At 39.7% G+C, this 107,880-nt stretch overlaps 6 protein-coding genes, 1 long non-coding RNA gene and 2 pseudogenes across 7 annotated transcripts; 2 read left to right on the top strand and 7 right to left on the bottom strand.

Moving 5' to 3' along the window:
* Positions 1–19: 19 nt before the first annotated feature.
* LOC141843164 (cysteine-rich receptor-like protein kinase 2) lies at positions 20–2,825 on the top strand (annotated as a pseudogene).
* A 2,720-nt stretch (positions 2,826–5,545) lies between these two features.
* Positions 5,546–6,387, bottom strand: LOC141842853 (E3 ubiquitin-protein ligase SINA-like 10). The gene is made up of 2 exons (XM_074730843.1): positions 6,286–6,387; positions 5,546–6,205 (listed from the first exon to the last, which is right to left on the bottom strand). The coding sequence occupies exons 1-2, from the start codon at positions 6,385–6,387 to the stop codon at positions 5,546–5,548; spliced, it is 762 nt and encodes a 253-aa protein (XP_074586944.1).
* A 1,620-nt stretch (positions 6,388–8,007) lies between these two features.
* Positions 8,008–21,967, bottom strand: LOC141842852 (uncharacterized). Its single transcript, XM_074730842.1, has 7 exons — positions 21,823–21,967; positions 19,337–19,500; positions 18,183–18,281; positions 17,961–18,089; positions 13,494–13,673; positions 8,146–8,262; positions 8,008–8,061 (listed from the first exon to the last, which is right to left on the bottom strand). The coding sequence occupies exons 1-7, from the start codon at positions 21,965–21,967 to the stop codon at positions 8,008–8,010; spliced, it is 888 nt and encodes a 295-aa protein (XP_074586943.1).
* On the bottom strand, positions 14,625–16,960 carry LOC141843538 (uncharacterized). The gene is made up of 3 exons (XR_012603031.1): positions 16,625–16,960; positions 16,434–16,487; positions 14,625–15,974 (listed from the first exon to the last, which is right to left on the bottom strand). It is a non-coding gene; the product is annotated as an uncharacterized LOC141843538 (long non-coding RNA).
* A 1,458-nt stretch (positions 21,968–23,425) lies between the features above and the next one.
* On the bottom strand, positions 23,426–24,739 carry LOC141842851 (uncharacterized). The gene is made up of 2 exons (XM_074730841.1): positions 24,408–24,739; positions 23,426–24,345 (listed from the first exon to the last, which is right to left on the bottom strand). The coding sequence occupies exons 1-2, from the start codon at positions 24,737–24,739 to the stop codon at positions 23,448–23,450; spliced, it is 1,230 nt and encodes a 409-aa protein (XP_074586942.1). The 3' UTR covers positions 23,426–23,447.
* Positions 24,740–33,996: 9,257 nt separating this feature from the next.
* LOC141843287 (uncharacterized) lies at positions 33,997–35,222 on the bottom strand. The gene is made up of 3 exons (XM_074731349.1): positions 34,855–35,222; positions 34,692–34,760; positions 33,997–34,565 (listed from the first exon to the last, which is right to left on the bottom strand). The coding sequence occupies exons 1-3, from the start codon at positions 35,158–35,160 to the stop codon at positions 34,110–34,112; spliced, it is 831 nt and encodes a 276-aa protein (XP_074587450.1). The 5' UTR covers positions 35,161–35,222; the 3' UTR covers positions 33,997–34,109.
* Positions 35,223–49,298: 14,076 nt separating this feature from the next.
* Positions 49,299–55,356, bottom strand: LOC141842850 (calcium-transporting ATPase 7, plasma membrane-type-like; annotated as a pseudogene).
* A 17,819-nt stretch (positions 55,357–73,175) lies between these two features.
* On the bottom strand, positions 73,176–74,401 carry LOC141843281 (E3 ubiquitin-protein ligase SINA-like 10). Its single transcript, XM_074731343.1, has 2 exons — positions 74,221–74,401; positions 73,176–74,127 (listed from the first exon to the last, which is right to left on the bottom strand). The coding sequence occupies exons 1-2, from the start codon at positions 74,323–74,325 to the stop codon at positions 73,477–73,479; spliced, it is 756 nt and encodes a 251-aa protein (XP_074587444.1). The 5' UTR covers positions 74,326–74,401; the 3' UTR covers positions 73,176–73,476.
* A 3,159-nt stretch (positions 74,402–77,560) lies between these two features.
* Positions 77,561–77,947, top strand: LOC141842849 (uncharacterized). Its single transcript, XM_074730840.1, has one exon. The coding sequence runs from the start codon at positions 77,561–77,563 to the stop codon at positions 77,945–77,947; it is 387 nt and encodes a 128-aa protein (XP_074586941.1).
* Positions 77,948–107,880: the final 29,933 nt, after the last annotated feature.

Below are 107,880 nucleotides of genomic sequence, written 5' to 3'. Positions count from 1 at the left end.
GAAGCTTACAACCTATTCAATGGGTGGAATTGTGTCAATTGTCCATCTATCGCTCCTTTCCCTCTCTGTGGGCATGCCAAAGGGAATCCAAGATCTCAAACAGTGGAAGTCACTTGTTCGAGCCAATTGGAACACAATTCAATGGCATATGTTCCGAACTTCCTTGCTGTAATGATAGCATTGCCAGCCAGATCCGAACAGACGGTTTGGCAAGGCGACGGTGGGTTTCTCAGTGAGATGCAAACTATGGACTAAGCCAATGCTATGGTGACCTCTCCTCTCTGGACTGTGTTTTATGTTATGCCGAGGCTCGAACTGTTCTTCCCAAGTGCTTTCCCAATACTGGCGGACGCATCTATCTCAATGGTTGCTTTATGAGGTCTGAGAATTATAGCTTCTTTTCGGAGTATATCGGTCCCGAAGACAGAACAATATGTGGAAATAAAACTAGTAAATGGGTAGAGCTTTTGACAGGCAACCCAGCAAGGTTTGCTGAAGGCAGTAAATAAAGCTCCTGGAAATGGTGGCTATGCGAAAATTTCAGTTCCTGAAACTGAGGGCTCAATCGCTCAGCGTATGTTTTGGCTAATTGTTGGAGGACACTGAATGAGTCCACTTGCAAGGCCTGTCTAGAGAATGCATCAGCTTCAGCAGTTCAATGCTTACCTTGGTCGGAAGGCCGTGTGCTCAACACAGGCTGTTTCTTGAGATATTCCGACACAAATTTCCTTAATCCAGATGCGAGCAGAAGCCATCAAAGTATGCTACATGAGTTCTTGAATCTATTGAAATTTTTGTTCAGCTGGTTTCTTGATGTCTTATGTGTCATTGCTATGTGCTATCGTGTGGTATTTGGCAGGGAGCATCATAGCTATGGTTGTTGCCGTTGGTAGTGCTCTCATAGTTGTTGTCGTCGGGATTACGGTTGCGGTAAGGGTGTGGAAGCAAAGGAAACTAAAGAAGAAGAGAGGTAAATGATGCTACTTCTATATTCATATAATGCACACCCAATTACTTGCTTATTGTTGTTCCATTTCGTATCGTAAAGCCAACCAGATCATCTGAACAACTAGAAGTCTTGTAAACTCATCATAAAATCTCTATAATAGAATGCTTATTGCTTTTCGTCTTCTCTTTTTCGCATCTAAGGTCTCTGTTGTGTACGAATTCGTATTCTCAGGTTTGAATAATTCAGTAAGCATCGAACCAGGCTTATACAATCATAGTTTGAACTTCAAGTATTCGACACTTGAGAAAGCTACAGGAGGCTTTTCTGATTCCAACAAACTCGGGCAAGGAGGTTTCGGAACAGTCTACAAGGTGAGAAACCATTTCTGTTTTTCATATTTTGGATCGACAAGCCTCTCATGCCAATGCAACTTACAGAATTGTGCAAATATGTAAGACCAAAGCATTAGGTTGTGGTTCTAATGTTTGATGAACTTGCAACTTGCTGATAGGGAACTTTGGTTGACGGACGAGAAATTGCTGTGAAGAGGCTGTTCTTCAACAATAAGCACCGCGTCGCAGATTTCTTCAATGAAGTCAACATAATTAACAGTGTGGAGCATAAGAACCTTGCTAGGTTGTTGGGTTGCAGTTGCTCGGGACCTGAAAGCCTTCTTGTTTATGAGTTCCTCCCAAACAAGAGTCTCGACGGTTTCTTATTTGGTATAAGATCAATTCGATATATTGAAGGTTATTGTACTAAATCTTTTCTATGTCGTAAAGGTTTTGTATTCTGCATAACTTTATCAGATCCTGAGAGGGGCAAGGAATTAAATTGGCAAACGAGGTTGGGCATCATTACCGGCACGGCTGAAGGTCTTTCTTATCTGCATCAGAACTCGAAGATGAAAATAATCCATAGGGATATCAAAGCAAGCAACATCCTACTAGACATAAAATTTCGACCGAAAATTGCTGATTTTGGACTAGCAAGAACATTCCAAGACGACAAGAGTCATATAAGCACTGCAGTAGCAGGAACACTGTGAGTAACCTTCTCTATTTCAAGTAGAAGTTCAGATGAGCAAAACAACTCATTGCGATTGTATTCGCCGATTTATTTACCCGTTTGATAAGAATTTACATCTTGACAGGCTACATGGCTCCAGAATACTTAGCTCGCGGACAACTGACAGAGAAGGCAGATGTCTTCAGTTTTGGAGTGCTTATGATTGAGCTAGTGATCGGCAAATCTAACAACCGGAGCAAGATTTATGAATGTTTTTCCGATTCATCAGAGAGTCTTCTTACTCAAGTAAGCACAGCTGCGAACAAATGAAGCTCGAATGAACATCATTTGTGTTACCATGTTCAGTTTATGCACTAAATATTTGGTCTTTTCGTTGCTCATCGAGTAGGCATGGAAGCATTTTCAATCGGGAACGATTGAGCAGATGATCGATCCGAATATTCGCCTCGACAATTATCAAGATGTTGACACAGTGAAGGAGGAAATAGTGAGGGTGTTCCATGTGGGACTTTTATGCACTCAAGAGAGTCCTTCACTTAGGCCATCAGTAGCATCTGCTTTGCGGATGTTGAGCACTGACAGTGAACTTCCTGCGCCAACCAAGCCACCTTTCACCGACGAGACGACAATGGAGCTCGACGAGACGAAAGATGTAGAATGCCATCCATCTCCATACTCCATTGCTAGTGTATCCACCAGCTCATTCTATCCGCGGTGATCCACACAGGTGTGTTTGATGGCAAGAAATGCTGGACTGGTACTTGTAAGATTGATGCCTTTGTTGAAGTAATTATATATGTTGTTAGTTAAAGAATTGGACCATTGAGATAGCAAGAAGCATGTTACATTTGCCACCATTGTCATCGCGATGTAGACTGTTCTGGTTAGATGTCGTGGATGGTGAAGTCATCAATCAATAAGTGATCCGACGAACGCGAACTCTTGCTCTAGTTGGTAGAGAGATCTGAAATATACTCAGACGAGAGGTTAGACTAGCGTCAGGAAGTTTTCATAGACCACTTTGATGCTCAAATTAGGATTTTTCAAATAAAGAGATGATTTTCTCCAAAAGGGACCCCCAACCAAACGCACCCTTAGGGTTTAGGGTCCTCCGATGGATCTCAGAAATCTTAGCTTCAAGACTCAGTTGTTGTATATTGTAGGGGTGATTTTCCTTCAATGAGTAGCAGATCAGGAAAAATGAGCTATTTGGATGGGCTACTACGAGCGCTTTCTGATTTACCTTGGTAGTCGAGCAAGTAAGCCTTAAGGCTAGACTTTCCTGCCCCTAAGGTGTAACGCAATGGACGCATGATATTTCTGATTACAGTTAGGGGCGGAATCTCACAGGAACTCACAATTTGGAATTCACCCCTACCATGCGCCTTCTGTATGTATACCAAAATTTACCTCCCTTTATATTTGTAGGGCCAATTCTAGGAGATCGCTGAGGTGACGGATTCACATTTTTTTAAGGCTAGACTTTCTCGTGTTGAATCATTGCTCACTTTTCATGACCATCCTCGGTCATATTAGGCAAGCCCTCTTGTTGTTTGAGACTATATAGTAGATAATTTAAGATAATCCCATGTCTTTTTTTATTCTCTTTAGAAGCAATCAATCCCTTGTTAGGATCACTTTGATGATATGGCAATTTAGGAGGAGGGTGAATAGCACATTCAATCATGTAAATAAGAGTTTTCTTTTCTCTTGCATATTCTTGTAAGGCAATTTTTTTATTATTTATATACAAGGCATTCTTGTGTCAATGTTATGGAGATTATATAAATAAAAAGGCAAGCATAAAGAAAGAACAATGTTAATAAGTACCCCCTCTAGCGTCATAGTGATCCTACACTTCTATCGTTCTATTTGGACCTATAATTGGTATAAAAAATAGACAGACTCTTGATTGTACTAACCATCAAAGGAACATACTAGATAAAATGAAGAACGAAGAGAAGCTCGGTCGAAACATCTATGATCCTCCACCATACGAAATAGAGGGATTCAACCTTTGGAGGAAGGCAATGGGGAGTTTCGTGTTGATGGACAACTTCGACAATAAGGTGGTATTGAAGAAACCATCGGCTAAATCAGAGTCAAACTTAATGTTAGAAATTTTGCCTAATAATATTGTGTGTAGGTCAGGAAAATACAAAAGTGCACACGATCTATGGACTCAGCTAATCGAGTTCCACGAGGAACCTTCAAGACTAGAGGATAGACTTAGGGAGGATCAACTTGAAGACCAAACTGAACTAGAGTCAATTTTGCCAAGAGATTGAGGAGGACAATCTTAACGAAAACACAAAAAGTAAAAGTGTTAATTTTAATTTTAAATTTTATATAATATATCTTAAGTGTAAGAAAAGAGGACATTATAAAAATAGACGTGCTATTTATAAGACTCAATCTGCATAATCGATGACCAAGGAGGAATTGATGTTGGAAATCTGAAAAGGAAAAGAGCACATTATATGCTTCAAGTATCAAAAGATGGATCACTATAAAAATCATTGCCCACAGAGGAATGTAGGGATGAAACAAATGACCAATTCAAATAGAGATAAAAGATGAAAAGATCAATTATATTTCTGTAATTATATGATACATATAAGATTTGAAGATTAATTGATTGATGAATAATAAACAGTTAATTTGTTAATCAGTTAACTAATAGAAGATTCAAACTGAAAACTATTAAAACAAAGTAAGAATTTATTTAAAATTCACGCTCTCCTCAATTTTCTTTGATAATTAATTCTTTTGACGTGAGTTCTGTGCTTTGTTCTTTGGAAGAATAGCATCATTTTTTTTTACTAAGAAATTATTTGGATTAAGTGTATTAAAAGTGTACTGTTACTATCTTTATTATTACATTATTGATGTGGTGGAAATTTATTATCTCCACGTATTATACAAAACCATTTTTAATATTAAAAAAATATTTTAAAATATTTCTTAAACAAATCGTTTAGTTTGAAAAACATGAATAATTAAAATGTATATATCGAAACAAAATCTTATATCTCTAAATATTTTCTAAATAAACGTTAATATTTAAAAATTAATTTTATAAAAAATTATTCATATCCATATCTCTAAATATTTTGTAAACAAATATTAATATTTTAAAAATTAATTTTATAAAAGATTATTCATATAAAAGATTATTCATATTTTACAAACATCAATCTCAATTTTTTTTAATATTTAAATTTCTTTCTTAACGATTATTTTCGAACAACAACGTGAAAAGTTGCAAAAGATGTTTTGAATTATTCTTAAATAATCATTACATTAAAAAAAAGGATAGTAAGAGATCGTATATTCCTCTGGTAGATAGATGGCGCGAATCCTGATGCACAAAAGTCATATTTTTTATCACAAGAAACGCAAAATACAGGACATCACATCAAAACAAACATGATAGGACAGGAGAAGGATTAATCCTCGACGTGCATATAAACTTCCTTTCCATCCCCACCGTAGAAGTAAGGGGGACGACAAGGAAGACGCAAAATATATGACATCACAGCAAAACAGGACAGGACAGGAGAAGGATTAATCCTCGACGTGCATAGAAACTTTCAGGTCGATCTTTCCATCTGGACCGTAGAAGTAAGGGGGAACGACAAGGTAGGCTGTTGTCCAAAATAATCCGTCCCATTGTTCGACGGGAGCCCTAACCGAAATCTCCATTCCCTCGTCCAACATCGCTACCAGTTCCAGCTTACTGAATATCTTCCTGGAAGGGCGAGATTGGCTGCAACACACCACTGAGAAGCTGCAATGGTCTGAACAGTTTTCGAAAGGCTCAAACAGCACGAAGTCGACACCGTCGTCGCTCGCTCTGAGCACTAGCAATGGCTCCTCCGGGTCGATGGAGACTTGCAGCGGAATCTCATAGCTGATGTTGTAGATCTTGATGCGGTGCTCAGCCGTGAGGTGCTGTACCATGGCTCCATTCGGTGCTTGGAACGAGCATTCCTTGACTAAGCAAGGGCGAGGCGCATAGTTGCATTCCTTCTCGTGGTTTGCAATGGAAGATCCGAGGTAAGGAAGGTACTGGTTGCATCCGTGGGCGGAATGAGAACAGGGGATGAATAAAGACTCTATCACCTTTTCTAGAGAGCGGTTTCGGATATATCCCGGCGTTAAAGAGGGGCTCGGTGTGAGTGTATTTTGGCAGTTATGGCAGACAGCGAATGTATCCATTATCAACTACACAAAGAAGGAGGAGGTTATGACAACGACGATTGAACTGATCGGGAAGAAGGGCGAGTAATTATAAACGGAATAACCTGGTAGACAGGTACGGCGAGACGGCCGTTGCACAGACCGCACCGGAGGGTATGGAGTTTTAAACTCACCATCGTCCACTCTGCTGATCCTTCTGCTTCCATCTTCTCAGTTGGGACGCTGGAGAGAAAGAATGCCGCCGCAGTGTTTGATTCGCAGGGTGGGTCGGATCATTTACGGCATTTATATTGAGTTTCCGAACCCTAATAAATTCATTGTATTTATAATAAATATCTCTTTTATTATTTTTTAAATATTAATCTTCATTATTTATTATTTATAAATTTCACCATCTATTCAATTATTTTAAAATTATATCATATTAAATAAATATATTTTAAAATTATTTTAAAATATTAAAATTATTATTATTATTTTTAATAGACGATGCATGCAGTGAGTAGCAAATCATTTTTAAAATATAATTTTAAAATAAATTAAAATTATAATGGAAATAATAAGGATTAGAAACACACAATGGTACAAATCAATTTTATTTGGTTCATAGTCTTTTAAATTACTGCTTCAATTGTTGTATATTGTAGGGGTGATTTTCCTTCAGTGAGTAGCAGATCAGAGAAAATAGGCTATTTGGATGGGCCACTACGAGCGCTTTCTGATTTACTTTGGTAGTCGAGCAAGTAAGCCTTAAGGCTAGACTTTCCTTACCCCCAAGGTGTAGTGCGGTGGACGCATGATATTTTTGGCTATAGTTAGGGGTGGAATCTCACAGGAACTCACAATTTGAAATTCACTCTACCATGCGCCTTCTGTATGTATACCTAAATTTACCTCCCTCTATATTCGTAGGGCCGACTCTAGGAGGTCGTTGAGGTGACAGATTCATATTTTTTTAAGGCTAGACTTTCTCGTGTTGAATCTTTGCTTACTTTTCATGACCATCTTCGGTCATATTAGGCAAGCCCTCTTGTTGTTTGAGAATATCTAGTAGATAATTTAAGATAATCTCATTTCTTTTTTATTCCCTTTAAAATTGATATGATTATTTTCTTAAAAACTATTTTCAAAATAGTGATTGACATATTAATGTTTAATGGATTTAATATTTGATTGAGTGTAAGTATATATATTGTTTTAAAATTTATACATTTTTTAAAATTATTGATCAACATCTAGCTTATAGTATCCTTAGGTCAATCATAAACTCTTGAATCTCTAGCTACTTAGGTATTTCTTCTTTGTGATGAATAAGAATGCCCTAAGAAAGAATCGATTACGGGAAAGTCTTATTGAAAGACCAAGTTTTAAAAAATGAGAGTTTCTAAAATTAAATTTGATATAAGTTTTTACAATTTATTTTGATTTTTTCTAAAGAGAGAATTTACTTTGAAAATGTCTTTTAGAAAATATTTTCAACAAGTATATTTTAGACAATATTTTTCAAAATTATTTTAAAAATTTTGGAAATAATTTCAACAAATGTTTCAAATCATGTTTATGTTTAGAATAGTTTCAAAATATATTCAAAAAGGGAAATTATTTTGAAAGGTTCTTCAAAATATTTTTAAAAAAGATTAAAAAGTTATGTGGTGATTTTCAAAGAAAGAGATATTTTAAAAATTAAGAGATTGCCATAAAATCTTGGAAAACATTTTTGAAACAAATTATGCCTTGGAAAATATTTTCTTCTTTGAAAATAATTTGAAAAATTAAATGTCTTTGTAAAAATCTTGAAAATATTTTGACAAAGTACGAAAGATATTTCAAGTTTTCGAAAAAATTATCAACATAGCACAGCATATTCGCAGCAAGGTTTCCTGCAAAAGAATCAAGGAATGTTCCATGAGTCGGACTAAATAAGTCGACATGCAGGTGGAAATGAAGAATCAATTTCCTCCTACTTGTGGGCCTTCTGGATCACTTAGAAGAACATCCCAGATATGGAGACACTCAGTAAGGTTGAACTCGCGCATCAATAGTAGTGAAATCCATCTAAAAGCATAGAACTGAGGATTTACCTGAGATAGATTTTCATCTGAAATCAGTAACTTGTCATGTAAAAGAGAATAATTATAAAATCTCAGCTACCATGCAAAGAAAGCTAGATATATAAAGTGATGTTAATCGTTTCAGAATACCGTACGCTAGCACATTTTGAAGCTCACTGCATTAATTGGGATTTGTGAAATTTCCTATGCTTCCTTCCATGACCAAGCATCGATCATTGACTCGAAAATCTTTTATGCAATGTTTCAGTGGCTAGCTTGAGTACAACCCTTTCATTGGTTTGTAGGCCTTTTCAAACCCACTGAACCATCCTTGTACACCCTCAATTCTTTCATTGGTGTGTAGGCCTTTTGAAAAAGGTCATCTTTGTCTACTACTAACTCAATGATTTACTCACTTCATCCAACTAAGAATAAGTTGGTTCTTTAAAATTAAAATATCCATGACATAATAGTTGAATTTCCCTCAACTACAGGTCCTCCAAAGTTGTAATAAGAAATTTATACCGGCATAAAAAACAGTGGCTGTTTCATGCTAAGAAATGTCCTAAATATGTAATGTCATCTCTAACCAGTAAGAAAGGACCACCCCCACCCCCAAAACACACACACACACGCACAAAAGCCCCTTCAATCACCTCCATCTAGATCTCTATGGCATGTGAGTCTGTCAATGGGCTATCAATTATGCCTACCAGCATGTCTACGATCACTAGCTATCTCAACCAACTACGACCAATCATCACCATCAGCCAACCTCGTCGGCAATCCCTGCAGTCATTCCTGTAGGCCATGGAATGAAATAAAAGGGAAGCGAAGAAAGGGGCAATATTTACTCATATCACAGCCATTTAAGGAAATACTCAATTTCCTCTATGAAATTTATTATTTTCTACAAAACAAACAATACATTTTCATGAATCCTTGTATTGTTTCTTCATCACTAAAGCTCTCAACAAAGAAATCAAAGGTAGTCGCTCTAAGTCATAAAAAGACAACAGTGGACTAACCCTAGCTACCAAAGCTAATCAATCTAGCAGCAACACATAAAGAGTGGCTTGTATGTTTGCTATGCGAGAACGGACTCAACATGGAGGGGGAGGGAGGGGAGAGGAGAGAAAGAAGTAATGTTTACTTAGTGAACAATTGGAGGGGAGGGAAAGGGAATAATAGTATGAGACCATTATATGCCTTTCTTCAACAAACATTGTTACGTTATAAGCTGATCGAGGTTTATTTATGGGTGATTAGGTGATTCAAGAGTTAAATGGTGCAATTAGGAGTACTTATGGCTGAACTTATCAGTGTTTCGATTGATTTTTATGCAAGGCAATTGAGCATTGTATCAACTGGAGATCATTTTGGGATTACTTTGGGCTCAAATCAGAAAGAGTTGGACAATGTCGTAATTAAATATATATAAGCTTGATTATCAGTGTTACCATAAACTCCGCCCATGGTGAATCAACTCCCTATAACAGGTCCCAAACCTGGAAAATCATGAGGGTCGTATTAAGTTGTCAGCCAACGTAAAACAGACAAATGTTATCTATGGGATCTATCAAACTATTATGTTAATGCTAGGTTGTTTTACAAAGCAAGAACACGTTGGATAAGGATAGACATTATAAGAATACTAATTATCTTAAATTTAAAACATGAAATGTCAAAATGCTCACCCTAAAGCAATAGGGTAGTAGATACGACGATTAAGAAAGAATTAATATTTTGCATTTACAAGAGACAAAATAGATAGGGAAGAAGGCAAGGATGATAAAGAATTCAAATTTTGAATTATGGTATACAAGAAAGAGTAAAATAAAAAAAAAAAAGGATAAACAATATTATAATAATTTGTCAAAGGACGAAGTAATAAGAGTAGTTAGGAAGAGAGATAGGATTATAACTCTCAAAATAGTGATGGCAAAAGAAACTATTAGTATAATCAACCATATATGCATCACAAGTATGATTAAATGGAAATAGTTTTAGGAAGACAGCTGAGATAGTATAAAAAAATTCTAATAATTGAGATAATTTTAATAAGAGGAGATCTAAATGGATATAAGTATGATTAAATGGAAATAGTTTTAGGAAGACAGCTGAGATAGTATAAAAAAATCCAATAATTGAGATAATTTTAATAGGAGGAGATCTCAATGGGTATATAGGAGAAAAATAGAGTGCATAGGGGCTATGATTTTGAAATAAGAAATTAAGAAGGAAAAACTATATTGAATTTCGCAATAGCATATAAATTTATAATAGCTAATACATTCTTTAAGAAAAGAGAAAAACACCTGTTACATTCAAAAGTGGAACATTAAGTCGTTAATTAACTTTTTTATGATTAGGAAGAGGAATAGAAAAATTTGCAAAAATTACAAGGTCATCCCTAATGAAATCTTAACTCCCCAACCACCTAACATAAGTTAACAGTGTTAAATATGTATCTTAAGCATAATATTAATAGAAGCAAAGCATGTATAACTTGTTGGACCAAGTGATTAAAGTTAAAGGATGAAAAGCAAAATATCTTAAAGAAAGGTAGAAGCACAAGTATTAGGAGAAATTCATGATGATTAGAATACAACATAAGATAAAATGACATTAAATTTGAAAACGATAAGCAAGAGCGTACTCAGTAAATCAAGAGAACAAACATCACCAAATAAAAAATCTTAGTAGTGGAGTAAGAAAGTGCAAAAGAAAGTAATGAAAAATGAATAGCCTACAAGTTACTATACACTTATAAGAACAAAGGCAACTTTAAAAAATATATAAAGGCTAAGAAAGCAATAAATGAAGCCAAGAATGAAGCTTATGAAAGCTTATATTGACAGCTTGATACAAAAAACGGGAAAAGGAACATCTATAAAATAGCTAAAGTGAGGCAGAGAATAATAAGAGATCTTACTAAAAAAAGATACATTATAAATGAATCCAATAGGATACTAATAAAGAATGAGGAAATAAAAGAACAATGGAAGAAGTATTTCCATTCATTCACCTTTCAATGAAAATTTAGATACCAACTTAAGAAATTTAATAGATCAGGAGAATAACAATTTAAATTTTTTATCAAAAATTCAAATTTAAAAAATAGAACAAATATTAAACGGGATGCAAAATAAAAAAGTGATGGACAGAATGATATTCCAATAAAGGTTATGAAGTGTCTAAGAAAATAATGTATTGAGTAGCTTACGAAGTTATTCAACCTAATATTGAAAACAAAGAAAATATTTGATCAATTGAGGGTAAGTAATCTAGTCCCCTGTATAAAAATACAAGAGATATACAAAATTATGCGAATTATAGAGGCATTAAGAAAATGGTTCATATTATGAAACTTTAAAAAACTGATAGAAAAAATATTAAGGAGGCCAAGTGACCAAAAATAATTTATATTCATGCTTGAAATGTCGACTATAAAAGTTATACATTTTCTCAAACAATTGATCAAAAGAACAAGAAAAGAAGCAAGACTTATTCACGATATTCATTGACCTAGAAAAGCTTTTGACAGGGTCCCAAGGAAAATTATGTGAAGAATTCTAGAAAAAAATATTAACATATCGCATATTGAAACAATTAAAGATATATATGAGGATGTAATAACAAGAGTAAAAATTCTAAGCAAATTAACCGAAATATTTTCTATAAAGATAGGATTACATCAAGGATCAACTTTAAATCTATATTTTTTACACTAATTATGAATGAACTCATTAGACACATCCAAGACCAGTTACCATGGTGCATATTGTTTGCAAATAACATTATTTTGGTCGATGAAATGCCTAAAGGAGTAAATGTTAATCTCAAATCTTAGAGGGAAATGTTGGAAGTAAAAGTTTTAGGCTTAATAGAGTAATGATGGAATATATGAAATTTAATTTAATAGTAGTAGACGTAGTAAGATAGTTGTTTAGATAAAAGATGACGAGTTACCTATAATTGAGCATTATGTATCTAGGAACATTTTTACAAAAGGGTAAAGAAGTTGATATAAATGTTTTATATAGGATACAAGTCAAATAGTTGAAATGAAGGAGGATGTCAGTTGTTCTTTATTATGGTAAGGTACCTTTAAAGGGTAATTTTATAAAACAATTAGACCTTATATATTATATAGAAATGTTGGATTATGAATCGAGCACACGAGCAGAAGATGAAAACCGCAGAGATGATGTTAAGGTGATGTGCAGACATAGAGAATGACCAAGATAAAAAATGACTACATTAAAGAGAAAGTCGAGGTTGCATATATTGAGAGAAAACTTCAAGGGACACATTTAAAATGATATGAACATGTACTTAGGCAACGAATAAATATTCCAATTAAACAATATAAGATTATGATAAATACACACATTAATCGAGAAAGAGGAAGACCGAGGAAGACTTAGTTAAAAAAAATAGAATAAAATTCATTAAATATAGATGAGGGTATAGAATCCAACTCTACTGAGTGATAAAGGCTTAGTTGTTGTATTAATGTTACTCTAACCGTCTTCACTACATGATTGATAGTAGTAGTTGCATTGTTAAATATATTTTTCATCCATAATCATGACCATCTTGACTAAATCCTAATTCCCAACAAATGATTCTCCATAAATATTTTGTTCTTATTTGGCTAGTGAATCCATCTGAAAAGATAAAAACTAAAAGGCTTATCAACCCTAAAAGTATTCATTTTTCTTCCAATAGTCTCGATACAACTGATTATGTTAACTCTGTTTCTTTCATTATCCAATACAAATATTTAACACTTCTCTTTGTAGGGGAGAAAATCCAAGTTAATTGCTCGGGACTCAATCAAAGGCTTAATTTAATAAAATCCGCTGGATGTCTTTACTCCACATATTTTTCAATTGATTATCATAATAATAAGCATAATGTATACTTAATTTTAGAGAAACTGAAACAGTTCCAAATTCAATTTGTAGCAAGACAAAATGTACTAGATGAGGATAAACAACATTGAAGGGGGCATATTTATTGAGTGTAAAAGCAGCTAGACTATGCAGGTAACAATCATTATTTTCAAGTTACTATGCTAGCCTCTACAGTTTGTTGGTCACTGCATAACTTGGTAGAATAAAAACAGTTCATATTCCAAACTACAGAACTAAAGTTTGGCCAAATGCAGAATAGAGAAGTGGAAAGCAAAGCATGTAAATAACAATACCCAATAGATACTATCGACAATCTTAGAAAACTTCAAAATATGTTACTTTTGTTGTGACTTCCAAATGTCTCCAAAGCTCTTCATCGTGTCTTTTCAGAAGCTGCGATAATTTCTCAATTTTAGACTGGATGCCAACAACACTTTTGTCGAGTTGTTTGCAGAAGTTATCCCTGAAAATACTGAGTAGTTCGGCAAAACAGAAAAATGTGCCTGCCTCTGCAAAGGTCTGCATACATCATGATTATATATATTATTCAGACGTGTCTCGAAATAATGGTCAAATAAAAAAGAAGACAAAAAAACATATTCTCACAAGTCAGAATTAAGTTGGAAGGTAGAGGTATCAATATCACAATTAAACAGTCAATATCTAAGTATTAGTTATATTGGACCAATAAAATCAATATAGACAGGAAAAATAGAAAAAAAAAATTTAAAAATTGAAATTATTTCACATAGAACATCGGTGGAATGTTTTGTAATACCTCATTTTATTTGGTGGAATGTTTTGTAATACACAGTCTTTTAGATTGCTACTTCAAAATCCACGATCCTTAATAATTTACTAATGAACAATCGATTAATATTCTCTTTCTGAAAAATTTTCGGAGAAAAAGAATGGTATGAATAATAAGATAGTAGTAAGACACTACTGTATCTTGAAATGCAAGTAATAAAGAAATACCGACAATGAAAAGATGGAGTTTTATTATTGATTATCAGAGAGCCTCTCAATATGTTAGCAATAATACTTGCACAGAACAGCACGGCAGATGAACAAGATGGATCGAGGAGAATTGTTATTATGAGCCTCAAATCCTGAGGCTCTTTTATAGCTTTTATCTGGTAGATTGAACACCTTATTCAGTCGACTAAACTCAATCAGATCTCGTCATATCCTTACTTGATTTTAAGGCTTTCCAATCGACTTAACGTCCAATTAGTGGATTGAATCTGTCAAGTCCCGAGAGGCCGTCCGAAAAATTTCGACAACATCTCCCCTGTAACAATGACTTTTCCCTGAATACATATATACAAATAGGCCAACACGGCCACAATAAGGACTACACATCCTTCAACACACAACACAGATAAGATATAAGGCCTACACGGCCACAACCACTGATCTAACACATGTAACTAAATCTAGAATGTAAAAACGTCGAATCCACACAAGTATAAGTTATAAAATCTTCACAACGGAAAATATAACCAATCCAAAAACATATATCCACGACAGAAACATAGCAAGTACAAATATAAACCACATCACAACGAGTATAAGTCTAAAACTCCAAGACTACCAGAAAATAGACCACCAAACCACAAAATTACAACCGTACTAGAAACCGTACAACTCAGACGATAAAAATGTCCTCTGATGTGAGATGGATTAGTCAGCCAACTCTCCAAGCTCCAAGTACTTCCCACCTATCTGCTACCTGGGGAGGAAACAAAGAAATCCCCAAGGTCTGGGTAGTGACCATCAGATGCTCAGTAGGTACAGAATAGAAGTGCATGTACATGTAAATCAAAAGGAATAACAAGAGTGCACAGACTAAAAGGAAACATGTATACGGGAAGGTAAATAAGTACTCAACAAATAAACAAGAATCAACTGAAGCAATAAAGAAGAAATAAGACTGAGCAACAGGTATAGAACTCATATGCATGTAATCATGTATGAAATATCACGCAGTGCAGCAATCATAGCAAACAAGTGCAACAATTATAAGCGTATGAATAAAAGAAACTATATAATATCCTACCAACAAATGCATGCAAATAAGCAGCAAGCATAGCAATCAAATGCAAGTCACTGTCTACGGGTCATCCCCAGTCACCCTCCTAGAGCAGTGAAGCTGAGGCACACAACAAGACATACTGCGTAGGCTCCAACAACAATCCATCACTAATCTAGTGGGGAGCAAGCAGTGTAGCAGGAGGGCAATATAGCCAGTCCTGGTCGCACCCAACATAGTGCAACATATGCTCTCGCCCCTGTCTCACCATAACACGGTGTCGGGTAAGAGCCAACAAAAACAGCCAACAATGTTGTCATCAACACTTACAACTAGTATGTGGATGGTATGATGATCATCCCAACATGTAATAACTACGATAAATCAGCATGTTCAACAGGAATCAAGATGAATCAATACAGGTCAATAATACAAAATGGAAAACTGTACTATCAATGGATCAAAGGTCAACTGGTATATATATCAATCAACGAACAACATGGTATCAACTAGGTAATTAACTAAATAACAAAAGTGACAACAGAATAGTATCAGATCATATCAAGGTCAACTGACAAGTGTCAAGCAACATGTGAAACAACAAGATAATAACACAAGCAACATGAATAACAAATGAGTAGATAATCAACAGTAGATCATGCACTAGGATTTGGAGCCTGTAGTGACCAAGTATAGGGTACCCATCTGAATCCGACGAAAGTAAAATAAGAACCCCTCAGAAAATATCACACTCCGTGTATAATAGAACCAATCCAATCAAGGTCCTGCAATAAACAATAATACAATACTTACTACGATGATACTGTATTAAATTTACAATAATTAACTCTATAATATAATCCAATAAATCCCCTTATTAACATTCATTCCAAATCAATTCGCCTTTAACACCCCATTAGACTAGTCAATATAATCTAGAATCCATACTTAACCCATGTTCGGTTACCATCAGATCAAATCAAGAACCCAAACCAAGAGCAATACTATGGAACAAATCCTACAAGTCTCGGTTCCAAGGATTTTACCATAGATTACAATTTAGAAAATTTCATAACATGATCCAACCTATTCTTCATGAACAGATTGATAAAATAGTTACCCTCTGATCAGAACTTAACCGGATAACATCACACCGATCCCTAAATCTCATTCTTACCGAAACCAACAGAGAACTTCAAGAACAGAGCAACGAGATCCTACAAGAATTGGTTTCAAAGGCTTACCTCAGATCTATGCCTTAGTTTAGCCTCCAATTCCACTTGATCCAATCTCGCCACCTAGCCGATCAAGAACAACTCACACCAATGAGCTATGGAAGACAAATCAATCTTCAAATCCAAAGGGATTCAAGCTATTCACAAAATCCAACTCAAAAACCAACCACACCCTGAAACCTAAATCAAAAATTCCTTACCGATCTTCCTCTTCTTCGGTTCTTCACTTGCTTGCAACCGATGCTTGCTCGGGCAGGGAGGTGGCACACGACGGTCGATAGTGCCAGTGGCTCCTTCGCGCGGAGGACCAGTAGAACAACGCAAGATGCTCGGACGAAGCGGAGAGTGGTGTCGGAAAACAGCTGGCTGACTGCACTCGCGGCGGTGCTGCTACACTCGGCGGACACCACGAATTTGGGAGGCGACGGCGGTGCGGTGAAGTTGGCTCCAAGCGGCGCCGGTGGCGTCAAGTAGAGGAATCTCGCAGGTGAAGGGCGGCGGCGATGAAGGCGCGGCAGGGGATCGGGGAAGAAGGAGACACGGGTCGGGCAGGGTTTTGCGATTCCGAGTAACAGTGATTTTAAACCGAGATTAGGGTCGACGCAATTTAACTAGGCTAAATCGGTCATTAAACCTAGGGTTTAATGGAGTGTTTGAACCGATACTGTAGCAAATCGAATTCAAACTTGATTCGCTGACCAAACGAACTCCGATTTGACCCAAACTAATTTTGTTAGATTCGTCTTTGCGAGACGAATCTTTTCATCTCTTTTATTTATTTATATATATATTTTAACCCATTAAGGATTTATCTTAATTAGCCCCTCAAATAGCTTCCTTAAACTTCACTAAATAATTGTAATTTATTTACAATTAACCCTTAAATTTTGGTATTTTACATTCTGCCCCACTAACAAAAATTTAGTCCCCAAATTTATTATCTTCATACTATGGTACAGAAATACCATAATAATTAAATCATACCTCAAACAAACAGATGAGGGTATCGAGCCCGGATAGTGTCCTCCAGCTCCCAAGTATGCTGACATCCGACTTTGACAAGTCGGATGATTTTGTTCTGCAACTGTCGCTTTTTTCGATCAAGAATCTGCACCAAAATCTCCTCATATGATGCATCTGGTTGGAGAGAAATAGGCACTTCCCTCAGAATATGTGAAGGATGAGGTACGTATTTCCGCAATATAGATACATGAAATACACTATGGACACCCGCAAGTGTCGAAGGCAATGTCAGGCGATATGCAACCTCGCGAATCCGCTCCAATATCTCGAACGATCTAATATACCGTGGAACTAGCTTCCCTCTCAAGCCAAACCTCTTCTAGCATATCAGAGACGCATATTAGAGACAGTTGAATTTTGTCCAAGTGCAAAATGAACTATCATCGGTATCAAATTAAAAATTAAACAATAATAGCATGGTGTAAGCGATTGAGACCATAATGTTACAGAAAGTTACAATGACAAGTGAAATAATTAACATAATTTGTCTTAGTATATTAACATTGTCCTTACCGCATTAGTGCCATCTGGATCATTCCTGAAGACATAGAAGAGAGGTGCCACAACTTCGTTCATTCCTTGTACATATTTTATACTAGGATTCAGTTTTGCGAATATAATAAGTATACGCCTTAAAGCTTCCTGAAAAAAAAAACAAAAAAAATGAGTAAGAAACTAAAGTTGATGCATCAAATTTATTGCAAAAAATGAGTGGTGTGTTTGGCACTTGTTCACCTGATTAGTCTTTGCAATAGAAGAGTCTCCACAAAAAAATTCCATCTCTGGATGAGTACGTTTTACATCTCGATCAATCTGTTCCAGAATCTCAGCCTCCTAAGTAGTTTAGATAGTTAAAATAATTCATTTATGTAATGCTAAGCAGCGAAGGTGTTCCGGGGATAATTCAAGGGGCGCACCATGGTCAGACTCGAGTCCAAGTCTGGTCCCACCACACAGGTTCAACTCGCTGAGTCTACGAACTTGATCGGCCAAGTCACCCTCTACCTCCGAGTAGTTCAGGCACGCACCCACGAAGTATATCCATTCGGCGGGAGCCTCGCCGAATCCCTCTATTTGACGGGAGCCTCGCCGAATCCCTCCATTCGGCAACTGCCTTGCCGAATCCCTCCATTTGGCAACTGCCTTGCCGAATCCCTACAGTCCGCCACCCACGCGCCGAATCCCTACAGTCGGCCACCCACGCGCCGAATCCCTCTATTCGGCAACTGCCTTGCCGAATCCCTCCATTCGGCAACTGCCTTGCCGAATCCCTCCATTCGGCAATTGCCTTGCCGAATCGCCCATTCGGCAACGGCCTTGCCGAATCGCCCATGCGGCTATCTACTAGCCAAATCGCCCATGCGGCTATCTATTAGCTGAATCCTCCCTTCGGCTAACTACTGGTCGAATCCTTCCATTCGGCCATCCACGCGCCAAATCCTTCCCTTCGGTCATCCGCTTGTCGAATCGCCGAAGCGGTCATGAACATCACTCGAACATTGGAAGCCCCACCTCGCGTGATTAGCAGCCTACTGGATGGACCCAATGACCTACCGTGCCCTGGTACGTCCCATCACCTCTGACACGCCCACACCCCCAATAGTTAATGTCATCTCTCTACGGCCTGCACGAATAGTGACAACATAGCACTTTACCGGCGATGGGACGGGGAACTCGATTGTTCCTGCCACCTCATTAACCGTGATGAGACATGACAGGTATGCACGCTCATCTCTCCTTAAATAGACCACTCTGCTCCGTAGGTATTCTCCCTGGCTCTCTCGCATTCTCTCAACTCTTACTCTCTTCTACTGTTCATCTTCTTCCTCCCACGGTCCTTGACTTGAGCGTCGGAGTGGTCGCGCCGGGGCACCCCCTGACCTTCCTACTGACGTTCCCTGTGTTCGCAGGTTGTTCTGGAAGCTTCTGCTGATCCTCATCGGCTCCGGCGAAGTCTCAGGCGACTTTGAAGATCTCATCGCCCTCAGCTCCACCCACTGTTTAACGCTTACAGCAAAGGGAGTCCGATGACGTGTCCAGAGGCAGTTCTCAACTGGAATAGAAGAAAATAATGAATGTAATTGCAGAAAGATATAAACAGGAGCGCAGATAATAACCAAAATAAGAGGATATGACTCATGGAGATTCAAGTTTCCTCTTATCAATATTCTGTTACTCTTTGGTTACAGATATTGATTAGGACTTGTGAATTTTACACTCACTTTGTAGATCCATTATGTGGTTTTACATTGACATGACTTGCCGCCGAATATTCCTGCATAGCAGAGTGTCATGGGAAAACACAAGTGCAATGTGCAGCAAAAAATCCCTGATGGCACACTAAACTCTGCTATCTCTTGAGTGGCCTAACTATAAGTCGTCTTCTCTTAATTTAGTACATGCAAAGGCAAACAACCACAAAAATAACCCTGATTTATGTGTCCCTTATGTTTTTTAAATTGCATCCATCAGCTGAAAGACTGGTTGATTCTCAGCCACGCAGTTGACCAATCAAACTACTTTAGTCAGTCATTATAATACATTACCATATTAATACAACAAACCCTTCTTACTACAGCAGCTGTCATTTACTCTGCCACTACTGCCATTTTGTTTTCACAACTTTTCATCCCCAAATGTTTTCTCTGTTCCTTTTTGTATGCTTTTCCACTCCAGCAAATTTCTCTCATCGGTAGCTTTGTTTCCTCTACCTTCTTTTCTATCAGGCTCCATGACTCTCAACCCCTTTATTTTTGTTAGAGGTATTAGAATAGTGGGTTTGGTCTCATATTAGTAGTTATACGTTTAGGGGGGATTTTATCATGAATCTACATCTACCTATGTAGTTATTATGTGACCATCATAAGATGATCCAATATTTCTGTCCTAAATTCTACATTTTATCACAGCCCCTTTCTAGGTTTAAGGTTTTTACAAAGACAATCCTCCTCCACAGGAAGTTCTTGACCTCCCCATCAAGGTCTTCTCCCTACCTCCTCTCTATTCTTCGTGGGGCTCAAAAAAATTTCACCCTGAATCTGACACTCATTGCCCACATGACCTGCACCATGTGATGCCTTTGCATAACTTGTGCTCCTCTAGATATATACTTCATCACTCAAGAAACACGTGCCCACTGCTCACACAACCCCTCCCCTAGTGTGCCAAGGCAGAGCCTTTCACGTTATTTGCAACCTGGCCACCATCAATGCCTCCACAACAACAAATATGGCTCATCCATTAATGAGTTCATGCTCATGCCACGACTCCAGCTGAGCCCAATCTTTCAGAGAAAATTGTCCTCCTCCCGTTTTGTTTTGCAAGCAACATGGCCCTCCTAAGCTATACAAGCCAAGCGCTATTATGATTGTTGTTGACAACCATATGTAAGCTTCCACTACTAGCTCAAGAGAAATGTCACTAGCAATTTGGACAATTTCACGGTCAAAATGCACATTAGACTTACATTAATCTCTTTCCATGTCATGAGAATACACTACTTCATGTTATCACTCAGTAGCTAGGTCTGCAATCGATAACTATATATCCAATACCAACACTAGGTCATTGAAACCTTAGGCTCCAGCACAAATTCGTGCCTCTGAACATCTTCTCCAAATTTATAGGTGAAGTTCCAATTTTTCAAAATCCTTTATTACATGAGCTGCTGCTTCATGTGCATTCCACGCCCTCTTTCACAATCCTTCTTGTAGAGTACTAGCTACCCTAATCCTGCTCCTTCCAACACCAAAGCTCACACATAACTGTTGCACCTGCCAATGGTATCCTCCTCTCCCGGCCCTTTGAAGATCTAAATTTGCAATGCCAGAACCATGCTGAGGGGAGCACTGATACCCCTAGCCTATGCTCATTACTCAAACACCTACCTCAGCTCACTGTAAGGACCTTTTAAGGTTGTTAGCACCACTACAAGCAACCTCTATCCGACACCAACAATTTGACGTATTATTTTGTGTTCCTGCTGCTTGGTATTTTTAATCCTCTCGTATATTTAAAGTCGTGTTTATATTATATTTCATAAGAAAGGATTTATTTTAAGCTTCATTTCAAATGCTTTCTAATTCATTGTATTATGTCTAAAATATTAATGTATCTTTTTTTGTAGGCGTCAAAGGAGGGCTCAAATGCATAAAACAGAAGACAACACGGCTTGGCCATGTCCCTAGTTGGAACCCAATCAAACGCACACCTCAGTGGCCAACACGACCTGGCTGTGCCCCTGGCATGGCTGTGGCACGTGGTGGCTGGTTCACTTGAAGAGAGGCTGATTCATCCTTGGAAAAAAGAGCAGCCATTAGGAATCATCTTCTTCCATCAAGAGCATGCATCATCTGCTCCACCACATGCCATCCACAGAGAAGGAGAGACGAAAAGGGATTCCCTCCATCATCTCCTCCATTCCGTTTCACCACCCGATCCATCTCCATCTCTATATCTCTGGCAACCATCTCCATCCATCGAAGAGAAGAATGAAAGGGGATTCCCTCCATCATCTCCATCTCCGATGGTCACCTCCATCATCCAACCTCACGAAGAGCAACAAGGATTCCCTCCCTCATCGACAGGGGCGGATCCAGAAATAATTTTTGGCGAGGGCTAATAAATTTTTTTTACAATGTACAGTATAGAGGAATCAATAATTTTTTTAAAAAAAGTAAATGTGCGGGAGGAAAAGATCCTGATCCGAAAATCCAAAAATACATATCACTCAAAATGCAGATCACTCAAAATGCAGATCACTTAGCCAACTATCTCTTATCCTCTCCTAATATCAAAACGGACAGAATCTCCCCAGTAAATTGGGGGTATAAGAGGTATACATAATGTCCCTGTCCAAATACACATCAAAACCCTTAGACATAGGGCTGATAAACCATCAATTTATATCAGAAATATAATAAAAAAACACATACACAGCTTACAAAGTCAAAAACATCATAACAGCAAATCAAACCACTAAAAAGGAATCCACATACCCAATATGTTGTGTAATTCCTTATTTCCGTTCTAGAATAGGTTAAGCGGCTACATATTGTGACCTAAACAAACACTTTTAAAACCATATGAAGTGCAAAAGAAAATATGGAGCCAAGTAGCCAACATATAAAATCTTAAAAGGCATACCTCTTTTAGTGAATTAATGTAGCTTCATTTCACATATTCTTCACCTTCACAAGGTATCAAAACTTCTCCTGGATATCCTCTAAAATGGACCTGTGAATATAATACACCATTTACATCTTATAGCAAAAGCAATCATACACAGAATAACAAAAGCAACCATATACAGAATAGCAAAAGCAACCATATACAGAATAGCAAAAGAACATACCAAGACAGCATATTAGTATTGGGTGTGGTCTATGGACCTTGTGGTATTCGGATAAGAAAGAGGAGGCAATTGCATCCTGCGACTTTTCATCTTTTGAAAACGTTGCAATATTTGCTCATTTTCAATTGTTGAAAAGATATCCTTCTCGATGTATACGACTAGACTGTCATTCATCCACTCGTCTCCCATTCTATTGCGTAAATCAATCTTTATCGTCTTCATTGCAGAAAATATTCTTTCAACGGAAGCAGTCGCAACTGGTAGAACTAATGTCATCTCAATCAGACGATAAACCAATGGATAAGTTTGATTTTTTAGAGTTTCAACCATTTTCTGAGCAAGACTTCCCAAATCTTTAATTTCAGAAAAATTTGAATCTCGTCGTATATTATGAATGAAATTCTGAAGTTGTTGTTCAATAACTATACAATCATTAGTTGAGAAATCCTCAGGATATAAATCACAAAGTCGAACTAGTTTCTGAACATTGAATTCAGAAAAAGAATTTCTTGGATGAAGACATGTCATACACCTAAGCAATTCTATGCCAACTTCGGAAAAGCGAGTATTCATCTCTTGTATAACTGAATCAACAACCTAACATTATAATTTGCAACAATAATAATTAATCAGTAAAGAAAATCTTATTAGCGAATATAATAATGTAAAATTTTTAGAAATAATACCTGATAGAAAATCTCCACACGATAATAATGCAAATTGGTGATAATTTGCTTTCTGCGCCTGCTACGACCACCAATCAAACAATTATCATTCATATCCAACACTGGGATCTCATTCAACTCACAAAATGTATTGACTTTATCCATAATTGTAGACCATCCTTCTTCCCTAAATATTTGATATTGATCTTTCACACTTTCAATTAAACTTATGGCTTGGACAATATTTTGATCTTTTTGTTGCAAGACAAGTGACAATTCATGTGTCATTCCCAATATCATCTTCATCAAGTGCAATATGAAAACAAACTCATAATTCTCCATTTTCTGAATCAAACTTTTGGCAACCCCTCTACTATCAAAAGAACTAGAATCATCACAAATATTCTCCATAACTTGTATCACTGAAGGCCACATAGATAATAGACGAACCAATGTCAAATAGTGAGATCCCCAACGAGTATCTCCTGGCCTTGCTAAATTAGTTTCTTGATTTTCACCACTGCCAGTACTAATCTCTCCACCCTCTAACATTGCAACAATTCTATCATGTTCAATTTGCCTAAGTTGATCTCTCCTTTTACATGATGCTCCAGTCGTATTCACAATCATAGAGACATAGTTAAAAAAATCACTCACATTGATATTACTCTTGACAACAGCAACAATAACTAATTGCAATTGGTGAGAAAAACAATGAATATATCTTGCATATGGATTTTCTTGCAAAATGAGAGATTTCAACCCATTGAATTCACCCCGCATATTTGAAGCTCCATCATATCCTTGACCTCTTAACCTGGATAATGATAATCCATGTTTCACAAATAAAGCATCAATAGCATCCTTCAAAGAACGAGAACTAGTGTCAGATACATGTACAATTGCAAGGAATCGCTCAATCACTTGTCCTCTTTTATTCACACATATCTCAAAACAACTCCCATTTGCTCCTTCACTGAAATGTCTCGAGACTCATCAACCATTAAGGAGAAAATATTATTTCCAATATCTTCAATTATGGAAACTGTGATCTCAGAGGCACAAGCGTGTGTAAGATCTTTTTGAATTGCTGGAGAAATCATTTGATTGTTTCCAGGAGCATTTTGATTAATACCCTTGGAAACTTCTTCATTTCGTTGACTGTACCATTGAAGCAATTTAAGAAAGTTTCCTCTATTTAAAGAACTACTTGACTCATCATGTCCACGGAAAGATAGCCCTTGCTTCAAAAGAAATCGCGTAACATCTAACATTGCTGTTAAACGGGTACGATAAGAAACCTTCATATCTCGCCCATGTGCTCGTAATATATTTGAAATACCATGTCTTTGATCTTGAAAAGATTCAAACTGTATTCTAGCATGATTATGACAACTATCCACAACACCAATATGCAAATTAAATCTTTCTAATGCATTTTTCCAATTCATGAATCCTGTTTTTATAAAGACATCCTCTTTATATCGACCTCCTTTATTTGTTAATTTAAAAAGATAACACCATAAGCAAAATGCTGCATCTTTTGATATGCTATATTCTAACCATGTATATATTTTATGCCAACTTTCTTGGAAACTTCTTTCTTGATTACCAAAAGTTCTTTTTGGATACACATGCCCAATTGGTTGACAAGGGCCCCTAGTTAAGTACTCTCTTCGGACTTGATCTCGAATAGAAATATCAAATTCTTCAATTGGCTTTCGTAATCCTGGATCACTAACAATATCATTTAAATCTAATTCGACATGAGATTGATTTTCCACAGCTTCACTAATATTAGGATCATTGGAAGAATCCTCGTTACGAAAACGTTTAGGTTTAAAAAACCTCTCCATAATCTATATAAAGAAATAATTAAGATGAAAGTAAGATTAGGTATTACTTTAATTGAAATCAACCTAATCTGAATCAATCAGTATTAAATTAAATCCCTCCTTATCAAGCTCAATGGCGCCGATGTCGGACGGAGGAGGATTGAGGAACCGCGAGGAAGGGAGGAGCGGCGGTGTCGGCGGCTGGTGAGGAAGACGGCGCGAGGAAAGCAAAAGAGAGGCGGCGGCGGCGGCGGGCGAAGATGAGGAGGAAGGAAACAGAGGTCGGCGAAGATCGCGGTTGAGGATGAGGAATACTGGAATAGGTTTCGGCGTTATAGGGTTTCTTAACGGGTTGTATCCATTAAACCATATAACCCAATATTCTTACCCGGTATTTTAATCGCCTACAGGCAACATGGGCGAGCGCTCCGCTTGACGAAGACGACGACGAGCACTCCAGCGGGGCGCTGTGCTCAGCCGCCACCGGCGCCACGAGGCGACGTTGGTGAAAACGCTAGTCACCGATCGCCTATCCCTGCTGCTCCAGACCTCCAGCCCCCTCCAGCCGGACCAGCCCCCTCCAGCCCTCTCCAGCCCCCTCCAGCCCTCGCCGGCGTTGGTGAAAATGCTGGTCGCGGCTGAGCCACGAGGCGACACTAGCGATCCTGGCGAGGGCTTCAGCCCCCTCCAGCCCTCGCCTGGATCCGCCCCTGCTCATCGAATGTCATCACCATCGCAACCTTCATCCACGGAGGAGAAGAGACGAAGGGGATTCCCATCGTCATCTCTATTCTTTGTCCACCTCATCTCCACCGCTGACGAGACATCTTCACTGGAGCTTTGGGATTCCTAGCTCTGTGTACGACTCCACTACGAGCTCTTGGAATTGCTGCACTTGTTTCACATCATCCACTTGTAGAGGAAAGGAAGGCGTGGGATTCCCTACTTTTCATCCGCAAGCATGGTTCTGCATCATCCACGTACCCCGATCGAAGAGAGAGCTCCATTATCTTTAGTGCTTAGCTTCATTTGTGCTTGCAACGTGTTTGGTTTAAATTTTTTTCACGCTCTTACATTACTTTCAATTCTGTTAATGCATTTCAATTCATTTAAATTCCTACAATATTTTATTTCATTTGAATGTTAGTAATGTTTGTTCTTCATGTGGATTGCAAGTAGGTTAGATTAGAATAGCATATCCTACTTTATGTTTCCGTCCCTTTGCAATCGTAGTTTAGCTAGGTTAGATTAGATTAGAATGTTTTTCATTTATTAGTCTTAGCATCAAATCCAACAACAACCCCCCATTTATAATATAAAAAAACTCAAACACACATTTACAAATAACTGAATCTTAAGATTATCATTCCCGCTGCATTCCTTGAGAAACGATCTGGATCAACCCTAAACTGCACTAGATAGGGGGTTTGTAATTTGAATTGTAACTGTAGTATGTCATACGATTGTCATCAATTTTGACGTTGTTGTCGGGGAGTATTATCGGTGCTTAATAATCTTAGAATTGTTCTTTGTTTTTCTATTCGGCAAAATTTTTAGTATCTTCAATTGCCCTCAAACTTTGCAGGTTGAAGAAATTAGATGTGTGGATCAATATTCACCGCTTCTCCATGAATAACAGCTTATTTTGACCAAATTCCAATGTTTCAACCACCTTTTCAATTTTTCAAAATTTTTCATTTTATTTTTCAGTTGTATTTTCACTTACTTTTACTCCTGTGGTGGTCTCAAAAATTTTAAAATTGTTAAGGTGCCTTAAGTCTCTTATATCCATATGTTTTGTCTTGTGTGTTTCCTGTGTCTTTTGATCTTGTTTTCTTTCAGTGTTTCAATGTAAGATTAGAAACTTTCTTTTGTAAGCAAACATGGATGCTTATTTTCAGCAATTTGACGGCATTAATGAGACCTATGATTCGGGTATTACGCAACATAGAATGGAGATGCAAGAAATGGGAACCTATGGTATTTGTGTCAGTCCATTCCATCCAACTAATGTATGCCACATCCTGCAACAAGATGATGTTTTCCCCTCGGAACCTCAATACTATCAACCCCAACAACAAGATATGTAGACCCATTGTACAATACTTATAATCTGAGTTAGAGCGATGATTCAAATTTCAAGTATGGAAACACACAATGGATTCCTGAGCAACCCCAGTACTACCAATCCCAACAACAAAATGTATATGATCCATTTGTTAGTACCTATATTCCTGATTGAAGAAATCATCCAACTGAGTACTATCAACCCCAACAGACTCTTGAGCAACCTGAGTATTACCAACACCAACAAGACATGTACGATTCAGTTGGCAATACTTGTATTCATGGTTGGGGAGATTATACAAATCTTATGTATGGAGACGCACAACATGTACGATCCAATTGATGCATCATTACAAAATTGTCAGATACATGTAGACCCAATTACGTCATCCATCAGCCAACTACAAGCACAAAACTCCAGTCAGTTTCTCTCAGAAACCATTTCTAATGGTATCGATGTGCTTGAGGAAATGGATTGTGGAGTTTGTGATAATCTTGTCTCTGATTCTGCTGCTCTACATGACTTCTCTAATTCTGTGTTGTGATGATGAGGATGATGCATGCAAATTTCTGATGAAGTTGCTAATGTTGCATGCAAAACTTTTGATGAAACAATTGATGTTGTAGAGATGGATGATGATGTTGGTGAATTGCCAACTGAGCCTGTCTGTGATCTTGTTATAGATGAAAGTACAGAGAATTGTGCAGCAGAGGCAATGCCCACAAAATTACTTCCTTCAGCTGTGCAGCCACCTAAACTAGAACTACAACTCTTTCCTGATCACTTGAGGTGTGCACATTGAGGAGAATGAACAATTGTCGACTATCATTGACCAGAATCCTCAATCTGACCGGGAGAAGAAATTGTTGTGTTGTGAGGCAGCACGAAAAAGCTATTGGATGGGTACTTGCAGACGTACTTAGGGTAGCAAGCAAAATGATGAATTAATTCCCACATGGGTGTAGAATAACTAGAAACCCCTGGACTAGACATTCATATTGGATATGATGTGTGACACCTCCTACTATGCAATAGGAGTGGTTATTTCTTCAAGGATTGGGATAGTACTTCGCATCATCTATTATGTCTCAGCTCCAAGATTCATGTTGAATGAGGCCCTAACTTCCACTGCAATAATCAAGCCCCCAAAGTGGATTCTTAAATTAAACCATCTTCAACCGCCAGGCACTAAGAAAAAAATAATGGAGGGAGTGGTCTTGACCTCATCTCGAACCATCCCACTCTTGGAATGGATACTCTAATTAAACCGCCTCCAACCTCCCGAAAGAACTTTCAAAGAGAAAATAATGAAAGGAACAGTGTTTACTTCAATCGCAATTATTCCACCTCTGGAGTGTATGCTACAACTGAACCATCTCCAATCACTTTCAAGGGGACAATGATGGAGGAAGTGGCCACATGAAGAAGATGCTCACCACGACTCATATCATTCCACTCCCGACCTGGCTACTACTATTGAATAGCCTTCAACCGCCAAGAACAAAGGGGAGTCCGTTCTTTTCCTTTCTATTTTTTATTTTTTTTTCTTTTTGTTTGTGTTTGTTTTGCTTTGTTTAATTTGTTTTCCAACCATGCAGTTTGTTTGGTCTTGTTTGTATCTCCCTACATGTTCCCTCATAATACTTTGAGAATCGTAACAACTTTTTAAGTTTGACCATCAAGTTTTGAGATTGTTTGACATGACTGAATACTTGATTGCATGTGATCACTAGTGTGGTAATGGATTCTACCTTGATAGATTAAGTTTGATAATTTATATTTACCTAATGAGGATCTTAATCATGCTTATTCTTTGTTCTCTTTTTATGTGAGTTACACTCATGATAGTTGACACTCTAGAACTTGCCTTGCTTCTCTTTGAAACTACAATATCATAAGCATGCATGAATGTGATGAAGGTTATCTTTCTGGTTTACTTTCTGGTTTCTTCTATTATTTAGTTAGTTACAAGCTGAATAATTCCCTTAGCACCTTCATTGTCCGTTACATTTTTCTTGTCATACCTTTGTTCATTTATCCCTTGCCCTATCTTTGAGAGTTTTGGGTGATGGCATGATGAGTTATATTGTCCGAGACAGGCAAATTATAAGGGTTATTGTTCTAGTGGGGCTTAGTCTCACATTAGTAATTTTATGTTTATGGTTTTATCAAGAGTTATATAATTATGATAATGTAATTAAATATTTCTTTCCTTAAATTATACGATTTTTCCCCATAAAGTGTAGCATCGTAATTTTTTCTTTCAATAAGTTACATGGTTAAGGCTAATATTCATCCCTACTGAGATTCGAACTCTGATCTTCTTATTTGTTTCCCTAAGTGTTTTACCATTACACCGTACCCGTGGGAGTTGTAACATGCTTAAACATGGTTAACTTAGAGGTGGTTTAGAAAAATGATTGATCAAAGACTTTATGATGATCTCACATAATGCGCATGCTCAAGAGATGGCGAGAAGCAAGTGATAGAACTAATAAAAGTAGTCAGGTGTGAGCGGCAAGTCAATGTATTTAGTAAAAGAGGTAAACAAATCTTGTAATCTAGGGTAGAAAGGTCTTAGTAGCAAAGGTAGACTACGAAGATCAGGAAACTCAAAAATGAGCAATGAGAGAAGAACAAAATAAAAGAAAAGGCAAGCAAGTATCCTTAATGCTTAAGAATGACTTTTCTTTATAAGAACCACAAATGAGGGGGAGCTTGCTGAATCCACTACTATTTCCAGTTGGCATAATTGAGATCCAACCTAAGAACGTGAAGAAGTCCAAAGGTTCCAATCATAAAATCAAAACATAAGATTGTAAGATCCTACAATTTAATTAAAATATTTTAGAACTCTATTTCAATTTTTATTATTCATATTGTTGGTGCCCCGGTTGATTTTGATGTGATCAACCAGGTTAAATTAGGCCTTGTGTTGTTCTAATCCCTATGCTAAGTATAGAGGAATTTAGGTACGGAAGAAGTCGAGCGTAAGACGTAGTAGACAAGAAGGATTGCACGGGAAAGTGAGCCGACGGGCTCGATGCAATCAGAGAGACGCGGAAGCTACGGAAGAGTACGACGGTGGAGCGAGAAGGACGTGGCGCGACGTCCGAGGGACGAGAAGCCGGGAGGAAGCACGCTCGAGGGGCGAAAGGCCAAAGTCGGGTTCGGATGAGCCTAACTCCGGTTGGCCAGAAATCACCCAACTGACAAATCTACAAAAAGTCAACAAAAGTCAAACTATTAACTTTGACCATTGACTTTGACCGTTGACTTTTGACCGTTGACTTTGATCAGAGTAGACTTGGACGTGGAAGAAAAAATAAGATTTACCTTTTATCATATAAAAGATAAATACTTAATTTTTATTAAGGATAATTCTTTGTATCTTTTATTAAAAGATAAAGTTTATCCTTATTTAATCAACGGCTATGATCAAAGCCTATCTCTAATTAACGGATAGGATTGCATCAACGGATCAACAGCCAAGAGAAAGTTCATCTACGATCAACGATCCAAATCCATTCTCTTAGGCTATAAATAAGGCTTAGAGTTTTAGAAGTTAGATATCAATTACTTTTGTAATCTTCTCTCTAAATCTCTGTGCTTCAATTGTAAAGGCTTCTCTGCCTAAAGGAGTTTTTGATTGAGCGCTAACTGCCTTGGAAGCAATGATCCAGTTGCAACCAAGTTTCTTTTTTTAAAGAGGCGAGTACTATTTTGCTCAACCGTCTATTCACCCTCCTCAAGCCGGTCCAACACATATTATGTATTAACTTTCAATATAGAATATTAATATGAACATTTTATTCACTATCATTACACTATCATGAAACATAAATAAAATTATTTAAACAAAAAGTAGGGTTGTAAATGAATCAAAAGTTCGTAAGCAAGCTTAATGTTTGGTTTGGTAAGAGTTTGTTTATGTTCGTTCAATATAGATGAAATCAATTAAATTAACAAATTTGAACAACTCATCAAACTAAATTAACAAGTTAAAACGCAAATGTTCATCTTGTTAACATTCATGAATAAGCATTTTTAATTATTTGTGAGCAATGTTCATGAACAATCCCCATGAACAAAACTTGTAAAGCATATGCATTAACAAACATCTTATTAAACTTGTAAATATATAAAGATTCTCTCAACATGAACAAACAAGCTTGCAATATTAAGCTCACTAACCAACCAAACAATCTTAAAAATGTATAAAAAAATTAAGAATCAACGAACTCAAATTAAGTGCACAATAACATCTTAACGAACCAAGCTCAAATCAAGCTCGAACCTAGCTCAAGCTCGGAAAAAAAAAATCAAGCTAAGCTTAAACACCCATTTAAATGACTTGGTTCAGTTTAGGTTCAACTTATCTTGGCTCAGTTATCTTATCATAGGATTGTAAGTGAATCAAACATTCATGAGCAAGCCTGGTGTTTAACTTGGTAAAAGCTTATTTATGTTCGTTCATTATACACAAGATCAATTAAATAACCAAGTTGGAACAACTTATTAAACTAAATGAAGAAGTTTGAACACGTGTTTAGCTCGTTAATGTTCATGAACAATGATTGTAAATTGTTCGTAAACAATATTCATGAACAATGTCCGCAAACAAAATTTGTGAACCATATTCATCAACAAAGTTCTAATCAAACTTGTAAATAGACAAGCAATTGCTCTCAAAACGAATAAATAAGCTCGCAATATCAAGCTCACTAAACAATCAAAAAAACTTTAAAATGTAAAATTTTCAAACGAGCTCATATTTAGAGCTCAATAACACCTAAACGAATCAAACCCAAGCTTGAACAATCATTTCAATGCTTGGTTCATTTTAGGCTTGTCTTGACTTTGCTCGGTTACTTTATCAAATAAGCTTGAACAACACAAAGCTTGCCTCAATTTGGCTCGTTTACAACCCTACCTTATCAAACAAGCTTGAACAACACAAAGCTTGGGTTGCTTTTCTCATTTACATCCCTAATAGAAAGTATATGAAAAATACAATAAAATGTTTATTGTTTCATATTTATTTAGCAAGTAGCAACTTCTATAGCATAAATGATATTAGACATTTGAATGATAGTGACAATAATTAAAAAAGATTCTTCGATTGAATTAAAATGAATATTATATAATTGATTTCTTCAAATTATAGCAAAAAATATTCCTATAGCAAATATCAATGTTTAGAATGTCTAAGCTATTTATTCTCTATCTTATCATGGTTATTGGGATGAGATCCTACAAAAAAAAGGCTAAGAAGGGATAGAATCAGATCATATGTTCATAAGATCCTAGCCCCACTCAGATTCTACTTGGGATTTGGCTCGATTAGGCCTACTTGGGATTTAGTGCATTTATGATGTTGGATTTGGCTCATTTAGGTCGGATTGGATCATAAGATCCTAAGTCTAGACTATAATCTTAACTATCATGCTATCATGAGTATAAGCTTGACAACTATCAATGAACTAATAAATACATACAAATTCATTATGTTATCTTCCATGACACCTAAGTGCATTTAATTCACCTAAGTGCATAATTTTCAATCAATTAATTAGAAAAAATAATTTTAAATGAACCAATAACATAAATAAGAATGATCAGTAAAATTGATATTAATTGACTTAAAAGGGCTGGTGTTTTACTGCATTTAGTTCACTTAATCAAACTACTTTTAAGATCAATTATTTGAGCTACTGTAGACTTTGAAGTTGATCCTATAGGAATAAAAATTGACATTTTATTTTTTTCCTATTTGAATTATTTTACCAATTTAAATTTCAATAATCCTACTGATCTCAATTGATGCCAAGGATTTTTAACCGCCCCAACCAGACATTGATTTTAATATCAATTTTGATAACCAAGGTTGATGGTTGTATAGTTAAATGCAAGAATTAACACTTGGTAAATTAACATATTTTTGGTTGCCTGGTTTTTGCAATATTTGTATGTGCCTTTATTTTTTTTCTTCCATCTTTCTTTGATTCTCCTTTATGGATTGTTATATGAATTGTTAAACATATCAGTTATTTGATGGTTATTTTGAAATTAACTGTTGCTATTTCTTAGTTGCTTTCTTTGATTTGTTTTTCCTTTGTTTGGCCCATTTTTAATAAATAGGATCAGAACACTAACAATTCCTGATTGAACTAGTTGAACCACCTGACCTGACCATTCTGAGTTTGAAAGCATTGGTTTAAGCACAATTCCAAAGCCAAAGAATACTAAAATAACTAGCAGATCGAAAATAATGGCATATGCACTAGATAGATAGGCAACATGGAAAGCTAAATGCCTCTTTGTTCGAAAAGTAAAAAAGTGCTCTTTTATATATTGGTTCAAGTGCAGTCCTTATATGCAAGAGGTTCCAGATCAAATAGAGATAAAACAACTGGATGAAAAATTTTGCAAAAAAACGACTTGATAAGATGGATAAATATTTCTCTTCCACATGGTTTCTTCATGGAAAGAAATTGAATGCAATAAAGAAAAACAGAATATTATTGGAAGAAACATGATAAGCATTCAATTTATAAAATCACACAAGAAAAATGCTCTAAAATAGCTTTTTGGTCAAACATTAAATTTCTCCAGCAAAAGTCAAACGAGAAAAAAAAAATAGTAATACCTGGAAGTATTATATTGATTCCATACACTAGCTAGTTTTACTAAGACACGCAAAATATATGACATCGAGGATAGGAAAGCACAAGAGGAGGATTAATCCTGGACGTACATATGAACTTCCAGGTCGAGCTTTCCTTCTTGACCGTAGAAGTAACCGGGGACGACGAGGAAGACTGGTGTGCCAAATAATCCCTTCCATTGTCCGACAGGAGCCTTGAACGATATCTCTATCCCCTTGTCCGACCTCGCTGCCAGCTTACTGAATATCTTCTTGGAAGGACGAGATTGACTGCAACACACCACTGAGAGTTTGTTATGTTCTGAACAGTTATCGAAAGAATCAAACAGCACGAAGTCGACGCCGTCGTCGCTAGCTCTGAGCCGTAGCAATGGCTCATCCGGGTCGATGGAGACTCGTAGCGGGACGTCATAGCTGAAGTTGTGGATCTTGATGCGGTGCTCCGCCGTGAGGTGCTGTACCAGGGCTCCAGTCGGTGCTTCGAACGCGCATTCCTTGACGAAGCAACGGCGAGGCGCATAGCTGCAATCCTTCTCGTGGTTTGCAATGGAAGATCCGAGGTAAGGAAGGTATTCGTTGCATCCGTGGGTGGAATGAGAACAGGGGATGGACAAAGACTCTATCACCTTTTCTAGAGAGTGGTTTCGGATATATACCGGCGTTGAAGAGTAGCTCGGTGTGAGTGCCTTTTGGCATTTATGGCAGGCAACGAATCCTTTTTCAAACTGAGATAGCAAAAAGTTAATGTCCGGAAGAAGGTTATGATAACGACGATTGAACTGATCGGGAAGAAGGGCGAGTAATCATAAACTAAATAACCTGGTAGACTGGTGGGATGAGACGGCCGTTGCACAGACCGCACCGGAGGATATGGAGTTTTAACCTCGCCGTCGTCCACTCTGCTGCTGCTTCTAGTTCCATCGTCTCAGTTGTGACGATGCTCTTCTTTCTCTTGTTGCCGCCGCAGCGTTTGATTCGCAGGGGTGCTGCTGCTTCTAGTTCCATCTTCGCTTCTAATTCCATCTTCTCAGTTTTAACATCGCTCTTCTTTCTCTTGTTGCCGCCGCAGCGTTTGATTCGCAGGGGTGCTGCTGCTTCTAGTTCCATCTTCGCTTCTAGTTCCATCTTCTCAGTTGGGACGCTGGATGGATCGCTTTTCTTTCTCTTGTTGCCGCCGCAGCTTTTGATTCGCAGGGCTGGATCGGTTCATTTAGCCCCACTAACTGCATTTATATTGAGTTTCCCTAAACCCTAAAGTCATTGTCGTTATAATAAATATCTCTTTTATTCATTTTTTTTAATATTAATTTTTATTATTTATTATTTATGAATTTCATCATCTATTTAATTATTTTAAAATTATATTATATTAAATAAATATATTTTAAAATATTAAAATTATTATTATTTTTTTAAAATTTTTTTTTAAATTTCATTTTAGATATTATTATTTTTAAATATCTCTTTTATTATTATTATTTTTAATAGACGATGCATGCATTCGTTTTAATGCTCAATTGCATTTGCATTAAATTTTAACATGGAGGATTCGCATGCGTGGATCGGATCAATTCGCCCCACTAATTGAATTTATATATATGCGCCATTCATAAATTTTTATTTCATGTTATATAAGTAGGATCCAAAAAACGATAAAGAAGAGTGAATATTGTTCGGAAAAAATATTCTTTGAAAAATAAATTAAAATTATAATGGAAATAAATTTTATTTGGTTCATAGTCTTTTAAATTGTTGTTTCAAAGTCCACGATCCTTAGTGAAAGACTAGTGCATGATTTTTCTCTTTTATTATTTATCTCATTATTTTATATAATTGAAAATTATAACAAAAGGTCTAATACTACTATTACTTTAGTGATGAATCAATTATGATGAACGAAGATGTTAAAGCAAGAAAGCTATTAGGGTTTAGGGTCCTCTTATGGATCTTAGAAATCTTAAGTTCAAGACTTAGTTGTTGTATATTGTAGGGGTGATTTTCCTCCAGTGAGTAGTAGATCAGAGAAAACAGGCTATTTGGATGGGCCACTACGAGTGCTTTTTGATTTACCTTGGTAGTCGAGCAAGTAAGCCTTAAGGCTAGACTTTCCTTACCCCCAAGGTGTAGTGCAGTGGACGCATGATATTTTTGGTTACAATTAGGGGTGGAATCTCACAGAAACTCACAATTTGAAATTCACCCTACCATGCGCCTTTTGTATGTATACCTAAATTTACCTCCCTCTATATTCGTAGGGCCGACTCTAGGAGGTCGCTGAGGTGACATATTCATATTTTTTTAAGGCTAGACTTTCTCGTGTTGAATCTCTGCTCACTTTTCATGACCATCCTCGGTCATATTAGGCAAGCCCTCTTGTTGTTTATGTTGGGGATAGTGCCCTCAAAGCATTGTGATTGGATTATATATATTTTAAATAAAAGCGACATTTATCATTGAACATATTCTTATTTTGAATATCATAGCAAAACCCCTAGTTTATTAGATGTAGCCATAATTTAGTATATATAAGAGTTATATATACAAGAGGATTAAATTATGGATAATAAACTTAAATTAAGTCTGTGATGAAATTAATTAAAGTATGGGATCTTTAATTAAAGCATCACTAATGCGGCTCATAAACATTTTAAATGTGACCGTCTTATCCGGACCGTCGATGTGGAGACATCTAGATGGGGGCATTTATATATAATGAGATTATGTAGGACTTGGACCGATTTAATTAGAAATTTCATAATAAATTCCGTTATACTATGAAATTTAAATTAAATCATAAAGATGATCATATATGGATAGATCTTAATCCACAAGTAATTATAGACTCCTATTTATTTCTATGTGATTCTTAATTTGCTTGTTTAAAGTTTGCAATTACGCATTCTCAACACTTGCATTTTAGATTTACATTTGAAATAAATGGCTGGGAATATAATTTACAGATATGGAATCCATTCCTTCTTGCGGGAAGCAGAAAGATAATTCCCTCATTTGTTAATTCTGGAACTGAGTGTTGGGCCCAATTGATTTATAATGGAATTATAAATCGAACCACTCACTAGTGGATTAATGGTAAATGAGGATTAAAAAATAATTGGAGAGGTAAAACAGAAAATTTCCTAGCTCCAATTATGAATTGTCTATGGAGGATTAATCCGTATGTAATGATTATATCAATGGACGACTCTTTTCGTAGAGTAAGATATTCTATAATAAAGAAGAGTACAATTCCATATTTTTAGTGGAGTAATAATGGAATTAATAAGTTGAATAAATTAATTAAAGAGTTTAATTATTTATCCAATTTATTGGAGCTTCTTATTATAGGTCCATGGTCCCCGGTACACCTTCTTTATCAACGACGGGCTAAAATGCAATTTAGAAATTAAATGGGAATATGGAAAATTGTTTCCATAATTCCAAAGGGCTTGGAGATAAATTAAATATGAGATTTAATTAAAATTATAATTATGAGATAATTATAGTTTTTGGATTATTATAGTAATATCCAAAATGGATATTAATAATATCTTTAATATATTTGGAATATATTAAAAGGCAAGTGGAGATCGATTTTGAGAAGAAAAATCATCAAGATTTTACCGTGAAAAACAAAAGAAAAAAAAAGGAAGGATTTTGGAAATCCTTGAAAAAAATCGGTAAAAATCTTTGATTGATAAATCTTTTTATAAATAAAGGATCTTACCTTAGTCAATAGGACTCTCTCTCCCTCGATGTTTTTCATGAGTTGAAAACAACGTAGAAAAATCAGTTTTCTGAGATTTGCATTTTGGAGTGCCCACACACTACCGTCAATAGGAGGATCGTACTGGAAGACTGTGGTTTCTGCGCACCCGGAATTTACGAGAAAGGAGAAAAACTACAAAGAGGTTAGTTTTATAGAAAAAGTTTTTTTTTATAAATTTAAATTATTCATTGATTTATATTCATATGTGTTGATTAATAATTTGTGAAATTATATAATCGTTTCCGCTATTTTTCGATCCGATCGAGAATTGATAATTTGTATCGCCGGAATCGTTTCGGAGGCTCAACGTTTTTCTATCAGTTTAAGACTATCTAGTAGATAATTTAAGATAATCCCATTTCTTTTTTATTCTCTTTAGAAGCAATCAATCCCTTGTTAGGATCACTTTGATGATATGGCAATTTAGGAGGAGGGTGAATAGCACATTCAATCATGTAAATAAGAGTTTTCTTTTCTCTTGCATATTCTTGTAAGGCAATTTTTTTATTATTTATATACAAGGCATTCTTGTGTCAATGTTATGGAGATTATATAAATAAAAAGGCAAGCATAAAGAAAGAACAATGTTAATAAGTACCCCCTCTAGCGTCATAGTGATCCTACACCTCTATCGTTCTATTCGGACCTATAATTGGTATAAAAAATAGACAGACTCTTGATTGTACTAACCATCAAAGGAACATACTAGATAAAATGAAGAACGAAGAGAAGCTCGGTCGAAACATCTATGATCCTCCACCATACGAAATAGAGGGATTCAACCTTTGGAGGAAGGCAATGGGGAGTTTCGTGTTGATGGACAACTTCGACAATAAGGTGGTATTGAAGAAACCATCGGCTAAATCAGAGTCAAACTTAATGTTAGAAATTTTGCCTAATAATATTGTGTGTAGGTCAGGAAAATACAAAAGTGCACACGATCTATGGACTCAGCTAATCGAGTTCCACGAGGAACCTTCAAGACTAGAGGATAGACTCAGGGAGGATTAGCTTGAAGACCAAACTGAACTAGAGTTGATTTTGCCAAGAGATTAAGGAGGACAATATTAACGAAAACACAAAAAGTAAAAGTGTTGATTTTAATTTTAAATTTTATATAATATATCTTAAGTGTAAGAAAAGAGGACATTATAAAAATAGACATGCTATTTATAAGACTCAATCTGCATAATCGATGACCAAGGAGGAATTGATGTCGGAAATCTGAAAAGGAAAGGAGCACATCATATGCTTCAAGTATCAAAAGATGGAATCCTGGCGAAGCCAGGCAATATAAACTGCAGTTTCTTGATTTACCTCCTCACAAATGGTCGTGGGGCCGATCGTGTGGGGCTGTTGGGGTGACGGATTTCATCTTTTTTTTGCAGAAAAAGTATCAAAAGATGGATCACTATAAAAATCATTGCCCACAGAAAAGGAGATCCAATGATCAAAGGGAGCGATTGAGGTTAATAAATTTAAGTTATATACATTTTTGCAATGCATACCAGTAGTAATACTAAACCTTTTTGACAAATTAAATGTTCATGATAACTCTAATAAATTGGTTAATTCAGATTTAACTAATAATTTATTTAATCAAAATCTTAATCTGTTCAATTAAGACTTTGATCGAGTCAATTAAGACTCTAATCAAGTCAATACAAATATTAATTAAATCAATCAGAACTTTGATTTGTTCAATCAAAATGATTATCTAATTCTTGATCAGATTGATCAAAAACTAGATTTGAATATTAATCAAAAGGACAATTCAATTAATTAAAATTTAATTAATCAAGATAATTCAGAATTAATTAATTCAAATCTAAAGAAAAATTTAAATTATTCAAATTTAATTAATAATAATTAAAATTTAATAAAAAATAATAGGAATAATCAGAATTTAAATTTTAAAAATAAAAAATCTTAATTTGAATTTTTAAAATTTTAAAAAATCAGATTTGAATTTTAAAAATCTTAAAAATCAATTTTCAAAAATTAGAAATTCGAAAAGTTAAGTTTTGAATTTTAAAAACACAAAACATAAGTTTTTAACTCTAAATACAAAAAATTCAAAATTAAGAAGTTTGAAAAATAAAAATAATATTTTAAAAATAAAATTGACAAATTAGAAAAGATGATCAATAATCTATTTCAGAATCAAAATCTAGACTTGCGTTACAAGTCTAAGTTTAATCAAAATCAAGAACTTAAAATACATAAATCATTACCTTTTTGATTATGTAACTAATTAATTAATCATATTCAATGAAACAACAAACTTAATAAAAATTAAAGTATATCAAAGTGGGTTGACACATTTGAGAGTTAATATAAATATATTAAATTAAATATTTGATACATTATTAGAAATAAATATTATGATTTATTTGACTTGATTGATTTACTTGATAATATTGCATATTTAAATTACCATGCTCATTGTATACTTTCAATTAATTGTAAATAATTCACATATCATATCATGCATACTATCCATGTATTAATTGTTTAACTTGGATGGATAGATAAGGCAAATATAGAGAAAAAGAGATTTTTAATCTTGATTAACAATATCAGAGAGGATTGATATGATAGTAGATTAAGAAACTCTGTCAATGCATGTCTAAGTTGAATGATGCATTATATTTGGTACTGTACCTCAATCTAATATAGACTAGTTAGATCAAGATTTAATATTATTCCTTGAATGAGATATTTTAGAAAAACTTTATCTAAGGCATATGATTATTTTAATGATGTCCCTTGTAACTTACCACAGCTTAGAAGTTTATTCTAAAAATATTTGTTTGGTGGACCGAAAACTAAATTTGAATCTAACACAAGATCAAACTATTTTAGACAAATTATTTTAATTACTCAATTAAAATTGAAAGATTCCTCTCATTGAAACATATAAGACACTGTGTATTGTATGTATTGAGATACATAAAATGGGTGAGGTGCTAAATTAATTAATTAAAAATATTTTTAAAAGATTTTTAAAATTGATATGATTATTTTCTTAAAAACTATTTTCAAAATAATGATTCACATATTAATGTTTAATGAATTTAATATTTGATTGAGTGTAAGTATATATATTGTTTTAAAATTTATACATTTTTGAAAATTATTGATCAACATCTAGCTTATAGTATCCTTAGGTCAACCATAAACTCCAGAATAGTTTCAAAATATATTCAAAAAGGGAAATTATTTTGAAAGGTTCTTCAAAATATTTTTAAAAAAGATTAAAAAGTTATGTGGTGATTTTCAAAGAAAGAGATATTTTAAAAATTAAGAGATTGTCATAAAATCTTGGAAAACATTTTTGAAACAAATTATGCCTTGGAAAATATTTTCTTCTTTGAAAATAATTTGAAAAATTAAACGTCTTTGTAAAAATCTTGAAAATATTTTGACAAAGTATGAAAGATATTTCAAGTTTTCAAAAAAAATTATTATGATGATCTCTATAAAATCAAGTACAGACATAGCGAAATCTGATTGATTTCAATCGACTGAACAGGGTGTTCAATCTACTGGATAAAAACTATATAAGAGTATCGAGATAAAAACTACAGGGTGCTAAATTAATCAATTAAAAATATTTTTAAAAGATTTTTAAAATTGATATGATTATTTTCTTAAAAACTATTTTCAAAATAATGATTCACATATTAATGTTTAATGAATTTAATATTTGATTGAGTGTAAGTATATATATTGTTTTAAAATTTATACATTTTTAAAAATTATTGATCAACATCTAGCTTATAGTATCCTTAGGTCAACCATAAACTCCTGAATCTCTAGCCATGTAGGTTTTTCTTCCTTGTAGTTAATAAGAATGTCCTAAAAAAATATCAGAGTAAAGGAAAGTTTTATTGAAAGACCAAGTTTTAAAAAAATGAGAGTTTCTGAAATTAAATTTGGTATAAGTTTTTACAATTTATTTTGATTTTTTCTAAAGAGAGAATTTACTTTGAAAATGTCTTTTAGAAAATATTTTCAACAAGTATATTTTAGACAATATTTTTCAAAATTATTTTAAAAAATCTTGAAAATAATTTCAACAAATGTTTGAAATCATGTTTATGTTTAGAATAGTTTCAAAATATATTCAAAAAGGGAAATTATTTTGAAAGGTTCTTCAAAATATTTTTAAAAAAGATTAAAAAGTTATGTGGTGATTTACAAAGAAAAAGATATTTTAAAAATTAAGAGATTGCCATAAAATCTTGGAAAACATTTTTGAAACAAATTATGCCTTGGAAAATATTTTCTTCTTTGAAAATAATTTGAAAAATTAAACGTCTTTGTAAAAATCTTAAAAATATTTTGACAAAGTATGAAAGATATTTCAAGTTTTCAAAAAAAATTATTATGATGATCTCTATAAAATCAAGTACAGACATAGCGAAATCTGATTGATTTCAATTGACTGAACAGGGTGTTCAATCTACTGGATAAAAACTATATAAGAGTATCGAGATCCGAGACTCAAACTAACAATTCTCCTCGATCCATCATGTTCATCTGCTGTGTTGTACTATGCAAGTATTGCTGCTAACGTGCTGAGAGACTCTTCGATAATCATCAATAATAAAACTTCATCCTTTTGTTGTCAATATTTCTTTATTACTTGCATTTCAAGATATATATAGTATATATTATGTTACTATTATTTGATTATCCGTACGATTCTTCTCCTCCTTTGAAAATTTTTCAGAAAGAGAATATTAGTTGATTGTCCATTGTAAACGATTAAAGATCGCGAGTCTTAGAGTAGCAGTCTAGAAGATTGTGAACCAAGTAAAATTGATTTGTATCTTTGTATGTTTTTTGTCATTATTATTACTATTACAATTTTGATTTATTTTCAAAAGAATAATTTTTACAAACGATATTCAACCCTCTTTTATCACTTTTTTTTAATCCTACCTATATAACATGAAATAAAAATTGATGAAGGACGCACCTTTATATAAATCCAGTTAGTGGGGATAACTGATCCGATCTACCCATGCGAATCGAGCGTTAAAAATTAATTTTAAGAATTAATGCATATTGAGAATTAAAACGAATGCATGCATTGTCTGGTTTCAAGAACTTAATAAACGATGAAGGGCTCATGCATCTATAAAAGGGCTGAACATTAACAACTGATGGATGACCCAACAAGAGAAAGAAGAGCGATCCATCCTTATCCGAGAAGAATCACTGCATTTTCTTTTGAAACATGCCGAGAGGCTCTCCAATAATCAATAATGAAACTTCATCCTTTTGTTGTTAGTATTTCTTTATTACTTGCATTTCAAGATATCGTATATATTGTGTTACTATTATTTAATTATCCGTATGATTCTTCTCCTCTGTTCCGGCCAATACACCGTGGATGGTTCAAACTCCGGTTCAGAACTGCTGACGTGCATGTTCCTCGAAAAGAATCGCCTGAAGATATGAGAGAACCTGAAAAGCACTCAAAAAAAGGGGGTTAGAATGGCACCGGGAGGGGATTCCCGGCAAGCCACTCCGACGCCCAAGTTAGGGTTCGACGTAAGGGAGGAGTTTCGGGAAATTAGGGTTAATGTGTGCATACCTCTGCCCTTAAGCATGGGCTACCTTTTATAGCGGTTAATCCCCGAAGTTTTAACAACTGCCTGTGAAATATTCTGCCTCGTCTATTCCATTAAGAAATATTCTCTCTGTTTATTCATTTACATATTTAAGAAGATGTTCCTATCTCTTCGGAGGAATTGGTCTTATGCCTCTCCTCTTATGCGGAGCGACCAAGTCTCTAATAAATACTATATTTAATCCTGATATGCCAAGACCAAGTCATGAGGTCGGCAGGTATGCCGGAACCAAGTCATGAGGTCGGCAAATATGCCGAGACCAAGTCATGAGGTCGGTAGGTATGCCGGGACCAAGTCATGAGGTCGGCAGGTATGCCGGGACCAAGTCATGATGTTGGCAGGTATGTCGGGACCAAGTCATGAGGTCGGCAAGTATGCCAGGACCAAGTCATGAGGTCGGTAGGTATGCCGGGATCAAGTCTGGATGAGATTGATGAGCTCTGTACTGACAACTGAGATGAAGTCAGTGAGACCTGTGTGAAGCACTTAGAAGAGATCGATGAGCTCTACATTGATACTGGTGAGCTCTTCATCAACATCTGAATGAGATGTCTGAATGAGATGGATGAGCTCTACATTGATACTGGTGAGCTCTGCATCAACATCTGAATGAGACCGATGAGCTCTTCATTGATACTGGTGAGCTCTGCATGCACATCTGAATGAGATCGATGAGCTCTACATTGATACCGATGAGCTCTGCATCAACATCTGAATGAGACCGATGAGCTCTTCATTGATATTGGTTAGCTCTGCATGAACATCTGAATGAGATCGATGAGCTTTACATTGATACCGATAAGCTCTGCATCAACATCTGAATGAGACTGATGAGCTCTTCATTGATACTGGTGAGCTCTGCATCAACATCTGAATGAGATCGATGAGCTCTACATTGATACCGATGAGCTCTGCATCAACATCTGAATGAGACTGATGAGCTCTTCATTGATACGGATGAGCTTTGCATCAACATCTGAATGAGACCGATGAGCTCTTCATTGATACTGGTTAGCTCTGCATGAACATCTGAATGAGATCGATGAGCTCTACATTGATACCGATGAGCTCTGCATCAACATCTGAATGAGATCGATGAGCTCTTCATTGATATTGGTGAGCTCTGCATGAACATCTGAATGAGATCGATGAGCTTTACATTGATACCGATGAGCTCTGCATCAACATCTGAATGAGACCGATGAGCTCTTCATTGATACTGATGAGCTCTGCATGAACATCTGAATGAGATCGATGAGCTCTACATTGATACCGATAAGCTCTGCATCAACATCTGAATGAGACCGATGAGCTCTACATTGGGGGAGGTATTAGAATTTCCTTTACGAGGGAAGGTTACAGATCTTCCCATTTCACATTTATTGCTTATATCCACGTCATATCCTACCCACCGTTCATATTATCTTCCTTCCTGCCTATCATCCTTGTCACATTATACCCACCATCCACGTCATCATTAGATATTTCTACCGGATCACAAGCCTCCCGACTTAGTTTAGTCGAAGGAGGCGAAGTCCGACTGACTGAATTTAGGTCTAGCCGAAAAAGGCGTAGTCTGACTGACTGGACTGTGCTAAGTCGTTATCGAGATACCTTGATGAGGTGTCATTATCCGGCCAAAGTGACCTGACCTGAATATGTCTGGCTGACCTGACCTGAATATGTGTGGCCGACCTGATCTGAAGGTGTGGCCGACCTGATCTGAAGGTGTGGCCGACCTGATCTGAATGTGTGGCCGACCTGATCTGAAGGTGTGGCCGACCTGATCTGAATGTGTGGCTGAGCTGACCTGAAGGTGTGGCCGAGCTGCCCTGAATGTGTGGCCGAGCTAAGTGACTAAGGCCGGGCTGACAGAGTAGCCGAGTTGACCGAGGTTCGCACATGTAGGTCTTCAAATAAGTTCTATTTGCTCTTGACTTTTGACTCAACAGATCAGATTAATTTTTGATTATATATGCCACGTAGGAGCAATATAATTCTGCCACATCACAAGCCTCCCCTTTAAGTCTAGTCGAAGGAGGCGTAGTCCGACTGACTGGACTATGTTTAATGATCTAACCGTCTCGCTCGCCATATTGGTGCTGAGATGTTGAGCTGTTGAGATGGTTGAGATGTTGGGGTCCTGAGATGCCAAGTGAGGCTGAGGCTGACTGAGGACAAGGCCGAGTTGAGTGAGGCCAAGTAAAGGTGAGGCCGAGGCCGAGTGGCCGAGAAACTAGGCTACCAAGTATGTTGATTGGCCGAAAGGCCGGTATGCTGACCTGTTGAGTTTGCTGAGCTACTGCTGAACTGCATAAATGCTGGATTGCTGAGCTGCCGGGCTGCTAAGCTACCAAGATGCCGAGCTGCTGAATGAAGTTGAGAGGGCCATTAAGTGACTGAGTGCTCGGGAGGACAGAGGAGTAGCAAAGTCATCGAGCACGGAGGTAGGAGGAGCACGGAGCTCATAAGTCATCGAGCACGGAGCTCGGAGATATCCTCGAGTGCGAAACTCGGAGGAGCGCGGAGCCATCGAGCACGGAGCTCAGAGTTGTCCTCGAGTGCGGAATCTCGAAGGAGCTAGAAGTCATCGAGCACGGAGCTCGGAGTTGCCCTCGAGTGCGGAATCTCGGAGGGGCTTGAGGTCATCGAGCGCTGAGCTCGGAGTTGCCCTCAAGTGCGGAATCTCGGAGGAGCCCATCGAGCACGGAGCTCGGAGTTGCCCTCGAGTGCGGAATCTCGGAGGGGCTTGAGGTCATCGAGTGCTAAGCTCAGAGTTGCCCTCGAGTGCGGAATCTCGGAGGGGCTTGAGGTCATCGAGCGCTGAGCTCAGAGATTTGTGACTGATGATTCGAAGAGACTATAACAGAATGTCCAGCTCAATATATGATGAATCAGCCTGATGGATAAAGCAAAGATATGAAGAACCGATGCCTTGCTAGGAGTTATAAAATCCGGACACTATTGTTGAAGAAATGTTATCTGAACCATATTTGAGAGAAAGAAATTTATGCCTAGAAGAAATAGCAATGAGCTTTCTGTAATATCCACTGATTTTTTGTGCTTTGTCCGCGATTATGTCTGAATATAGGAAGACTGAATTCCGAGATAGGTAATTGCTGATAGACACTGCTGATCCAAGAGCGAGAAGGTTTTTGAAAACACCTATGCTCAATGTTGAGGCTCTACTTTAATAATAAAAGGAATGATTCCTTGTTGGACTGTCGATTTCCATGAACAATTAGTCTCCTCCTTTAATAATATATCAATAGTAAGTAAGGTCGGCTTTCAATGAAAAAAAAAACTCATCTTCTACCAATTTACCGGTGAATTCAGAGCCATGCAGGGAGCTAATACGATAAGCAACTAACCATGCTGTATGTATAAGGATATGTTTTGCCAAGAAATAAAATCACGAAAATTTTAACATGCAACTCTCCGGATATATGCATCTAATAGCTTGGTAAAATCATGCTAGATATGGTTTATACTGACTGAGCATAAACAGGAAAAATATTTCATGCATTAAATATATCAACTATCAGGCGAGTGATGATGTTGCAAAACATAAATTAGATGATGAGACGTAAATGACTTATCTTGCTAGTGAGAAACTTGAGCTCAACATCGCTTGTCTTGATGATGTCGGCCCAATCCTATATGCTTAGGATCTGCTTCGCTACCTCCGTCTCCTTCAAACGAGCCAATCTTCTTTAGTAGATAATCCTCATAGATAGTAATCTTCCTCTCCAAAACTGATGCCTCCACTAAGATTGAGAAATTTCCTGATGTTGTTGAAGTGATTGAGCAGAATGATGGTGAGATCTTAGAGAGCACTAACAGATCATCGGCCATGATTGACAGTGAAGTTGCCAAAGAAAAGTGCGAAGACTCAGCAAACAAGAATATAATACTGATGAAACAGCTAAAGCAGCTTGTGAAGAGGGTGATGCGCGCGCACTTGACGAAAGCTTGTCTTCGAAATCTGATGATTTTGTAAAGGTAGAAGAAGAGGCTACTAAAGAGACTGCTCCAGCTAGGTCCTCTCCATGTCGTTCAAACAATATAATATCCAAGATCAAGCACCAAATTGTTAAAGCAAAGAAGGCAATCATGGGGAAATCACAACGTCCAAAAGACATGGCACCGAAGAGCAAAGAACTCAAATAGATCATATAGCATAAGACTTCAATTATTCGTGTGGTCTATTTGTTTGTTGAATCCATGTAAATAATTATAGGTCCTAGAGGAGTGTTTGAGATCCTTACTTCAAGCATGCATGCATAATTTAGTATCTTCAGCAGCATTCAGTTTATTGTATACTAACATGTTTTTCTAGTTTTTGTTGTTATTGTTGGAGTAAGACTAATATTCTTTGCCAAGTGCTGATACTGATTTGGTTAGCATTGTTTTGAATTTGCCAAAAACACGTTAGTGCTGAATAAATCATTCCTCTAAGCTTGAAGTCACATGGTTCAAGGAAAGACCCTCATACCACTTAAGTCTCTCATATTCCGATTTCAAATTTTAAATCTATATTACTTCAGAAATTGGAATTATAGCTGTGGGATTTTATTATAAGATCTAAGCATCTCAAGAAGAGAAGAAAGATGTAGGTTGAAGAGATAAGTAAAAATTGATTTAGTTGTGTGCCAAGATCAATTAGAATGCTAACTCCACAAACGATTTCTGTCAGTTAGAATTTAGGCCCCTATTAGCCTAGTATTGACTGATGTTTTCTTTCAAGCCTACGCTCCTAGTGAGCTGAACTAAAGTACATGAATTTGACATCAAAAATTATTGAAACCGAAATGCAACTCCATTGACGATGAGGTGGTTACTGCATACATGAAGAAATAGAACAAGAACAGAAAGAGAAAAACTCTGAAACTAAAATCATGTTAAAAAAAAAAATAAAAAATAGTAAGTTAGATCTGATCAAGTTGGATCACTTGGTATGCTAAACCATTGCAAAGGGAATGTTGAAAATTAGAATGCAGTAATAGAAGTGAGATTGGTACCAAATTTCATATCAGGGGAATTCGATTGAGTTTGATGGCTATGACAATACTAAACCTATCCCAATTCTAAGATTGGAATTTCTAAAATGAGAAAGTAAAGAAACAGGAAGTACCTCCTTGTGCTCAACAAGGCTGTGCCAAACCTTTATGCAACTTTTGATAAGTAAAGCATCTAATTTCCTTCGTTGTTGTGTTCCTTTTTCCAAGTCTTTGTGATTCACAACTTGGAAATTTTTGAGCAACCAATTTCTCTCTTTGATGAACCTGCAAGAAATCTCCTGCATGAATTGTGCCCATCTCCATGGATTGTCTCATCCCAACTGATGAGCTCCTTAGTGCGTCCTATTCCCTTCTTTGTAGCTCCATTGGCAACAGAAAAAATTTCCTTAACAGTGGCTCCATGGTTTGTTCTCTTGCCGACAAGCAATATTGCGTCTTGATTTCGTCCTCTAACAGACTTTAGGTCTTCAAGTTTCTTAAAGATCTCATTGGCACGATTCTTTATAGTGGCCACCAGATTCAACCTGTCAGCCATGGATGCGATGCCCTTGAAAGCGTTGATGAGGTTCCGACCGGGGTCCGACACCCATTGCTCTTGGTGCTACCACCGTTCTAGTGAGGAGGAGAGGAACTCGCCCTTGATGCCGTTGGGCTTGGAGATGATGGTGTAGAGATTGAAGGAGATGATCAGCATGGCTACCAATCGATCCCCTTCTCCGACTCCAAAATCGACTCCTGATCTTCTGAGAGATGGATCTCCTTAGCCGGGAGAAGTTCCCGAAGAACCTAGCACGACACTCCTCGTTGGTGAGGTAGGCAAATTGGTTCATATCAAGGCGGAAGGCGTGACTGTCGCTGTCGGCCGCCATATTGTGCTCTTCCACCAAACAGAGGTTCTCCTTGAAGACCTCGAACCTGTCTTCCACCAAACAGGTGCTCTTCCACGACCAAAGCGTTGGAGTCTTCTGGTTTGATTATCCCTCACTCGACGGCGATGGCCCTGGCCATGAACACGTTGTCCCCGCCGATCATCTTCACAGCAACTCCGGCAATTCTGCAGGCATCGATGGCGCGCGCCACCTCCGGGCGACACGGATCTTTTAGACCAACGAGCCCCAACAAAGTGAGCTCAATGTCGTCGAGTCTTAGCGCCTCGCCGTGGTTGACCTCAGAGTCTTCTGCTCTGGCGATGTTCTTGTAGGCGAAGGCGATGCAGTGGAGACTGGAGGCGGCCATGTCAAGGACGATCACTTCAAGCTCGGATTTTGCCTCTGAATCTATATGCTTAACGCTCTCGTTCCCGTCGGCGTAATGAGAGCATCGAACTAGAAGCATCTCGGCGGCTCCTTTCCAGTGCATGATCGTCACTTCGCCGGCTTTCTCTTCGACCAAAATTCCACTCCGCTTCTTCTCCGAATTGAAGGCCTCGACACGGATGACGGCGCACTTCTTCTTCATTTCGTTGACACACATTTCGAGATCCGAAATTGACCACGAAAGCAGAGCCTTCTCTGTGGGGCTACCGGTGATCTCTGCCTCCATCGCCGCGTCAGGCCGGTAGACGCTACCGGTGGTGTTCAATCCGACGGCTTGGTGTAGCAATGTCAGAATTCCTGGCGCAATCGAGGTCGCCGGTGGGCATTGCTCGTTTACGATCCAGAATTGGGTGACCTTCATCTGGTTTAGCGTCAAGGTCCCTATTTTATCGGTGCAGATGGTGGTCACTGAGCCCATAGTCTCGCAAGCCGAGAGTCGCCGGACCATGGCGTTGTCCTTCATTATTCTCTTCATGGGGAAGGCCAGCGTCAGCGTGACGGCGAGCGGCAAGCCTTCGGGGATGGCAACGACGATGATGGTTACGACGTCCTGGAAAATGTTGACGAGGCAGCTGATGACGTCGGAGGCGCTGGCGTTGTGCTTGTCGAACTTGGGCCGTTCGTCGTCGCCCTTGGTGCTTCCGGTGAAGTAGCGGACCACGAGCACGGCGAAGACCAGAGTGGCGACCACGATGCCGATCTTCCCGATGCTTGACGTCAACCCCTGAAGCCGCTCCTGAAGCGGCGTCAGCTCCACCGTGTCACGGGTGATGGAGCCCATCATCTCGCCCCACCTCGTGTCGGTGCCGACAGCCATGACGAGCATCGAGGCATAGCCGTCGATGACCTTCACGCCAGAAGCGAGGAAAGGGCTCTTGACGGCATCGACGTCAATCGGGTAGCTCTCACCTGTCATGCTCAATTCGTCCACCTGCAGAGAGTGCCCCTGAAGGAAGACCCCATCGGCCGGGACTTGGTCGCCGATGTTCAGCAGGACTACGTCGCCGACCACGATGTCGAATATGGAAACAGATTGCCGACAGTCGTTGCGAAAGATGCTGGCGCAGATGTTATCGCACTCTGCCGACGACTTGTCGAAGCGCTTCATCTAGAGGAAGTTGCTGACGGTCGAGACGAGGAAGACAGCAAGGAAGATGCTGGCGCTGTCGTACCACCCCTCTTTGATCCTGTGCTCTTTGATTCCGAAGACGAGGGAGACGGCGGCGCGGGCCATGAGGATAATGATGAACAAGTCGTTGATCGCCTCGAACACGAAGTGGAAGAAGCCCTTGGGCTTCGGCCTGGGGTAAGTGTTGGATCCGAACACACGTACGAGACCGGCCGACCCGCCGAGGTGCGCGAGGTCCTCGAGTCTCCGTTCCTTGACGAGCTCCCTGAGAATTCCATCATCCGTGACTTTCGAAAAAGCCAACGGCGCCGAGTCGCCGCCGCCGACATCGATGGCGACGTACGAGCTGCTGCGGTGGATGACGGCGAACTTCTTGGCGATGAGGGAGCACATTGTTAAAAGAAAGGAAACCGAAAGAAAAGAAAAAGTGGAAAAAAATAAAATTTCCTCATTGATAATCTTCTCATAAGAGATACAATTTATAGGAATATTAAAATGCTTGGTCAATTGACAGATTAATAAATAAACTGTCAATTGACAAATTATAAAAGAAAGGTTCTAATCTTAATAATAAATTTTTGTCGACTAATTCTCTTTTAGAACTAGTTCCCTTTTACCCCCCGACAAATTCAACGGGAGATCCTTGACGTTGAGTTTGCTTGCTAGTTTGGTGAAACGTTGTCTGGACAATGGCTTAGTAAAGATATCAGCAAGTTGATCTTCTGTAGAAATATAAGAGACACATAACTGTCGAGTTGCCACACGTTCTCGAACAAAATGAAAATCAATTTCCACATGTTTTGTACGAGCATGAAAGACTGGATTTGCTGTAAGATATGTCGCTCCAATATTATCACACCAAAGTTTTGGTGGGACATTTGATGCAAGATGAAGTTCTGAAAGAAGCGATTGAAGCCAAATAATTTCAGATGTTGTGTTGGCTATAGCTTTATATTCAGCCTCAGTGCTTGAACGAGATACTGTAGGTTGCTTTTTCAAATTCCATGAGATAAGATTTCGTCCAAGAAATATTGCATACCCACTAGTAGAACGTCTATCTTCAGGAGAGCTTGCCCAATCCGCATCGCTATAAGCATGTAAATCTCTAGAAGAATGACGATATAAAAGAAGATCATGTAAAATAGTACCTTTGAGATAACGAAGTATTCTTTTCACATTATCCCAATTTTGTTCAGTTGGAGCATGCATAAATTGACAAGCGCGATTTCCTGCAAAAGTAATATCAGGTCGTGTGATAGTGACATATTGTAAGGCTCCAACAATACTTCGATACATTTGAGGATCAGACATAGCTGGAGATGATGTATTTGCAGAAAAATTATTTATAGCAATCGGTGTGGAGACCGGGCGTGCACCATCCATTTTAGCTCTTTGAAGAAGTCTAGTAATGTATTTTCTTTGAGAGAGGAGACAACCCTCATCATGTGTGATAAGTTCAATACCAAGAAAAAAATGAGCATTACCCAATTCTCGAATAGGAAAATCTTGATTGAGAAGACCAAATATAGATGTGATGCCCTTTTGATCATTGCCGGTTATTAAAATATCATCCACATAAATAAGAAAAAATATCATAGATCCTTCATTATATTTGTAGAAGAGAGAAGAGTCTGTTTTTGATCCAGAAAATCCTTGAGCTTGTAACCAATTAGATAATCGATGAAACCATGCACGAGGAGCTTGTCGAAGACCATATATGGATTTCTTGAGCTGACAAACATGAGATGGAAACTGTGGATGGATAAACCCAGGTGGTTGCTCCATAAATATTGTTTGCTCAAGATGACCATGAAGAAAAGCATTAGAAATATCCAATTATCGTACAGGCCAATTAGAACTGACAGCTACCGATAATAATAATCTGATAGATGTAATTTTGATGACGGGGCTAAAGGTGTCATGAAAGTCAATACCTGGCTGTTGATTAAATCCTTTGGCTACAAGACGAGCTTTGTACCTTTCAAGAGAACCATCAGCTCGATGCTTAAGGCGGAATACCCATTTAGAGTCCACAACATTCATGGAGGGAGTGCGCGGAACTAGAGTCCATGTTCCATTGCGAAGAAGTGCATCAAATTATGTAGACATTGCACGACGCCAATTTGGATCCTTGTTTGCTTGTGAAAAACAAGTCGGTTCAATAGATTTCGAAGAGACCACCAAAGCATGTGGAAGGGGATATCGAGTTGCCATTGGTGGACAACGTGCATAGATGTCACTTAAAGGAAGCATACGATGAGAATCACTTGTTGATGGCGATGAGGAAGTGGGCTGACAAGGTGAATTCGATGATGGACCTGTATTATTTGAGGAATCAGAGTTAGGAAGCATATTATCCATTGTTGGTGAGGCTTCCAAGATTGGACACGGAATAGGATCCAATATATTATCCCCTCTGCTAGTGTGTCTAGTTCTTGTTGTAGCAGCAACTTGAGGTGATTCGGATGATATAACATTGTTATTGGAGAGTCCCGGAGCAGGACCTAGGATGCCATCACCTCCGGCAATATTAGGTGTCATCAAGAAAGTGCCACCTGTATCTGGAGGGGAGACTGAAGAAACTATCGAAAAAGGAAATAAAGACTCATCAAAAGTAACATGTCATGAAGTATATATCCGTCCTGTAGGTATATGCAAGCAACGATACCCATGATGCAAATTACTATAACCAATGAAAACACATTGTAGTGAACGAGAATCAAGTTTGTGTTTAGAATAGGGGCGTAACCATGGATAACATGCGCAACCAAAAATTCGAAGAAAAGTGTAGTCAGGAGTTTGATTATAAAGTTTTTCTAAAGGACACTTTTGATTGAGCAATGGAGTAGGAAGTCGATTAATGAGATATGTCGCAGTACAGACAGCTTCATCCCAAAATTTACGTGGAACTGATGCATGATGGAGAAGAGTTAAGGCGGTTTCAACAATATGTCTGTGTTTTCTCTCAGCAAAGCCATTTTGTTCTGGAGTATGAGGGCAAGAGACTCGATGAACAATTCCACAAGTGACAAGATGACGATGGAGAGATTGATATTCGCCTCCCCAATCAGAATGAACAGAAAGAATTTTACGATTAAAATATCTTTCAACTTGTTTTTGAAAATTACAGAATATATCTAATAAATCAGATTTTCTTCTCATAGGAAAGAGCCAAGTATATTTACTAAAATGATCAATGAAGGTAACATAATAAAGAAAACCATGGTTTGATAAAATAGGTGCAGGACCCCAAACATCCGAATGAATTAATTCAAGTGGAAAATTAGAAACATGATCAGATGAAGAGAAAGGTAGTTTATGACTCTAGCTTAGATTCCATGCAGGCTCTACATGAATGAGATGGAGAGGAGGTAGAGGAAGTAGGTAAATCATGCCCATTGATGATTGACTGAACAATGAGAAGAGAAGGATGACCAAGTCGAGCATGCCAAGCTGGTTTATTTGTACGTTCACCAATGAAAGCCTTGATTGAAAAATTTTAAAGATAATAAAGACCATGTTTGATTCCTCCTGAAAATAAGATAGTATTTGTCCCACTAGATTTTATAAAATAATGATTACGATGAAATTCAAAAATGACATCGTTATCAAGATAAAATTGACGTACAGATAATAATTTTTTTTGTAATGGATGGGACGTGAAAGATGTTGCGCATGGAAAAAGTACGATTAGATAAATGAATATATGTGTTTCCAAGGTTAGTAATTTGCAAACCTGAGCCATTGCCTACCTGCACCGTGTCCGAGCCATAGTATGGTGTTACTTCTGTGAAGATATTATAATCTGATGTGACATGATGAGTTGCTCCGGTGTCAATGTACCATTCAGTAGAAGAAAACTCTGGTGGTTTATCAAGAGTAGGCACGGACGAGAGCGCTTTAGGATGCATAGGTGAGCGCTCTTTCAATTGTCTTAAACCTTTAGGACCTCCAATAAAATTTGTGTCATATCGTCTAGGACATTGAGTACCAATATGTCCAATTCTGAGACAAATTTGACATCTATTTCGAGTATTCGACATTAAATGAAGAAGAAGAGAGAGAAGGGGAAAAAAATTAGAAAGAAATCATCGCTCTGATACCATGTTAAAAGAAAGGAAACCGAAAGAAAAGAAAAAGTGGAAAGAAATAAAATTTCCTCATTGATAATCTTCTCATAAGAGATATAATTTATAGGAATATTAAAATGCTTGGTCAATTGACAGATTAATAAATAAACTGTCAATTGACAAATTATAAAAGAAAGGTTCTAATCTTAATAATAAATTTTTATCGACTAATTCTCTTTTAGAACTAGTTCCCTTTTACACATGGCGTGGCCTGAACAAATCGTGTGGTAGGTAATGCGCCAGCACCGGAGCGGCGACGAGGCGCCTAAACGCCGGTCGCGCCCGATGAGGAAATTGACAGCATTAATGCCCATACTATCGATCCGGACGGGGCTCTTCAACAGAATCAAATAGAGGTGCTTGATGGTCTTCAACCAAATCGAATGAACTGAATTGCAATGATCTTGAAAACCCCCGATGCATTGGATTTTTATAGTTTACGAATCCCTTGAACACGAAGCAAGCGGATAAGAAAACGCAGAAGAGACGAAGTTATGTGATTCTCCTCGTAATTTTTCTCTTCGACGGAGTTGTGATTGTCATTAGTTCTTCCCGTGTTAACCATCGCAGCGTCTCAGCTCAGTTTTCCCACAGACGGCACCAAAATGTTCCGACCGATACACCGTGGATGGTTCAAACTCCGGTTCAGAACTGCTGACGTGCATGCTCCTCGAAGAGAATCGCCTGAAGATATGAGAGAACCTGAAAAGCACTCAAAAAAAGGGGGTTAGAATGGCACCGAGAGGGGATTCCCGGCAAGCCACTCCGACGCCCAAGTTAGGGTTCGACGTAAGGGAGGAGTTTCATGACTTGGGAAAATTAGGGTTAATGTGTGCATACCTCTGCCCTTAAGCATGGGCTACCTTTTATAGCGGATAATCCCCGAAGTTTTAACAACTGCCTGTGAAATATTCTGCCCCGTCTGTTCCATTAAGAAATATCCTCTCTGTTTATTCATTTACATATTTAAGAAGATGTTCCTATCTCTTCGGAGGAATTGGTCTTATGCCTCCCCTCTTATGTGGAGCGACCAAGTCTCTAATAAATACTATATTTAATCCTGATATGTCAAGACCAAGTCATGAGGTCGACAGGTATGCCGGAACCAAGTCGTGAGGTCGGCAAGTATGCCGAGAGCAAGTCATGAGGTCGGTAGGTATGCCGGGACCAAGTCATGAGGTCGGCAGGTATGCCGGGACCAAGTCATGAGGTTGGTAGGTATGCCGGGACCAAGTCATGAGGTCGGCAAGTATGCCGGGACCAAGTCATGAGGTCGGTAGGTATGCCGTGATCAAGTCTGGATGAGATTGATGAGCTCTGTACTGACAACTGAGATGAAGTCGTGAGACCTGTGTGAAGCACTTAGATGAGATCGATGAGCTCTACATTGATACTGGTGAGCTCTTCATCAACATCTGAATGAGATCGATGAGCTCTACATTGATACCGATGAGCTCTGCATCAACATCTGAATGAGACCGATGAGCTCTTCATTGATACTGGTGAGTTCTGCATCAACATCTGAATGAGACCGATGAGCTCTTCATTGATACTGGTGAGCTCTGCATCAACATCTGAATGAGACCGATGAACTCTTCATTGATACTGGTGAGCTCTGCATGAACATCTGAATGAGATGGATGAGCTCTACATTGATACCGATGAGCTCTGCATCAACATCTGAATGAGATCGATGAGCTCTTCATTGATACTAGTGAGCTCTGCATGAACATCTGAATGAGATCGATGAGCTCTTCATTGATACTGGTGAGCTCTGCATGAACATCTGAATGAGATGAATGAGCTCTACATTGATACTGGTGAGCTCTGCATCAACATCTGAATGAGACCGATGAGCTCTTCATTGATACTGGTGAGCTCTGCATGAACATTTGAATGAGATCGATGAGCTCTACATTGATACCGATGAGCTCTGCATCAACATCTGAATGAGACCGATGAGCTCTTCATTGATACTGGTGAGCTCTGCATGAACATTTGAATGAGATGGATGAGCTCTACATTGATACTTAAGTGAGATCAGAGAGATCTGCCTGCGCCTAGATGAGATCGGTGAAGTACCGCAGGAATTCGATGTATATCTCACAAGACTAAGGGGAGCTCGATAAGTGTATTAAATGGTGGACCGATCTTCTAAAGAGGTCGATTTGTTTACAAGGTAGAATATCGTTCCCATTGGGGGAGGTATTAGAATTTCCTTTACGAGGGAAGGTTACAGATCTTCCCATTTCAAATTTCTTGCTTATATCCACGTCATATCCTACCCTCCGTTCATATTATCTTCCTTCCTGCCTATCATCCTTGTCACATTATACCCACCATCCACGTCATCATTAGATATTTCTACCGGATCACAAGCCTCCCGACTTAGTTTAGTCGAAGGAGGCGAAGTCCGACTGACTGAACTTAGGTCTAGTCGAAAAAGGCGTAGTCTGACTGACTGGACTGTGCTAAGTCGTTATCGAGATACCTTGATAAGGTGTCATTATCCGGCCAAAGTGACCTGACCTGAATATGTCTGCCTGACCTGACCTGAATATGTGTGGCCGACCTGATCTGAATGTGTGGCCGACCTGATCTGAATGTGTGGCCGACCTGATCTGAAGGTGTGGCCGACCTGATTTGAATGTGTGACCGACCTGATCTGAATGTGTGGCCGAGCTGACCTGAAGATGTGGCCGAGCTGTCCTGAATGTGTGGCCGAGCTAAGTGACTAAGGCCGGGCTGACAGAGTAGCCGAGTTGACCGAGCTAGGTTTGCACATGTAGGTCTTCGAATAAGTCTTGACTTTTGACTCAACAGATCAGCTTAATTTTTGATTATATATGCCACGTAGGAGCAATATAATTCTGCCACATCATCCTCCTTTAAAAATTTTTCAAAAAAAGAATATTAGTTGATTGTCCGTTGTAAACGATTAAAGATCGCGAACCTTGGAGTAACAGTCTTGAGTATTGTGAACCAAGTAAAATTGATTTGTGTCTTTGTGTGTTTTTTTTTGTCTTTATTATTACTATTACAATTTTGATTAATTTTCAAAAGAATTTTACAAACGATACTCAACTCTCTTTTATCACTTTTTTTTTAATCCTATCTATATAACATGAAATAAAAATGGATGAATGACGCGCCTTTATATAAATCCAGTTAGTGGGGATAACTGATCCGATCCACCCATGCGAATCGAGTGTTAAGAATTAATGCATATTGAGAATTAAAATGAATGCATGCATTGTCTAGTTTCAAGAACTTAATTAATAATGACGGGCTCATGCATCTATAAAGGCTGAACATTAACAACTGATGGATGACCCAACAAGAGAAAGAAGAGCGATCCATCCAGCGTCCCAACTGAGAAGATGGCAGCAAAAAAGCAGCAGCAGAGTGGACGACGGTGACGTTGAAACTCCATATCCTCCGGTGCGGTCTGTGCAACGGCCGTCTCACCCCACCTTTCTGCTATCCTCCAGTCAACTCTCGATTCAAATAATAATTTCATAAATTATTTGGGTGAATTTGCAATTTATAACTTCAGCTATGACGTCCCGCTACGAGTCTCCATCGACCCGAATGAGCCATTGCTAGTGCTCAGAGCGAGCGACGACGGCGTCGACTTCGTGCTGTTTGATTCTGTCGACAACTGTTCAGAACATTACAACTTCTCAGTGGTGTGTTGCAGCCAATCTCGTCCTTCGAGGAAGATATTCAGTAAGCTGGCAGCGAGGTCGGACGAGGGGATCGAGATTTCGCCTAAGGCTCCCGTCGAACAATGGAACAGATTATTTTGCACAACAGTCTTCCTCGTCGTTCCCCTCGTCGTTCCCCATTACTTCTACGATCGAGATGGAAAGCTCAACCTGGAAGTTCATATGTGCGTCGAGGACTAATCCTTTCTACTATCTGTCCTCTGTCCCCTCCCCTGTCTCCTGTCTCCTGTCCCCTGTCCCCATGTCCCTTGTCCCCTGTCCTGTCCTCTTTTGATGTGATGTCGTATATTTTGTCTTTTCTTGGGGTAAAAAACTATGAATTCTGTGTTGATAATTGATCCAAAATAATTATGGAGTTAATGGATTAATGATGTGGTAATTAATGAAGTGAGTGGTTAAAAAAAATTATCTAAGTTCAATATATCTTCATTAGTTGAGTTAGTAGGATATATATTATGTAATTCACTTGTCTATTGTCTATCTCCTATTATCTTCTTCCTTAATTTGTCTAACATTCTGTGCATCGGGATTCATGCTGTAAATATCTGGATTGTCTGACTGATTGACGTCTATCGACCAGAGGCATATGCGATCTCTTACTATCCTTGTTAATCGAACAATTTAAAACAACATATACGAGTCTATATGTAACGATGTATTAATAAAGAGAGAGAGAGAGAGAGTAACACTAAACTTTTAACACACTTGAAAGGGAAAACGAAGTTTCAACGTAGCGCAGATGGTGGACGCATGATATTATTGCGTAATAATTAAGGATCGATTTTCAAGAGATGATGATCTGGAATCATTTTCGTTATGCATCTAACGCTTGTGTACCTAAATGAACCTTCTGAATGAACCTTCCTCCATATTCATGGGATCAGTTCTAGAAGGGTCGTTGAGGTAACAGATCTATCAATTTTAAAAGGAGAAAAAGAACTTGCCAATTATTGAAGAAAATTGAGTGTGATTGTGATTTTTAAATAAATTTGGACTCTTTTTCTGTTTTTCTTCAGCAAATGGTGAAATTCGCCCCCTAACGGCTCTACACGGTCGATCCTATGATCATCTATGAAGAGGTTAATCGAGAAATTGTAATTAGCCACTACAGAAAAGGATATTACCCCAGCTTCGTCAAGATTAGACCCTCGTCCACTTCAACAAATCTGCCCCACAATAACCAACTCAACAATAGCCTGAGAGCCTTTTTCAACTTCTCAAGTCTTGATTACATAACTTTCAATTTGAATCGTTCCGTTGATTAATCATTAATTAATTATTTATTATACATCATATCAATTTTTTCATTTTTATCTTTATTTGAATATACTCTTTGATATCATGATCAATTATAGTTTTTCGATTTATTTTCTTATAGATGATCATAAACTTAATCGTATGGAATCGCTGAGATGACGATTTTCAAATTTTTTTCCAGAAGAATATACTCCTTGGTACTTAATTGAGTGTTCTAGTCAACTCTGGATATAAATAATAATTTCATAAATTATTTGGGCGAATTTATAATTTAAAGAGTCCTTAAATAAAATCCTCCTAAAATTCGCGAATTGGTGAGTAGGTTCGAAGATCGAAATGGGGCTAAACGCATCGAAGCGTTGTAGGATCGGAAATACGCTAGAGGGGGGGGGGGGGCAACCCATGAATAGCGTATTTTAACGCTTTTCGAAGTTCGATAAAATTCTGCGTGCGGAAGCGTAAGCGAAAATTCGATTTGCAAGTTAAGAAATTGTGCAGAAAGTAAAAGACTCGGTTATTTTTTACTTGGTTCACAGCGATGCGCTGCTACTCCAAGGCCCACGGTCTTTGACCGTTTACTTTGGGCAATCCACTAGTATACTTGCTCCTTGCGGTAGCAAGTATGTCGAAAAACCGATTACAGAAAGCTCGATTACAATAAAACAATTAAAATGACAATATGATCTTTGTATACCACTTTTTGCGCTTCCCGGAGTATGATTTCGGCGTCTCGGTGCTTGTTGAAGTAGCTTGATGTAGTCTCGGCACCAACGTCGAAGATCGGATGCTAAATGGACACAAGGAAGGCGTTTGGTCGATGAGAGAAGTGAATTCTCGAGAGCTGCTCGCGTCTGCCTTATATAGGCGTCCTGAGTCGACTCAGATAGGCATCTGGGTCGACTCCAGCTGACGTGGCGGATAAAAGTTTATCGGCTTCGCTGCTTATCCGTCCTGAGTCGACTCCAGTCTGGTTCTGAGTCGACTCCAGTCGCAGTGGCGGCGGAGACGATAAGGCCTTGACCTGAGTCGACTCAGATCGCCGTCTGAGTCGACTCCAGCTTCGCTGGCGGCGACTTTTGTCTCGCTGACTTCCGGTTCTGTGCTGATTGGGCTGGAGTCGACTCCAGAACTCATCTGAGTCGACTCCAGACCCGAAAACTTGAATTTTCGGCCGGAGTTTCACTTTTTCAAGCTCTTCTTTCCTGCAAATTAAGTTAGCTCGAAATACATAGTAATTTAACAAATCGGTCAGCTTACCGAACCGATTTCGAGTCTTAACTTCGGATCTCCGGTGAGATCCTGGGTTAGACCGGCGCCTACTGTCCCTCGTAGGAACGCGTTCTCACCCACTCCCCTCGGGAGAATTTACCTGATGCCAACTCAGTCCTCCTGACCTGTTGGACTTTTGCTCGGCTCTGTCGTTGCCCCCCAGGACTTTGAACGCAACTGATCCTCCTGATCAGTCCATTCTTCTCTGCAACTTGGTCCTCCTGACCCAAGTCCATTTCATCCGCAACTACCCAAGTCCGGATCTTGCCTGGTGCACGTTGACTCTGCCAAGTCTTCTTGCCTAGACTTACTAGGACTTAACCTGTTGCCTAGACTTACTAGGACTTAACCTGTTTCTCTGCAATCTCATTTCAACGTAGTTAGTCAAACTTCATACTTAACTTGATCCTAGTTCCATAATCAAAACACAGGTTTGACCTGCTAGTGCTTCCTGCACTAACAATCTCCCCCTTTTTGATTATGGCAACTTAAGGTTTCAAGTTAAGTTTAATAATACTTAAATACCAAAGTTACCAACATTCATACGATTTACTGAGTTACCAAGATATCACATGAGCAAAAGTAAAAATGCAGTGCATGCAAGTGTGTTGCTCCCCCTGAATTCTTTACTCCCCCTTTTTCACGTAACTTATGCTTTCTTAAATTTTGAATTTTGAAAAAGACTTTGATTAACTTGAACCTCAATTTTATTTTGAAAAAGACTTTGATTAACTTGAACCTCAATTTTCTCCCCCTTTGACATAATCAAAAATCTTTAGGTTCTATGGGTTTGAGTCCAAGTTAATAAATATTAAATTTAAGTAGACAAAAAAATTTCTTTTTGGGGCGCGTGTCCAACTTAGGTTTTAGCCATCTACTAGAAAGTAGGAGCTTGACCCAGTTAGTCAAGTTTTAAGTGTATCATCCCATTTCAAAAATTGTCTTTTAGATTTGGGACACTTAACTTGATCAATATGAATTAAAGTCTAAGCTGTTTATTTTTGATGCACTGATTTAAAGCATCTATTTTTAGCTTAGACTAGATTCCTATACATCTCACCCGTTCTATGTTTTAGCAAACACAAACAAGGTATCTAAGTGCTTTGTGAGATGTCCACCTAGATCTATAGGATCATGCTTTCTAGGGGGATTTTTCTAGTCTAAGGCAAAAATCTCCATTTACTTTAATTTTGAAATCAAACTTTAAGAAAAGTAATTTGAAAATACAATAGTTTTGAAATCATTTTCAAAGTATACTTATAATAGATTGAAAAGCATGTGTTTTCAAAACAAATTTCTTTTCCCTACTCTACTAAACATAAGCCTAGTTTTCTTCTAAGTGTACTGAATTCAGACTCAGGTAATGGTTTTGTGAAGATATCGGCTAAGTTTAGTTTTGACTCGACATAGTCGAGTACGATTTCCCCTTTAGCGACATGATCGCGTATAAAATGGTGTTTGACTTCTATATGTTTGGTCCGTGAGTGATGTACTGGGTTTTTAGTCAGATTGATGGTACTTACATTGTCTATTAGGACTTTAGTATTTTTGTAGTCTAAGTTAAAATCAGTTAATGTGTGCATCATCCAAAGTAGTTGTGCAACACATTCACCTAGAGCAATGTATTCAGCTTCAGTTGTAGATAATGCAACGCAGTGCTGCTTTCTACTACACCAGCTAACTAGACAAGGACCCAAGAACTGGCATCCACCGCTTGTACTTTTACGGTCTAGTTTACAACCGGCATAGTCTGAATCTGAATATCCAAATAAATTAAAGTTATTGTTTCTAGGATACCACATTCCTACAGTTAAGGTTCCTTTGATGTATCTTAGTATTCTTTTAACTGCTGTTAAGTGTGATTCCTTAGCATTTGCTTGATATCTAGCGCATATACCTACTGCAAATAATATATCTGGTCGACTTGCAGTTAGGTATAGTAGACTTCCAATTATACTTCTATAATATTTCAAGTCTATTGGTTTTCCATTTGGGTCACTATCTATGTTGCAATTTGTTGCAATTGGAGTATTTATTTCCTTTGAATGTTCCATTCCAAATTTAAATACTAGGTCTTTAGCATATTTACTTTGATAAATATAGTTTCCATCCTTAGTTTGTTTAATTTGAAGTCCTAAAAAGAAATGTAGTTCTCCTACCCAACTCATTTCAAATTCATCTTTCATTATCTTTATAAATTCTTTTAAATATTTTGAGTTGGTTGAGCCAAAGATTATGTCGTCTACATAGATTTGGGCTATAAAGAAGTCTTTATCTATTGTTTTTACAAATAGGGAAGGATCTATTTGTCCTTGTTTGAATTCTTTTGCTACCAGGTATGTGGAAAGTCTTTCATACCAAGCTCTAGGAGCTTGTTTAAGTCCATAAAGTGCTTTCTTTAGTTTGAAGACATACTCAGGGTGGTCTTTGTCTTCAAATCCAGGTGGTTGACCTACGTAAACCTCTTCTTTTATAAATCCATTTAAGAAAGCTGACTTAACGTCCATTTGATAGAGTTTGAATCCTTTATGAGCCGCATAGGCTAGCAACATTCGTATGGATTCAAGTCTGGCTACAGGTGCGTAGGTTTCGTCATAGTCAAGTCCCTCTACTTGACTAAACCCTTTAGCTACTAATCTGGCTTTGTTTCTAACTACTTCACCCTTGTCATCTGTTTTGTTCCTAAACACCCATTTGGTTTCTATTATTGACTTATTTTCAGGTTTAGGAACTAAGTCCCAGACTTGGTTTCTTTCAAATTGAGCTAATTCTTCCTGCATTGCTATGATCCAGTCTGGATCTGACAATGCCTCTTCTATGACTTTGGGTTCTAACTTAGAAATTAGGGCAATTTGACTTAGATTCCTATAGGCGGATCTGGTCCTCACGCCTAAGGTTGGATCACCCAGAATTTGGTCAGGTGGATGACTTGCTCTAAGTCTAGGTGCTTGGGTTATCCTGCTTGGATCTGGTTCAGATTTTCAGATTCAGTTCTATTATTGTTAATTACTCTGATTTCATCATCTTCTTGATCTTTTATATTAGTTGTGTTATGTTGATTATTAAATTTTATTATTTCTTCATGATTTACTGTGTTTGTATTTTCTTCATCGAATATTACATTTGTGGTTTCTTCTACTTTCAATGTATCTTTGTTGTATACTCTATAGGCTCTACTAGTTTGTGAATATCCTAAGAATATTCCAGGGTTAGTTTTAGATGTAAATTTTCCTAAATAGTCTTTAGTGTTTAATATGTGAACTTTACAACCAAACACTTTAAGATAATTTAAGTTGGGTATTTTATTATTAAATATTTCATAAGCTGTTTTATTGTGCCTTTTATTAATTAGAACCCTATTTTGAATATAGCAGGCTGTGCTTATTGCCTCAGCCCAGAATTTACTGGCAAGTCTATATTCGTTCAACATTGTGCGCGCTGCTTCTTGTAGTGTTCTATTTTTCCGTTCCACTATTCCATTTTGTTGTGGTGTTCTTGGACATGAGAATTCATGATGGTAGCCATTGTCTTGGCAGAATTTTGTGAATTTGACATTTTCGAATTCACCACCATGATCACTTCGAATTCTTTTTATTTTTAAGTTTTTCTCATTTTCTAGTAATTTGCATAGAGTTGTGAATTTTTCATATGTTTCATCTTTTGTTTTTAAGAATTTTACCCAGGTGAATCTAGAATAATCATCAATTATTACTAAGCAATATTGATTTCCGCTTAATGACTTAGCTCCATGGGAATCAAAGAGGTCTAAGTGTAGTAGTTCTAGGATTGAGTTTGATTGGGCTTGACTAGTTGCCTTATGTGAGGATTTTGTTTGTTTTCCTTGTTGGCAAGCATTACATATTTCGTTTTCTAGGTTTATTAATGTAGGTAGGCCTTTAACTAATCCATTGTGACTTATTTTTGAAATAAGTCTGACATGTGTGTGACCCAATCTCCTGTGCCACAACCTAGTTTCCTCTTGTTGTGTTAGAAAACACTTGAGTGAGGATGAGGGTAGGTCAATATTATATATGTTATTTTTCCTGATCCCGGTTAATTTAATTTCTGGGTTTTCTTTATTTTCTAGTAGACACTTGGTTTTAGTGAACCTAACTGTGTAACCTGAGTCACATAATTGACTTATACTAAGTAAATTGAATTCAAATTTGTCAACCAATAAAACCTTTCTAATTTCGAAATTTGAATCTAATTTTATATTACCTGATCCAATTATCTTTAACTTTCCGTTGTTTCCGAATGCGACCGTCCCCAAGTCTTTGAACTTGAGTTTGGTGAATTTTGATCGATCTCCAGTCATGTGTCTGGAGCACCCGCTATCCAACATCCAGTTATCCAGTTTCTTGTGTTCCTATAAATTTAAGAAACACTTAGTTGGATTTTATGGATCTTGGTTTTTGAATTTGACATTGTTAATTGAGTTTTGATGTGAATTAATTTTGAAAATCTGAAAATTTTTTAAGGTAAATTAATTTTGAAGTTATTTTTGAAAGTTTATTAATTGATTTTGAAGTTATTTTAATTTTGAAAATTTGTTAATTTTTTGAATTTATTTTGAAAATTTGTTAAAATTTGTTTGTTAAGTTATTTTAATTTTGAAAATTTGTTAATTTAATTTTGAAGTTATTTTAATTTTGAAAATTTGTTAATTTAATTTTGAAGTTATTTTAATTTTGAAAATTTTTTGAATTTTTTGAATTTTTAAGTTATTTTAATTTTGAAAATTTGTTAATTTAATTTTGAAGTTATTTTAATTTTGAAAATTTGTTAATTTAATTTTGAAGTTATTTTAATTTTGAAAATTTGTTAATTTTTTAATTAATTTTGAAGTTATTTTAATTTTGAAAATTTGTTAATTTTAATTTTGAAAATTTGTTTAATTAATTTTGAAGTTTTTTAATTTTGAAAATTTGTTAATTTAATTATGAAGTTAAAATTTTAATTAATTGTTAAGGACGGCTCCCCGAGGCTCAATCCTGATTAAGATAAAATTAATTGCAATGGACGGCTCCCCGAGGCTCAATCCTTGCAATAGTTGTAATTTTACGTTTTATGATTTAAATTGATTTGGGTTGGTTGGGTTATTTTAGATTATTACCTATTCATCTCACCCAGTCTAAGTGATCAATCAGTTATCCTAGGAGTTCAATGTGAGATGATTTCAATTTTATCTTTGTTTATTGTGAGGGGTATCTATACTTGATCAACCTTGAGTTAGATTCAGGTTTGACCGTCAACCGATTAAGTACATATTTCAAAAACTGATTCCCAGGTGGGTGGCGAGGCATGGGGCCTTCTTGGTTATCGGAGCAACGACCACTTCCTAGACAGAATCAATTCAAGAAATTATGGACTTAACCGATTTATTGAAAAACCTTGGTCTAACTAGTCTAGGATGTGGCGAGGTAGCTTCGGCCAGTTCGGTTCGACTCCATGAACCAAGTCAGGTACTCCTTACCCTTCTTGATCACTTTGTCTAGCCTCCCTGACGTACTATCATCTCGCCCCACCCTGGTACTATGTTGGCAAGAATTGATCGAGTAGTTGATCCTTAAACTACCTAATTTCTAATGCAAGAAAATTAAATCTAAGTTATACATGCAATCAAACAAGTTGGTCTGGTTCCCCCGGGATCGTGCCCCTTGATTGGTCGAACCAAGTGGACCTGATCCTTGGGAATCAGAAACTGGTTCGGTCCGACTGGATTAACTAGTCGGGATTTTGGAACCCACGCTTGGACTCGTGTTCGATTTCTACGTGTTAGTGCAATGAATGACTTTTGTTTAGATGTGTATCCGATGCCCGATCGATTGTATCCAGCCTTCTGCGATCCAAGCATCATTTTCAGATTCTTGGACCCGTCGGTGAATTTTTCAAGCGATCGCGTGAGATCACTGACTTGGTTGTTCAGTCGAGAGTTTTCTTCCTCGAGTTGAGCTCGAGTCGGACCCTTGACCGGTTCCAAAGTCGGTGACTCGGAGGTGACTTTCTCTTCGAAAAGTGCTAACTTTTCTCGGAGCAAGTCACGCTCGGCTCGGATCGAGTCAAGCTCGGCTTCGTTTATTACTAATTTTTTACTTAACGAAATTATGATTGAAAGCATTTTATTTCGACTTACATTGAGTTTGGAACCTTCGGAAACGGATACGGATCCGTGGCTTTCGTCGTCCGAGTCGTAGTCGCTTTCGTTTGGGTTGTCTTGTGCCGGAAGGGCGAGAAGGCTTTTTGTTGGTTCTTCGTCTGATTCTTCGGATGATGATTCGTCCCACGTTGCTTTAAGAGCCTTCCGTTTTGACTTTTGGTTTTTCCGCGGGCAGTCGGCGATGAAGTGTCCTCTTCGACCGCAGCCGTAGCATTTTGTGTCTTGTTTTCCGTTAGTCGGTTGCTTTGACGAGTTAACTACCTTTTTGATCTCCGACCGGCGAACTCCGCGTTTGTTCCGGAACATCTTCCGAACTAGGTTGACTAGTTCGGTGGCGACGTCGTCGTTTCCGTCGGCTTCGTTTCCGTCGGTGTCCGATGTCTCCGAGTCTTCCGGAATTTTTCGTCGTTTCGGTTCCGAACCTGCAATTAGAGCAATACCTTTCTCCTGCACTTCCGCATTAGATTGCTCATGTAGTTCAAATTCAGAAAACATTTCATCTAATTTAATCGTATTTAAATCCCTGGATACTTTGTAAGCATCTACCATCGATGCCCACAAAGTATTTCGAGGGAAGGCTTTAAGTGCATACCTGATTAAGTCCCGGTTATCGACTCGTTCTCCAATTGCGTGCAAGCCGTTGAGGATGTCTTTAATCCGTGCGTGCAGACCGCTTGCAGATTCTCCTTCTAGCATTTTAATGTTATATAATTTATTAATGTACAAATCTCTTTTACTTACCTTGGTGTCGGATGAGCCTTCGTGAAGTTCTATTAGCTTATTCCATAGTTCTTTGGCGCTGTTGACTGGTCCAACCCGGTTAAGTTCTTCTTTTGTTAGTCCGCATTGAAGTGTCTGGGTAGCTTTTGCGTCAGCCTCGATTTTCTTCATCGTTGCAGCATCCCAATGTTCGTAGGAGAGTGGTTTTCCATCATTACCAGTTGGGATTGTGAGTCCCGTCTGGATGATGATCCACATCTCCACTTGTGTTTTCAAGTGACATTCCATTCTGGTTTTCCAGTATGGGAAATCGTCACCGGAAAACAACGGTGGTCGTGCGGTGCTCGATCCTTCTTGTTGGGCCATTAATATGAAAAGAAAAGAAAAACAAGAAACGAATTCCAAGACTTGGTCTTGGATTAGTAGTGCGGGAAAAAGAATTATCGAAAGAACGAAATTTATTCGAAAAAACGTCTTGAATCAGTGGTTGCACTGTTTTCAAGAAACCCCGCTCTGATACCAATTGTAGGATCGGAAATACGCTAGAGGGGGGGGTGAATAGCGTATTTTAACGCTTTTCGAAGTTCGATAAAATTCTGCGTGCGGAAGCGTAAGCGCTTCGATTTGCAAGTTAAGTTCGATAAAATTTATTTTTTACTTGTGCGGAAGCGTAAAGGCCCAAAATTTGACCGTTTACTTTGGGCAATCCACTAGTATACTTGCTCCTTGCGGTAAAGTGTGAAAAACCGATTACAGAAAGCTCGATTACAATAAAACAATTAAAATGACAATATCTTTGTTACCACTTTTTACTTGGTGCTTGTCAAGTAGCTTGATGTAGCGATGCGCTGCTACTCCAAGGCCCACGGTCTTTGACCGTTTACTTTGGGCAATCCACTAGTATACTTGCTCCTTGCGGTAGCAAGTATGTCGAAAAACCGATTACAGAAAGCTCGATTACAATAAAACAATTAAAATGACAATATGATCTTTGTATACCACTTTTTGCGCTTCCCGGAGTATGATTTCGGCGTCTCGGTGCTTGTTGAAGTAGCTTGATGTAGTCTCGGCACCAACGTCGAAGATCGGATGCTAAATGGACACAAGGAAGGCGTTTGGTCGATGAGAGAAGTGAATTCTCGAGAGCTGCTCGCGTCTGCCTTATATAGGCGTCCTGAGTCGACTCAGATAGGCATCTGGGTCGACTCCAGCTGACGTGGCGGATAAAAGTTTATCGGCTTCGCTGCTTATCCGTCCTGAGTCGACTCCAGTCTGGTTCTGAGTCGACTCCAGTCGCAGTGGCGGCGGAGACGATAAGGCCTTGACCTGAGTCGACTCAGATCGCCGTCTGAGTCGACTCCAGCATCGCTGGCGGCGACTTTTGTCTCGCTGACTTCCGGTTCTGTGCTGATTGGGCTGGAGTCGACTCCAGTACTCATCTGAGTCGACTCCAGACCCGAAAACTTGAATTTTCGGCCGGAGTTTCACTTTTTCAAGCTCTTCTTTCCTGCAAATTAAGTTAGCTCGAAATACATAGTAATTTAACAAATCGGTCAGCTTACCGAACCGATTTCGAGTCTTAACTTCGGATCTCCGGTGAGATCCTGGGTTAGACCGGCGCCTACAGTCCCTCGTAGGAACGCGTTCTCACCCACTCCCCTCGGGAGAATTTACCTGATGCCAACTCAGTCCTCCTGACCTGTTGGACTTTTGCTCGGCTCTGTCGTTGCCCCCCAGGACTTTGAACGCAACTGATCCTCCTGATCAGTCCATTCTTCTCTGCAACTTGGTCCTCCTGACCCAAGTCCATTTCATCCGCAACTACCCAAGTCCGGATCTTGCCTGGTGCACGTTGACTCTGCCAAGTCTTCTTGCCTAGACTTACTAGGACTTAACCTGTTGCCTAGACTTACTAGGACTTAACCTGTTTCTCTGCAATCTCATTTCAACGTAGTTAGTCAAACTTCATACTTAACTTGATCCTAGTTCCATAATCAAAACACAGGTTTGACCCGCTAGTGCTTCCTGCACTAACATCCGTCCCCCTCCATGTGGTGCAAAAATGATAAAATTTTATTCTCATAGATATAATTGAGTTGGTTATAATGGAACAGATTTACAGAAGTGAACAAGGATTCAAATCTCGACGAAGTCGAGACAATATCCTCTTCCATCGTGGTTAATTGCAGTTTCTCAATTTACCTTCTCACAGATGGTCGTAAGGCCGTTAGAGTGTCGGATTTCATTTTTTTTTTAAATGACAAAATGTTTATCCCCAAGGCATAGCTGTGTTGATTATGACAGAGCAGAGTTGCAGAAGAGGATAAGAATTCGAATCTCGACAAAGTTGAGATAATATCCTTCTCCGTTGAAAAATCACTTGTATTTTCAAATTTGTCTGATGGACCAATAAGAGAGAGGGTCACCCACTTCTAAAATTTTCAAATTTAGTTAGATCTTAACTTTGTTGGATCTTCAAATTCATCGCTAGTTTGCCCCCAACAACACCTCTAAACCCTTACGTTTTGTTTGGGAGGAGGTGAGGGAAGGGGAAGAAAGAGTAAATAAGAGGAAGGGAACTTTGAACCTTATTTGGAAAAGAGGGAGGAAAGAAGAGGGAATGATAGGGAATGGTAAATTTTAACTTTTCTTACCCATAAAAAGGGAGATTTTTTTACACTCCAATTTGAGATGTAAGGAAAGAGAAGACAACTCTAAATATTATTTGTTCCAATTTTATCCATGATTCTCAAATAACTTATTTAATTTATTTAACTTAAACTTTTCTAATTTCTCTCGCTGAGCACAATCTTTTCCCTCCTTTCTTTTTTACCGAAACCTCTATTCATTATTAGATTTTTTTTGTTCAGTAAATCTGTATATTAATCATTCTCTTGTATAACATTTATTTATGATGTTTTATGGAAAATTTATAATTTATGTATATAATCTATTAGTTCATCTAATAGAGTAATGAATGATACCATGAACTTTTCTATAAAAGAATTAATTTTTTATTTAAAAAGAATTAATTTATATTTATAAAATAAATATTAATATTATAAAAATTAAATCATTGTTAATTTAAAAAGTAAAGATATTTTTATAATTTTATATATTTAACTTTTATTTCTTTTTCTTTCTTCTGAAACAAGATAACATATGTTATATTAATGAGCCTTCTCTTTCTCCTAAATAAAAAAATATAAATACTTCTCTTCCCCTCCTTTTCCCTTTCTATTAATGAACCTTCTCTCATCCCATCCAAATAGAGTGTAACATTTTGTTTGGGAGGAGGTCAAAGAAGGGGAAAGAGAATTTTAATCTTTATTTGGGATGAAGTGAGTCAAGGAGGGGAATGAGAGAAAAGGATAAAGCTTACCCTTCTATGCTCATGAATCGTTAAAATTTCTTACACTCCGATTTAGAGTGTAAGGAATGGAAAAGAGAATTCAAAAATATTTTATCTAATTTTATTCTTATTTTAAAATATTAATTTCTAAATTAACTTATCTATTTGGATATCTCATTTTTGCGTCGTCACTCCTCACACACCGTGCGTCATCACCACTTCAGTGTTTAATCAGTCGCACTCCATGAAGTCGACGGCGACCCTCATCGCACATCTCTTCGAGGATAAGACTCAAAAGGATAGAGACAAATAACCTTAATTTTCTTCTTCTTCTTCTTCTTCTCCAAAGACAATGACTTATCCAAAGAGTATGCGTTGACTATTTTAAGACTTTTTATATCCCAATTTCTATATACAATATTAATAAAATTTTACAATTTCTCATCCATCCTCTACATACCTGTCAAAGAAGATAATATTCCTACTTTGATGAACTTCAGTGCTAAACAGGTGTTGTTGCAACTAAAGTTTCTTGGTGTTTGTGTTGTGAGACAGAAACTTGGCTTTCTTTCCTCCCTCGGTTGTAGCTTGGTAGGTGGGTTTGATTTTTCTTTTTGTTTTTTTTTGAGGGGTGGGCTAGAGTCGGAGTGATTTGTTGATCCCAACGCTCCACAACTATCTATGAGGAGGTGAATCGAGAAATTTTAATTTGTCACGACGGAAGAAGGTATTATTTCGACTTCGTCGAGATTCGAACCCTTATCCTCTTTTATAAGTTTGCTCTATCGTAACCAACTCAATTATGCTCCAAGAGTAAAATAAATCATTCATGGTAGAGGAATGTAGGGATGAAACAAATGACCAATTCAAATAGAGATAAAAGATGAAAAGATCAATTATATTTATGTAATTATATGATACATATAAGATTTGAAGATTAATTGATTGATGAATAATAAACAGTTAACTTGTTAATCAGTTAACTAATGAAGATTCAAACTGAAAACTATTAAAACAAAGTAAGAATTTATTTAAAATTCACGCTCACCTCAATTTTCTTTGATAATTAGTTCTTTTGGCGTGAGTTCTGTGCTTTGTTCTTTGGAAGAATAGCATCATTTTTTTTTACTAAGAAATTATTTGGATTAAGTGTGTTAAAAGTGTACTGTTACTATCTTTATTATTACATTATTGATGTGGTGGAAATTTATTATCTCCACGTATTATACAAAACCATTTTTAATATTAAAAAAATATTTTAAAATATTTCTTAAATGGATCGTTTAGTTTGAAAACATGAATAATTAAAATATATATATCGAAACAAAATCTTATATCTCTAAATATTTTCTAAACAAATATTAATATTTTAAAAAGTAATTTTATAAAAAATTATTCATAGTTATATCTCTAAATAATTTTTAAACAAATGTTAATATTTTAAAAATTAATTTTATAAAAGATTATTCATATCCATATCCATGGGAGATTCGGACACATCAATCTCCATTTTTTTTTAATATTTAAATTTCTTCGAACAACAACGTGAAAAGTTGCAGAAGATGTTTTGAATTATTCTTAAATAATCATTACATTATAAAAAAAGGATAGTAAGAGATCGCATATTCCTCTGGTCGCTAGACGGCGTGCACAAAAGCCATATTTTTTATCACAAGGAAACGCAAAATACAGGACATCACATCAAAATAGGACAGGAGAAAGAGTAATCCTCGACGACAATATAAACTTCCAGGTCCATCTGCACCGTAGAAGTAAGGGGGACGACAAGGAAGACGCAAAATATACTTGGGGACGACAAGGAAACTTCCAGGTCCATCTGCACCGTAGAAGTAAGGGGGACGACAAGGAAGACGCAAAATATACTTGGGGACGACAAGGAAGACGCAAAATATATGACATCACAGCAAAACAGGACAGGACAGAAGGATTAATCCTCGACGTGCATAGAAACTTTCAGGTCGATCTTTCCATCTGGACCGTAGAAGTAAGGGGGAACGACAAGGAAGGCTGTTGTGCAAAATAATCCGTCCCATTGTTCGACGGGAATCTTAAGCCAAATCTCTATTCCCTCGTCTGCCAGTGCCAGCTTACTAAATATCTTCTTGGAAGGGCGAGATTGGCTGCAACACACCACTGAGAAGTTGTGATATTCTGAACATTTATCGACAGAATTAAACAGCACGAAGTCGACACCGTCGTCGCTCGCTCTGAGCACTAGCAATGGCTCATCCGGGTCGATGGATACTCGCAGTGGGACCTCATAGCTGAAGTAGTGGATCTTGATACGGTGCTCCGCCGTGAGGTGCTGTACCAGGGCTCCATTCGGTGCTTCGAACGCGCATTTCTTGATGAAGCAACGGCGGCGAGGCGCATAGCTGCAATCCTTCTCGTGGTTTGCAATGGAAGATCCGAGGTAAGGAAGGTATTCGTTGCATCCGTGGGCGGAATGAGAACAGGGGATGGATAAAGACTCTATGACCTTTTCTAGAGCATGGTTTCGGATATATCCCGGCGTTGAGGAGGAGCTCGGCGTGAGTGTCTTTTGGCATTTATGGCATGCAGCGAAACCTTGTTCATTCTGAGACAGCAAAAAGTTAATGTCCATTATCAACTACACAAGGAAGGAGGTTATGACGACGATTGAACTGATCGGGAAGAAGGGCGAGTTCACCTGGTAGACTGGTGGGGTGAGACGGCCGTTGCACAGATCGCACCGGAGGATATGGAGTTTTAACCTCGCCGTCGTCCACTCTGCTGCTTCTTCTTTTGCTTCCATCTTCTCAGTCGGGACGCTTCGCTCTTCTTTCTCTTGGCCGCCGCAGTGTTTGATTCGCAGGGGATCGAATCATTTAGCCCCAATAATGTACTTATATTCAGTTCCCCTAAACCCTAAATCCATTGTCACATATTTTATAATAAATATCTTTTCCATTCATATTTTTTAATATTAATTTTTATTATTTATGAATTTTACAGTCTATTCAGTTATTTTAAAATTATTTTATATTAAATAAATATATTTTAAAATATTAAAATTAAAATTATTATTTTTAATAATTAATAATAAATATAATTAAAAAATAAAAAAATATAGAAGATTAATCCTCTCCACCTTTAATTCAGAACGTATTCAATTATTCAATTATTTGAATGTAATCTTCAATTGAAGGTGTTTAATTATTCAATTATATAAACGTATTTAATTGAAAGAGTATTATAATATCTTTTCATAATGATATTTAATATTAATAAAATATTGCATCTTATTTAAGTTCTTGGAACCATGATGCATGCATTCGTTTTAATGCTCAATATGTCCCCGGGGCAATGGTGCAATGGTAGGACATCCAAGTTGTGACTCAGCCACTCGCGCTTCTATCTTTAACTACGGCGTATTTGCAAGAATTTTCCTCCAAATGGGGACCCCAATCAAAGGATGCTGGGCGTCTGGGTTCGTAGCTGTGTGCGCTTCTCGATTTACCCTGGTGGCTGGTGAGAAACTTTCGTGGGACCGAATCGATCACTCCCAAAGATGTGACTACTGTGATTATCATTTTTATTTTAATGCTCAATATGCATTTGCATTAAATTTTAACAAGCATGCTTTTAACGCGGAGGATTCGCATGCGTGGATCGGATCAATTCGCGCCACTAAATGGATTTATATATATATGCGCCATTCATAAATTTTTATTTCATGTTATATAGGTAGGATCCAAAAAATGATAAAGAAGAGTGAATATTGTTCGAAAAAATTATTCTTTGAAAAATAAATTAAAATTATAATGGAAATAATAAGGATTAGAAACCCACAATGATATAAATCAATTTTATTTGGTTCATAATCTTTTAGATTGTTGCTTCAAAATCCACGATCTTAGTGAAAGACTAGTGCATGATTTTTCTCTTTTATTATTTGTCTCATTATTTTATATAATTGAAAATTATAACAAAAGGTCTAATAGTACTATTACTTTAATGATGAATCAATTATGATGACCGAAGATGTTAAAGCAAGAAAGCTATTAGGGTTTAGGGTCCTCCGATGGATCTCAGAAATCTTAACTTCAAGACTCAGTTGTTGTATATTGTAGGGGTGATTTTCCTTCAATGAGTAGCAGATCAGGAAAAACGAGCTATTTGGATGGGCTACTACGAGCGCTTTCTGATTTACCTTGGTAGTCGAGCAAGTAAGCCTTAAGGCTAGACTTTCCTGCCCCTAAGGTGTAACACAATGGACGCATGATATTTCTGATTACAGTTAGGGGCGGAATCTCATAGGAACTCACAATTTGGAATTCACCCTACTATGCGCCTTCTGTATGTATACCAAAATTTACCTCCCTTTATATTTGTATGGCCAAGTCTAGGAGATCGCTGAGGTGACGGATTCATATTTTTTTAAGGCTAGACTTTCTCGTGTTGAATGATTGCTCACTTTCATGACCATCCTCGGTCATATTAGGCAAACCCTCTTGTTGTTTGAGACTATATAGTAGATAATTTAAGATAATCCCATTTCTTTTTTTATTCTCTTTAGAAGCAATCAATCCCTTGTTAGGATCACTTTGATGATATGGCAATTTAGGAGGAGGGTGAATAGCACATTCAATCATGTAAATAAGAGTTTTCTTTTCTCTTGCATATTCTTGTAAGGCAATTTTTTTATTATTTATATACAAGGCATTCTTGTGTCAATGTTATGGAGATTATATAAATAAAAAGGCAAGCATAAAGAAAGAACAATGTTAATAAGTACCCCCTCTAGCGTCATAGTGATCCTACACCTCTATCGTTCTATTCGGACCTATAATTGGTATAAAAAATAGACAGACTCTTGATTGTACTAACCATCAAAGGAACATACTAGATAAAATGAAGAACGAAGAGAAGCTCGGTCGAAACATCTATGATCCTCCACCATACGAAATAGAGGGATTCAACCTTTGGAGGAAGGCAATGGGGAGTTTCGTGTTGATGGACAACTTCGACAATAAGGTGGTATTGAAGAAACCATCGGCTAAATCAGAGTCAAACTTAATGTTAGAAATTTTGCCTAATAATATTGTGTGTAGGTCAGGAAAATACAAAAGTGCACACGATCTATGGACTCAGCTAATCGAGTTCCACGAGGAACCTTCAAGACTAGAGGATAGACTCAGGGAGGATCAGCTTGGAGACCAAACTGAACTAGAGTCGATTTTGCCAAGAGATTGAGGAGGACAATCTTAACGAAAACACAAAAAGTAAAAGTGTTGATTTTAATTTTAAATTTTATATAATATATCTTAAGTGTAAGAAAAGAGGACATTATAAAAATAGGCGTGCTATTTATAAGACTCAATCTGCATAATCGATGACCAAGGAGGAATTGATGTTGGAAATCTGAAAAGGAAAGGAGCACATTATATGCTTCAAGTATCAAAAGATGGATCACTATAAAAATCATTGCCCACAGAGGAATGTAGGGATGAAACAAATGACCAATTCAAATAGAGATAAAAGATGAAAAGATCAATTATATTTCTGTAATTATATGATACATATAAGATTCGAAGATTAATTGATTGATGAATAATAAACAGTTAATTTGTTAATCAGTTAACTAATAGAAGATTCAAACTGAAAACTATTAAAACAAAGTAAGAATTTATTTAAAATTCACGCTCTCCTCAATTTTCTTTGATAATTAGTTCTTTTGGCGTGAGTTCTGTGCTTTGTTCTTTGGAAGAATAGCATCATTTTTTTACTAAGAAATTATTTGGATTAAGTGTGTTAAAAGTGTACTGTTACTATCTTTATTATTACATTATTGATGCGGTGGAAATTTATTATCTCCACGTATTATACAAAACCATTTTTAATATATTTCTCGTAACTTCACGAGAGAGATAGATAGACTACCTACCCTTAGGCCCCAACGATTGACGGTATCCCTACCATCTGGTGATACAATAGAAGTCACTCAGGAAGTCAAAGGATGTCCATTAGATTTCGGTAGCAGCATACTCATGGTAGATCTGCTAGTTCTTGATATGATCGAGTTCGACATCATTCTGGGCATGGATTGGTTGACCGTCTATCATGCCACTGATGATTGTCAGACGAGGGTAGTTACATTCCGACCTCCTAACAAACCCTCGTGGGATTGCACTGGCTGCCAGGGCTTTTTGTTATCACTGATCAGTGATGACGGCAGTAGTAGTTCTCAACTCTCAGACGCCCCAGTAGTCCGAGAGTATCTGGATGTATTACCGGATGAGCTACCAGGTTTGCCTCCCCGAAGGCAAGTAAAATTTACTATTGAGCTGATTCCGGGGTCTGCGCCGACATCGAAAGCACCTTACCGTATGACCCCGAAAGAGTTGGACGAACTAAAGGTCCAGCTCCAGGAGTAATTGGATAGGGGCTTCATCCGCCCTAGTGTATCTCCGTGGGGTTCTCCGGTATTGTTCGTCAAGAAAAAGGACGATACTCTGAGGTTATGCATCGATTATAGACAGATGAATGTAGTAACCGTCAGAAACAAGTATCCCTTGCCACGAATTGAGGATTTAGTTGATCAGTTCAAGAGATTCGTAGTTTCTTGGGCTTGGCCGGATATTATAGACGGTTCGTCGAGGGATTCTTCCGCATTGCTTTGCCACTGACACGTCTTACTCGGAAAGACGTGAAGTTTACATGGACAGAGGATTGCGAGACCAGCTTTCAAGAGCTCGAGGATACGATTCGAGCTCGATATCCCCACCTTTTCACTTGAGGTATGTATGTGGTTACATTCAGCATGTATACTTCATATCCATTTTTAGTATTTGCTGATAGAAAGTGTCGAAATTTGGGACCAAATTTTTATTAGTGGGGGAGAATGTAAAATACGAGGTTTAAAAAAAAAAAGGGGTTAATGGGTTTCGGGTTTAAAACCCGAAACCCATTGGGAATCGGTAACCCCCTCCCCCACTCGCGATCTTCTCCTCTTCCGCTCGAAACCGCCGAAGCCACCCACTCCTCCGCTCGCAATGCAGAAAAGGGGGAGCGGCGCCCGACTTTCCCTCTTCCTCTCTTCTCTTTATAAAATCGACGCCTCCCTTCTTCTCCCTTCTGTTCTTCGCCGACGGCAAGGGAGAAAGGTCGAACCGTGAGCCCTTCACTCTGTTCGTTGTCCGCAGCAAGGAGGGAGAAAAATCGATCGTCGTCCTCCTTGAAGCAGAGCCGTCGCGCGATTGCAACTTCTTCCCCCTGTTTTGATCGCGATTTTCTTCTGCTCGGTTCGTCTCCCCGACGGCACGAGTGGCGCCGACACCAAGAAATCTCCAGTAGTAGATTTTGGCCGGTCGGGGAAAGGCTGGATCTGGGAAGGGCTCGATCTGATCAGGGGCGACCACCGCAACGAGAAGCAGAGGAGGGAATCTGACCTTGATCGGTAAGGGGTTGGCTTAAATTCGATTTGTATGAATGTTTGAGTTTGATTCCATGGTTTTTAGGGGTTTAGGATTGGAATCTAGGATCGGGCAGAAGGAGGCTTCTGATCGGTTTTGGGTTGCCGGAATCGGAGCAGCGAGGTAAGCCACAGAACTCGAGTTCTTCTCTTTTTTTTGTATTAGGGCTAAATTGGATTAGGTTTCAAATTTATAATGTGGCTTGAATTTGGATTGGATCAGGGAGCAAGATCATGTTATGGTTGAGTCTGGTCAAACATGGGTTTGACCAGGATTTTGAGAGAGAACTAGGGGTGATTAGGAACTGGTCAACTCTAGGGTGACCAGTAACCTATTTATCCAAGTTATTAGGGAATGTTTAAAAATCAATTTGATTTGATTGAGATGTTAGATCTGGTTGGTTAAAAACATGGGTTAAGGGTGAATGAATTAATTGGTTAACACAACGAATTAATTAATTGGATTCTAATATTAACGTACTTAGGGTTGGATTAATTTAACAAAAAAAAGGAGTTCTAGACAGAGTCCTCAATGAAGGTTTTTAAAAAAGAAAAGATAGGTATACAATTCGTTTTACTTTTTCAAAAAAATGTAAAAATTTAGGATTGATACATAAAAAAAGAATCAAAAGTGATTGATTAAAAGAAAATCCGTGCAAGTGAGGTTCAAACTAGAGGATTTTTTTTTTCTCTGGACGAACTTTTAAAATAAGAATGCGTCGTAGAAAAGTGTCCCCGAAGTCCTTTGAATAGACCTCAAGCTTCCGTGGAGAAATAAAAAAAGTTTTGTCTCGTACAAAATCTCGGATTGAATCTACTTGATTCTCTATCAAAGAGAGAAATATGTCCAAATTCTTCCGAAACTAATAGAATTTAATCATAAGGCTGAGAAGAGGAAGACTTTACATAACATTCTTTAATAAATTATTATACCAAAACTCCTATGTTTTTATATTGATCAAAAGTCTTACTCCACCTAAAGAATAAAGTAGAGATTCTGACAACTCCCAAGGCATGCATCCATAAATAGAATGGAGAAAAAAGAGTAAAGACTGGAAGGTACAAGGGCTACTGTCAGTTTGAATTACAGAAAACCTCTCTTCTTAGTCGAGACTGAATTAGGTTCAAGGGCTGCCTTTCGGTCTCCGCTTGCTCATATCGAGCTTAAAGGCCATATGACCAGTCCTCCTTTTTGATTTTGAATGTCTTGCTGCAGAGCCATCCACAGAGGATCCCCATGCCTCCTCTACTGCTTTTTTACAGCCCTGAAACTTCAGCTAAAAGGCCTCAAAACGAAATAGAGTCAAACAAAGTCTTCCCATACCATACCTAAAGCATAATTCTGGAATAAACGATTGAACAAGGTGTTATGTTTACATAACAAGTTCATATTCTAGTTCCATATCACCATCTAAATAGGGAAATCATAATCGCTCCCTCCGGGCACTCGAAGACGACACGACAGACAAGTTTTCTTTTTTAATGGGATCCCCCTTCCTCAGAACTATGAGTTTCCTCGGATACAAGAAAAAAGGTCGTCCTAACACAGCGGTTTGAATGTCGTTTCATCGTTCCTGCTCAAAATGAAAGAAAGACTTCTATGAACAACTCACGATTTGTCGATCTCAAGTCAAGGGCAAGTAGCAGTCTTTCTAGTGAGTGCATCTTGGTTGGATTGATGTTCATTCGCTCTGCTGGAAAGCATGATTTTCGATTCGAGTTAACCACACTCGATGCAAAACTTCGATCAAATAAAGATTGCATTAACTCGAATAACATGACTAACGGCCACCCATCGGTGGCAGCCGTCAAGTAATAAGAGTAACACTCTCTTTGCCCAATCAAAAGTTTTAATGGAGCGGTTTGGGTGCCATCCATTGGGATTTCCGCCAAGACCTTAATTATCCAAGAATGAATAGGATATAGTAGCCGTTGGTTAATGTAATTGCCAATGGCGAATATACGCCTCTTGCCACCTCCTTCGAGAGATCAACCAAGACGACCGGAAACAGGGGAAACCCCTAGATCATCACAGGTAGGTAAATAAGGACCAATTCTTTGTTCGAACCAATTCAAATCCACACCACTGTAACGTTTGTTACTTGGATCAAAAGCGTAACGTATTCTAGGAGCCCAAAGGCTTGTGACCACTCCCCGACTATGAACAAAGGTCAACAAAAGCACCCAAGAGGACAACTCAAAAGGAAGCGAGACAAAACAGGAATTAATCCGTTTAGCCCGCGAGAGAAACCTCTTGACTAACATTTGTTGAGTCAAGGTGCATGTCGGTAAAGTCTTCCAGGTTGGTTTGAACCTAAGCCCTTGAAAAAGGGGCAAGGTCCTAATCGAGGGGACATAGCGATAGATCAGTTCTCTCATATTACCTTTAATAAGATTGACTTGATCAATCGCAGTGTCCAAATCAGCAACTGGTGAGACAATTGATAAGAACGTCTTGCTGGAGACTCGCTTACCAAGCTCAATAAGCTTAGCAAGAGAGAAAACAGAAAGATAGAACTTAATCAATTGGTCACCCTTTGCTGACCTTCTCCGGATCTCAGCCCTATGAAAGGACGGAATGATCCGTGGGAGACCCGAAAAAGTCAAATAAACTGGAACAGATAGATCAGTAGGTAAGCGGGGATCATCAGATGCCCGAAAAGTCATCAGTAGAACTGAGCACTGCTTTAAATATAAAGCAGCAAACAGCCAACCAGACTTCTTACCTAAATGAAGAATCTGTTTACCGATCAGGTGTGAAGCAACACACACTTCCTTAGTTAGACCGTCGAACATGATAAGTTGAACTTTTGATAAAAGGCTCCTTATCATGCGAAGGTCTTCCAAAACCTTCCACCAAGAGAGTTTCTTCAACTCGAGAAGAGAAGTTTTCAATCTCGACTACTAGGAATGAGAGTTTAAGTCTTCTCGTTTGAGTAGGCGGCAAGGCTATGCTATGAATATACCGCGATCTAAGTGCTAGGTATGTTCCTAGTCTATAAAAGAAAGGACTGTCCCAGGCAAGGCTAGAACACATCGCGACTAATGCGCCGCTTTTACACCCTACCTGCTTGACGAAGCCTTTTGGACTCAAATCCGCACACAGACCCTATTCATAACAAATTGCGTTTATTAACGAGTGTCTTATGCGCGGTTCAAGTAAAGAAAGGCATCGATACATCGAGGACCAGGGCGGTGGGGTGGGGAAGGAAATTCTTTTCTTCTATCGTCACAACCCCTTTTTCTCGCTCGGAGCTGAATGATTTCATCACCTTTGGCTAGATGGAGTCGAGTGAGGCGAAAAAGACGGATTCGGTCGACCAGGTCAGATCATGAGTGAATCGAAAATGTCAATAATCAGATATTTTTTGATCCAATTTATGATCAGTGCCGCCGTACTCTTTACTACTCAAACGCTTTTGGGCTTTTTCTTGACGGGACCTGATTTCGTTTCATTTTTTTAATGGCTGGATTTTTTGCTTTCTGCAATGGACAAAAGTGCTCTTTCTATCGGAGGCGATGGAAGCGTTTTTATTCGCGACGACCGCTTCTCTCAACTGTCCCCTTCCCCGGGCCCTTCCCCTTCTCATGAGCCTCCCCAGGAGCCTAATCAAAACCAAATTTCTAGGCAAAGAAAATGAGATTTGAATATATAAAAATAAAAAGGCGGAGGGGGGGGAGGGATTTTATTCGGAGGTTGCGTTGCAATTACATCTTCGCGAAAGAGGATTGGGGGAACGGGATGAGGCCAAAATGGAAGACTCCGGACATAGTCTCCGGGTTCCGACCTTACAAAAACTCATAGCTCAAGTCACAGAAGATCCGTTGCAGTGCAAACGTTTTTTTCTTAACCACCTCATTTAAAAACCTCTGACCCTCACTCCATTAGCTAGTAGGTAGTCTGAACCTGCACAACGGGAAAGAACCGGTCTGTAACGGAAGCAAGCGATCCTGCCAGCACACCATCAGGAAGGGGCTTATCGTACGTATGTATCAGCATTACGTTTGTGCCCTCTTCCCTTATCCGTAACAGCAGGAAAGAAAGCATTTGAAAGCGTAAACAACCCTCCTTCTCTCTTTGTAACTATACCCTCCTTCTCTGGTAACTCAACGGAGATCCTCAGGAGTAACAGATCGTAAATGGTGTACCATTTACTCTACCCTCGCTGAGGATAACAAAAGAGACTCTCTCTCTCTCTCCCTAAATTGTATTAGAGCCCTCCCAGCAGCAGAAAGAAAAGAAAGAGGAAAGAAAAGAAAGGGAACGATAAAACAAAAACAAAGAGTCGAATATCTGAATGAAGGAGTATGCTCCGGAACTGGCATCCAAATTAAACCTTTCTCTGGCGAGACTGAACCCGTCGACGTCGCTATCGCTCGGACCTAACAAAACAAAACAAAAGACAAAAGAAAGGGCGAGTGACAAAGAGAACTGAAAGGAAGAGTGCTGGCGAGATCCAATTGAACCCGTCGACGTCGTTCTCACTCGGCTAAAATCAAGGTTCTTCTTAAAATATTGATAAACGAAATGAATATCAGCAGACAACTGCACAAGTGAACAATCCACTGTACTAAAATGTATTGTACGGCTCCCATATTAAAGAGGAGCTTTAAACAAGGCGGGCTGAACTGCGAACCCGCGAGGGCTGGACAGAACCCATCTAAGGTGGGCTGGTACCTTGCTTTGCTCACATAGACCATTTGCTTCTTCTAGACGATAATTTGATATTTTTAAGAGGAAATCAGCTTTACTAATTAACGACACATATTGACGACACCATTTGATTCATTCAAATTATGTCCGTGTTCAAACTGCTTTTGGAGCTGCGGATCTCGAGAGTCCAGGGGATTCCCGAACATAGTGATGAGCGAACTGGCAAGTCTCAAGCAAATGCTATCTGCTACTTATGTATCCGGTTAAATTGGCTCTTGAAGAGATCATACGAAACGTATAAAGACCTACTTATATAGCGCATTCACAGCTGCTGAGGCTCCTTTGAGTCAACTACTTGAATCTATCTTTCCGGTAGGATCTCTAGCTCTACTTTATATAATAGATACGCAAACGACTCTACTATTATATTCATTGAGTCCCTCTCCCTATCTTTATTTCGATCCCTCTTTTCTCACCCCGGTGCTATGCCAACCGCAGCATCAGCTGTATCAAATCTTTTCGTTGAGTGCTCTGGATAGGGTTTGAATAGCTCTGGTGCGCGATAGGTCCGACTCTAAGGGGGAGGGTTATAGTACGAAATATCTAATTTGAGCTCTGCTCGATCTAAAGTCATTGTTCGTAATTCTATTCTCTAAACTATGAGGTGGAATACTCATCTCAATCGCTTGGCCCTTCTTTTGTATTTTGATTTCTATTTAAGCTCTTCATATAACTCTATTATAATAGTGATATCTTTTTTTTATTATTTCTTATATGGATAAGATAATGAAATATGTTTCTAATTCCTATATATAAGAATAAAATACTATAATTTTCTGTCTCTTATATAAGGAATAGATTTATATTAACTCCCTCATTTGGTATATTGAATTGAATGATCTAGTAGCTTCCGGACCCAATGTGCTAGGCACTGTAGGTAAAAATGCATTGTGCTAGACCTGCCCTAGCCAGTGAAAGATGTTTCATTCATGCTCGAAAACTTGGGATTTAAATGTCTGATCTCATGATTTGCTATATGCTTAACACATCTTACTCTAATAAGTGAAATGCCAGGAAGAATGGCCTCAGGATGGAAGAGTCAGTTCTTGAATTCGTCTTTCTCGATCAAGCTCGCTTAGCCTCTAGTTTGACTTCTCTTTATCTTTTGCCGCGAAGTAGTTTAGTATAACTGCTCCGGTTGCCAAGGACCTACCTCTTTCAATAGAGGATTGTTCCTATTCTATCCTTTAATATAAAGAAATTATCAATATTTGATAGGCATATATATCTGCTTTAACTGGGCATCTTCCGTTCATAGGAGTTCTTAGGAGCTAAGCAGACGCACTCATGGTATCAGGGTATGAGGTTCTTTATCTCCCTACTTCAAAGGGAATTTAATTGCTATTCCACTTTCGATCTGCCTAGGCAATTATTATAGTGAGACTAGACTTCATCTTATTATATATAGTTCGGGCCGCTACGAAACTACGAAATATCTTATATGTGGGATACGCTATCTGACCTCCTTATATTCATTTCGTACCTTGAGTTCACTTTTGCGCTTTCAATCAAGGTATGAGTTAGAACTATAAAAAATGAGTCTAATATAATTTAGTGCTCACTGACTAGGGAGATAGTATGAAATTCCTCAACCATATAAGCTAAGGATAGAGCCAAAATAAAATATTGACGCGCGAGATGAAAGAGTAAATGATGTACCATTTACGATATGTTGCTGTAGATCAGTATATGTTTTCCATGCACTCTTGCTAAGGGAAATAGTGAATGGCCATCGGCCCCACAATATATTGGCGGTCGGCCCTACAATATATTTGGGCGGTCGGCCCCACAATATATTGGCTACAATTGCGTAGCAGAGTCGATTGGATTAGTCGTAAATATTAGGGCTATTTATCTCCTCTGCTACGCAATTTACGCCAAGATATAGTAAGGGCCCCGAATCTCCTCTGCTACGCAATTTATACTCCTTCCAATCACGACTCTTGCTGTGATAACGACCAGTTCATTCTAATCAATCAGTACTCATCTCATATCATTTATTCGGTGCCCTAACCAGTAGAGGCGTAGAGTTCTTTATTCCACGTAGCAAACAATGATTATATAATAAGAATTTCGTACCGCTGCAAGAGTTTCATATCTTTGAGTCCACTTAGCTCATCCCTACGTCCTTCATTATGGAGTATACATTTCCCCTAAAATAGATTTAATATTATATTATATACTTAGATGGATAAGATTTGTGTTCGGGATACTCAACTACCTGTTCCGGCTAAAAACCGGGATGGTCAAGCCACCAGTCAACGAACGATCCGACGGGTGCCGCTTCCTAGTGGAGTTGGAGGGACAAGGTGATGAGGACCTGAAACGCACTTAAACAGGAGGTGAGAGGGGTGCCGGGAAGTCCCGGCGGGCCACTCCGACGCTCAAGTCAGTATTCCATAGAAGGAAAAATGAAAATGTAAAAGAAGAAGAAGAGTTTAGAAGGTCTAACCAGCCCTCCGAGAGGGAGAAGAGGAAGAGCTTCCTTTCCGAAGAAGAGGTCAGAACCTGAAATGCATAGCCCGTCGAGAAGAAGAAGTGCCTCCTCTTGGAAGAAGAGGAAGAAGAGGTTCCCAGCAGCCCTCTATTGGAAGAAGAAGAAGATCCTGCCGAAGGAGAAGCCCCCCTCCTGCGAGAGGAAGAAGATGATGATCCCCCCTCTCTCCTCTTGCTAGAACTCTTCCTTATGTAGGCACATAAGGAGACCAAATCTGACATGTCTTTGCCTCTTGCTTCCCTTTTGGCATTATGTGCAGGAAAATGACATCTTCTATGACAGCTTTATAAAGGCTGTCTCGGAACAGGTGTGGTTTGTTGAATTCACAAAGGATAAATATTGACCAGTCCATTTGACTAGCCTTGCCAAATCAGCCCTATTCTTGACTCCCCCTTGACCCTTGACTTTTACCCTAGGGAAAGAGCCACGTCATTTATGCACCGGCATCACAAGTCTCCCCTTCAAGTCTAGTCGAAGGAGGCGTAGTCCGACTGACTGGACTATGTGTAACGACTGAACCATCTCTTTCATCATACTGGTGCTGAGATGCTGAGCTGCTGAGATAGTTGAAATGTTGAGGTACTGCGATGAGGTGGTCGAGATGGCCAAGAGACCTGGATGAGTGGCTGAATACCGGGATGAGTAGCTAAGGGCACGGATGAGTCACTAAGAGTCGGGATGAGCATGGGAAGGCTGAGCAGGGGAAGCCTGGGAAGGCTGAAGAGCCATATAAGAAAACCAGTGAGGCTGAAAAAGCCATAATCTGAACCAGGGAAGCAGCGTTGACTGAGCTAATAGAGCTGCTGAGATGACTGAGCTGCCGAGCTAATAGAGCTGCTGAGCTAACTGAGTTAATAGAGTGGCAGGGTGGCTGAGTAGCCGAGCTGCTGAGAAGCTTGAGAAGGCTGAGTGCAGGGAAGCCTTAGAAGGTCGAGTGCAGGGAAGTCTGAGAAGGCTGAGTGCAAGGAAGCCTGAGAAGGCTGAGTGCAGGGAAGCCTGAGAAGGCTGAGTGCAGGGAAGCTTGAGAAGGCTGAGTGCAAGGAAGTCTGAGCAGGCTGACTGCAGGGAAGCCTGAGAAGGCTGACTGCAGGGAAGCCTGAGAAGGCTGAGTGCAAGGAAGTCTGAGCAGGCTGACTGCAGGGAAGCCTGAGAAGGCTGAGTGCAAGGAAGTCTGAGCAGGCTGACTGCAGGGAAGCCTGAGAAGGCTGAGTGCAAGGAAGCCTGAGAAAGCCGACTGCAGGGAAGCCTGAGAAGGCTGAGTGCAAGGAAGCCTGAGAAGGCCGACTGCAGGGAAGCCTGAGAAGGCTGAGTGCAGGGAAGCCTGAGAAGGCTGAGTGCAGGGAAGCTTGAGAAGGCTGAGTGCAGGGAAGCTTGAGCAGGCTGACTGCAGGGAAGCCTGAGCAGGCTGACTGCAGGGAAGCCTGAGAAGGCTGACTGCAGGGAAGCCTGAGAAGGCTGAGTGCAAGGAAGTCTGAGCAGGCTGACTGCAGGGAAGCCTGAGAAGGCTGAGTGCAAGGAAGCCTGAGAAGGCCGACTGCAGGGAAGCCTGAGAAGGCTGAGTGCAAGGAAGCCTGAGAAGGCCGACTGCAGGGAAGCCTGAGAAGGCTGAGTGCAGGGAAGCCTGAGAAGGCTGACTGCAGGGAAGCCTGAGAAGGCTGAGTGCAAGGAAGTCTGAGCAGACTGACTGCAAGGATCCCTACCTCCATTGAGTACGGAATCTCAAGATGGAGTTGAGCATGCTGAGAGAGCGGGTCCCTACCTCCATTGAGTGCGGAATCTCAGGATGGAGCTGAGCATTGAGCTCGGGGTGCCTGTGGAAAGACTGAGGGAGCGGATCCCTACCTCCATTGAGTGCGGAATCTCAGGATGGAGTTGAGCATGCTGAGGGAGCGGATCTCTACCTCCATTGAGTGTGGAATCTCAGGATGGAGCTGAGCATTGAGCTCGGGGTGCCTGCAGAAAGACTGATCAGTAGGGAAGCCTGGGAAGGCTGGGAAGGATGAGCAGTCTGGGAAGGCTGAGCAAGATAAGCAGCTTGGAAAGGCTGAGAAGGATGAGCAGCCTGGGAAGGCTGAGCAAGATAAGCAGCTTGGGAAGGCTGAGCAGGATAAGCAGTCTGAGAAGGCTGAGTAGGACAAGCAGCCTGGGAAGGCTGAGCAGTAGTGAAACCTAGGAAGGAAAGGAAGTCAGGCAAGGGAAGGCAGGGGAGGCAGGCCAGGCCAGGCCAGGGAAGTCAGGCCAGGCCAGGCCAGGGAAGGCCGGGAAAGGAGATCAGGCCAGACAGAGAAACCAGGCCAGGCCGGGGAAGGTCAGGTCGAGCATGGCCGGATAAGGTCGGAAAAGAAAATCAGGCCAGGCAGGGAAACCAGGCAAGGCCAGGGAATGCCAGGCCGAGCATGGCCGAGCATGGCCGGGTAAGGCCGAGAAAGGAGATCAGGCCAGGTAGAGAAACCAGGCCAGGCCAGGGAAGGCCAGGCCGAGCACGATCGAGAAAGGAAATCAGGCTAGGCAGGGAAACCAGGCCAGGGAAGGTCAGGCCGAGCATGGCCGGGTAAGGCCGAGGAAGGAGATCAGGCCAGGCAGGGAAACCAGGTCAGGGAAGGTCAGGCCGAGCATGGCCGAGCATGGCCGGGTAAGGCCGGGAAAGGAGATCATGCCAGGCAAGGAAACCAGGCAAGGCCAGGGAATGCCAGGCCGAGCATGGTCGGGAAAGAAAATCAGGCCAGGCAGGGAAACCAAGCAAGGCCAGGGAAGACAGGGAAGAGCGAGGCCGAGCATGGCCGAACATGGCCGAGCATGGCCGGGTAAGGCCGGGAAAAGAGATCAGGCCAAGCAGAGAAACCAGGCCAGGCAGGGAAGGCCAGGCCGAGCATGGCCGGGAAAGAAAATCAGGCCAGGCAGGGAAACCAAGCAAGGCCAGGGAAGGCAGGGAAGAGCGAGGCCGAGCATGGCCGAGCATGGCCGGGTAAGGCCGAGAAAGGAGATCAGGCCAAGCAGAGAAACCAGGCCAGGCAGGGAAGGCCAGGCCGAGCATGCCCGGGAAAGAAAATCAGGCCAGGCAGGGAAACCAAGCAAGGCCAGGGAAGGCAGGGAAGAGCGAGGCCGAGCATGGCCGAACATGGCCGAGCATGGCCGGGTAAGGCCGGGAAAAGAGATCAGGCCAAGCAGAGAAACCAGGCCAGGCAGGGAAGGCCAGGCCGAGCATGGCCGGGAAAGAAAATCAGGCCAGGCAGGGAAACCAAGCAAGGCCAGGGAAGAGCGAGGCCGAGCATGGTCGAACATGGCCGAGCATGGCCGGGTAAGGCCGGGAAAAGAGATCAGGCCAAGCAGAGAAACCAGGCCAGGCAGGGAAGGCCAGGCCGAGCATGGCCGGGAAAGAAAATCAGGCCAGGCAGAGAAACCAGGCTAGGCCAGGGAAGGCAGGGAAAGGAAGTCAGGCCGGACAGAGAAACCAGGCCAGGGAAGGCAGGGAAGTCAGGCCAGGTGCGAGCGCCGATGAAGGTGATGGAGTAGTAAACACCCTTGGTGACGTTGAGCGTCTGCTTGATGGAGGCCTCGTTGCCGAGGGGGCCGGCGTAGGCTCCCTCCGGCACAACCAGCAGCGGGTAACTCTGCCTGTGCCCCGATTCGATGTACTCCACGAATCCCGTCACCTCCTAGTTTGGTATTGCATACTGGCTCATCACCTGCGTCTCCTTCATATTCGACGCCTTCGGCTTCTCCTCTCAGTTCCCATTCGGCAACAAACCCGCGATAAAGAGCGTTCTGCAAGCGAGCTGGACACATGCTGCAAGAGCCAACTGTACACGGTGGATGCCTGCACCGGTGCAGTGAACACCGGCTGGTGCACAGTGGGAAAGGTGCTGAGGAGTGGTGGACCTACTGGTGCACGGTGCGAGCAGTGGATGTGCGGTGGGAAGACTGCCTTCTGCTGATGAACGGTGGACACCTACTGCATGCAACAGCTGGCATGCGGTGGGAAGCCTGCTGATAGCGGTGGATGCCTGCTGCATGCAAAGCCGTTGGTGTGCAGTGGGAAGCGTGCTGCAGGCTATGGACTTTTTCAGGCAGATCCGAGATAGGCTTTCGGCGTATTCAGCATGTCTAGCACGTAAGTTGTTGATGTGCAGTGGGAAGCGTGCTGCAAGCAAGCCAGAGCTGGCTTTCGGCGTGGGAAGCGTGCCGCAGGCTGTTGATTTTTTCAGACAGATCAGAGATTTGCTACAGGCTTTTGGCGGCGTATTCAGCATGTCTAGCACGTAAGCTGTTGGTGTGCAGTGGAAAAGGGTCGGAGAGACCAAAGTTGGAGAGTGGAAGACGGAGATGAGGTCGCGGAAGAGGTCGTCCAACGAGGCACGGACTCGCAAGACGACCAGAGGCAGCCGGCTCCGCCAGCGACGTTGGCACTGGAGGACGATTGAATCTCAGGTACGAGGGATCCAGCGAAAGGACAAAGAAGTTCCCCCGTCGGAAATACCTCAGTTGAGGATCATTATGGTAGTGTATCGCCCGGAGGTTCATGCGGAGAAACAACAAAGAGCTGGAGTTTCTGGACAATTCGATGGAATCAAAGAGAGAGAACGAATGGTAGAGGAGGAAGAGGATTTTCTGGACCATTCGTTGGAACCAAAGAGAGAGAACGAATGGTAGAGGAGGAAGAGGATTTAAACTCCTTTTTCCCAATGCCTTTCTTTTTTTTTTTTCCAATGTTTGCATGCAAGTATGCAACTTTAATTAATCAAGATAAAATAAGCCTGAGAAAAGTAAAAATTTGTGTTTCCCGAGATGACAATTTTTGGTGAGTATTTAAGTTTACTGAGTATAGATCAAGGGGTTGATCATGTTGGAGTCCCAATGCTCGTATTGCAACTTTGGGGGAAGGGAAAGTTCGTGTTTCCCGAGACAACTTTTGGGCAAGTTTCTTTAGATTTACCGAGTACGGATCCAAGGGATTGATTATGTTGTAACAGGGCCTATGCCTTTGGTGAGGGCTCGCCTAGAAGTTTCATACTCTGTATTTCGTGAGTGATTCTGTTCTACTAACAATTCGCTCCCAACGTGGCAGTGAAGTGATTTTATTAAAGCATGATTTGCATGTTGGATAGAGGTCTGAATGAGTAGGCCGAGCAAGAGGCCGAGTAGTAAAGTCGAGGAAAGTCGGGTAGGTTGAGTAAGAGACCGAGTAGGAAGGCTGAGGAAGGTCGAGTAGGTTGGTCGACTTGACCGAGTAAGTAGACCGAGTTGGCCGAGCAAGATGTAATGAGAGCATGAAAGTGTTTGGAACAGTTCTATTAGTCCCTTTCTCCGACGGAATCACGGTTGTCGGAAGTTCTTCTAGTGTTAACCATCACGCTTAGCTCAGAGTTTCCCACAGACGGCGCCAAAATGTTCCGGCTAAAAACCGGGATGGTCAAGCCACCAGTCAACGAACGATCCGACGGGTGCCGCTTCCTAGTGGAGTTGGAGGGACAAGGTGATGAGGACCTGAAACGCACTTAAACAGGAGGTGAGAGGGGTGCCGGGAAGTCCCGGCGGGCCACTCCGACGCTCAAGTCAGTATTCCATAGAAGGAAAAATGAAAATGTAAAAGAAGAAGAAGAGTTTAGAAGGTCTAACCAGCCCTCCGAGAGGGAGAAGAGGAAGAGCTTCCTTTCCGAAGAAGAGGTCAGAACCTGAAATGCATAGCCCGTCGAGAAGAAGAAGTGCCTCCTCTTGGAAGAAGAGGAAGAAGAGGTTCCCAGCAGCCCTCTATTGGAAGAAGAAGAAGATCCTGCCGAAGGAGAAGCCCCCCTCCTGCGAGAGGAAGAAGATGATGATCCCCCCTCTCTCCTCTTGCTAGAACTCTTCCTTATGTAGGCACATAAGGAGACCAAATCTGACATGTCTTTGCCTCTTGCTTCCCTTTTGGCATTATGTGCAGGAAAATGACATCTTCTATGACAGCTTTATAAAGGCTGTCTCGGAACAGGTGTGGTTTGTTGAATTCACAAAGGATAAATATTGACCAGACCATTTGACTAGCCTTGCCAAATCAGCCCTATTCTTGACTCCCCCTTGACCCTTGACTTTTACCCTAGGGAAAGAGCCACGTCATTTATGCACCGGCATCACTACCTATAATTAAAGTTCTCACTCGTACCGCGTAGTGGCTCTCTTTCGATGCCTCAGAGTCTCATGAATGGCTTTGTTATTCTATTTCAAACGACTACTGATCTACTTAACATAATAGTACCCGAAGGGTAGGCTAGCGTGCATCCGGATCTGGAAGATTCGAAACAATATACTCAAGTATATAAAGATAGATGCCAACAGTTGAAGGAGAAGGTACAATTATATCAATTTTTATAAGTTTAAGGTACATTTTAATCAATATAATAATGAGAAGCGCTCAATTTCAAGCTTTATAAATAAGTATTAAATGATCTTTGGTTAACAATAATTCCAGACGGCTATGAATGCTTAACACAAGCTACTCTCATAAGATCAATTCTTTTTAATGAATGCAAATGAGTAAAAACGAGAGAATCATAATTATTTTTAACCGGAGAATTCACTGGCATATAACTTCGAATGTAATTAGTGCAATTTTATTGGCAAAATGCATAAACTTCAATTCAATTCAAGGGGACAGGGCACCTAATTCCGAATTAAATAAGTCACATAATTCAGAAGTTCCGAGGGGTAGAGTCAATAGTACACCATTTACGACCCGTTGTTGGACCCTTGTACTTCTATTGAAATGCATTATCTCGTTCTCATTCTGCTAAATAGTTCTAATTTGAATTCTTCGAGTTGCCAAAAGAGAATTATAATGAATCAGTTCGATATTCATGTGTTAAGCATATTCTTTCTCCTGATCCTCTATAGATCTCCTTAAGTGTACTTGATTTGGAGCATGAATTCCATTCCTTCCCATTGACTGCCTAGGGTGGATAAAGACTTGAATTCAATTTACTAGCAATATTCCTATTATATAGGAGTCATCCTCTTAGCTCTAATTAAAATCTTAAGAAGTGCATAATTTATTATATTCGTATTCTTTTAGTTCCTAAGAGTTCTTTAAGTGAGGGACGAAAGGGTGAGACGTCCAAGGGTATGAAATAGATCGACCAATGGGGAGATTAAAGACCTGATAAGGCTCGACTGACGTTGGAGAGGGACGAGTGACAACTATATATAATATAAGAATAGTTATAGTATCTTACAAATATATTATATAGAGTCGACGGGAGTTAATTCCTGAAGTGAATGGAAAGAGTTAATGAGTTTAGGAAGCTATGCCATTCTTTTTATATTCTTTCGGCTGAAGCAATGCCTAGAACTAAGTTTGCTCCTGTTCATTCCTTCTGTTCATTAGTTGTAGCCTATGGATTAAGAAAGAGATGGAATTACATGTGAGTGAGGAGAGTTCGCCGGGAAAAGAAAAAAGAAATGCTGATGTGGCAGACGTCGTTATCACTCGTACCTTTCTTTTTTTTTTTCCTGTAGTGGAAGTAGCAGACGACTAGTTCGGACTTAGCTTTATAGCTGTTAGCTAGATGAAAGGAAGATGACAACCCCATGGGAGCCCACGGCACGGAGTGGTAGAAAATCGGGGTCTGTCACATCAGAGACGAATGAAGACTGTCAAACTGTCGTGATAGGTGAAGGGAGCTTACTCCGCAGCCGCTCTTTGTGGTTTAGGTTTAGTAGGAGTATGGCTTAAGGTAGTCCCTGACTCTCGTTCTTCCCATAGAAAGCTTGACTTGGCTATTGAAATCAGCAGCATATGTTGTTATCCAATAAAATGAATTAAAATAAATCGGGATCCATTTGGGATTCTTTATCATACCCAGTTTCATTATTAAGGACTTTTCCCGCCTCTAAGAACATCTTTCTTTTATCGAAAGGAAGCGAGAGGAGCGAATATAACGAGGCGCTCAAAAATACTATAAATAATGAGATAGTATGAAATAGTGAGACCGTCTAATGGAGAGAAGCTAAATCAAGTCTTTTTAGCGCTCGAGCGACAGCGAGAGGGTAGACAAAAGACGACCACTTTGAGTAAGATAGCAGCCAATTAAAGAGTAGAACTCCCATTCCAATTCGAACTCAAAGTGTGAAGCAAGGAGAGGTATATCCGAGATGCTAGGATTTGGATGAATAGCTAGTGCTATCTATTGAGAGGCTTCTGTCTTCTAGTCTTCGATGCTTTAAAACGCTAGAGCTGCTAGCGAGCATCCCAAAGAAAATGGGGAGCTCCTGAGAGGGCTTTAAGACGAAATGAGAACTCATAGATCGGAAGCTTTCCCACGTCGCTGTCGCAGCAACAATCGTGAATATGAAAAACGTAGAAAGATCTACTTACTATTTTGGCCCTCGTTCTTTCGAGTGAACTCGGAAGCCATAAAAAGGAAAGGGGTCCCAGAATCAGAGGCTGTAGCAGCAGTAGCACTGTACATCAACAGGTTCTATCCCGATCTGCTTTCGGTTAAGTAAATCTTCTCACTATTCATTATCTTTCCTTTGTCAACCGCCTATCCTTTGATAGGTGCTATGAGAACAGCCATTAGGCTTTGTTGGTGACCGACTGTTGTATTGCCTGTTAATCAGTACTCTCTAGAACTCTTCTACCGTAGAAGTCCTCTCTTGCCGAGTTAAGAACCTAACTTGACTTTAGAGTGATCTCTCGTGTGGACCTTCTCAATGTGACCCACGAATACCACTAGGAGTAGATAAAAAAGACTTGTAAACGTCAGTTCCATATCGAAGGTAGGTAGGTTGGAAGCAATTAATGCTTAATAGCTTTTAACCTTAAAGAGCTGTAACTCATGTACAAAAGTCAATTTATTAGTTCCAGTTTAGTGTACCCGTCTAGCTTAGACCCTATATCGTTCATATCACGAAATAGGAATGAATAAGGCGCTTTACTTGAGATAGAACATGAAAAAAAGCTATGTAAGAGGGAATCGACCTATTCGCCTAGTTGCAATTGTTCACAGGAACATAGTAGGTTAGGGCCCATGTCGTCTAAGACCTATTAGCCTATCGAATATAGCCAAGGGTCCCTGCCTGCCAGGTGAAGAACCTCTAGCTATCGAGCTTAACTTTTCGAAGTAGGAGTAATAGCGCATACCTTCCGTAGTCTACTGTTCAACAATCTCAAGTTCCCATACAGGAAGTGCTATTTCTTGCTTAATTTCTGGAAAGTCAGCTAAAAAGCGAGTAGGGTTCTCCTCCACGTGGTGCACTCCCGCTTCTTCATACTTGGAATAAATTGGAGCAGCTCCAAGGGACAGCTTTTTGCTGCCGGATGAAGGAACGAGCGATAGCGACGTGGACGGAAAATTCAATCTTTTTTGCGGTTCTGGAGATCGGGGAGATCAAAGTGCGCCCTCCCGGGTGCTCGCAAGGTCAAAGTCAAAAATTCTATTCTTTAGGGTAGGGGGAAGAAAGAGTTTAAGTGATTTACACCTCGAAGTGTGTAAATACCGGATGCATAGGTTGAGTCATTCGCTAAACAACTATTTAGTTGGGCGATCAACCAGGTGCTACTACCCGAATGACAATACGAATTCATATTCGGTCGGGATAAGAGACCCCCCGATGTTGAGTGATAAAGAAGTCGTTGGGGTCTCAAAAACGATGAAGAGACTATGGCAGATCGAAAGTTAATGAACATGCTACCTCTGAACGGAAAGGCCCCCGTTATGTAGTTTTTTCTTAATCCAACAATAGTACATGAGAGAGAGCGGGCGGGTGGGTCTCTTCTCATTGGGCCTTGGTGGCCTTTCATTCCTTAGTTAGAGTACGGGCTAGTACTACACGAGCTCCTTCCGTAACGAGCCTTGTCTACGAAGAGCAGAGCGACCTCATTTGCTTCTGGCAAAGCTTCTAGAAGACCGACCAAACCATAGGAGCGATAGCGAAGCCTTCTTCTTTACCAACCCCCCTCACCCTACTCTTTCAAACTTATAATAATTGAAGGATCGAGCCGATATCTCACGAAAGAAGGCCGCTCCTTCGACCCTGAGAACCCATTCTTCCCAAGCTTCCACCCTGTCTTCCATGTGGGGTGTCTAAAGCCATACCATCCAGACCCTAAAGTGTCACGCCCCGGGAGACAGCTTTCCGAGAAATTTCGGCAGCATCTCCCCTGTAACGCTGACAATTCCCTGGATACATACATATATAAATGCCCACACGGCTAATCCATAACATGCTATGGATTTAAACAACCAAATAAAAGTAAATGTGACCCACACGGTCACTCCACACATCCAACTATATATGAAATGCATCCGTAACTCCAATAACGAATAAAACTCGTTAATTCTTCGTAAAAGAGATAATAAGCAGCGGAAACCATAGTATACCAAAATCTCGCGTAGAGAATACAATCCAAAAGTCTAACATGTCCAAATACACGTAAACTGTAAAGTAGATAACCAAAAATATGGTTCGGGACTAGCAGTGCAGCTCTCCAGACGGCATCAACCTGAAATAGCATACAGGTAAAACGGGGTGAGTTCCATATGAAACTCAGCGGGTATCTAGCAGATATGTGTATAAAGCTATCAACAGTAATATCATGCTATACAGTCTACTGAAAGGTAAACAGATATGAAAACTGAATAACAGCAGAACTGTACATACCAGACTCTGATAATCAAGTGACAAGGTGAAAGTAGTCCCAAAAACCAATACATGGGTCTCCTGTATATGCATGTCATCCAAGTGCATCAAACAAGTGCAACAATCACAAACAATGCAATAGTGCAGTATGCACATGGTGCAATGCATGTCCTGGTCACCCCTGACGCCAGTCAGATCAGTCACCCCTCTAGCGGTGAGGTCGCGTGGGAATCTAACCCGTCAGATCACTCCTCCGCAGTGGTGAAGTCGCGTGGGTAGGGCTGTGACCTCTGTGCACTCTGTCGTCACTGCTCCTGCGTGACCGAGTGGACAGTATGTCCTCGAGGTGTACACCTATCCTGATACCCAAATCATAAGTGGACGAGCAAGCTCTTATCTCCTGGTCTCAATGACAGAGGAGGGATCCCTATATGCTATCCCGCTACGGAACCACTATCCTGGGTGGCCTAGCGGAGCAACTGTCAGGGCAAGTATGCACCAATCAAAAGGTTCCACTAACCCATGAATGGGATTGTGTGTGTAAATCATACACGAACGACGGGCTCGGACTGTACTGCAACTATAATAGGAGCGACTCAACTAAAATAGGAGTAGGACCCGATGGTCGTAAGACATACAATTACACACACCCTTTTGATTGGTAGCCCGCATGTAGCTGACGCCGGACTCAACAATAATGGAATCCCGCACGTCAGTATGCAATAGATGCAAGCATGATGTATGTCACTAGGCCATGCATCATATATCCAACTACATATCCATAAGTATGATCCATGCACCACCTATCCATCTACCAGTCCAGGTCATATGCTCCAATACCAGAATGAGGTAAGGTCTCATGTCTATCATAAACTCCGATATGAAATAAGATATACCAAGCTAAGCATATGAACAGGTATCAGGTGGTATCAAGGTCAACAGGTATCAAATAAACCAACAAGGCAAGGTATCAGATGATCTCAAGGAAATAACTAACTGATAACCATAATGTGCATAGGTATCCAATACTAACAGATAGCAACAATAACTAGTATAGAAATCAGATCCAGATACCAAGCGAAATGAATAAGATCAAAATCATGAATTACTGATAGCTAGAAATACACATATCAATAAGACCTATCTATGAGGATAAGTCAAGGTACCCGCCTGATCAGACGATCGCCAACAATAGAACCACCAACAAATATACTCCACCTCCGTGTATAATGGGACCGATCAAATCAAGGTCCTGCAATCATAACAAGACAATACCACACTTACTAAATACAACGATTAAACTAATCAATCCACACTAAAATCCATACTTAGTTTTATCCCAACCAATCCACAGTGGCTAAATAATAACCAACATAAATTCCAATAACAATTATACTTAATCCCACACAAACAGAACCTCTCAAACTTAAGCATCGGACTCAAGGTAATTCTCACCTCTAGATATGATCTCCCTTGCCCTAAATTCAGCTTTGATTCTTCCTCCTCTCCTTGCTGCCTCAACCAACGCAAGCTCTACTCAATTTAGCTCACATCGATGAGCTGTGGAAAACACAAGCAAGAACGATCTAAGGGAAATCAAAGTAATCCAAAGCAATTCGGCTCATAACCCAAACAAAACTGAAACCAACTCAACCTACCCTTACCGATCTTCATCTTCTTCTTCTTCGTTTCCGGCAAACCGAACCAACCTCGCAGCCAGATTCAATCAAAACCAGATCCGATCTAATCCAGCTACAACATCACGAAATCAAAGATTAAATCCCGAGAAACCCTAGGAATCCACAAATACAAAGCTTAACTCACCGGATCACTTCCTCTTCTCCGTTTCCTTGTTCGTTTTGCTTTAATCGGCGTCTCCGATCAAAGGCCAGCCGACCCCAGCTCCCGTCGTCAGCGATCCTCAGCTCCAGCATCGGTTTTGAGCAGCTTCTTCACTCGTTACCGGCTAAACAGAGGGCGAGAAGAGAGGAGTCGGTTTCGAGCGGAAGGGAACGTAGGCGGCGGTGGTTTCGATCGGGCGAGGGAGAAATCGCGTGGGGGGTACTGTAGCTTTCTTAACGGGCGGGTTTGTTAACGGGTTGGGTTAAATCCTAGATCCAATAAGCCATTAACCTCAATTAACCCAATAAGCCTGAACCGGTACTGTAGCAAACCGGGTTTGACTTTGATTTGCTTGGTTCAGGGGTCAAACGACCTCCGATCTGGTCCAAACCAGTTTCGTTTTGTTCGTCTCCGCGAGACGAACCTTTTCGTAACAGGTAAAAATTTCGGTATCTTACATAAAGACCCTACAAGAGGCGTTTCCAAGAGGCCACCGGATCGGTCTTTATACCTTGTCGAAGGAAGTGGAATATGTGATGGCGGAACGCTTAATCGACGTGGTGTCCCAGCTTAAATGACTTGGTAAAGTGGAAGGTTCTACCTAAGCAGGGAAGCTCTAGGGTTTTTCTAACCTGTTAGAAGTTGAGTTCTATGTTCCCTAGTTCATGCGAGGCTAACCTTCATTCTTTTTGGAAAAACGTACTTCTGGAACCCCAGAAAGCAGAAAGATTTATAAAGAAGCAATTACCGAACGTCTTTCGGAAACTATTGGAGACTGCTATCAAAATGCAATAGGAAGGGCACGATCTTAGGTTCCGTGTACACATAGTAGTGATGAAAAGCTTCCCATAACACATCAGCTAATAAAGGACATTTCCTTCAAGTGTCAAGTCAAATGAAAGAAAAGAAAGCCCGGTGCCACTGACCGGCCGACTGGGCGCTGACTATTCTATAGACCGGGAAATTACTCTTCCACTTCTCACTTCTAGGCTCGATTACTCGCCAGGCATTATAGGCTTTTGCCCTCTCTTGATTATGGAAGGGCTTTATATAAAACGAATATCTGTGAAAACTCACTATTTTAAGTTCAGTGTGCTCGAACCAAAAAAGCCCACGGGCAGATCTTTCTACGTTTTTCATAGCCATGTTAGACTGTTGTTGCGGTATCTACTCGACGGATAGATAGAGTTCTGCCAGCACCCTTCAAGTTAGGAAAGGGAGGAACGAGCGATAGCGACGTGGAGAGTCAAGTGGCCGACAAGCTATATATATCTTTCTTGTGAGACCGACATTCAATTCATTTTATTACTCCGTGCGTTGGTGCCAACCCAGAGGCAGTGAAATCAATGTCGTCTAGAAAGATCATCTAAAGACAGGCAGAAGGTCTCTCCTAGTTCCAAGGAAAGCCCTCAACCTTAACCCCAACGCCATCCGTTCCTATGGGGCTGACTATTTCATTCAATTCACGTCGCCCGGCCCCGTCGTTATCACTCCTTTGGAATGGCCAAGCAACCACTCTCTCTCCCTCAGCACCAATCATGAATGGTGTCGGATTAGTCGGTCGGCCCCACAATATATTGGCGGTCGGCCCTAATATATCGGGGCGGTCGGCCCTACAATATATTGGGATGGTCGGCCCTAATATATCGGGGCGGTCGGCCCCATTATATCTTGGCGTAAATTGCGTAGCAGAGGAGATTCGAGGCCCTTACTATATCTTGGTGTAAATTGCGTAGCAGAGGAGGATTATAGTGTGGATTAGTCGTATAATACGCAATTTATACGACTAATCCACACGCCTTACTATATTTTGAGGGGCCACCCCATATTAGGTTAGGGTCGACCGACTAATCCAACGCCATTCACGACCTGCGACAGCGACATCTCGCTTCCTCTTCTTTGTTTGAACTTCTCTGATTGACCAATCACGGATCCACCATGCACGGGTTCAATTCCTTATATCTATATAAGTAGTTGGTTTTCGCGATCTCTGCAATCCGCAATCTGAATAAGACTCTCCTCAAGAGGGAGGTTCGACCATACAAGGAAAGACCTAGAGGTGAGTGGGTTCAGAACTCTAATAGGGCAACAGTTGAGCGGCAGAGTGAAAGGTTTGATCAAGCAAGCCTGAGAAGAGAGTGAAAGTCAGACTCATCGAGGAGGGCTTTGCTCAATCTGGCGCATTCTTATTCGAGTTCGGTGAGTTGGATCGGGATAGGCATGGGCAAGCAGACAAATCTGCAGAGGTACGAGCAGAGCGACGTAAAAGGAGGTGACGGCAGTCGAAGTCGGTTTAGGAGGCTGCGGTTCGGTGACGGGGATCAGAATGCGACGTAGAGGGAGCTAGCAAGGAGTTGCCAATTATCCTTTGGTCGCCTCTGTCTCCCAAGTAGTTCAGTTCACTTGGTCTCCCGATTAGTGAACTTGCTTTGAACGAGCTCTCGCCACACCCTTCTTGCTTCTCAGCCTGGGAACTATCCTCTGCCTCGTCGGGGAAAAAAACTAGACAGACCGCTACGTGGGCTTATATCACACCGCCTAGTGGGGTTAGGTACTACTATATATAGTTATAGTGAAATTAAAGCTATCATGAATTGAAGAAAAGAAAGAAGTCTCTCTCGTTTACAGAGATCACGCAAGGAAGCTGACTGATTGCAATCCACTTTCCAAAGCAGAGGAGCCCATGTCGCACAAGGGTGGCTGGAGTCCCCGGGTGCCGTGATCTTTGAAGTTCTCTGTCGCTAGCGCTTCTTGTCCTCTCCCTATGGTCGAGCCTATCTGTAAATACCCTCGACTTCCTACTTTTCCTACTTAGACGACGTACTGACCTCCGCTCTCCCCCGATGCTTGATTCTAAAGGACTGAAGAGCCCAAGACCTAATGCCCGCATGCTACCTGTCTTCATTGCTCGGCATGAAAGAGATCGAGCATCCGAACCGCATCTGGATCATCTGACTGGAAGGAATTCACATCCAAAGAGAGCACTCCTCTCCTAGTATTCATTCACATCCAAAGGGAAAGAAAGGGAGGCTCTTGACTAAGGCTAGGACCTGAGATGGGTCGATGTACAGGCGCTAGCAGCAGCAAGAGTGGATTGCAGAGATCGTTAGTTTGCTTAGAAGGAAAGCTTGCAATCCAGAGGGCTAGGAATCGGTGAGAAGGGGAGCTCCTTCACCAACACAAGGAGCAGGAAAGCTGGGAGCCACACTTCCAACTGTCTGGGAACTCTGACTAATGAATCAGAGAGAATGGTGAACGCAAACCCAAATCGAGTGGCTTCCACGACTAAAGGCGAGCACTGAAAAGACGAGAGCAAAGCAAGGCAAAAGAACATCGTAACGAAAGCCCATGAGGAGGCTAAGCCCTGAAGAGGCAGAGCGAAGATGCGGAGGTGGGCACGGGATGACCTATGCTATCCATACCAAACCAGGAATAGTGACGTGAAGAAGCCACCCATCGAGCCCTAGCGTCTACACTATGAACAAGTATGCTTTATCTCTTCCCAGACAAGTATGCTTTATCTGACCCGGAAAAGCACCCTCTACAATGTGCTACTCTGACAAGTAGGTAGGGGTTATTATCTTCCCGGATATGCTTTATCTGACCCGTTCATATGACGCCCAAGCCCCACACCCGTTGAGTAGAGTAGAGACCTGGACTAGTTATGCTTCGTAGCTCCCATCCCGGCCCAAGACGATCTCATTCACCGTCTCTTGAAGAGAAAGAGGAGGTCGAGTCCGCGCGTCCATCGCATGCCCTACCTTTCCAGTGCCTCATTCCAGGCCCTCCTATTGACGGGGCTCGTGAGTTCGTCTTCTCTCGCTCGATCGAATCTGGATTCTGGCTTCCGGGGACCTACTAAAGAATTCTTTCCCATTCAGAGTAGATCCGATCAGCTCCTCTCTCTGCCCTACCCTATAATTGGTAGATCAGTGATGCTGTCCTTCTGCTCCGCGTTGATTGCAAAGAAGGGCTTTGATTGCGCTTCACCAGTCTTCACTGATTGCTTTGCACTTCGTTTAACTCTGCCGCTTACTCTGCGACTCTTAGCTCCTTCCTATCCTCTCATCTGGATATCTGAGCTCTCTCTAGTGGTAGCGGTTAGCCGTCAAGTTCTATCCCTTTCATGGCTTTCTTAGCTTGAGCTCCCTCCCTCCTATTAAATAGGTTCTTAGGTGGGCTCGCTTCCGTTGCACTTATAGTTCAGCGGTTGGGAAGCAGTGGCATTGTACCTATGGAACAGTCCCTTGTTTGCTCGTAAGGATTGCTTTGATTATTAGGCTCGACTAGATACTAGATATATAAATAATTTAATTTAAGTAATGAACTGGCTAAAGTCTCGGAATGAATCGGCTAAAGTACCGCTACGTGAAGCAATCTCTGCTACCTCTCCTGGAACTGATCTTCTTCTTGGTGCCCAGGTGCCGATCTATGAGCCTTATCTTTTAGCTTGGGTCACCCAGATTGCAAAGATTTCGCTTCGAAGGTGCGGATTGCTTTGATCTCGCATAGCTCAACTGTCCTGGTTGGGACGGGATTCGAACAACTAACTATATATAAAGGAATGAGATGAGGCTCCGACTTCGCTGATCTTTCTCGTAGAGGGTCGACCTGCTCTTTCTCTATGAATAATGGAGAGGACCGGAAAGAAGAGAGTAGTTCAGGACGGGCCAATTGCAGCGAAGCAGCGAGGCGGAACTGCAGTGAAGCAACAGCCAAATGAAGCGAAGCGACAAATGGAGCGATAGCGGAATGCGGCAGAGAAGCAAACCAGCGATAGCGGAATGCAGCAGTCAATGTCTTTCTAGCGAAGCGGAACGAGAACACAGCAGCATTTCTTTCTTGTGATAGCGGAATGCGTTAGTCAAAGAATCGTAGGTCTAACCGGAGCTAGTGAGCAACCATACTAAGCTGAGGTCTGATCACGATCTAAGGCAGCAGCCTTTGGACTCGCTATCTAACTCTAACCAGCATGAGTGAGGCTATCTCTTTCTTCCAGTGTCTTTGACCTATGACTAAGTAGAGGATGATCGGCTATTCTTCATATGAAATTCAGAGCTTTGAGTTCGGTGAGACAGGACTCTGTGCGGAACTCCATTTGTTTGCCGCTACGCACCTCGCTAATTGAGGAAGACTACACCATTCGTCTTCGGTCTCCTCTGAGTCTACTATACTTCTGCCCTTAAGCTCTTCAATCATGCTTGCTGGCTGGCTCGTTCCACGACTACCGCTACACTTCTTCCATCCTATTTATTTTACCCAAGATGTAGCGGGCCAAAATCAAGACTTGGCCATTCCACTCGCAGCTTCTCTTTCGCTATCTCATCACTTCGAGATCTCACGAAGAGAAGAGAGTGAAGCACAGTAAGATGAGCCATCTCATGAATGACTAGTGACACGAATCTTTGCTTTCTATTCTTCTTCGCTTGATTGCCATGCCTTGGAGATGAGATGATTGAATCATTCTTTCTTTGCTCTCTTGCTTGATTGAAGAATTCTTGATCTCGACTTCGCATTCATTCTTTCTCTGCTCTCTTGCCCTCTTTGGAGAACAGGCGGATGAACGCCGCACTCCACTTCGTTCCGTTTGTCTCATTCGACATCTCTTTTCCTGGATTCCTAGATGAATGATCTTTGATTATCCTCTATTGCCCTCTGTGGATGGAGAACTAGGGAGGGGATTCACATTCGACTCTATGTCTAAGCCCCGCTATTACTGTCGCTGAGAGCTCTCTACCTTTTTCTTTCTGCCTCTAAAGCAGCTTCTCTACCGCTATGACTTTCTTTGACCCGCTCCGCTCCACCTTTCTTTTCTTATCCACAGAGGTAGGGTAGAGTGATAGAGCCGTTCACCATAGAATCTTTCAAGAACCTACTCGAGTCGAGGACAAGCCCTCTAACGCTCAGAGAGAAAGGCACTAAAAAAAAGAGTATAACTGAGTCTAGCTCACGGGCACTTCCTTGATCTCGCTCCTCCCGCTCCCGTACCAATAAATAGCCCTTTCCATGCCACGAAGCCTACTATTAAATAAATGGCTCCTTCAGTAGCTGGCAGAAATCGTATGAGAACCATTAGCGATCCAGATAGAGCCCCGAGAACCTGAAAGAGACAAGGGAAGGAGGCCCGATGGGGAAGGTCCGAGTCCAATAATTGCTTTCCAAGTAAACTACGCAAGCATTCAGTAGAGCGTTTGTGCTCTAGTGAGGCAAGGAGCTGTCGAAGAAGAAGTTCAGACTGAGCGAGAGAAGTAGTAGGAAAGAAAGAGACTGGAGGTCGACAGAAGACGGGGCAGATAAGCTCTCAGCCGAGAGGACCTTGAGCCCTATTCTTTTCATACCCTTGGAAGCCAGATGTTGTTAGATCGAAAGCGCTAGAGGGGGGTGAATAGCGCTCGCGGCTATTTCGTTCGTTTCGAAATCGTACGAGTAAAACGCAGCGGAATAAAAATAAACAAGATACAGGGACACCAAGATTTACTTGGTTCGGAGCCTTGAGCGACTCCTACTCCAAGGCCCGCGATCGTTGATCGCTTTTGTTAGTGAGAGCTTTGATGGTCCTAGAGCCAATCATTTGATGATTGTTGTATGGACTCCATGTATCATATTTCTACATTTTATAAAGGCATTTCATTTTGATTATTATACTTACTTGTATTGGTGCCAAATAACTAAGTATAGTAATGTCCTTGAGTAATAGGTTCATATCTATATCAATCGATTGGTTGAATCGATAGTGAGATGATATAGAGAACTCTACTCTAAAGCATTCCTAGTCAAGTATTAACATTCAGGGACAATGTTAATGCGTAGAGACTAGCATGTAGGTCAACATGATGACTTGATCTCACAAGTCATGGATATGAGATATCAAGTTGACACATGGGTATGCATTGGAGAATGTATACTGAATGACCCGCCATGAGAAAGTATCATGGATCGTTATATGAGTGTCATATACTTTCTCATGTGGCTATTAGTATGACTATTAGTCCTTAGACCTGAAGTCACCATGGTTCCCAACATAAGGAGTTATATACTTTGGCTTCGTCAAACGTCACCCGTAACTGGGTGGACTATAAAGGCGATTACTGGGTATGTAACAAATTATGTAGTGGGATGTGAGTGATGTAGATGGGATCTATCCCTCCTATATGACGGGAGTGATATCTTAGTTCTTGATAGAGTGAGACCACTAAAGTGCATGGCCATGCCCAAATGAGTCAACATGAGATGTTGAGCTCGTTTGATTGAGTGAGTCTACTTGGAGTTCAAGACATAGATTGATTAGAGGATGACACGGTCTATGCCTCGGTTTAATCAATCTTGATATCAAGGATAGAAGGACATGGTCACATATTGTGAGAGTCACAATTAGTAGTCACAAGGTGATGTTGGATCTCAACATTCTTGTAGCTTGGGTAGTAGTGATGTGTTGCTAGATACCGCTCACTACTTATGCACCTAAATGAGTTTAGGGCATTGCCAACGTTACAAGAACCTATAGGGTCACACTCAAAGGGCAATTAGGTGGAAATTAGATTCATGTGATGAACCAAGAGGATGAGATTCATGTGATGAATCAAGTTGGGTTAGGTGTAATCCAAACTAGACTAGTGGAGTTGATTTGATCAACTTTGGGAGATTAGAAGTCAAGTTTGACTTGACTTGAGAAGGAGAAATTTTGGGAGTCAAGTTTGACTTGACTTTGTGCCATGTCATCATCCATGTTGACTTGACTTTATGCCATGTCATCATAGATGTTGACTTGACTCATGCCACCTCATGGTCAAGTCTTGACTTGACCACTTGACTTTATGTTGAGGTGGCATAAGTGATGGCCAATAGAATGGTGCCACATCACCTTGGTTGCCACCTCATGGGAGGTTACAAGTGAGGTTTGTAACTCATGGGGGTTTAAAGCTTTTTAATGGGATTAATTGGTTTTTAATGGCATGATGTGGCCCACCACAAGAAGAGAGAAAAATGAGATTTTCATCTCAACGTGGATGAACTTTTCATTCCAACGTTGAAGAATTTTCTCTCCTCCTTCTTGTTTTTTCTTCTCCCTCTCCCTCTCCTCTTGCTTGCCAAAACTCCCTAAGGTGCTAGCACACCTTGAGTTTTGGTTTTCCACCAAAGTGTCCGAGTGGATACCATAGAGGAGACTACACGAGTAGCTCTCGAGATCCGACTCCATCGTGGACGAGCGGGATACGCGAAGGGCACGCACCGAGGGTAATAATTCTTATCTCGTAGATCTAGTGTAGATCTAAGGTTTTAAGCATGTACAAGCATTTTTCTTGTTTCGCACGGATCCTTTTTGTCATGGGGCTTCGAGGTTTCCGCACGCAAAAGCGGTTTTGCGGCTCGAAAAACCCAACATTTTGATGCCTTTTTTTTAGGGAGCTTGGATTTCTTCCTTCTAAGTTGATTTCCTGATTCCAGAGGGCAACCACGACGCTTGTTTGGCAGCAATTAACGGAAGTTTCATTCGGTTGAGGGTCTCGCCGGAGGATACTGTGCCGCCACCATTTCCAGCTGAATTCTTCGAATCTAACCCATCGGAGCTATCAAGATCAGGAGGAGGGGTTCTCTAAGGGGTCTTGATGAATTCGGAGCATCACATTGCAAGTAATTTCAAAGATTTTCAGCTGGATTTTCAGAAGAAAGGCTCTGTTCTTAGCTCTGTTCGGCGCGGCAAGGAGGAGGGTTTCTGAGCTGGTTCTTCGGAGTTGATTCGGAGCAAGCCAAGCTTGGTTCGTGAGAATCTAATTGGGATTTCTGATCCTTGATCAGGCCTTGTGTGACAGCAAGGAGGAGATTGAATTGGAAGGGAGAATCCGATTTCTGCTTCATGTTTTTACTGTTTTCTTGGTTTCTGTCAATTCTGTTTCTGAACATTTAACACTTAGAACTGTTCTTGAATTCAATTTGTTTAGTTATAATTATTAATTGTGTTGTTTGTTTGATAGTCTTTAGTGATTTAGTTTTCTGATTTCAATTGGGAGCAGCATCATTTGGCAATTCTGATACTTTCGGTTTCTGCAAGTCACTGTTCTGTGCCATTAGATTTAGGATAGGCTAGTTTAAGTGTTTCTATTGCATTCTAGGATTTAAGTAGTTGGTTTCAATAACTTGCCATTGATTTGTTGCCTTTTCTTGCATTGCTAATTTTTCTCGCATTTTAGGCTTTATTTAGTTTGCATTAGAGTTAGCTTGCTTTAGGGTT

Source organism: Curcuma longa, chromosome 12 (genome assembly GCF_044706935.1).
Source record: "Curcuma longa cultivar G26 ecotype Majalengka, Jawa Barat chromosome 12, ITB_CL_G26_1.1, whole genome shotgun sequence".
Taxonomy (NCBI): domain Eukaryota; kingdom Viridiplantae; phylum Streptophyta; class Magnoliopsida; order Zingiberales; family Zingiberaceae; genus Curcuma; species Curcuma longa.
This window is presented reverse-complemented; position numbering and strand designations above follow the sequence as displayed.

Excerpts from the sequence above, each read along its gene's own strand:
- LOC141842853 (XM_074730843.1), bottom strand. The coding sequence starts at position 6,387 with ATGGAAGCAGAAGGATCAGCAGAGTGGACGATGGTGAGTTTAAAACTC. Across the intron at positions 6,206-6,285 it reads TCGCCGTACCTGTCTACCAG|TTGATAATGGATACATTCGC; the intron begins GTTATTCCGTTT and ends TTCTTTGTGTAG.
- LOC141842852 (XM_074730842.1), bottom strand. The coding sequence starts at position 21,967 with ATGGAGATGATGGAGGGAATCCCCTTTCATTCTTCTCTTCGATGGATG. Across the intron at positions 18,090-18,182 it reads CTATTGCAAAGACTAATCAG|GAAGCTTTAAGGCGTATACT; the intron begins GTGAACAAGTGC and ends TTTTTTTTTCAG. Across the intron at positions 13,674-17,960 it reads ATCCAGATGGCACTAATGCG|ACCTTTGCAGAGGCAGGCAC; the intron begins GTAAGGACAATG and ends TGATGTATGCAG.
- LOC141842851 (XM_074730841.1), bottom strand. The coding sequence starts at position 24,739 with ATGTTAGATGTTACGCGATTTCTTTTGAAGCAAGGGCTATCTTTCCGT. Across the intron at positions 24,346-24,407 it reads GGAGTTGTTTTGAGATATGT|TTCTCGTTCTTTGAAGGATG; the intron begins GTGAATAAAAGA and ends ATCTGACACTAG.
- LOC141843287 (XM_074731349.1), bottom strand. The coding sequence starts at position 35,160 with ATGGAACTAGAAGCGAAGATGGAACTAGAAGCAGCAGCACCCCTGCGA. Across the intron at positions 34,761-34,854 it reads TCATCCCACCAGTCTACCAG|TTTGAAAAAGGATTCGTTGC; the intron begins GTTATTTAGTTT and ends TTGCTATCTCAG. Across the intron at positions 34,566-34,691 it reads CGAGCTACTCTTCAACGCCG|GATTGCAGCTATGCGCCTCG; the intron begins GTATATATCCGA and ends AACCACGAGAAG.
- LOC141843281 (XM_074731343.1), bottom strand. The coding sequence starts at position 74,325 with ATGGAAGCAAAAGAAGAAGCAGCAGAGTGGACGACGGCGAGGTTAAAA. Across the intron at positions 74,128-74,220 it reads TCACCCCACCAGTCTACCAG|AATGAACAAGGTTTCGCTGC; the intron begins GTGAACTCGCCC and ends TTGCTGTCTCAG.
- LOC141842849 (XM_074730840.1), top strand. The coding sequence starts at position 77,561 with ATGGTAGATCTGCTAGTTCTTGATATGATCGAGTTCGACATCATTCTG.